This window comes from Molothrus aeneus, chromosome 3 (assembly GCF_037042795.1).
Source record: "Molothrus aeneus isolate 106 chromosome 3, BPBGC_Maene_1.0, whole genome shotgun sequence".
In the NCBI taxonomy this organism is placed as follows: Eukaryota; Metazoa; Chordata; class Aves; order Passeriformes; family Icteridae; genus Molothrus; species Molothrus aeneus.
In genome coordinates, this window is record NC_089648.1 from 28091116 (window position 1) to 28235294 (window position 144179).

Consider the following 144179-nt stretch of genomic DNA (forward strand, 5'->3'; position numbering starts at 1 on the left):
TCTTTAAGTGAACTCCTGTGTACCATATGTAGTTCTGAAATAGGAACAAAAGAGAGCTTTTTAAGGGGACCCTTGGATATGGTAACCTGCTGGCTCTGTAATCAGCTCTTCACCATTGCACAGTGTGGGGAGAATGTGCTTGTGTTCCACGGTGTTGCTTGTGCCCCCAGAACAACCTGTGGAGCTTCTCACCAGCTCTGCAGTGACAGTGTCACCTAAAGAGCTGCACACTCTTGACCAAAACCCCAGAGCTTAACAAAAACCTGCACCCAGACCCTGACTCACCTATTGGAACTTTGTGGCAAAATGCACAGAAAATGAAACTACCAAGAAATGTACAGAGACACAGTGGGGGCAATATATCTTTAATTTTTTTTGCTTTTGCTTTTTAGTATTACAGTATATTCTTATAAAAAGATACAGATAAAAAGGACACTACAGGATTTGTACATTTAATTCACCTATAGTCTTAAACTGACGAAGAAATGAGGATAGGCCAAGGCATTACAGCAGCACACAACCTCCCACTTCAGTAAGCAGCACTGTACTTTCTAGCTTGGCAGGCAGGGCCACCTCCCAAAGTGGCCTGCGAGTTTCAAGCTGAGCAGGCTTGCAGGGGAGCAGAATGGCTGCAGGTGGGGATGACTTGGAAGGGAGGTGTTGAGCACAGAGCAGCTCAGGTACCGAACATTCCCTCGCAATTCTAAAAACTGCAAAGAGCTTTAAAGAGCCTGTTTAAAGGCAAGCAGGAAGGGGGCAAATGGCTTGTCCTCAAAGAGGCTTTTCTAGATCACTTGGCTCAGAGCTCCTAGTGGGGGAGGCTGAAAGGACCGTGCCCTACATGAGCTGTGGTAGAACATCTTACTTTCTTACAAAACTGTCTAAAGCAGAGTCTTAGTCCAGATCTTACTTTTAATTCTGCTGATGTAAAACCAGAGCAACGTGAACCGGTTACTGTGGATCAATTCTACATTACTACCCATAACAGAAGACTCCAGTTTGGAACTATCTGGACTCTTTCATTAAATGAGTTTCCAAAATACCACAATAGACAGGCATCCTTCTCAGCAGGCACAGTGAGCAAATCTGGCCAGCTTCAGAGAATACTGGTCATCACAACTACTACTTAGATTAGTAGATAGCTTTTTTTATGCATTATGTAAATCAATATATAAATTCTATATTTTCAGTTGGCCAAATTGTGTTATCCAGGTTAGCCCCTTCTACCTTTATAAGAGAAACAAGGATGGCCAATGGAGACTACCTCTTTGCATGGCAGGCAATCAGAAACCTCCTGTGTCAAGCACAGAATCCAAGGAGCCATGGCCAAACACCTTCTGATCGCCAGAGATTCCATGGGCTACAAACCAATCAGTATAAAGATTTTGCTTACCTGAGGTAACCTGAGGAGGTGGGCTGGAGGAGGAAAGAGGTAAAGTAGATGAAATCATTCTTTGGCCATAAAGATAGGGAGGAATATTAGCTCTGAGGAAGGAGAACTGTCCCAGTTTTTCTCACTAGTGTGTTAAATCTGGTGAGAAGTTACAGGGCATCAACCACTTCTGGCCATGTAGCCAAGCTTCTCTGGAATAATGGACCAAATCTGTGTGGAAGGGTGAAGTTTGGACGTGCAACTATACACCTTAACTCTTTTCTATCTTCTCACCATGATGCATGATAAAAAACAAACATTTTTTGTAGAAAGTGGTCTAAAATAACCAGCCTCCATCAGGTCACCACAAGCTTCAAAATGAGAGCTTTCCAAGAACCAGGATCACCAGAGGCAGAGTAATTATGACAAAAGCCAAAAGGTTTTTTTTTTTTTTTCTCCCTCCCTTCCTTCCCACACCAAGACTGCTCACCTGCATCCCCTGGCCTGGCTCAGCTGGCACAGGAGCCAAGCCAGCTCTCCAGCTGGTGTAATGCCCTGGCACGGTCTCAATAGTCTTTGCTGTAATGCAGTGTATACATACATACATACAAACATAGCAAACTAAAATAAGGCAAAATAAATAGAGGTGTCAGATTTACAGGTTCCCCTTAGAGATTCCTAAAACCTTTTTTTTTTTAAATCATTTAACCCCCAAACAAACAGACAAACAAAACCCAAAACAACCAACCTAGAAACAAAACTGCATATATCATGTACATCATCTACTGTACAACGGATCTCATTTCCCCTCACAGAAACTCCTGACACAAGCTTCTCCCGTGCAACCCAGCTCAAAGTGTGATCTTTCCTAAAGAAAAGGAAAGATTTAGCCAGTGGGGCTGATCATTATGGAAACACCTGCCCCACAGTCTCCCACCAGGATCCTTTGCAATTCCTTTCCCTTCCTCAGACATTGTGAACACATTACAGAAATGCTTCTGAAGGACATCCAGGTTTTTTCCCTAGTGAGGAAGTCTCTCAGCCCTGAACACTAGTCCTACTTCTGCTCTCGTAGGGAACTGGTGCCTGGACAATGGCTGTGATACAGAGCACGGAAGAGTCTTGCTCCTTGAAGTCACTTTACCTTGTAGCATTTCTAGAGACACAATAGACTGAGAAGAGCGACTCAGTTCAAAGCAAGTGGAAGGGGGAGGGAGTCTTCTTCAGTCTTTTCTGGGCTCATCCTCATGCAACCTGCACAGCAACAGTGCAGAGACGCAGAGGTGAGTGAGCACTAAACCTCTAGGGATAAATTCTGGAGACTTCAGAAGTAGCTCTTCTAGGTGTGAGGAACTTCATAATAAAGTCAGCAACTACTGTATTTCTGCAGAAAGCAGAACAAGCCCTCAATTATGCCTTTTTTTCTCACATCTCCTTCTTCTCTACTTACTTCCAACTGCTGGTTCTATGCACAGGTGCAAGGACAACAGCAGACCCTAGCTCTTCTCCAGCTTCTTCAGTGATGTTAGACCTCAGACCGCTTCCTAAACCTACCCAGGAATAAGATTTTCCTTTCTCCTTCAGCACCTGGCAACTCAAGTACAACTGCTGAAGAAGAGAGCATTATATGCACTCATAGTACCCAAGAGATGAGAAACATGGACAAACTTCAGCAAGAATCTGATGCCAGGCCCTACAGCAGAGCCAATTTTTTCCTTATCTTCTGTGTGCGTAACCTCATCTCATACAGTTGGTAATTTAATGGGCCACTCTGCTTGTCACCACTTGTATGAAAACACTGCTTGCCTCAGTGTGAAACTGAGCTTTTCCAAAACCTTCTTTATGAACTTTCACCATGGAGTCAAGAGCCTGGGGGACTGTCCAGCACACTGAACAAAACTTTTGGCCACCATCACTGATTCAAAACGGGGAGCCTGGTGCGCTGGAGTGCTGAGAAAGTTGAGCTGCATTGAATCGGGGCATGACTCTGAGCTTTCTGTCCATTCCCTTAAGGATCCCACAGCTGATTTACAGGAGTTGCACAATCTCTCATTATTAATGTATGAGTTAAAGAGGTGGCAAAACTATAGCAGCTTTCTTTGACTCCCAGTGTGGCTGGAGTGTTGTTGCGTACCATCATGCAGGACCTCTTTAAAAAATCAGGGCTGAACTGTGTACACAAAGGGACAGAGGATTTATCACTCTCTCTGCTTTTGCTACATTTGTGCCTGGCAAAGTGACTTCAGTTTCAGAAAGCACAGCACAAACCTGGTTTGACAAATACTGGGGCAGGGGAAATGCTGTATTTATATTCAAAGGGTTTGCCCTGAGGTGTTTCTTCTCTGGCAGCTGCCATGCTGACAGTCTGCCTTATCAAACAAGTACCTGGGGAACAGGCAAGCAGCTGTACTTGCACATCATTTTGCACTAGGACTGACCTTGGCACTACACGTGAAGTTCTGGGTGAGTCCTAAACCCAGGGAGAACAAAGAGGGAGGAAAAAAGCCCTACAATGTTCTAATGCCTAAAAGCATAATCTTTGGAATTCAGGGATTATTCAAATCTAAACTCAACTGTATACCAATTTGGCACATATTACCACCTCTCATATGGCTTACATGGCATAGGTTACATGGCATGCTTTAAAACAAGACAAACAAAAGGGCTGGGATATATAGCAAGTCTACTTCAGGGAGCAGCAAGGAGCTTGTTAATATAATTTACAAGAGACATTTCTAAAAATCCATTTGTAATTTAAAATAAAAATGCTTAAAAAAGTGAGATTTTTTTCTTAAACTTTCAAAAACCTTTATGAAATAGTCTTTCTTCTACAAGGTGCTTGTGTCCACTGCAATAGGCATTGCTGTTAATAGCTAATCCCAGAAGGGGAGTGGGATAATAAGGGAGGAGAATGCACCCAGCTCTTGTAAGATACCAGCTCTTTACGATGAGTATTATACAGAGGCGCGGCAGTCTGGAATGTCCTAAACAGGGAAATTCTGGGGTGGGAGACTCAAAATCCAGTAAACAATGAAACATCAGAGTTTAACAATTCTGACTTTTTTGCTTCTCTTCTCTCAATTCTCTTTTTTGCTTTTAATAGTTTACATAATTATTTAACTCTCAAAGTGTTCAGAAAACCACCACAGTTTGCTTCTCCAACATTGTAGTGTGTAATACTGATCAGGCAGTGTGCATTGCAGAGGAAGTTCTGTTCTGCAGACTCAGTGCAGAGCCTGAGGTTAAGAGACATTCAGAGAAAAATCAAACCAAACGATTAAACTTTCCTGGGATTCCTTGACATTTGTGCTATCCACTAATGCAGCAATATGTAGATGGTGGGTCCCTCTTCTCAAATGTTCTCTCTTTTCTTCCTGTCTAGGAGGAAGAATCCATCACCATTCTTTCTTTTCCTCTTTTCCTTCTCCAGGGAAGATAATAAAAAAAGAAGACAAGTTTGAAAAAAAAAGGTAAAAAAAAAGGCCATGACAGCCCACACAATCCAATTCCTTTCCTAGAACCATGAAGACACACAGAATTCAAGCCTCTTCTTGGGTTCTTTGCTTTTCTGCTTATTTCATGTAACTTAACTACAAATTTATTTGTTTCTTCTGAATTAACTCAACTCCAAAGCCTGATTGGCTTACACAATTCTGTGTCCTCCTTGAAAAACTCTCAGTTTTAACTATGGAGCTCTCCCTTAGTTTATCCCAAGTGATTTCTTCAAAATGAAAAAGTCAGCATGCTCCAAGGCTCTCCTTTGACACCATTCATACCTTTCTGAGTGATGTGGTTCCCCTCAGCAGGAGTGGGGTGTGTGCAGTGGTGGCCAGGCTGTTAAACAGAAAGACCAGTTCATGCCAACAGCAATCACAGCTAGCATCAAGTGGAAAAGAAATCTCACTTCTGGCAGCCAGTGAACCTGTTCACTGTTTGCTACTGGAGACCTGTGGATGATACTAGGGAGCTCCCAATTTCCAATCTTGCACAGAAAGATAAGAAATTTTCCACTGATTCTCTGCCAGCCCCCAGCAATGACAACAAACTCTACAGTCATCTACTTGTAATCCCAACCTGGCAGTGGCTTAGTTTTCTAAAGGAAAGCCAGAGTTTCTTTCCAAGAAGATGCATTTCACAGCCTGGAGACTCAACCACCAAGAAATTCCAGAAAACTCCTTCTAGCAAAGCAGAATCCAAAAGACTCTTGCAAATTATTGTATGTTGATCCTGATTCTTGATTTTCATTTTGTTACAGAAACTGAAGACTTCTTTCTAAGCTTCACTTGCTTTGGACAGTGTAGGCCACACAAAAATACTATACAGGACATGAGCTAAAATGCATTTTCCAGGTGCTAATCAATGGCTTATAAAATCCAGTTCTAGAAGGGTTTGGAAACTTGAGAACCACATCCCAACAAACCCCTGAAGGCCAGTCTAGATCCTGAAGAAGTGATAGTTTTTTACAGAGTTGGTCTGAAATTAGTCTTCCTTGTTATCAGCAAGATGGAGATCATGACTAGTTTTTACTTTGGCACACATAAAATTATCTTGTTCCAGCTGTGAGGCTGTCCGCAAGGCCCAAGTACTTTCTGTCATCACCATGAGGCCTTTGATGACACAACAAACTCCCAGAAGCAAATCTGTCAGCTCTGCATGGCCCAGTCACAGGCCCTGCTGGATCCACAGAGGCACTTTTATAATGGTTCAAATTAGGAGCACAGAGAGGGGTGAGAAGAAAGCTGATCATGGAAAGGTAATGTCTCTAGCTACAGACCAAAGCCTTTGGGGCAGCTGTCAGCCAGGCGCCATCACACACATTCATCTTCCTTGTTTTGCACTTTTTCAACACCTTCTTTTGGTTGATTATTTCTCTTCCTCTTGTAGTTAATAATTTAGCTTTGTCACCACCCGCTCACGGCTTGTCTCTAAGCCTTGGTTCCCCGAACGCTTGCGGTTACGCTTGAGCTTGGATAAGTCTTTGTCAAAGACTTCACCCGACCTTAATGCTGACACCAGGTCATCAAACTCCCCACTCTCTTCAGAGATGCTTCCAGCTTTTGCTTTCTTTTGTCGCCTCTCTTTCTCCCTCTGTTCTTTTAGCTGTGGAGAAGGACACAGAGTTTTAGGATTAGCTAATCAAGATGCCAGGTCACTAGGTACACTGCCAAGAAGTAGCTAAAACGTATCAGCACAGATTAAGGGGAAAAAAGAGTAGGAGCTTATCCACAAGGCCATCACCTGTGCCAAGAGCAACAAGAGGCCATGCTGGGCTTCTCTTCTACACAGGCGAGAAGAAAGCAGGAGAAATGAGGAATGAGTAGCAGCACACGTCTGCCTCACAAAGCACAATTGGCCTGCAGCAAGAGGACACATGGGATCTCTCCATGCTGCTGCTGTTTTGCACTAATTTTACAGCAGGACAGTGCCAGCTCAGCTCTCTCTTTCCACTGCTCAGCTCCAGAATCAGTAGCACTGGCAAGGGATGGTGGCTATTGAGAAGCAGGTCACTCACTCTCCAAATGCTAGCCCCACACTGCAGGAAGACTCTTTCCATAAGGCCTCCCTCATGGCGTATTAGGCCTATGAAACCATCCTAGAGTGCTTTAACAGTGGGCCCTGAACTTTCCAGGCTGGCTGAGAGGAAACTTGAGCCTATGTCCTGGCATTTTATCCCTGCGTCCAACAGTAAGGCTGCTGGAATCCCGGTGTTTTACCTCTCTCCTCTTCTGAAAGGCAAAACCCACTGCTTTTGGCTCAGCAAACATTTAAATCAGCAAGCAATTCCCCGCAGCGCGGCCTGGGGCCATGGCAGCAGCAAGGGCTAAGGCATCAGCAGGGTGAAAGGAGGCAAGGGACTGAGTTCTCAGGCAGCACAGAGGCTGGGGTTAGAGGGGGAGGCTGGTTCACACGAACCCCTGGGGACACACACATCTGTCTCCCAGCAGCAAAACCCACAGAAAGCTCTCCTGCCATGTCAAGGCCAGACACGGCCCCAGTAATGAAGGCATTAAGGCTGGCCAGAGACAAACAGTGCCAGTGTGGGGGCTGCAGCAGGTGCCAGGGCATTTGCTGTGTCACTGTGCACTGCCAGATGACAGGCACACAGCAGATGATGATGGAGTCTGACTGGAAGCTGACCAGCTTGGCAGGACTGAAGGAAATCTGGCTTCTCTGCTTGCTGCCCAAAAGCAGGATAGTCTGGCATGGGGTGGTGGCAACCCCATCCTGCAAAGTGCCAGGGCAAAAATGCCTGGGCTAGATTTGGTATCTGAATCCAAAAGGAGGTAATCTGGGAGTCAAACAGTACATCCTCGAGAGCTGACAAAACAGACAGCAGGGAAAATGTCATATATAAGAACAGAATTATTCCAAAGAGAGGTGTCAGGGAGAAGAACATAAAACAGTGACAGGACATGAGCACTGGAATTTCTCTCAAGGCATGAAAAGGTGAGGGAAGGAAACATCTTCCTGTGCCCAGATCCTCACCATGGCCTCCATGCGTGCCCTGCGCTCCTCCTCTTCCTTTTTCTTCCTCATATTCTCCAGATCTTGCTTGGCCTCTGCAAATGACTGTAAGAAAGTGTCGAAGATGCCAAAAAATTCATCTGGCTGCATCTTGCCCTCGGTCTCTCCAAAATGCTTCAGTGCCTTGGCATACTGTCAAGGGGGCAGAAAACACAAGAGCCATAATTAAGGAGGCAGTTTGGAGAAGACAGCAAGGATAGCTTAGGAGTAACCACACCAAGTAATTCAATACCCTCTGAGTATTCATGTGGCAAGAGTAGAAACTACCCCCAACAATAGAAGTGCCTCTCCTTAAGGCAGGTGCCTCCATTCCTGAAGAGTCTCCTGGATATCCTTTGGGCAACATGCAGCAATAGTGCTGGGAGAGCACTAACTGTCCACTGATACAAAAAGTGATCTTTAGTTCCTGAGGGCAGCAGAGTAATTTCAGAGGATGACACTGTGGCCACATCTTGGCTGCAGCTGCAGGACAACCAGGGCATGGAAGACAGTGAGCTAGCTGGGGAAACAAATAGTTTTATTCCATACTTTTCCCTTCCATCTTCCCTTCAAATCCACTTTTAAAATGCCTGGAGGTAAAAGTTTTTTGCAATAAAGCTACAGTCTATCCTCTCAGAAACCTTCTGCAATGTCATCCCTCTCTCTGGAGTCCTCTGAGTCAGGGTGTTACCCAGGAGAGAGGAGACTACAGACAGACAAGGCATGAGAGAGGGGCAAGGAAAGCAGCCAGGGCTCCCAGGCAGACTTAAAAGAGAGTGAATACATCACAAGTGGTTTTTATTTTAAAAGGCAAATGTTGAGGCTGCAGGACACATATGGAGGCAGCCAACTGGCAGGACTTCAGTCAGAGGGCAGTCCTGATGGGATATGGTAAATTCACAGCAACCCCTGGCTCTTGGACATCAGTCCTGCAGTAGTTGTACTCTCTCCTTTGCACTCTCACACTCCCAAGCAGGTCTCATTGCTCACCAAAATGCACTCAAATGCAAGCACATATAAACTGTCAGCAGCATGTACACATGTACAGTAAGTGCTGTGTAAGGACACACATCCATCCATTGCCCAGCCACCCTCCCTCACACTCCTCTGGGCTGCAGCACCCTCCGGACAGGACTTGTGTCCTGAGGCACATTCCCTGCTTGCACTTTAGCACACAACCACAGAGCAGCAGAGCATCCTTACAAACCTCAACATTTACCAAACCAGGCTATGGACTGTCCTCAAGCTCTCTGAGGCATGTTTTCAGCCCATACTAACGCAGGCCAGTTTCCCTTTCCTTATGTGAGTGCTCTTGCAGAATGGAAAAGACAGTAAGAACAGTTCAGGCTCTGATCCCAGCACAAAATGAATTTGGAAGCAGGTCTTATAAACCCCTCTGGCCCTGCACCAGGTAAAGCATAAACAATGTCTCCCAGTCAACTGCAGGGGGAAGAAATCTCCAAAGAAAGCAACTTCCTTCTGGCACAGCCTGAGAGATTCAGCATCTCCCCTTCTCTGCTATCCCTGCCAGGCCCACAAAGCAGTTTGAAGCAATAGATTCTTTTTTCTTTCTTTAAAAAGGCTGTGTTCTCAGCCAGAAACAAACAAAGAAACCCAAAGAATCTTGGAAAAAAAGTGTTGGAAGAAATGCAAATTGCTTTGAGCTACCAAACATGGCAGGAGTTGAAGGAAACACCACATAGAAACAGCAACAGATTACTTCTCTGTTTAACTCCTTTTCTCTTAAGCCTCTGAAGACATACCCAAAGTATGCACACCTACACCCTCTCCCCACTCATCTCTGTAATTTTATCTGTATATAATACACACATAGGCTTTTTGAATATTGGGGAAGTGCAGCAGTCTACAATAACCCACACTGAACCAGCACCAGCTCTTTGGCAGAGAGCATACAGGCTGTAAATACCACAGAAGGAGATAAAGCATCTCCATATGCTCTATTTTCTCATCTTGCTTGCTTCAGTGTGACAATCAGCCAGGGAGGCAGAAAAGTGCCAGAGAAAGATTTCAGCACAGGCATTGCCACCACTGCTTGAACACACAGATCACCTGAAGCTCATTGCTCACAGGGCATGTGCTACCTGGAATCTCTTCCCACCTAATTTGTCATTAACTCCTGTGAAAATTGCAAGTAAAGCATAAATTAAGAGCAGTGACTAGAGCTGCCAGCAAGAAGGAAGGCTTGTCCAACTGCTGCACAGCCTGAAGTCAGGGGCAGCTCACAGGAGACGGCTGTTGCACCTTGCAATGCACTCCTCCATCCCATGTACCTCCTGTGCTCAGCAAAAGTGAGTGAGAGGGCACACAGAAATGAGCTGGTTGAGTCCATGAATGTCCACAGGGGTTTCCTAGTCACTTAAGGAAGCTGGAGGTCGAAAAGGCAGAGGTTCCTTGCCTGGAGCTCTTGAATCCTATATACATAGAAGTCTCCTTTAGAGGGTGGTGTTGTCTGCAAATGTTCTGCACAAGGCCTGTCACCCAACTACTAGGACCAGCTAGTTCGTGTCACACTGGCAAGAGGGGCTTTTGCCACTGCCTCCCCACTGCCACTCCGAGGAGGAACAGTGTTGCTGTGCTGGAAAGTCTCAGCAGCCTGGGAGCCTTCCAGACACACTCATGAGTCTAAGGTGTTGCAGTCTCTAAGCAGCAGCAAGGAGGCTGAGAACAGCCTGTCTTTGGCGCCCTGTAACACAGAGCTTAGGAGGTCACAATCACTTATTGTAAAGCAGTGAAAGACAAAAAGCAAAAACTCTGTGAGCTGGATGACCTAAAATAACTACAAAAGGAAAAATCTGGACTTCACTGAAATAAACACTCTCCTTATTTCTCTACCCTCTCTGGAAAAAAAGCTGACTGAGCAGAGGAAGGCAAGTCAGGAGATCCAGCTTCTGCTGCCAGCTCTGCCCATGATGTGGCTTGGGAATTCATGCCTCCTTTCTGAGCTTTGTGTTCTCCACTGGTTACAGAACAGAAAGTGTCGCCCCACTGATCTGATATAGCAAATGGCAAAAGCAGTTCACCTGTAGTTCATCTGTACAACAACTGCACTAATGTAATGCACTATTGTAAAGAGACACATGCTGTCTTTTCACTGTTTAAACTACAACAGACCCCTCTGGCTTTATTACTTCTTCTACTTCTCTGCAATTCTAGGTCTGTGACCACATGTGCTTTTCCAAACACCGGTGCTGGGATGAGGGGCAGTGAGCTGCCACAGACAGCCCCCAGAATGCTGTCACAAAGTCCAGGCTTCTACCTGCCCACCGTGGCTAAAATCACACTGCCTGCCTCACTCAGGGCATTAAGAGGCAGAGTGGCACAGAGGAAGGTGCTCTGGATCCCAGCCCTCTCTGTGATGGGATTTGTGTCACCATGTACAGATCACTTAACTGTTCCATGGGCAGGTTCCCTGCCAAACAGCACCAGCTTTGTGCACAGTTGTGAAATCTGTAGCTAAGTCCTCATGCATGAAAAATGCTTCCCAGAATTTTGCGATGTGCTCTAATATTGTGGAACAAGGGCTGAAACTTGCTTATTCCTGAAGTCATCTGGGGACAGATGACATGGGCAAAAGCAAAATGGAAAACTGTGTTTCAGCAGGTTTTCCACTGTAACACAGAATGGTATATCTTTTTTTATTAAAAAATTCATTTCTGCACCATAAGGGCCCCCAAGCTCCATGATATAACAGGTCCACGAGCTCAGTGCCAGTTCTGCTTCCTCTGCCAAACTTTCCACTGAATTTATCCTCTTGCCAAAGCAAATCGTTTAGACAGTTGTTTATTTTAAAAAGCCATTTTAGCAAGGAGAGGGAAAGCGGGACAGCAGCACACACAAACTCTGCTGTGCTTGCCAATGAAATGTTAAACAGTGGCAGAAGACCTCTGGAAATGGCAGGAATGGGGCTCTATGAGGAGAAGGACAAACAGCCATGATAAAAATTTCCTGCTGTCTGTGCTGTCTGCTGTTGGAGGAAGAGCCAATACACAACTGAATTATACCATGCAGCCATGGAACGTGAACTGTATTCCTCAGACAAGTACTCTTGAGTGTGCTCTTATGAAGACAACAATTCGGTACTGAGGCAGGTCAAATAAATGCCTTTTTTCTTTATGGGGCAGATCAGTTAATGGAAAGAGGCCTGCCAATTTCAGGCAGGGCTGGGCCCAGCTCTTCTTGTGCCTAAATGCTCTTAAAGGATTCTCCCATGAGTTTAACAGTTACATTGAGCTACAAGTGCTTTAAACTACTCTCATAAGTAAGATGCCAACCTGCACTGCAGCATCTGAAGTTCTAAGTTACTGTACAACAGCTGTGTGGATTTATTTACCAAATGGCTAGTGGTGTCTTTTGTAGAATCCTCAGTCTCTGTCCTGATATTCATTTCCTTATTCATGTCCTTATTCATTTCCCCAGGGGCTGACAGAAGACACCAGTCCCCAAAATGCATAACTGAAATGCACAGCCTATAACTAGCACTTGGACTATAGCATTTCTTTGTGCTTCATAGCATTCAGCCATCAATGACTATTTTCTTAAATGGTTTTCACTCAGCAAGCTTTCACTGCCTTTCTGTTCTTCAAAACAGTTACTCTAGGCTCTAAGCTTATAAAATGTATGTGCAGATTCTGAACTCCTTTCTCACACCTTGCTTGAGAGGAACTGTCATCAGAAAGACTGGAAATAGACGCTTTTCCTACCCACCTTGCCCAGGCAGTAGTCTTCACAGTATCTCTACAGACAGGCTTAAGTTTGACATTTAGCACAGGGATGGCAATATCTGACCAAGCAGACTTTGTACTCCTAACAGGATCCAGAGTGTCCTAAAAACAGGTTTGTTATAAACCAAGCACAAAGCAGAACAGTTCTGAGGAAGTCTAGTGATGTAAGTTCATACCTGTCAATATTTAAGTACATAGTAAAGATTCATATGGGACAAATGGCACCTTTTCCAAGTAGGAAAACAAAATTCATACCATAGGAGGTTACTCTTCCTCTGCTTGGGCATTTTCATTGCTTTCCCACAGGAAACAGAAAAAAATTTTCATTAATAAAATTCAACCTCTTCTTTCTTATGTTAAAAAAAAAAATCAATTTTTCATATGTTCAAACACATAAAAACTGGTGAAGGATTCCAGGGCAGAATTTCACTTTCTCCTGCCCCCACCTTCCAGTTTATGGGAAATGGCAGAAAACATTATCCCTTGATCTAATCTATATACTCCCTAATAAAGTGGTATTGAAAGTGAGAAAAACACAAAAAGAACAAGAACCAGCTGTGCTAGAAAGCCTGTTTAGAGAGTTGGTCTAAGTTTTTAATCAGTTCTTAACGGAGCCATCTGTTTACTGCATGAAGATAAGTACAGTTACAAGGCTTCCTCTGCAAACATGGATGCCTGCATCTGACAACCTGGCCCTTTAAATTTAAAATATCACTTCCTCCCCGTGGCCACGGACTTTGAATGGTTCTGTTCAAGCAAAAAGGCCAAAAAGGTACTGCATGGGATTGTGAAAAATATTGTCTGCTGAGAAGGTCAGCACCACATCTTGGTAATGGATTGTTTCCATCACTAAAGAAATTACTTTTGCTAATATTGGAAAAGTTTTAAAAAATATAAAATTTCCCCAGTTTGAAAAGATAAGTTATATTGTTTTAAATCCCAGCTGAGGAAACATGGCTCTGATTAACTCATGGTAATCAATTAACCACATCTAAATTTAGGATATTGAACTCCAGCTGTTAAAACTAGGGCTTCATTTTTATTAATAAATCTGTGAGTCACACCAGCTCTTCCTAGGTTCATTTGGATATTGTTCAAAGTCCTCCCTGCCCTACTACCTTTTTTGCTCAATTTTCTTTGCTTTGAGAAATCAAAAAAAAAAAAAAAGCACAGGATAATCAGATGTCTTGGTCCTTCTCTTCCTTTAATTGTCTAGTTCCATTATGTCTCCATGGTAAGAAAAAAGCTTGTGATTCAACAAGCACAGAGAGCCCATTGAGGTTGGAAGATGTTATAAGCTTTGCAAAGCACATCTGGTTTGTTGAAATTTTCCTTTTTTTTTTTTTTTTCTTTTTTAAGAAAGAAAAGAGGAAAAAGAGGAAGAAGAGAGGGCCAAAATAATATGAAGCAAACATGAGAAATGGCTCAACGCTGGTTAGGACAGACAGTTCCCTTACTGGAATCCAAAAGCAGCTTTTTGCCAGTGGAAGAACCAAAGCCATAGGTTGAGCAAAAGTTGGAATGGTGTGTGTTCAAACATAGCAAGGGTGTGTGAGGAGAAGGTAGAGTAACGTTTCCTAAGCATGTTATAGTCATTAAAATAAAACATCTCTTTATGTTGAGTGCTTTATGTTGGCTATGTCTAAAAAAGCGTACAACAACTTCCAGACATACTGCTCTGTCTGCAGGGAGTTTCTCTGGTTATTTTTAAAGCAAAAGAATGGCATTTTTCCTGAAAGTGTCTGATCAAGGAAACTTGCATTGCTGCGCTGGACATGTACCACTTGCTGATTTTTAACCCCCAACTGAACTTATAAAGAATCTGCATTGGGTTTTTGTCCTGGTGTGCCAAAAAGAAAGGAGCACCACCCTCTTTAACACCAAACCAAAAGTTTGCAGTCTAAGCCATGGACAGAGTGAATATCTTTCCAGAAATGTCTGCTTAACTATAATGAAATTGAAAAATTTACCCAGTCATAATACAAAAGCCCCCAGACCATAAGAGAAAAACCAAGTTTTTCTCAGTAAAAAGAGAAAAACCAAAGACCACTGAGAAAAAACAAGTTTTTCTCAGTAAATTTAGTGGGGTCACAGAATGTAAAGTATTTTTTTTGTGCTTAGAGAGCCAGTATGGTGTGAACATCATTATACTGGAAGTAGTTTGAATTTTCTCAAGCAATATGACAACAATGAAAAATGGAAGTGTTCAGAGCCAGGCTGGAGGGAGCTCTGAGCAACCCAATCTAGTGGGAGGTGTCCCTGCCCATGGCTGGGGGGAGGAGGTTGGAACTAGATGATCTTTAAGGTCCCTTCCAATCCAAACCATTCCATGATACTATGAAAAAATTAGTCATGTTATTCTCCCCAGAATTTTTTTTGTGGTGTTGGACTGCCCAGCTTTGCCCTCTGAGTGTTGCAACAGCTACTGCCCCACTGGTGTTTGCCAGGGCAGCCCTCACTGACAGCCGGTGGCTCCGGCGTTTGCAGCTGCAAGTCACTATTACCAACTTTATCTTCACAGTGAGGAAATGTTTTTGAATCACAAAATAACACTACTGCAGAGGAACTGGATGAATGAGGAGTCTTACTGTCAAGATCCTCAGCCTATATTTTCAAAATCTAAGGCCTTCTGATCCAATAGCACAGCTTTCATTAGTAATGCAATAGGTCCTTTAACACTAAAAGGACTGACACCAGAGTGGAAACAATTCAATCCAAAAGAAATAACCCCTTTGCTTCATATAGCCAAGCACTTTTAACATGCCAGCCAACAAGGGCAGATTTGCCATTACATATAATTTACTTTAAAACTTGCTCTTCTCTAAACATTTTCATATGCTTATGATCTTTTCACATAAATTCTTCCTCATTCAGCTGAGAGACAGAGGGATTACTGCCAGATTCCAGCCATCAGCAAAGAACAAGCACCTCCTTAGGTGCACCAGTCTGGTAATGGAGGTGCAGACAGTGAAAGGACAAAATGATTGCAGCAGCACCTGAAGAATAAACATGCACATGGTTCTGGGTGTGTAAGAAGAAACCAAAAACTTCAGACAAACCACACATGTTTGGGATTTCTATCTTTGTACTGAAATACACCCAGTAACAGAGAAGTGGAAAAGATCAAGCATAGCTGGTGTAGCACTGTACCAGCCGCTGAGAAGAAAATTAACTCTATCCCAGCTAAAACCAGGACACCAAACTACCAGGTACATTTTTAAAGGAAAGAGACAAAGCACAAATGTCCCCCGATGAATGAGCAAAGTGGAATGCAGTCAGAAGGAGAAGGTAAAAAGATGTGAAGTCACCATCACTAACAAAGGACCCCTTTCTTAGCATTGGCTTAAAGGGCATTCCCTTCCACACAAGGGAAGGTGGCAAGGTGTGGTATCCTGTTATGCAGGATACTGCCACTGCAATTCTATGCCACACAAGAATAATGCAAAGATTAGAAAGAAGTGGGTAAGAGCATGATCCTTCTTTTAATCCTAAAATATGTTCTAACTGGATATACCCCACATTAGAAAAAATAAGAAACTTCATCCTGAACAATTTTCAGTCTCTATTAAGTTTTCATGGCAGTCCCATCACCTTAAATCACTGTTTCCATTTTAATTCAGGATTTTGACTGAGCTGATGAAACTCTATTCACTTCAAAAGGAATTCTTACCTTGTCTCTAGCTTCATTGAGAAGGTCTTCTAACTCTGAGAAGCTGAAACTGGCCACAGTGATGAAATCACTCATCACAGGAACAAACCTGTCCCCTGATTCTCGCATGCGTCTCTTCTGATAATCCAGCTCCTGAAAGAGAAGAGATAGAGACATGCAAGTGTCAAAGATTCCTCAGTGATGAGGAAGGCAGCAGGAAAGTCCATCCGTTTCACTCACTGCAGAGCAGGCTCTGCTCCCACATTCATCCAGAGCTCTTAACTTAGAAACCATTTTCTCACTAAGTCAGAAGTTTTTAGGCGAGAGAAGGGAGGTCAAGGTGGGATGAAGGAAGGTCCTGGTTACAGTTTTATTTATCCTCAAATGACAACCATTCCCAAGAAAGCCATCAACATGCTGAGTTTCTAAAGCAATTTCATAATTTAAGCATCAACTACATGAAGTGCTGCATTTTTTCCCTATGCAAAATGACAAATGATAAAGAGCTTTGTGCGGCAAGTGACTTTAGGATTTTTAATAGTGAGTTTTGTTCCACTGTCTCTTCCCATGGTCAATCAAAATGCTGTATACTTGGGAAAATGTGTTCTAGATCTGCTCTTTATTTCTCTGAAAAGCAGCAGGTGAACAGCAAAAAAAGACATCAGAATTGGTTCTTCCACTGAAGGACAAGTAGACAGATGCCAGGTGCAACATTTGTTAGCATCCTAAGCATTATCTTGGACGCCATAAAAGTGACAGTTAGAAACTGGGGCTATTGTGCGAAGAAGAGATATGGTAAAAGTAAAAAGAATACATAAAACCATAGGAAACAATGACCTATTTGTCTGCTACCTACCAAAAGAAAAAAATATGATTGCAAGATTCTTTCTGGCTCAAGTTTTTTAGTTTTAAGCCAAGATTACCCATAGCTATCTCTTCCCTGACTTTAATCATCATGCTTGAAACATGGAGAGAGCTACAGACCTCCTGAAACTAGCTAATTTATAGTGAGACTGGATGTCTCTCATGCCTGTGCTTGGCTTGTGTGCTGTTGAGAGTCTCATGGGGACAATCAAATTGTAATCTGGGCCTCATTTTTATTCTCGGCTGAATAATCAGTGAGAATGATAAAGCCTGACTTTCTCTGTAGGGAAAGCAGCATGAAGCAGCAGGTCAAGTTACGATCTGACCCTCTGTTCCCTTTAGAAAAAAATACTTTTGTGCTGGCTGCAGCTCTAGCTCCATGCATGTTGGGTGCTCTCTGTTACTGCTCATCAAAATAGTAGTTCACAGAGCTGAATGGGTAGGTTTATAAGCACCTATGCTGAGAAACACCTTGGGATTTGCTCCACACAGTGTTGCTGAATGCCAAGAACTACTTTGGCCATCAACAACCTAAAATCTGACATGATATATCTTTTGGTCTGGTGTGAGTTGGAAAAAGAATGCAACCACCACAAGGAAAGACCACAGAGGAGAGAAGGGGCAGGAAAGGCAATGTGGAGGTGGCCAGAGAAAGCCCACAATAAAGAAGTACTACTTCCCCTGCTTTGCATTAAATTCCCTTCTCCTGGTTTCCTAACAGATCACAAGGGACAGTCCTGGGAGCACTGCTCAGTACATCATTTTGCAGTGAATTTTGTCTATGTTACAATCACTTTTAAATGAACCTTACAAATACAAGAAATATCACTTCACATGCTTCTAAGATTTCTTTTTCAGTCACTCTCATTCAAATTTCATTCTAATTTTGAAGCTTATTTTAGCTGAAAGTTGCTCCACTCTCTCCTTCCCCCTTTCTCTGGCAGGTGAGTATAACAATTCTGTCTTCTTACTCTCTGTTGAAAGCTATGGCATTTGGGACTGTTACTTGAAAGCAGGGTTTTTCAAAGTAAAATCAAGATTAGGTGGTCTGCTCTTCAATTTCAAATTCAGTTCTTCCCTGCAGAATAATTACCTCAAAATGCAAGAAAGCTTTAAATCTACACAAGCAACCAGTATGACTATGTAATCAGCCAGAGAGTGACACCAAAGAAAAATAAATTCCTCTAAATCTTCTAGAAATGATCTCTGCTAATCATAGTAGCACACAGAGGCTGGAACTGGCCCTGGTGGGCTGGGTTCTCTAGAGGGATGAAATGATTCAACCATGGTAGTAATTTCTCAAGTGGTGGTTATGATCTTCTTGCTGTGTGAGAGAAGGGCTCTGATGACAAAGTTCCCTTCCATTACTTATCTGTCCTTCTGGAAACATCCTACACAAAGGCAACAGCTGTATGAATGTCTTGAAAATGAATGCATCTTATTTTTATATAGAAGTGAGCTGCAAATCCAGGAAGCCAAATGGTTCATAGTACCTTTAAGAACATCTGACTGTGAAACTATTTTTAGCTTTCTATTCTTAAGGGGCCTTGAAGAAACACCAGTCACTGGAGCCAAAGCTGTGGTGAGAACACACTGGAAGAGAATCAAGAATCACACCTTCCCCTCCTCCCCCTTCCACCTGACAGTGATCTTCTATTGTTGCTACAGTGCTGCTTTTTACACGCCAGAAAACCATGGACTGAGCAAGCAGACTGGGAGGTGCTGGCAGCCTCAGAAGAAAAATACCATGGCAGGAAGAAGACCAAGGCAGGAAGATGGTGATTGTATGGGAAGGAGAGGTTGCCCATGGAACCCATGTATAGAAAAGAGAAGAAAAATCAGCTGTCAAGGCAAAAGGACAAATAATCTCATGAAAGAAAGCAAAACAGAGTTAGCTACTCACATTTCAAAGGGGGGGAATTGTCTGTCCGAGCCAAAAACTGGGCCTCTCTTCATGTCATGAACTCCATGTCAGCCTTTCCTTTACAGGTTCTTTTAATTCCCAAACACTGTACTCCATGTATGGAGCAGTATTTCATCTCATTGCTGCATTTTCCTTTACCCCAACAATCCAGAAATAAGCTTGGGAAAGTTTGGGGGGTTTTCCTCACAGGAGGATCACTGGTTAATTACACAATGAACTGCTGGCAACAGCCAGACAGCCTGGGGGCCACTGACAGGACAAAGATACCTTCCTCTATCGCAGAGGCAAAAGCAAATTCAGATCACGTGAAAGAAAAATGAACTCATCACTGTCTTGTTTCACGTGAATGAGAAGGACTGGAGGGTCTTGTGTTAGTCCCTTGTAAACAGGTAATCCTTGCACAGAAATCACCCAATGCAATTTTCAACAACTAGCTTTCATTAGTAGCAGTAATGTTGCTTTGCTTGCCAGCTCAGCTGCTTCATTTTTAACTAGTTTCTATCCTTCCCTTTGCCTTCCCAAGGTGTGCTTAGGGTAGAAGATAGGGTTGCATATAACAGAGCACTACCTGCTTACTACTACTCCAAGAGCCATGTGAAACACTTGCTCAGCAGACATCCATCCCTCAGTAAGAAAGAGTATGAATTTTATTTCTTCTTTCAGTCCATGCCACTTTTCAAACTGTCCTTTTACTTTCCAGGTTGAGATCAAACAAGCTTTTCATTAGCCTTAACTTTGCTAAGATCATCAGCAGGAGCTCCACATGAGAAGCTTTTATTTGTTTTTTCTTGGTTAATGCATTCTGGAATGGAATGGAAAGGAATGAAAAAAGAAAGCCCACTTTATCTTATCATAAAATATATACTGCCCCTGATTCTGAGAGAGATATTGTAATTGTGGCACTTTGGAAACCTTCAGATACTTACATTTTCAACAGCTTTCAATCCAGTCTTTATGTTGTTGACTTCCTTCTCCAGCTCTACCAGGCTGCACAGGAGACAGAGGCAGAGCAGATAAAACAAAAAGAGCAGTGTTACTCAGGGGTACAGGAACTGTGCAGCAGCACAGACCACTGGCCCATCACGTCTGGGATCCGGCCTCTGGCACCAGCCACGCCAGATGACTGGGAACGAGGGGAGGGGGATCTGTTGATGCTCTGTGCTACTTTTTGTATGTAAGATGTAAAAGGAGGCAGACCCTGCTTGCCTGTGGTCACACTGAAAACTGGGATTTTCCTGGGAAGGAAGGGGGAGGCTGCCCTCAGAACATCTGCCCTGCAAGCTGTGCCTGACCCTTCGGCCAGGAGCATACGCCCCACAGCCACCATGCAGAGATCAGCTGACACACCAGCAAGGAGCACAGCTTTAGCACACACATCACTGCAGTCTCAGATTATCTCTACATATGATTCTTACACCACATAACTACTAAATCCCATTAGCAGTACAATTACATGTGATTTTTTTTTTTCCTCCCTCCCAGTTCAAACTTAGTTTTTTCCATCTGCACTTCTACCATATGGTAGTCTGGGCCAGCTTACACTGTAACTGAGCATAGAAACATACTGTTAATGTTCATACATGCTTCCCTAGGCACAAATGTTACACTGAATGTCTGCTCATCATATATAAATGTGAGTTTCTTTTTTTTCTAGGACTCGTGAGAAAAATAAGTCTTGAATTCCAGATAACCAGTGAGCACCTATTTGTGAGTCAGCAGGCATCCCCTCCAAATATTTGGGGAGCAGTAGCTAACATCTCAAAAACACCACTAAAGCTTTAATTAATGCCTTTTAAGTGTGAAAATACATTAATTTTTCACTTGTCTTTCATTTGTTGACTAGTTCCTTACACGAAGGATCATGTGTGGGTAAATATTATGCATAATATTTTTTGAGCAGTGCTTTGGAAAGAGAAAAAAAAATTTGTATTTTGGGGGCTGGCTTCTGTAGTAATTTTTCACAAACACTTCCAGAACTGGACCATTGACTTTTTTGAAAAAGTATGATGCTTTCCATATTTCTGTACAAGACTGATGTGTGCAAAAGTTTGAACTGAATTGTCCTGAAAAAGATTTACTGTAGCCTCTGTGCCTAACTGACCCTATCTTAGAAACAAACCTGCAATTACCCAGAAAAAATAGCACACTTAGATGAACAGCCATAGAATATGGTGAGTGAATCACAAGCAACAGCCAGCCTAGTTAGAAAGTCTGATTCAGAAATAAAGTAAATACAGGAAAATCTAAGTAAAGCTATCAATTCAGTTATGTACAACAAAGGCATTACAATTGTAAGGCTGGCCATGGGTTTGGAAGACAGAAGTTAAAAAAAATTATGATAACTAAGTTAACAGAAATCGCTGGGAACTTCAGCTCTGAGAAGTAATAGCACTGGACTTACTTGACTTTTGCTGCTTCTGGAAGATGCTGCAACTCAGACTGGATATCTAGGATATCTGGATAATTCTTTTCAAAGATCATAATTAGGTAGTGCAAGAGTGTAATGTTCCTAAAGAAAACAAAATAAAAACAAAAGGTAGAAATGAGAAGGAAGATGGTCACAAGAAAGAAAGGATAGTGAAAGGATTGCGACAAATCAGTGAAAAATATTTGGGGAGGAAATGTGTTTGTTTGAACAAAATAAACAATGTGTCAGCACTTAGCAGCTGTGCTACTGAAAGAAAAGTGCAAAGGATTGAAATGGATTAGTCCTTTATGAACCATCCTTCCTAAAACCTCAAGCAATATAATGTATCCTAATTTATTCAGGGACCACCAGCATGCTTCCATCCATGTATGTAGATAGTGTAATAGAAAAGAAAATTGCATAACACAGTATAATATTTGTCACCAGATACTTCAGAGAATAAACAACTAATAGTACTAAAGGGACATTAACTTTTAAGGGAGAAGCAAGCTGTCCTCAGAGGAAATGTGGAGAAAAAAACCCCAGAGTTGATCAAGAAAAGAGAAAAGTTCTTGAAGATTGGAAAAGCTGCAAAAAAACTACAGCAGTAATGAAACAGCTGAGCTTATATGTACTAACGTAAAACCAATGGCAGCCCAAGTAGGAGCAGATGGGATTGAGTTGTATGAAGGATGCAGGAGAGTGTTTAAGGAAATTTGTAAAGTAAACAAGAAATTCTGCATGTAAAGAGAACAGACAGCCATAACAGCTACTTCTTTGGGTGGGTGTTATGTGGTTAACTGACAGGGAAGATAGCAGATGGCCACTGTTTCACTCAGACTGGAGCCTTGGAGCTGGGAAACTGGTGAGGGAACAGAATCTGCACAGGACATCTAATACATGGAAAAATTAAGTCAAGCTACATTAAGGCAAAAAAGAGTTCAACATTTGCTATACAACTGTTAGCCTTGGAACACAGAAAAGGACATTTTGGTAGTCAGAACAGTACTCTGTTAGTTCAAACTCTATTAGGTAGGGATGAATTTCTTATGATATTTTACTGCCATCATTCATTCTGTCACGCCTGAAGTAATTTAACCACAACTATGGTCTCAGCAGGTCTTAAAATTCAAGGAAGGTGCAAGTTAGTAAGAACCTGCAAGGTTCTTACCCCAAGGAGTTTCCTTTCTCCAAGGAAAACCTTAGTGCTGCTGTAGTTGAAAAGTCATATTCTCTACCCAGTCTCAGCTGGATTAATTTCCAGAACCAGTATGGGGATATGGGGCAAAACACAGAGTGACTATAAAGACCTGCAGTCCATGTAAATGAACAGTAAACTCCACATTCCAAAACCAGCTGTTTTCCTTATCTGCCCTAGATACAACCAGGATCAGTCTCTCTGAGCTATGCCTTATGGTTTCATTAGTGGTATACATAGAGGAAATGTTTGTGACAGTCCTGCCTCAGAAATATACACCATGTTTCACAGGAGACATAAAATTGTTTTTTTTCATGTTTGCTCAAAAGTTTTTTTTCATGTTTGCTATTTTTGCAAGACTATGGCCATAAAACTTTGGTAGAAAGAGAAAATTCCATAGAAATCCTTCTCCTCCCTAAACTTATTTCAGTTTTTGTGAAATACATTTTGTCATCTATGCATAAGGTTGCAGAAACACACTCCAACATCAGATGTGCGCAATCCAGAGAAACAGCAGAATTTGGTTGCTGTGTTAATAGCTGGTCTTAATTGCTGCAGAATCTTTAAGAGTGAAAAGCACTACTTAAATGCCAAGTAAGACATGATTTTCAATTGTCTACAGAGCAAAAAGCAAACAAAAAACCCATTTTCCCTACTATGCTAATAGATAGAGCAGCACAGTTACCAACATATTTATGGCCTTTCACCCCACCTGTCTATGCTGGATTTGGTGTCCGCAATTTTGTTCAGGCTGGAGACTTTGAAGCCATAAGCGCTTCCCCTTTGGCCCTTGTTCATGTAATTCCCAAAGGCAAGAACTACCTCCAAGAGTTGCCTCAAACGCTTGCTTCGGATGAGTTCTTTGGATGCCAGAAGAATGGCTTGAAGAGAGAGAAAAAAGAAGCTGTTATTGCACAGTGGCTGTTTTTAACATGCTGGGGCCCATAATTTGAAATACCCTGAATAGCATTTGCACAACGACTGCTGCAACTCTGTCTGGGTGCTGTCCTTCCTGCACCCACACAACCCCAGAATGAAGGCAACTGGAAGGAAAATGCACTACACTGAACTTGTAGGAAGCTCCTCTCAACATAGGACCAAGGCTGTTACCTCACACTCTAAAAGCATAGCCAGTGAGAACAGAGGAAAGGCTTGAGCTCTTCTGAAAATGTAGAGTAGAATACACTCACTTCTTCTCTGCAATAACCATGGATGTGATACAGAAACCACACACCTCCCCTGCTTCTAGGTTACACGTTCCCAGATCATCAATGTCCTGAAGTATCTATTCTAAGTGCCCTTTAAAGAGAGAAGATGCAAGGACTTGAGGGCGAGAAGGGAAAGCTGACCTCAACAGAAAGGCTATGAAAGTTTTTGGCAGCTCAGCACAGGCTGACAGCACACTGTCATATTTGTCAGGTCATATTTACAGTGTAACAACCATGGAACAGACTTTATTAAGTCAATGGGTGAGAAAGAAGAGTGTCAGACTGAACTTATTTCTTAGGATACGACATGCCTTGGGCTCACTGGCTTTACAAACACAGCATGCATGTAACAGCATCTCCTTTGAAGACAAGCCCCTCTTGACCTTCCCTACCTCTCTGCCCAACTCTTAGAAAAAGCTCTCTTAACCATACCTTCCACTTTTGGTTTTGCTTCTGCCAGCCTCTCTGGAAACTTCTTCTTAAAGAATAATGCTTGCAGCCGCTGCTGGTAGTGGTCAATCCTGCATGAAGGGCAGAGGAAAGCCAACACTGAACTGGAACTCTTGAAGTCCAGGGCCAGTATGCTCCCCACATAATCTAATGGTTGGATGTTCAGTACCATGAAGCCAAGGCATAGGATTATGGACATAGTTCAAACAGATAACACTACACAATCAACCTTTTTATGAAAATGGTGGACCTCAAGTCCCGTTTTGCTCTCAACTGAAAAGGAGCTGGAAGAATTCCCACTATATTTAAAATATAGTCATGGGAGATGCCAGCCACACCTCCATTAGCAGAACAAAATGTTAATCCTCATCAGGGGTGTAGCAAAGTCGGAACAAGAAAGAGGGTCAGAGGATAAGGAGATGAGATAGCTTGACAGAAAAAGGGATCTATATGAAATCCTGACCCCTGGCTACACTACATCTGACACTTGTATCTGCATTCCTTTTTGTGAACAAATTTAGGCAGAGGAGGCAGATTTCTGCTTGTTGTCAGGGCACAGGCCCTTATGCACAGAGAGTGCTTCTTGTCAATAAAGTTTGTGTCATGAACAGAAATATTTGTAACATTCACAGGCTTCTGGCAAACACAGGGTATAATGCTGGCCCACAACCTTGTACATTCCCCCACAGTGCCAGATGATCCATTTTCAATAACAATTACAGCTGCTTCCAAGAAGTCCTGTGAGCACTCTCCTGTAATGTACCAAACAGACCTGCTCATTTCGAAGAGGAAACGATCTGCCCGGGCCATGCGCTCGATTTCGTGTTTGTGCTCCTCCAACAGGTCAGTATCGCTCTTTTCAGGAACAAACTTCAGTAGCTAGAGTGAGAGACACAAACCAAACACTGAGATGTGAGATCCAAGGAAAATGAGAGGGGGACAGAGGAGCACAAACAAACCCTGGTGTAGTGAGAGACCTCAGATTTCTCTGCTACCACTGGGAAGCATTACATTGACTCAGCCGTGTGACCATAACTTCAAAAAAGTGCAGCTGTGTCTACAAAACTGACCTCTTCTAAACCTTTGCTTGCTGTTCTGTCTTTATCCTTCACTGACCCCATTAAGATTAATTTTTAATTCTATGGGGAATTTCCCATTTCAAAATCCTAAAGGCCAAGTGCTACTGCAACTTACCCAAGGGGAAGTACAGAGAGAACTTGATTCCCACAGCACTACTTGGAGTTTAGATTGGTGCAAACAAGAGCAGGATGTGTCCCAAACAGAGTGAAGTACCCATCGTGCCTATCGTACATACAAAGCCTCATCTATCTCTCTCGGGTATGCCCTCCACTGCTGAAACAATAAACAATAACCAAACAACTGGATATGCGTCTGACACTGGCTGCTATTCATATGCTGACCTTAAAAGCTCATACTTGGACAGACTTTTGACAGAACTGGTGGTAGCTGTGCTTTAGTATGGTTACAAATACTGCCCTGCACACAGCCTCAGCTCACACCCACAAAAACCACTCACAAGGCATATGAAGCACTCTGCCTTTTACCACTTGTTAATACTTTATTGCACTCTGCAAATATGTGATATTCAAAGGTGTGGAGCATCAGGAGCTTGCAGTGACTTCTGGAGCAGCTGTGGTTATTCAGAGAACATGACAAGTAGGCTATAAACTTCCAAAATGGAAAAGCTTTTGGTTCATGATTAAACACTAACTGCCCAGAAAGAAGGAATCACATTTATTAGACAGTTCATAATTATAATGTTTTGCACACTCCTAAGGAACTTTATCACATGTCTCTTTGGTCAAAGCATCATCTGTCACCTTCTATAAATGGAAATTGGGCAATGGTGGTGTAATTGAGGGGGGTTCTTCCTCACAAGTTATACAGCCAACCAGGTGCTGGTGATGGAAGTACCTGGCCCCCCCTTCTAATGGTTCCTGTGATTCCTTCTTGTCCTGGCTCTAATCATTGACCTACATAGCCTGGTTCCTGACACTTCCCAATAGAAAAGGCAGGTAAAGAAGGGAGATGAAGAAAAAGAAAAGAGAAAAGGAAAACAACAGCAACAATAAATACTCAGTAGGAAAAAGTAGAGATAGGAAAAATTATGGAAAAGAGAGGACCTAAAAAGAAACCTCATACCACCTATAATCATGCAAATTTTGCACCAAGAAGAGAAACAGTTACATGACAGAGGTATACACACAACATTGGGGAAAATACTTTTCACATGCTCTCCTGTGCAGCTCCACTGACATGACAGAGCCAAGTTCTCATCTGCAGAAAAACAGCAGTGCCAGTAGACACATGCACTTGAGAAAAGGCAGTGAAGGACCTAAAAATAAGTTATACCCGATTTTAGTCTTTCTCACCTGCTCAAGCATATCTTTTGCTAGGTCTTCTTGTTCATCCATCTTCAAGATTGCTTGTCTGATTTCTTCATTAGACAGCTTCAACCTTTCAAAAGTATCAGCATTGTGCCATTAGTGCAAAGCTTAAGTGACTCTGACAATTCAGAAAGTAGGAAGCCTGAAACACTGCACTAAACAGGCATGAAGCAGCCACAGCAAGCTCTACTGTGACATTGCTATTCTAGAATATTCAGAAAGAGGAATAAATCAGTTCTAAACACAGAGGTTTTATGGATAATATATTTTTATCCTCTTCAGCTAATCAAACATCAAATATCAGATGGGGATTAGTAACAACCAAGTCCTCATAGCTCAAAAGTACTTCCAAGCTCCCCCATACCAGACACTTCCCTTATTAAGTTCTTTTGCTATAGTAAAACCCTTCATGCCCATGTGACTTCTGACTGTGAGCTCATGTAACATCCTGACTTGTGAATATTAAAGCATCTCCCAGAGTAACAAATAATGGGACTGAAAACTCCCTTACTGAGAAAGAGTTTTCTTGCAAGAAAACTGCTTGTGCCAGGTAAATTCACTCTGTCAGCAATGACAGATGACATAGGAACAGACAGCATCTGCAAAACCATGTTTCATATTGTGAAACAAGCTCTGAAAACAAGAGCTTTTTAATGTTATCTGAGGTACTAAGATCACACTCTCCTTACCACCTACTCCTGTCAATCTGTGTACAATGACTAGGAGCCACCAGCTACAACTGAACACAGAATCAGTAAAGAAAAGAAGTCTCAAGGTCTCCACTCAAAATCCAGGACAGATCAGGAGTCATCAAAATTTGTCATTACCAAGATGTTGCTTGATGGATACCTGAAATGAACTTGGTTGTTCCCAGAGCAGATGTCAACAAAGAAATGCACCAACCCCAACCCATGATACTCAGTCATTTCAGGAGAGTAGGAAATACTGAAGTGAACCATAAAGGAAAAGCCATTCACAAGAAAATCTCAGTTTTGGGACTTAAACAGTAGAGTGTAAAAAGAAATATTTGAAGAGTGAAGTCTACAGTCTTCATGGACTTTCTACTATCAATTAATTAATAGTAGAAAGAGAAAATGCAAATATAAATAAGAGACAGGCTGATGCATGAAGCAAATGTTTTAATCTTCAGTGCTAAGAAGTTCCATGCTGAAATTTCATATTGCCATTAACACTTGGATAGAATCACATTTTTGGAAAAATATGGTAAAAGCAAAAGAAAAAGCTTTTTTTTTTATAGACAGGAAATATTACTAAATATAAGACACTTAAAATATTTTAATATTGCCCAATATAACCAACAGCTGGAAACTAAAATATGAATCAACTGACATTTGAAATCCTGTAAGTATTACATCTCTGAACTAATTCCTCTTATTGTGTTCAAAGTTGGTCATCATGTAATCTTTCCACAAGGAGGGAAAACAGATACCAGCTAAGCAAGATAAAGAACTGAATTTCCAGAAAAGCTTCATAATTGGGTCATGCTCAGATGAGATATAAGGATTAATAGTTTTACAATGGAAAGGTTGGAAACTTTTTATTTCAGGTCATTAGTTTGACCCTGGATGAAAAAACCAAACCTAAGTACATGAGGTTCTGCACAAAACTCTACAGCCTCAATCAGAAAGTGGAAGGCACACTTTTGGCTTAAACAGTGAATTGTAAAGTCCACAGCTATGTGACTGTGATCAAATACTGTGACCAGAGAAGGGCTAAAACTGGTGGCTGTGGGCCTGGTCCCTAGGAGACACATACCCACATGCTCAAACAATTCAGTGCCTGAAGTTTTTAAAGTGCTACATTTTGTTGATTATTCTTCCTTTAGAGATCACCTTTGCATTTTTCAGAATCTGCAGCCTGCAGATGAGACTTAACTTGTAACACAGGCACACAGTCTGTGAGAGGGAATGAAATAAAGCAACCCATTAACACCAGGGTGGAGGGGTTTTGTTGCTACTTTCACAGAGTTTACAAAGAATGAGGGTGCATTTTCCCGTGTTTTCCATGCAAGTAACTGGAGCAATTACTCACTGACCACCCATTACACAGTGGAAGTACCTCTGTTTGTGTTTGGGGATGCAGTAAATAGGACCAAATAAACAGGTTTGAGGTACAGCAACACAACGGTGTTGCATATATTACCACTGATCTTGCTGTTCTGTCCAGAAGCCCAAGGATTCCAAGCTCTTCTGTTTGCTGCCATTCATCAGCATTAAATACACTTGAAAACATCTTCTGTTCAAAAATAATTGAGAGCCCCAAGGACAGAGAGTTATACCAACAATTTGATTTCTTGGATGATTCTGTGCTCCGCCAGCCATCAGCAGAAAAACATCTGGTTTGAATGGTTTAGCCCACAGCAGAGAAAAGCAGAAAGCTTGCCAGTCCCCTGCTGAGAAGCAGTTTAACTTGGTCATTTACAGGACTGCAACAGGGTCATGGTGCCTGCAGGTGTGCATCCTAGATTATTACCAATCTAATTACTAGTACGGAAGGATTTACAGCAGAACAATCTTACTCTTCCAAAATGGGCTTGTTCTTCTTCTGGGACAGGATGCCTTTCAAAAGCAACAGTGACACAAAACACAGATCTTCCCATTTACAAACTGTCTGAATAAGCAGCCAAAGAATTGTTAATCAAGTGATTCTTGTATTTTCAAAACTCGTGCCCAGCCATGTAGCAGATCTTAAAGATGGCCAGCAGTAATGTGAAACAGATGTTCTCCTTTTAAACAGAAGCAGGTGAACTGATTAAAGAAGAACCTAAAGCAGATGTGTAAAATCTTTCCATTTAAAACTGAAAAGAGGCATCCCTAAGAGCCTAAAACTCATATGAAAGAGCAAAATTAAAGTGCAATTATGGCCCAAAAACTTACACTACAGAAATTAAATTTTGGTATCTATTGGAAAGCTGCAATGACTTTCTTACAAGCTTTGCAGATCCAGGCACTCTTCCTCCAGCTGCTGGAGGTAACTCAATTTGGAACAGCATACAATTCAAGCTGTATTCCCTCTGCCTTACCCTTCTCGAAATCACGTATCCTGCAATCACGACACAGGAAGTAAATGTGACCAGAACAAAATACAGTGCCCCTTTGCTCAGCTGCAGCACATTCACTCATAGCACACATACTGCCTGTTTTTGTTCAACAGGAGCCTGACACTGGCCAGATGAGGAAGGAAAAGGATCTTTACTGAAAATACTCCCTCCTTCTTCCCTCACCCATACATCTGGTGGCAGAATATGGAAATCCAACTGCTTGAGTCATCTTCAAGCAATGTTAAAGCTCAACAAGTACCAAATAACTTCTGATATGGTACTTAGCCTGCCTCCCTCTATCCCCTCCGGCATCATAAATAATCTCTATTGACTCTGCAGAGTAATTCATCACTAATCTCCCCAGGACACCTCGACTGATTTAACACCAGCTTCACTTGCAGACATCAAGTGGTTTATTGTTTCATCCTCTTGGAGAACGCCGGCAGCCTGACTCAGAACATGCCTGGGAGACATGTTGCAGTTTTACATCAGCTTCCCTTACAGACACCCAGTGCTCGCTCATTTTTTCTCCTTAAATATACCCATTGATTTAACTCACAGTAACCTCCCCCCTCTCTTTCTCCGTCCCATGAATAAAAGCAAAATGCTTGTCACTCACTAACCATCTCCCCCTCCAAGGAAAAAGTGAGTTACATCATGGGCTTGTTCTTTGGATCTTTCCTAGCTTTTGAGAAGGAAGCATACTTTCCCACTAACAGAGAAATTGAGGTTTTTTTTCAGCTATGTTAAGTTCCCATAACACATGGATCAAAGACCCACTGTTCCTTTTACCTTGGAGAAGAGGACTGATTATCATGTATCAAGGACATTTTATACCTCTTGCTGAACTATGGTGTTCCCAACAGATGCCAATATAGTACCTGTGACAGTGACAAGCACTGATTGATACTTAGCTAAGGCCAGTTTGTACAGCTCACCCAAATCTTAGCTTTAGTGACTGCAGAATACTCCATCTCCACAAAGTCATTTCACACAGGCAATTCATTGCCAAACTTTGTGACTGAGACAGAAGCCTTGTCTAACTCCTGAGCTCTCCTAAGGCTCTGTACAGTTCCCAAAGTGCAGGCTTTTCAATATCTACATTTTGGGAATACTGTTTGTCACTAATCTGTAAAGGCCTCCTCTCAGAAGCAGTATTCAGGAGGCAGGCTGGTCTAACTACACATTCAGCCAGAAGACAGAAAGATGCAGCCACTCTTCCCACATCCCCTTATCCCAGCTGCCCACTCATCTCATGAGTGAAGACAAGAGTGCTTTCTCTTTTGTGGGACAACAGCTGAGACATTTTACCAGGTACATCTTACACCATTATATCAACACATTGGGGAAAAAGAATTCACCAGTGCCTTTTCAGAACATCACTGTGGAAGTATTCTGGCAAGTACAGAAAGAAACTAGCTTTTCTTTTCTTGTTCTCCTTCAGCAAAAGCTCATGAGTAACCAAGCAACTTTGCATTCAAATACTCTCAGTTACCTTCCAAGAAGGATCTGGGGATGACTATCTTTCTGAGCCAAGAAGAGTAAAGCAGGACTAAATATGGGAATCCCCAAATTACCCTGAGATACTGATGAAGCAGTGGGTTTGTCTTTTATCACAACCCTACCTTCAAGTTCCTGGTTGTGATCTCAGACAAGATGGCACTGACTAATGTGTTCAGTTTGCCTTGGAGTATGGATTCAGCATAGCAGGTAAAGCCATTTATTGTGGACCTTTACTTAAAAACAAAGCATCTCTCCAGGAATCCAGTAGGCACTGGTTACTGCCCAGTGTTTTTCAATGCAGCACACTGAGGAACAGGAATGCTGAGTCCAATCAGCTCTTTCTGTATCAAGATATGATCTGTACTCCAGAATATCATAGTGCTTCAAAATTACCTTAAAACAAGGGTGAACACTGAATTGTCCCATGGCAGAAAGGCACACAGGGACTGGGGCAGTGCAAAGCTGGTACACAGAGTGACATAGGCTGAATAGTTCATCCCCTTCATGTCTCAACTGAAAAAGTTTAAAAGCACTAAAGAGGTACAGTGATGTAAGAAAAATAGTTTATGTCTTTTGTATTCTCATTGGAAATTCTGCCCAAGCATTTTTTCTTCTCCCTTACTGATTCACAAAGCCACAAACATTTGATAAACCTGCCTGCTAGTACCTGTCTAATGTCACATTCACATTTAAAACTATTCTTGTGTAGTCACATTCTGCTTTCTGCTACTACTGGTGTTATGACATTTTGCTAGCATGCCTACTGTTTCCAGCCTCTTGGGAAGGTTACTGCCAACTCACTGAGCTACAGAAATAACAAACTCATCACATTATTCAGAAGAACACTGACATAATTATTTCACTGGAAATAATGCAAAAAAATGTGCACTAAGTCCCGTAAGTATATGTTCAGCCTTCTTCCAAGCAAGATGTCTCAAATAACTCAGACTCTCCAGAGCATTTCACAGTGCAAGACAGTGAATAGTACATATCTTGGGCATGTTCTTCAAGGCCATTTAAAGAAATGACACTACAAAAACAGAGCAGCAAAAATATTATCAATTACTTAAGTAATAGAGGCAGGGAGAAGCCATAGCGGTGAGAGAGGTCAGAGAAATTTCCAGCTGCCAGGTGAAAGCAAGGAAACATAGGGATCTGGGATGACTCTTACAGACCACACAAGTCTGACAACAAAACTCCAGCCTGGAGGAAACTGAAGACATCAGGAAATTCATGAGAGATAGCAGATTTCCAGTGTGACAAAAGTAACTATATGTTTGAAACACCATTAAGAAAGCTAAATTTGAAGCTGGTGGTCACCTGAACTGACTACAAACAGATGGTTCCATGCCCTGATTTAACTATGGCCTACTAGAAGTACTGTGAGAGAAACTCATCTTATGCTTTTTAAGCCTTTGAAGATGGCCTATGGAACAGAGCTTTGGTTTAGATCCATCAGACTCTATTAAACAGGGACAATTTAATCCTTTCTCTGCAGGAAAACTGAAAGATGCTACTATCGAGTAGTTGAAAGAGATATCTTTTTATGGAAGTAAAGATGAGATTGGGGAGGAAGGTTTATGAATTTGTTAGATGTCAGCAAAAATCAAGTAGCAATTCAATTTTCATCTCTTTTCAGCCTACCATGTGGTAGTCTCTCTGCAAAAGAAAGCGAGACATCTATTTCTCACTCTTGATATGTTTTGGCTTGTTGGACCATATGAAATATGGGCTCTGCCTGACCCCTTCTAACACAGTGTTAGTAAAACAAAAACATTTGAGTAGGGGAGGGAAAGAAAACCCAACCCATTCAGCTATTTTACTTTAAAGGACATGATGGTTTAGTGTAAATAAAGGGGGAATAAACTACAGGGATATATGCACAGTAAGAGTCAATTGGAAACAGCTGTTGGCAGATAGTGTGGCAACCTGAAATCTGGGGCTGCAGCTCTGGGTTGCAGAAACTCCTTTTGTTTGTCCCCAGTTTCAAATCCCCTCTCACTGTATGTGTGTGCACACCCCCATGCACGTGGTGAGCTGTGCTGCAGGAGCACAGCCATGCTGTGCTGCAGCAGCAGCAAGTGCATGGCAGCAATGCAGTGCAGTGCAGAGCAGGGATAATTTGGCTGGGAGTGTCTCTTCAGGGTCTAACCTCAAGGAGGAAGACATGGGGTATGAAAAAACCTGCAAAGGGGTTATAAAGCCCTTTCAACTATTGTCTGCAGCCATTCCTTCCAATTCCTGTCTTTAATATCAGAACCATGTAACAGCAAACCGCAAAAAAAGAGGCAAGAACGTAAAGGTGCTATTTCAGATCCCAAAGATTTTTGCTTTTCTGGTTGCATTTAAAAGGGAGGTTTGGGGAGGAATACCAGTCCTGGGCCAACCTGAAAAATATTTCTGATATTCTGGGTGTAACACTATCTCTTACAAACATTATATTATCTAAGCCAGTGGGATAGCCCTGGCAGGTGGTGTTTCCAATACCACAGCAGCAAAGTTAACAGAGCACAGTGCAAACTTGCAGGCTCCATAGGGACACCACAATCTCCAAATCTCTGTCCTCCATGTTAGACATGCTAAGAATAAGAGCAGGATATTTCCTAGTGAAGAAGCTGACAGTCACAAAACACAGCTTTCACCTCTGGTTTGAGTCCAGACTAGCAGTTCAAGTTCCACTAATTTCATGGCAGACCTGGAATGAACACATGCCATGTATCTTGAAGTGCAAGGTTCATGCTTCAATAACCTTGCTGCTGGAGGCAGCAATAAGACAAAACACTGAAACTGTCCCCTCTCTCTTTCTGTATGGAGAGGATTCTTCTCAGGTAAGATTGCCCAGACTTGCCCACCAGAGGAGGTGAATGTTGAAAAACATGCATTGCTGCTGTCCAAATTGCTTTTGATTTGGAGACAGAAGATTTTTACAAATAAATATCTAGTGCCATACCAAGTCATGGACCACCTTCCTGGATCCTCCTCAGCCCAGCCAACTGAGCACATGTTACCACTTCCAGGAAATGCTCCACCTGCTTACAGAGTTAATCTGAACCCCAGACACAATGCAGTAGGTTCATCAAACAGAATGAAAATCCTGGTGCCCTTATGCCTCTCTCTCTGCCCCAGCCTCAGCCAGCTGCCAACACCAGCAAAGACGTGTGTTGGCAACCTCTGCAGAGAGAGAAATGTAAGCCTTTCCTCAGGGAAGGTTTGGATGGTGGGGGTCCTGCTGACATGCAGGCTAATGCCACATAAGTAGCATAATGAGAGCCTCCACATGTTTCACTAAGCAAGGGAAAGAACTCACTCCATTCCTGGTGGTCTGGCTGCAGTCTTGCTTTAACTATCAGCTTGCTAGAACAGACAAGCATCACATCCATATGAACCCATATTTTCTACTGCCCAATGAAACACTTTTGCTGCTCAGTACTGCCACAGTTTTGTCTCCAGCCTTGCTGTTCCTCCTCTGGTAGGAAAGGCAACTTTCTCAGTTTGATCAGTGTCTGACAAATCTGATAGTGACAGACCTCAAACCCAGCACTCATGTTGGTAGAAAGGCATGGGGAAAAAAAAGGACCCTGATGTCACTGCATTTGAATGCATTAGTCATTGCAGAAATACACAAAGGCAACTCTTGGCTTCAAAAACATAATTTACAAATAGAAGACTTAATTCTTCAGAATATTCTGATTTGGAAGGCACCCACAAAGATCATTGAGTCCAACTCTTTAGTAAATGGCCCACACAGGGATTTAAACCACAACCTTGATGTTATTAGCACCATGCTCTAACCAGCTTAGCTCACCTCAGGTCTTGAATATGAATGCCAGTGTTTGCCACTGTTCTCACCACAAGTCCAAAATGAACATCACACTCAGCTCTGCTCTGTTCCAGGGAGATGGTCAGAGCAATATTTAAAAAGAAATACACAGAACAGAGATAAATGACAGAAATAGAACATGGGGGACACATTACTTAGAGTGAAGTGCAAGCACTGCCAAAGAGCTGCTTTCATCTACCAATGAGTACTGATCACTTTCTGATGATGAGTCTTCTGATAGAAGCTGATGCCCACCTGTTTGACATACAAAATGTGTGTGTGGATATTTTTATTAAGTGAGATAACATGTATGAGAAATGTCCTTTTATGACACTGTAAGAGAGGTTTATCCGAGGCTCTGCAGGTATTAAACAGAAGATCTAGTTGGGAAAAGAAACACATCCACTTGTTTAATTTCATCCCCTCTTGCCTCTGCATTGATCATGGCACACCCTGTGAGCTAAGGCTTAGCACACTTACTTGGAAAGGAGAATGACACAATTCTGGGCCCTCCGGCCATCAATCACAGAGAGCTCTTTCACCTTTCGTGTGGAGAGGTAGAGGTCTTCTGTTGAGCCCATCTCTTTCTGCATGTATTTCAAAAGGGAGAGAAAACAATCAGTATTATGCTTCTCACTCAAGAGTGATAGACATAGCTCAGTGTAATGAACAAACCCATCCCAACCTAGAAATATCCACCCACATGATAAGAAAAGGAGACGGAGGCAGAAAGCATGGGAGTAGATCCTGTGTTACTGGACAAACAGATATCATTCATTAACATCTATAAGTTCATCTTTGATGCTAAATACTGGACCTGATTCTGACCTATTGGACTCACTCTATCATCAATTACATTATGTTAATGTGAAAAATGGGTGTGATAGGAGAATCAGGCACATTTTGAGGAAGATCACTGGTGTCACAGCATATCCTTCAGCAGATGCCTCCTCTAGGGGTTACACAGCATTCTTGAAAGTCTGCAGCATAAGCAATAAAGCCCATCTGTTATATCTTATGGCTGCCACTGCACCTGACCAATCCACATTATATGAGAGATGCAAACAGTAGGGCATGATGGCATTTATCTTACTAAATATATCTTACTAAATGGTAAAAATCTACATTTAAACTATCTTCTCTTTAAAAAAAAACTAATTAATACATTTAATAATACAGAAATCACCCTTTTGCAAAGTTGTCTGTATAACCCCATTGCCATATTCATCACCTGAAAAACACTTGAAAATCCAGTCCAGAACATTTGTCCTAGCACACAGAAATCAAACATTTGCAAACTCAATCTGACCATCAAGTTTTTATTTTCTCAGCTAACTGCTGCAGGAACTATTTATAAAATGCCTTTTCATGACATATCCATATTGTCAGGCCTTGAGATTTTGAGATTTACCAGTATAATGTAGCTTTGAATGCACCCATCAAATAAGCAACACGACTTCTTTTTTAGCATGTAACAGCAAGCATGCTGAGTCAGATCAAAAGGTCCATCTATCCCAGCATCCTGACCCTGGGAGTGGCCAATAGCAGAAACTCAGGGAAACATGTCAGATTATGGCAAGCACACAGAATGGGTGCTTCCCAAAATTCGCTCTCAGGACTCAAGGTTCTGCGACTCAAGGCTTACTTACATCAGCATGACTAAACTCTAAAGAGATTTTGATACCCAAGCATTTGAGTGTTCAGTGTAAATCATAGGTTCATACTGCTAGTTGTCATTTCAGTTATTGTTACAGTCAGCTACCACAAATCTGTGTTGCTCCTGGATATACAAAGGACTCATGCAGCCACATCCAAAAGTGTTGCAGTGAGCCACCACCAATAGAAAGTGACATTTTTAAATAGGTATAATGCACCAGCTGAAGCCATGCACTTAGTAAATTCTTCTAGATATGCCTACAGCATCTAACTTGGCAGAAATAAAATTGCAAAGTTACTCAATAAATCAAACAGTGTTTTCAAAAAAGGTAAAATTGGCATTGGGTAAGTTTATTATTTCTGAGAGAATATCTAACAATACCAACAAGAGGAGTTTCCCCAATATAATCTGGCACGTAGAGATTTCAAAGTTTTCTTAAGTTTTCTCAGTTTGTGGGGAGGAAGACAGGGGAATATGGACATGGGCAGCTGTTGAAAGGAAGAAAGCTACTTGCTGCTCTGTGCTCTTGGTTTAAAAGCTTCACTGTTCCTCACTAGCTAATATTTACAGACAAGGACACCTGGATAGTGACAAGCATCCATCCCAAGGGAAAGAAGGTTTCAGCCTTTGGCTATGTATGTGACGCAGGGGTTTAGCCAGCTTTCTTTAGAGCCATCCAGCAGGAATGGACATAATAGTGTCCATGCCATTTCCAATTCCCCAACCCACAGAGTTCAACACAGATGAATAACTTGAACTATTCAGACATGACCCACTACTTGGTCATAAGGGCTAGACCCAGCTAAAAATATATCCTCTTCAACTCATATTGAGGAGAGAGGTATTTATAGCTACTTGGAGTCATGTGTAAGCAAAAGCAGATGAAGCCTCAGGTTTTACCAAAGCCCGATTCCAAGCTTAATTCAAGGAAAACAGATTGCATATGGACTATCCATATTTTCTCAGACACAGAAAAAGAGGAGTAAGGGAGCAGTGGCAACTAGCTTTTGTAAGAGAGCCCAAGCCCTGAACACAAGAACACTTGGAGCTGGTGTCAACCTGACAGCCAAGATGACTAAGTTTTATGCCATCACCCTTTACTGACTTCTCATCTGAGATAACACTATGTTATGTGCTTCAAAGAATATTTCAGATTTGATATTTTAGTTGCAAATTCAAAACGCAACTAAAATTTCAGTGGTGAAACGACTATACATGTGGAATGTGTTCATCACATTGGTGCCTTTCTTCAAATACAATTTGATTTTGGTTAGCTGAGGACTCCTACCATGGCAGCACCCTAGCTTCTGGCAATTATCAATACTTCAGAGAACTATGTCTACCATATTGACTTGTTTTGATATGTTGCCACGTTAGCCACCCCCATGTGGCAAAAGTTGTGAGCAGACTTCCCAAATACCTGAGCACTCATGGTGAGAACTAATTTCTTCTGAAACCACCTGAGATCATATGATCATATCTGATCAATCCTTTCCTGATAGCATCACTCTCACTCAAAATTGTTGCCAAGATTTTTGCTTGAGAGGTAGCCAGTTTAAAGACATGTGCATGACCTAATATCTCTATCTAAACACCATTTTAATATTTTGCTGAATTTTCTGGGGTTTTCAGCTGTCCATTTGGAACTCTTCTGCCCCTCAGATGGCACAAATCCTTCTGCCAAAGTGCCCACTTCTATGCAAAGAAATATTTCCTTTATCAGAAAGTCTGTGGCTAGTAAGTGCATCTGAAGACTTCAGTACTGTCCAAAGCAGACAGAACAGAAAAAGAACAGTGGGAGAAAAGACTCCATGAGAGACCCTTTTGTTCTCCTCTCAAGAGAGTATTACTTTGGTTAAGGAAGAGTTCACACTGACATTCTTCTTTGTCCCTGGTCTTTTTTCCTCAGGATCATAAAAAAAAGGACTACAGACACCAGCAGTGAGATATAAGCAAGTGAAAGAACAAGAACTACCTCCTATCACAGAAATAATATAGCTAAAAGAATTATCTGTACCACCTTTCCCATTAAGAAAGCAGAGTGCAAGGGCAAATGAAAGAGTAGCATGAGCTGTGACCCCACAATGGCATGGTCCAGGAATTCACCTTGACACACATGGCAAGAGGATCAGGAAGCAGACAATGATACTCACCTGCTTACAGGAGGAGGGGTTAGTTAGCAGGTCCTATGCAGGCAGCAGTCGCAAATAACGAAGAAGGAAACATGCCAAAAATTAGCACAGAGAAAGGTACCAAGTTTAACAAGGCAGCTGAATTTAGACACACACTGTTTTCTAAGAGCATATAATGCTTAGCAAGTAATACTGGCACAGATGGTTCAAAGGTATTTCAGCATTTCTCTGCATACTTTAAATCAGCAGATGTCAAAGAACTAAGAGCCCTGGGTCTTTTATGAAAATAATAAATCTGGTCTCCAAAGCATAAATTTTTTAGGTCTTTAAATATTAACTAGGTTAATGCTTAAATACCTTTACAAATCCAGTCCAGAGCCTTACTGAAAGAACTGCCAAGGTTATAACTTGAGGGTCAGTTCTCCTCTCCTGATGCCCAGGCACAGTTTGTGGGTATTAACAAGCATAACAAGTAAGATCTTGTTAAAATGGCCCGTTATACCCTTTAACAACTTGTAGCCAAGTATTTTGAAAGCACTCAGTAACCTCCAAAGAGGCAGTACAGCACTTCTGGAAGACAGACTCCAACTATTTCATGACTTACTCATTATTCCAGGAAAACACCAGCTATACTGAATCAAAAGGTCAATATTACACAGTAAGATTAGGGCAAGGTCAAAAGACCTTGTAAGAATACTTGGTCAAAAGACTTTGTAAGAACACTTGGTCCAGCATTCTGTACACTGGACAGTTTTGCTTTCCCTCTTAGCCACCAAAAAGGACACACTGGGCTTGAGAGAGGAGAAGAGACCCTCTGTCACTAACAAAATTAGAAAACCGAAAAACTGTTTAATGTAAATGAAACTGGAAAAAACATGAAGGTCATGTTAATAACAGCAAAGAAAGAAATGTCTTTACTCATTCAACATTTCAGATGCAAAAGAGCAGGGCTTCCATTGACATTTTTCTTTACAGACATTTGGATGAAGTTTAAAAGTCATAAACCCAGAGTAAATACATACTTGATCAGAGTGGAACATTTCCGAAAGTAAAAGGAAAAAAGAATAAATGTGAACTGAAAAAATTCTCATGAATTTTTAATTCAAAAGCAATTTTGGTTGCCTGGTCTTAAAAAAAAAAAAAAGAAAATTGATGAGGACTTGTTGATTGGAATCCAGTTCACATAGAAGCAAGTATGGATGAAATAGGAAGAACTATCATGTAAAGTAACAACAACAAAATATTTAAGGAGAGAAAATATCATCACCAAAATAATGTCAAAACCTCAACAAAAGCTGTAAGGGCAGCAAGATGTCTAACTGCACAAAAATACAAGAAGCTTACATAAGTGTTACTCTAGTGTCTGGACCCACTGTCATAAAGTGTGTTTAATGAGGATGGAAGAGTACAGCTCAGAGACCCACGGAGGCAGGGGTAAGGGTCAGGTTAGTTTATGGCTGAATAGCTCAGGCTGCCTTCCTGTGATTGGTAACATAGCGATAAATATTATGATTCTAACTGAGACCACGACAGCTTCAGCTTTGGTTTTTGGGGACAAAAGGAAGCAAGGCTTTGCAAGGTCATTTGTAGTGAGGAAGCTGCAAGGTTTGCACCTGAAACATTGGAACAGAAGCTCTTGGGACAGGGTCTAAATCCAATCTCTTAACAGCACTGAAGTTTTGTGTGCCTTTCTTCCCTTCTGGGAACTAAGTTCTTCTTTCAAGGAATGTGATTTACAGAAGGAGAAAGGGACCCACTGAAACAGCATCAGCTATTTGCAGAAACAGAATGAGAAATGAAATTTCATCATGCAACAGTTAACATCACATTCTTCACAGCTTATCCATGTGGCTGTGAGCTCATAAATAAGAAGAGTTATTCATTATGTTTATTGGATTAGAAAGAAAATAAAAAGAGAGAAGGGAGAAGATGGAAAATCCAAAGACAAGGGGTTGGATTGTTGATTTTAAGGTACTGAGTCAGTTAATGAAGTAGTTATCATCACTGTAAAGAATAATCATAAAGGTTGTTTATGACAGTTGGGTCTGTGTCTTTTCCTAAAACTTCAGAGTAATGGGCCAGTTCTGCCACATACAAAACACTGAAAATAGTCCAAAAGCAAAGGAAAGCTGGGGGAGTTCAAGGAGTGAAAGTACAATCCATCTGCTGCTAAATCTCATTCAGTGGAGATAGATTGAAAGTGACTTGCTTTCCAGGAAAAAGAGGAGGGAAAAAAGACATTCTAATAAATGGCCACTTTTAAAGTATGCTGTTTGTTCTATAATCTGTAATTCAGACCATTTCTGTCACCTAACCACTTCAGGCAGCTGGCTGTTTAAGAAAAAACAGACAAAATGAAAGACAGCTACTACAGTCACCTTGCTCAGTACTCAGGGAAGTACAGCCTTTTGTCTCTGGATGAATGGGAGAAACAGGAAGTTTGACATGCAAATATAAATGTAAAGCTCCACAGCTTTTGGAAGTCAGTGGCCAGCGACATTAACTAGAGCATTACCTGTTGGTAGGTGCTGAGAGCTGCCCATGAGTATGAAGTATATCCATACCAGAAGTTTAGACCCTGCCCCGTGTGGCCCTCCCAACTTCTTTTGGTCTGCAGATTTTCTGAACAGTGGTAGAGCATCAAGTGATGCAGGCTGACTGCAGGTGGCCAAGGGCTCACACCTCTGTTGTGTATTCCTTTCTCCTCCAGAAATTCAAGACAGAAAAGTTATAGAAGAGTTCACTCCTACCTGGTGCCTCTGATATGCGGAGAACATCTTTTCAAAATCTTCTAGATCCAGCACCTTGAATGCCTTTAAATCATCAATCTCATTCCAGATTGTGCCATGGATCCTCTCCTAAACGGAAAGAACATATTTTAACTAGATAGCAAAAATATTTAGCTAGGACCATCCAATCCCATTTGGATAAATCATTTTCTTTTCTACTCACTGGTCACATTGCTATTTACTGCTGCTGTCATTTTAGAGGCCACACTTTGTTTCAAGAGTCAGAGGAGAAGAAACAGTATTTCGTTTTGGGGTTTTGGTTTGTTTTTTTTTTTTTTGTTTGTTTGTTTTTAAAATACTATTTTGTAGTTTTCATCATAGCAAGACTCTAATGAAAAGGCACATTCCAAGACTAGCAGACCACATCTCAAGCATTATCCATGATCCCACAGCATATTTCCTTTCAAGAGTGGCCATCTGTCTAACACAACAATTGTGTCATGCTGAAAGGAGTGTTACCATTAGGATGAAAAAGCTTAGGAAAAGCACTGATGCATGACAAACCCCAGACACATCTTCCCTGTTGCAAATTTTTCCAGGTTCTTTTGTAAAGCCTAAAGGGTGGGTGGCTTTCATTATGTCTGCCTGTGAAAGTAGTTTAAATTATTATTTTATTTTACTTTTAAGCTTTTCAGTCTTTGAAGTCTAATTGTTTCCTATTACATGAACTGCCTTGTCTACATGAGGTCTTTGTCAAGCCAGATAGACACAAACTATACTCAGATCCCTGAAACAGCATCATTCTCAGTAACTGGAAATGTTCACAACCCTCATGATGATACATTATCGTGAATGCCAGGAATCCTAGCTGTTTGGCAGATAATTAGCATGGAGGGAGACAGGCACAGACTTCTACTCCTTATTGCTGTCCATCAAACCCAGAACAAACAGGCTCCTCAAATACACAAATTAGCTAATTGGCAATCATCCTAAACTAAGTGAAGGTCTTGGGTGTCCTGATGACATTCTCAGGACAGATATCCTTTGTGGCAATGGACACAAAGGTCAAACTACCTTCTCCTTCCTACTGACTCTTAAGGTGTGTTTGTGTGGGACAAGCTTTGGGTGCTCGTTGCACCACTGACACCACTATTCTTAGTTCGTTTAGTTTACTACATGTATATTTATTGTACTTTATTAACTGCAAAAATAATGAAAATGCTGATTAAAAGAAAAAAAGAAGTGGACAAAAATGCTTGTAAAAAAAGACCTAAGCAAATCTCAGGAGATAAAGAGCCAGCTGAACAGTGATGCAGAGAAAGCCAGGGACCACAAGCAATAGCAATGAAACCCTCACACAGGTTCCAGCTCTGAAGAATCTGACTTGTACCTACACAGCAAAGTGTGTTAGCACTTCATTATCAGAACTAATTAGGAACAGGCTCTACTTCCCATTCGGAGTCATCAAAAGGAATGAGGGAAATGTGCTAAGCCACAAGGCTCAAGGAGCAAGGAAAAAAAACTGAGGAGGATAAAATGAGGGGGAAATAAAAGTGTGAAGTGTTCTGGAGGAAATTCCTGTCAGGGCAGACATTGTGGAGGAAAACCAACACCCTTTCTCCAGAGGCAGCCTGTGAGTGCCTGAGGGTAAGGAGGGGTGTCTGCAGTGCTATTCACAGTGAGGGCATATCCTAGATGGGAGCAGCACCCATCCCTGAGCAGGCTCACCACTATCATTGTATCAGCCCTTGCAATCAGCATGGCTCTTCTTTCCACAGCAGGAAGAACATGTGACTGTAACACGGCAAACAAGTCTGAGAGGCTCATCTCAGCCAAAGCAATAGGAGACAAAATTAATTTTCTTTTTATCCTAGCCCTGAACTCCACTGCCAATCTTAGCCAGAAGCATCCAGGCAGAGTGATCATTCTCATTCAATTTCCAGGCTGGTTTTGTAAACCATGAATTATAAATCCTGAGGGATGTATTTGAACAGCAGAGCAGTTCTCTGAGAGCCTCACTTTTTCAGACTGCCCAATCAACCACTGAAATGGTAGAATATTTCTTGACAGGAGTCCTTGGAGTCATCACTGGGATAGAGCCCTGAGGATGCCAAAAACCTGTATGCTGTGTTTGGCAGAGGCTGGATGTGACTCAAGACAGCTACTCATGAGTCTTGCCCATCTACCTGTCCAACTGCAAAAACCTCACGGGAGTGAGGTTTCCTCACTAATGGCAAGAACAGTGAAAATGTCCTACAGAACAGTCTAGTCTGAATGAACTGCAAAGGGGCCAAAATAGGAAGTTCTGGGACTCAGAATAGGACTGCAGAGAGTAGTTCTCCCCCTGCTTTCCCAGGAAAACAACCCAATGAAAATAATTTCAACTTCAATTCAGATTCATTTTAAGAGCTTGGTTGAATCTGGTTCTGTACAGGATGGTTTGTATGTTACTTGTAGCAGAAAGACAAATTCCAAAGCAGCACCCATTGCAATGGTGTGCCCAAACAGAACTTTGACCAAAGCAATCCAATTTTATAGCTAATGCAGTCAAAGAAAAATCAAGGCAGGCAGAGGTATAAACAATTTAGCACTTGCAATGGGCCTGTCCCTTCTATTTCTACTATAAGCTCCATCCTTGAAAATTTTCATGTTGCCGCCAGATAACTTCCTGGACTGAACTCTTCATACACAGTTTACACAGTTATGGATTAACTGGCTGATAGTTTCTTGTCATCACCCAGAGAAGACAGAGTATTTTAAGAGAAACAGACTTGCATAATGTGGTTGCTATGATAAATGATTCCCTCAGCACCATAAAAATATTTATGGTCTCCTAAATAACAATTTAAAAATAAATCCTTTATTCCTTCTTTTCTTTCTTTTTCCTTCTCTGCCCCTAGAAAGACAAAAAAAAAAGAAACTAAAAAAAAAAGAGCAATCATTTTATCGGTAATGTTTTTCTCTCCATCATCATTTATTTGTTTATTCATTTATTTATTCATTCTACAAGTCTTCCATGATCTGTGGTTCCTGTGCTTTGGAAAATTTTGGCCCATTTAGAGAAGCAAACCCTGTGAACTGTACTTCCCAGCATCCTCTAATGGAATGGTGACACATACCAGGTCAGGAAACATCTTATTATGAGAAAAAGTATTGACAAGGCATTTGCTCCATCAAGCTGAGTTTTTGGTATGTTGCATTTAACAATTCACTCACTGTAGCAGTTGCATCATTCCACCTTTATAGTGAATCCCAGTTTGCTGAGAGACCTAATGACATTAGAAAATAACAGCATCTCATGGCACTGCAAATCATACCAAGCTGTCCTCTGCTACACCTAAAGGATAATTTTATTTACCCTGATAGATAAATAATGATATTCTGGAAGGCACCAAAGTCCATCGTGCCTCAGTAACTTCACAGCATGAGTGAAAACCTACAGTACCTTTGTTTGACCTGCAGGTTCAGAGAAACCACAGAAATGATGAGTTCTCTGTGGATACTGGAACAGGCAATCCTGCTTATTAGTAGGTTAATATTTGTAGAATATTAACCAGAAAAGTGGAAGCAACTTAAAGTTTTAATTAAGAATTCCATTATGAATCTGAAAAGTGATATGAACAAAGCACATTTTCCAAACTTTTCTCTTAATATTAGATCCTTTCTTCAGTGTGAGAAAAATCCACTTCAAGCAAAAGCTGTATTTTTTGCCTGTTTATTAATCAGCTATTTTATTTCATTGTAGGCCTAGGCACCACCACAGCTATTATGACTAGCTTCACAATGAAATTTTGGAAAACTCTTTCCATTAACTTTGAATCTCTAGCAGCAGTCCTTCATCATTTTATGCCATAAACCTCAGCCTGCTTTCAGGAAAAAAGTTCCAGAAATCAGAATCATTGATAACATTATAGAAACATTTTTTAAAAAAATTAAGTGTCAAAATGAACACTTTCTGTTTATGTGACTGACTGTTTTGGAAATTTGGGTTTGGTGGTTTTGATTTGTTTTTATGTGTGTGTGTTTTGGGCTTTTTAAAAAACTCCTATATAGCATGTAGAACAAATACCTTTCTTATGAAACTATTTCAGTCAGGTGTATTTAGGGCTGGCTAAAGAAAGGCTCTCTGACATCACTGATGAGAGTCATTACCAGGACACTTGATGGGAAGCTGCTTCTCCAGACATGAGATAAGAAGCAGAGCAGTTGAAGGCTGACATGATTTATTCTCAGAGCTTCAAATCAATGTTTATATTTATCAAATAGGTAACTATTAGTCCACACTTCCAATTTTCTTGAAACCAGTCCATTGCTTGGATTAACCATAAATGTTTGGTGTCTGACCTTTGGTGTTGTGTAAAACTCAGAGTGAGAGAGCATTGCTGCCCAGAAACAAAGAACGGAATCCTTCCAGGATATTACAGTGGTTATATTGCAATATCTTTTTCTTAAAAAACAGAGATCCTTGGCACCAGCACTACTGTAGTGCTGTATGAATGGAACTCACAAACAATGCCACAGTGCTGTATGAATGGGGCTGTGGTGTGGAAGGGCTTCATCAGAACTCAGGCCATGCAGGCATGCAAATGTCTTTGCCACTGGTCATTAGCTTACATCAAAACTAGCACAAAGTCCTTAATTCTCAATGGAAATTAGTGGGCTGTTGGAGTTTCCTTGTTAGAAGCATAGATCCCTTCCAGTCAAACTTTTTCTTGTGGTGCCCATGGGAACTGTGGACAATCTGTTATTGCCAACTGCTAAGAGCCTGACTATATTTGATATTTCTCCCAATACCCAGCAGCTCAGTTCTTTTCTTCCAAAGACAAAATCAGCATTGGAAAAAAAAGATGTCACATGAACTGCCCTGGAGAACAGCCTTGATTCCACTACTGAGAACGTATATTGCAGACAAATCCATCTCAGCCAGCCTTGTCCACACTCCTGTTGGCCTCTGTTGGCTTTCCCTCACTGCCTCGAGGCAGGCTGCAGGGACAGAGAGGAGTTTGCTCACTTGTGGGCTGCCTCAGTCACCTTCACACTTACCTGAAAAATCTCCTGAGAGAGACTCTGAACTAATTGCTTGGAGAAAGGTGATCTAAATAGAGAGAGATAACTAAGAGCTGAATATTTGAATACCTACTTGCAGCCCTAATTTTATGTACAGCTGTTTCCAATGCTGTGTTCCCTCACCTTGCTGTGTTTCATGTATTGTTCCTCAAAACGTTTTTGTGGGGAAAAATTGTATTCTTGTGAATTGGAAGTTAAACCCTACCACAAACCACAAAAATACTGCGCACACTTCCAAGCCTCAGTTTCCCAGGCTCAAAAACTCAAAATGTGCTGCTCCCAGACAGTGTGTTTGTTTTGAGTCCTCACTCATTCCAGTCTGGCTACTCTGACAGCTCAGTTCAGGAGAACAACACAGAAGTGCAGCAAAGGTAACAAAAGGCATGACAAAGCCCATCCAACCTACTAATGACTGTGCTCAGAAGATTCATATCCATGTGAATAGAAAGATACCAAAGCAGGAAATCTAGGATAAATGAGGAAGATGACCAAATGAGGAAGATGACCACCATTTCACTTTTCCAGCAGTCAGTGAAATTAAATAATTCCATAACAAAGTGCAACCCAAGTAACAGCATGAGATACCTGCATTGACACCACAATCTCTGCTCTTCTGCAGAGACCATACCAGGTTCAAAACACTAACACTGGCAGACACTCCAAAATGAAGGCCCCACCCTCTCATGCCCCTTTTCCCAACTATTTTGCCATCCTCAAAATAGTGTCTTTTAGCCATCTCACCACCCAGGTCCTCAATTTTATTAGCACAGCTGCCTTCACTCTTATCCAGAGGGCAGGATAAGCCTACAGTTACTGTACACTAAACAGAAACACCTGTGACTCTCTCTTTTTCATATAAATTCATATATATACATGTATTAGTTATTATTTCTTTTCTTCAGAGCACTAAGTTCCATGTTCTGCAAAGGAAAATAAATCCTTGTCCTTACATTCTCTCCCACACCCCCCACGTGGCCTTGACAGACAAGCACAGACGGTGCAGCAAATATTTCACTTCACTTTATTTTAAAGAAAAGGGGAGAGGGGGAGAGAGAATTCTTGTGGCATTCCAGAGGTCCCTGGACACTCATTCCAAATGCCGGAGTTGGGCCCTGGGTGAGTTTCAGTCTAAAAGAGAACCTGGGTTTCTAGGCAGAAATCCAAACTCAACACAGACACTTTTTTTCTTTCTAAATCAGTTAAAAAAATTAAGACCTAAAGAGAAGAGGAGGGAGCAGGAGAAGGGAAAAAGAGAGAGAAGGAGAAGAGAGAAGGGAAGGAGAAGGAGACACAACCAAGGCAGAAGAAAAATGAGTGCAACAGGAAGAATCCAAGTCCTCTGGGATTTGTTGTTTTTTTTTGCCAACCTGGAGTTTTATCACCTACAGACAGAGTTATAACCATTCAAGGAAAAAGGCAGCTTCCCTCATGGCCATGAGCAAACAGTGAGGAGAATCAGGACACCTTTCTCTCCTTAGTGATGGCTCCTGCCAGAGTAGAGGTGGCTGGATGGTTTTCCAGATGGTTCTCACCATGTTTTGCCCACATTGGCTCTGGTCACCCGTTTTTTCCCTGGTGTACAAGTGAGGGCAGCTCTGGCACACCAGTCCTGGAGATGTCCAGCTCTCACTGAGGTATTCAGTCCCACTACAGCTTTGCTTGACCAGATCATTTGCATGGCCAGACCTATGCAGCTCAATCTATCACAGGGGATGTGCTGCACTGCTCAAGAACTGGGGAGAATCCCTAAATACAGTTAATGACTCCTACTGACCACAGCCCACAGAAGGCCACTTGCTTCTATGCCACTTTGCATTTCATGGCATTAATCAACACTGGCATATACTCAGACAGTAAATCAATTGAGTAATGCAGTTTCTTACCTCACTCAGCTTAGCCCAGTTGAAGGATTTCAGTGGATGTGAAGGCTGTGGGATAGATTTCTTCTTCAGACTGGGGCCACTGGTGCTGAAGGTGGTTGTTGAAGGGGGTGGCACCCCCATGCTGAAGAAAGGTGGTGCTCCTGGTGGAGGAGGAGGTCCTCCTGGTGGAGGTGGTGGAGCAGGAGGTGGGGGACAGCTGGAGAAAGGCAGAGGAGGTGGCAGTGGTGGCAAATTCTCAGACATATGAGAAGAGGACAAAGCTAATGGGCCACCTGGAGGAGGGGGTGGTGGGGGTGGGAAGGAAATGCTGCCCCCTTGCTGGAAAATAAAAAACACAGAGAAAAAGAAAGCAAACAGTTTAAAAGGCACAATAACTCCATGTTGCCAGCTGATGTGATTTTATTACGACTCTCAAAATATTTTATGTTTTCTTTAAAGCCTCTTGCACTCAAAGCCATCCAATAAAGGGAGGAATCTCAGCTTTCATTTAAGAGAAAGTTTCAAGCCCATGGAGTTGTGGAGAAGAGCTTGAAAAAGGAACCATAAATGGCTCAGAAAAACAGAAAGCTAGTAAAAGAAGCCAAAATGTATTATTTTCTCCTTATGTATGAAAAAAGAGAAAAGTTCAATCTTATGAACTTTTGAACTCCTGGGTTTAAAAGCTAAGGGTTTGAAACACTGAATACCTGTCATTAGGCCTCAGTAATGCAAAGTGGGAGAGGGGAGGAGGAAATGAATCTGCCTTCTGCAGTGTCTAACTTCTCAGGGCTGTGTTCTGGTGGCTCAGACACACTGCTGGGATAGAAGGGAACACCAAACAGGAGGGAGCATCTGCAAATGCCACTTTTGCAGAACTCTGTGACAGTTCAGATGCTCTTGCAGCATGATAGGAATCCTGTTTCTTACGTACTTTTGTATCAGGGAGGTTTCTCTCTTTTCCACTGAAATAATAACCAGGGCCACCCCACTCAGCAAGGAAAATTATGGCTGGAGGAGGACACGTGCCTCAGCAGCTCCTGCAAGGAAGGTAGCTGAGGAGAAGGAATGGAGCAGCCCATGCATGAACCATTCTATACCACCAGCTCAGGGATTTTGGTCTCATCTAAAAGCTGAGCAGCTTCTAAGTATTCTCCATTATGACCACAGATGTGCTTCATGTATAACATGCTTTTGTTCATCATTCACTAGTTAGCAGCTTTTAAACAAGGATGGGGAAGACTCCCAGTCTCATACCGAGAACTCATTAAGCTGAGCCACCAGATCATTCATCTGGTCTCGGGTCTGGCGCAGCTCCAAGGATTCCTTCTGCAGCTTGTCCTTCATTTTGTTCAGTGTCTTCATCATTTCATCCTTCTCCTGGGTTTTTGTTTCACATTCCCGCTCCTTCTTCTCTAGCCTGCTCATCAGCTCTGCATGGTCTAGGGGGAACACGCAAGTGGGACTGATGAAACAAAGCTCATGAACAGTCCCTGAGGAGATGTAGGTTAATAAAGCTGAAATAAAACTGACACTTCTGGCAGCTCAAGCAGGGATGTATAATGAGAGCAAGAAAAAGAAAATAGAGTCTGACTGTCTTGACAAGGACCTTCAGTGATCAAGACAGCAATGCCTAAGTTTCAGTTAGACTGTAAAATCACTTCATGTGAGGACTGAAGGAACCCCCATCCTGTGAAATACACAAACTGTTCACCATGAGACAAAATGTCTGCAAAAGGAAACGTTGTGCCCAGCTCTGCTGCTCACTGCTCTGTGAATGAATTGGGATCAGTTTCTGCCTATGCAAGCAAAGAGGATGAACTCACCTTTCCGGAACTTCTCTGCCTGATCCCTCCACTGCTTGACCTCATTTTCATTCACCAGCCTGAAAGAGGAAATGAGATCATTTAAACTTTTCCTGAGCTACCCAGGTTGAAAGGCAAGTGGCCATTTTGCAAAGTGATCAGCAAAAGGCAACCTGGTAAGTGTACAAGTTTAAACAGGATCACGCCAGTGGTCCTTCTGGATCCAGATTCTGCTCCCTAGACTACAACTAATAGGAAAAGGATGCCTTTTTACTCAACGTCATAAAATGGGATAAAGGAATGGCTGTGGAAGAAATTCCTGATACATTCCTGTCTTCAGGTAATGACCTCAAAGTGCCAAGTCTACTTATTTTGAAAGAGAGAGGTCATCACTAAAATAATCACAGCTGCTATGGGTTACAAATTACCCCATCCTTAATATAAGACCAGATTGCCATTTTTTTTTTCCCTAATCTCTGTGGTTCTATTTTTTCTTTCTTACAAGGAGGAAGAACACTTCTCTATTGGGTAATACATCAGCGACAAGGCAATTCTCATATCTCACACGGGCACAGCTATTTCCTATTACTGACAGAAAATATGCAGGGCATGCTGGGGATTGATTAGATATGCAGAATAGGAGTAGCTATGAAAGCAGAAAGGGAAGATCAGGCATGAAATCTACAATGAAGTCTGGTATCCAACACCACTGTATTTTTCCATGACAAGAAATCAGTTTCAATGTTGGCTCACACCTATAACAAAAGGAACTGTAAAATTTTTAGTACAGGAGAATTTGGTTTCATATAGGACTTATGTTCTATAAATGTTCTTTTCAGTGGATAATTCGGAAGGGTAATGGGCCATGAATTACCTGCAGAGGCAGTTGGATGAAATGAAGAATCCAAAAGTTTGGCTAAAAAAGGACTGAGAACAGGGAAGTTGAGAAGAGAGCCAGCTCATGTAGCTAGACTTCTCAAATGATGCATCCTATGGGAAAAAATAATGGTAATGCCCTCAACCAAGTCTGTGGGTGAGAGCAAACAGACATTTTATGAAGAGGTAAGAGGTTTTGTGTGCCAAGTGGGGACTGCTTTCCCCTATTTGCAATCTTTCTAAACCATGTGCTCATTAGTAGGAATGGGATCTACATAGAGAATATGATATTATTTTTACTTTTTAATATCAAGGAAAGCTTTCATGAGCACCCTGAATTAAAAAAGGCACGAGGAAGCCTTGCTATAAAATCATGAGCATTTTTTCTGATCCTCTAACCAGAATAACAATTACTAGAAGTCAAATACAATGACTTTGCAGGGAAATACTGCCAAGCTAAGATGTCATTAGAAGGAAACTACTTAGAAGACTTAACTACTTAACAGGACAAGGAGAAGCTGTAAGTTGAAATGAGGAAGTCCTCACATATGATATTTTATTTCTTAAGCACCTGCATACTGATCATATCCTTATACCTGCATAACAGAAATAAACAATAATAAAGCAGCTTACATTTTAATGATATTTTTGACATTGAAGTTTTCCAATGGAGCTATATCTGGATCATCCCCTCGTTCATCCTGAAGAACAATTTGTTGGAGTATTCTGTCCAACAGTTGCCACTGCTGGAAGTTTCCTCCATTCCTCTTATCTGTATTGAAAAAAGACCAACCCATGAGATCTTCCAATTCCATGCCAAAGTGCCCAGACTTGCCAACAAACTGGCATTCTTTCCTCCCCACCTTTCATCTCAGTCCCGTGTGTGATGAATTACAGAACACAAAGACTAACTCTGAGCAGTTGCTAGCATCTTATTTACAAACACCTGGCATACTGGGACAGCTCATAACAGGCACAGGCAACTTTGTGCCTGATGTGCACATTCAGGCTATGCAGCCCTTCTGACAGGTTAGCTATAAATTGCACACTAAGCATCTATAAAAAGGATTCCTTTGTGATAACTAACACTCAGTGTTTTCTGGGGCCTGATGTTGAGATCACTGTAGAAACAATGAGGTGTTCTATCTGCATGTTTGGTTATCTGCAGGTCAGTGAAACTCAACTGGCATGAAAAATTCATACAAACATGACTGGAAAGTGCAGAGATAAAGAACAGAATTTGAACCAAAGGTACTGATCCCATGGATATCCAAACAGAAGAGCCAGAGCAACATTGAATTCACCTCAACTCTTTAAGTTACATAACCAAGATCTTTAGGCTCTTTAAAACTGCTCCAGTATAATCCTGCCCTGGCCTTACAGGATTTGGTCTTTCTGCCACCAAAAATCCCAGTCAATACATAAAGCTCAAGCTCTCTTCTAAAAAGCAATATCAAAGAGGCCACTGAGACTAAGTACTGCTCAAATTTATGCATTGCTGTACTTGAATCTAATGAGAGCCTGAGAACATACCACACATCACACTGCTTGCTGAAAAGCACACCCCAATACATCTCCCTCATGTTCCCTTCTCGGTTTGATTGCTCAAATACAGATGGAAATCATGGAAGACCAGCACCTCACACCTAACAGGATCAAGGCAGGCAGTTCTTTAGTGATCCTGCTGTTACACTCTGGATGCATAACTGAATTATTTTATTGCAGTTAATAAGAAGATTCTTATCACTTCCTTTGGAAGTAAATTCCAGTATTATTTTCACTTTGTGTTTGGGAGCTCTCCATTAAAGCACTGCCATGAGACAGCAGTCTGATGACTTATTGTGGAATTTCCCAGTGGCAGAACAGCTTTCAGTACTGTACTGTTTCACCAGAAAAAAATCTTCAGTGTCTTTTTTTAATATTCCAAATGCTATCTCTTTCTGGGAATTCCCTGATCTATAGCACAAGGACTCTTTTTTAAAACTTCTGATTTAAAATAATTAAAAGCTATGTCAGTGACTAACTGGAATGTCTCAGCTACTCAATTTTATTTACAAGTGCAGAGAGGTCAAACTGCTGCCCTAAGTATTGCAACAAAAAATTTTTCAGTGTAAGATACCAAGTTCCTTAGCCACAGCCAAGTTCTGAATGGGAGACAATGGCAGTGTGGCAGTGTGTGCCCTGGTATCTGTGAACTTGTACCTACACCAGAGTTTCACCCAGTTCTCCAATACCTCTTCTCTGGAAATCTGTAAATGTACTCACATGGCATCTGCAAGCAGTGCTGGAGGATGGATAACAAATAGGGATAGGCATCTGTATGCTTCAATCTCTTCTTGATCAACTCAAACATCTGAGAGGCACTTTTTGTATCAATGTGGATCTGAAGTGAGAAAAGAGAAAAACCATCCACAGTAAAAGCCTGATTAACTGTGAAAGAGCCAATCAATACAAAGACAGGCAAATTTCCAGCAAGTGGACCTCTGCAAAGTCTCCTGCCATGCCCAGCTGCAGCTTCCAGGAACAGGCACAAGGGTCTTTGACACCACCATTGTCATCCCTATCCAGTATGGAAAAGATCCCCAAAGTAAAAGGCTAGAAAGGTGGGAGCCATGCAAAGCCACAAAGAACTGTTCTGGAGCAAGGAAAACATTTGGGTCCTGGAAAATGATGGCACATATAGTAGAATCTAAGCAAGAAAGACTCAGTTGTTCTGTATCTGTGTGAACAGCTCTTGCTGCACACAAAGGAAGAGGGGATTAAACCATTCAGGACCCTACAGCTTTTTATTGATGCTAGAGGTTGTCTCTATGTTAGTCTTCAAAATCCACATATTCTAAAATACTGATGCTGTCCACAGGCTCTGAGGCAACAGTTATCAGCAGAGTTACATGTAATCTTGGGAAGAAAATCAGAAAATAGCCCAAACTTCACCCATAGTCCTGCAAAGGGGATGTCTGAAACTAGAAGACATCCGGATCACCAGGACTGAGAACCTAAGAGCATGGTAGAGAACCTCCTCCACTTCTGAACATTCAGGCAAACAAAAGAAAGAAGTTTTTTATCAAAGATACTCATCAGAAGCCCTTTGTGTGACCACTGTTTTCATTGTTCACACAATGCAAACCTCCTGCTTGCTAAATGAGAAACAGTGAAAACAAGAGCATCAACCACTTCCAGCATCAAAGCCAAACATTAGTTTTAGGGAGCACAAAGGAAAGGTGCAAGAAGCATCCCAAAAGGATGCAAGTTCAGCTTTGGCCAGTTCATGTACTACAAAGAAAAACTTACCAGGTCAAACCGCTTGGCAAGCTCCAGGTCATCTTCATTTCTGACCATCTCAAAGAAATCTAAATGTCTAAGAGGAAACAGAATAACAAGACATCTGCCAATGTTCATGGCACGATTCAGACAAACTAAGTGTGTCACTAGAGAAGCAGCAAACCCTCAGTTCAGCTAGAACATGTGGAAATTGGCAAACCTTTCTTACATGAAGTGCTGTCACAGGTATGCAAGGCAAGGGGGTCAGTGGCAGGCCAAAAGAAAAGGCTGGCAGAGGTGCACACACTCTAACTCTGTGTTGAGGTAAGGTGGAAAAGATAAACATAAAATAGGAAAGGGATATTCTGTTTTTGGTGAATGCAATGCCTGCAGTGATAATACAGTTCTAAAAAGTCCACACCACACTTGCTAGGCAGGTATTGAATCATTACAAGTTGTTTCTTTTAAGCAGCGAAGCAGAAATGCATTCAGTGGATCAGTTCTTAACAGCCTCTAGATATGCCTATTGATAAACACAGCAACATGACTATGTCTGGATTTGGGTGACCTGGTGAGTGACACATTTGACCATCTGGAGTTTTCTTACATAGAGACTGGAGCACAGCAGGTGATGTGGAGAAAGGGTGTGGCACATTTTCCTGTACAGATCTGGTACAAGAGTCTTTGTAATCCAGGCATCTGAAATCCTCTCAAACCTTTGTTATTCTCCTAACTTGTAAAATCCAACTAAGTCCCTTCTAAACATTCCTGGTTACTGTCCAAAGGAATACAGATCATCTATAGGACAGATTTTCTTATTCTTGCTTATAATGTTGCAGATCAAAAGCACCATTCCTGGTTCCAGCTCTGCAGCAAACTACAGTCATACAACTTGGAAACTCAGAACCTGCACTTAGACCACACATACTCAGTCACAATGAAGTCAATGAACTACTGGCTTCCATGCCTCCTACCAGGACAGGCTTTTGTTCCAGTTTTGCTTCAAGAGAAAACAATTAGAATACTTTTTGTATTTTTCATTCTGACTGCCATCCCCTGCTGAGAAAAAAAACAATTGAGGAACTCCTTTGCCACAGCCTCTGCCAACTTAGTATGTATGTTTCCTACTTCATCTGCTGATGTTAATTTTAGGATAAATATATATTTTTTTATTTTCTTTTTGTTTTTTTATGGAGTCAGTCTCAAGAAGAGACAGAATAAGCTGTCTGAAATAGAGAAGAGTTTCTAAGAAGTCTTTCTGTTCACCAGTAGCAGTTCTCAGAAAATAAGTCTTACCTGTCCAGTGTGGCATTCTCGTGTCCTCTGAGCTTGTCAATGACGGGTTGAATTCCCAGCATTAGAAACTCATATCGGAGATGCAATCGGAACTCCAAATTGTCCTTAAAAAATAGGGGAAATCCAAGTTATTTGTTTTCAAAAGCTGTCAATCACATTTTAAAAACATTTACTTAAAACTTCAGTTCTTCCCTTTTTAATATTCTCTATCCTGACCCCAAATTCACGGGATGAATAATTCCAGTAAAGTAAGTAAAAAAGGAATTAATGCCATTGCTTCCATTTCACTTAAAAGTAGATTAAGGTACTCTGAGTTTTGCATATGCAGTCATAAGGACAGCACACTCCATGTTGTTCCATGAGGAACAGAAGCTACTGGCACTTTTCCTGCTAGTCCATTAGAGGTTCCTCTCCTGCTTAGAGATGAACAGCATCACAGTCTTCCTCCTAATTTTTTCCTGTTTATTTGTCATAAGACCATATACATAAAATCACATACTCTGGCAAACCTTCTGACATCTATTCAGTGGGATGTTACAGGATTCCCAGAGACAGAGACAAATACATTGTCAGATAGCTCTCAGGAGCTTGCTGTCTTTTGTGGTTTAACCAAAACAAAAGAAAAAAAAAGCTAATGTCACAAAAGTAACACTTCTAATGTAATAAATTGGTTTAAACTATCCTTCAGATTCAAAAGGAAGTCTTGTTAATGAAAGTAAAACAACTGGGACCTTGGATTTTTTTTCTGAAATGTTTCCCCTTGATATTTTAAAATTAAAATGCTTTGACTTCGGCTTTGAGCCAAAACAACTTAGCACTTCAAAACATTTCTGAAGGTAAACCAAAATATTTTCTAAAAAGGATGAAATAAAAAGGTAAATGCTTTGCAGTTCTTAAAACAAACAAAAAAACCCTCCACAACCAAAACAGCAAAAAACCGACCAACCAACCAAAAAACAACCCAAAGTAATCACTTCAGTGTAAGTAGTCTATGCTATATTGAAGAAACTCGAAATGAAATAATATGGACGACATAATTATAAGACTGATCTTAACAATTAAGCATTTTTTCCCCCAAAATATATCCACCCACTACCGCAAGATTTGTGACTTAATCTACTAACTATTTCCAAGGTAAACTAATTTAAACATAACATTTCAGAAAGAATTTCCCGGGCAGTGACTCACCTCACCAGCACCTGCATTCAGAACAGCATTGATAAAGGACATGATGGCTGTTTTGAGGTTCACTTCATCTCGGTATCGCCCCATGCTTCGGTCTAGCTCATTTAACAATGACTGAAACAGAACAGCAAGCTCAGTTAGAGGACATAAGGTGCTTTCTTGCAGGATAGATTGCACTTCTATATACAGGGGAGATAATTGTAAAGAGAAGATGCCTTTAAGGAATAAAGCCTATGCCTGAACCTTGAAAGATTTATCCTTGTTCCTTCACTTACCACCTTTTAACATGAAGCAGACAATTATTTCCTCTTGGTAAGCTCCTTTTAGGGATTTTCAAATAGCAGGAATATTCCCTGTGCATACAGCTCCAAAGCTCAAAGTTGAATTACACATCTCCACTGGAAGTGCAGTTAAGCTCCAGTCTCCATGTTACAGACTCATGGAATGGTTTGGGCTAACAATGACCCTTAAAGATCATCTAGTCCTGACTCTCCTGCCATGAGCAGGAACATCTTTCTGCCAGACCTGGGCTTCTCCTCAAAGCTCCATCCAGCCTGGCCTCAAACACTTCCAGGGATGAGGCATCTACAACTTCTCTGGCCAACCTGTTCCAGTGCCTTTTCACTCTCATCATAAAAAACTCTTTTCCTTTTACCTATTCAATGTCTAGCTTCTTATAGTTTAAACCCTTTAGCCCTTGCCCTGTCACCACAGGCCCTGGTAAAATGCCTTTCTCCATCTTTCTTATAAGCTCTGTTTATTGAAAGGCTGCTGGAAGTTCTCCCTGGAGGCTGCATGTCCCCCTGGTAACGAACCCACAGGGGGTGTTCAGCACAGGAATGTTTTTGGTCTAATTTCTGCATACATACTGATATTTTACCATAATCTTGTGAATATCAGGAGACAAAAGAGAAAAAGTCTAGACAAGTAGCATTGGTGGCCTTTGCCTTATTCAGGATTAATTCCACTTGAATATTTACCAAAGAGGTTATATGCAGAAACTGATTAGCCATGAAAGCAACTCTACTTTCAGCTTTCTGCTGATCACCATTAATATTCTCTTCAGGATCTTCTCTGATCAGTTCATAATTCCAAGGATGATTTTCCTTACTGGAAGAGTAACAAATTCCACCTCAGATCTGTGAGTTCAGCTGTATGAGTCTCACTCCAGCATAAATAATAAATGCTTCACACTCATATATTTGTTTTGCTATCACACTAAAAAAGAGAGAAATCTTTTTTAGTCTCCCTAAGAAGTTTTGACCATAAAGGGATAACGAAGACAAAAATAACTTTTTTGTGTTTGGCTCAGCAGACCATCTAAATAACATTTTGAAGCTAAGATGCTGAGTAAGGAAGTTCATTTTCCTCTAGTCAGTCTTTTGTCCCTGGTTACTGAAAGTGTTCATTCATAGCAAAATCCTTCCTCTTCTAGTTACCATAGGTCTATCTTGTTTCCTGTAGAAAGCCACAGAGATATGTCTCAAGAAACAGGAGGAATATCCTCCTGTACATTCTTCAGGGGAAAGAATAACCTCCTGGCTTCATGCTTATTTTTGTGCAAAAATATTTTGACCTATCATACACTGCTACTGACAGCTGTTTTCACATCTGAGCATGGTATGTTCATTATCAAACAAGCTCGATTTCATTAACTCCTTTCTCTTGTTGCTTCTAAATTTCCCATCTGGAATTTTCAAATTTCCCTACTCCAGGCATTTGAGTTTCAATCTTATCCAACACCTCAGTAACTGTGTTACCACCACATATTACTTTGCTAGAAATGGGAACGTGTCTTACATAAAAGCACATGAAATGCTCTACTGAGCCAGACTGGTGGTCAGCTCAATCCACCATCCTATCTCCAACAGTGACAATCAGAAACTACTTGAGAAGTCTTTAAATTCACCAATAAAACCAACTGTTCAACTTGACAAGCAAGCAGAAGTGAAATAAATGAGAGAATTTTATTCTGTTACTTCAATATTTGACACTGAAATTCAAAACACATGTGCCTTCTTGGAATAATTGAATTAGCCATCACTACAGAAGCAGCAAAACCAAGGATGGTTTTGCTGGTTTTCTTCAGAGGCTTTTCATTCCTATCATACTTTCTCACAGACTTGTAGGAACATGACAGAATCTATAAAACAGCATATCAGGTACAGCATCCAGACAGGTTGAAGGATGCTAACAAAAGTTTTCTATCCCCCATTTCAGAACGCTGAACGAGGAGCAGAATGCAATGGAAGGCATATCAAATTCCGGGCAAGAAAACCCAAAATTCTGTGTTGCACTAATCCAATTGAAGAGCAGCACATCTTCATGTAATTGTTCAGCTTGAGAAGGAAACACTCTAAGTTCTTGCTATTCCTAAAAATCAGAGTCTACACCCACATATTGTGGCCAAACTCCAATATCTCCAACTCTTAGCAAATGGCTGGGGTTCAAATCTTCACTTGAACATTTCCTGTGAAAAAGATTTCACCACACCTCTTGGCAGCCACTTCTGTGGCCCAATTGATCTTATGATTATAAAGGTTTTTCCTACTATTTAAGCAAAACTTTCCTCACTTAATCCCATTATTCCTCATCACTGACAACCAGTAGGGTTTCATTCAATCTGCAGCAAACCTCAAAAGGCTTTGGCTGAGCCCTAAAGGGAAGAAGGAAATCAAGAGTGAATACAGCCTTTTAATTTGTTCCTTGTTAGATCCTCTACTACAATTCCAAATTGATCAGCTTCCTCCTTACAAATTATGGTCTGTACTGACAGTGTTTGATATAAACCAGGCAAGGGGGCTCTGGAAGAAATGCTCCTGGCCTCCACCTTTTCAACTGACAATATCAAACTTTCTTTATTCATACACCTCGAGCTTCAAAATTTCTAGCAGCATTAAGGAGGAAAACAAGTTTTCCGCCCAAAGCAGCCCAGTTAATATTTCCACTGTGAAGTGAAACCAGCTTCTTTCAGACAGTACCTAACACCTAGGTTCTCTCACGACTAAAGGAAAATTCTTTCTCCCCACAGGGATCCACAGCTAGACGAGTGTTTTAAATAGCAAGCTACACTGGAAGAACACTGGAACTGATAAACTCACTGAACCTGATAAACTTTTTAGGCCAATAGAGCATTACGACTGCAATATTAGTTTTGTCTCAAAACATGGCATGTTAAAAATATAATGTGATACAATGCCATGACACAGAGAGAAGGAGGCGAAGCAGAAAGCATAAAAATAATCATAAAGGCAAGAGCTTATGGGAGAGAAAGAATGTGCCACTTTCACAAGGGATACCAGTCATAAATACAATAATTCAGACATGAATGACTTTAAAATCAGAGACTCTCTCAGTTTTCACAGCATTTTATAAAACTCCATATTCACAAGAATAAAAACAAAAAGACAAAGTAATGTTTTTATGATCACACAGTGAGCCAGTGACAGAATTACGCTGAATACATGGAAAAAAATCCCAGCAAGGACAATAAGGGCTCAATCAAGGGCTCATCTTCCTAATTCCACATTTCTGCTCTGAGGATTTACTGTTTGGATTTCAAGTGTTTTCTTTCGTCTCTGTTCTTTAAGGAGCAGAGTAGGATTTGTAGGCAAAGTAGCATGTTTCAAACAATTGGATGAAGACAGAGTTTTCCAGACTGCCTCAGGAAGGAGATTGAAGACATGCCCTAATACTACTGTGGTATTTGAGTATAGAAAGAGTATTACTCTGAAGAAGAGAGTTTTCAAGGAATATCTTAACATTAACTACAGACTGCTCTGTTGGACATTAAAGTGAGAATCATTTCAGGCAGAAGGGCATTATAAAAGAAGGGTCAATAATTAAAGCAAGCAAAGGGAAAAGTTCAGGCAAGAAGATGAGGGAAATATGAGAAAATAGGAATATTGACTATATCAATTGAGACACAAACAATCTAGAATCTTGTTGAAAGTGCCAAGACAAGGATGATCCTGATACACCTATTAACACATTGAATATCAAAGACACAAGGTGAAGTTGCAGTATGAAAAGGCAATCAAGTGAAGACTGGAGCCTCAACAAAAAAGAGTAAGTTCTGGAGAATCTCCCCAGGGCTTTAAAGTGAATCCTGACTGAAGTTAGGGACTGACAATTGTAGTCAGTAGATGAAATGTTGGCAATTTAGAAGGAAATAATATTTTACTTCAGTTTCAATTCAGAGTAAAACCTGATTTTTTTTCATAAGGAAATAGTCTTTCATATTCATATAAGTTCTATTTATATTTTCCATTAACTTCATAAAAGAAAATTAAAAAGTGAGAACACATCAGGAAGCAGAGCTCCTTTATGAAGCATTTTCAGTACTGTTTGATTAATGGTCTTCAGTTGCTATTACTTAGTGCAATTAAGTTAATTGGGACTTAATTGGGACTAAATATAAATGTTGAATTTATAATGCTCAGGAATTTCACTGTCATTTGAATTTTGACTTCAGATACCCTGGCATAAAACTATAAGTTTTCTATTCAAGAAATATAAGCTATTGCAGGACAGAATTAATGTAAGTTTAGTAAGAACCATACCTTAAGTCACAGCTTTCCTCGTCCACTAATTCACCAGTTGCTGAGTCTTCTGACAACTTTTGGCAGTTGTGCCACGTAGCAGGAGTTGTGTTCAGAACATTGACTGGCAATAACTCCTCACATTCAACAAAATGTGCCATGTTTTATGTTGCTGTGTTAAATACATGATCTCTACACTCCACCGCACTTGTGCACACTGGAAATAATCACTGTTTCAATCTAAAGTTGTCAGCAGCAAGTTATTCAGGAGCTCAAGTTTTAGATAGTTGTCAGTAAATCATTCCGAACTTCTCTTCCTTCTTCTTACAAAAAGGAGTGGAAGCAGAAGCATGTACCCCAAATTATTACTCATCACAATGATATTTCTCTTCAAAAGGAAAAAAATTGTTTTGGAGAAAAGTAGATCCGTATTAGTGTTAATTACATTAACCTCCTGATTCCCCAACAGACATAGTGCTGATCACCACAGTGACACGAGGGAGAATGGGACACCAAGGTTTACTGCTACCTGCTAGAGTTGAAAATAAATCCAAACAGATAATATACAAAGTGCCAGCTTTCACAGATGAGGATGAATAAATTGACAGTAAAATGGCTGAATGGGATGAGAAATATTTTCAACCACTGTTGTCAGGAAGGCAACTTAAGGAAAAGCAACACTGGCACTAATATTGTCAGAGGTCAGTATCACCTGTAAGTTGTTTGTTGGACATTCCAATAAAAGTGAGCTCACTACAATTTCCAGAAAGCCCTGCACTTTTACTTCACAAGAACTGAGCTTATTTCCAAAATTTGAGATTACTTCCTTCTGATGCATTGTGTCTCTAATTTGGCCATTGTCTTGCAGAGCTAGACATAAAGACTGAGCAGTGCCTTTACAGTTCCCAGCTTTCCTTCCCCCCCACCAGTTAGAATCAGTCTGCAAAGATGGACCATAGAGGCAAAGGAATAAATTTCTACTCTGAATAGTTTCTCCTGTTCCTACAGTTTAGTTCGCAGTTTTATTACTTTCACAGCAAGAATTCTTGTTTGTGGGTTCTGCCAGATTCCCCACTTGTGGTGGATAGTTTTCAACATAACAGTGTTTAGGTGTGGCTGGTCAAAGTCAAGCTGCCAAGTATAAAGTTTGCTGCAAGCTCTACACTTTCTGGACACTTCTATACACCGAATGATGCTGCTAGATGCTCAAGCTGCAGGAAACACAGCCTCCTAAGGTTCTGTTTCACACCTAAAGGATCTTTTCAGATACTTGCAAACTCTGGGTTACAAAGATTAAATTCAGGACTAGGATTAAAAGAGGATAGAAAAAGGCTTTCATTGTACACTACATCTTTGAAGCTTACAGGAAAGGTAAAGAACAAGCATTTTCAGCTTATCCTTCTTTTAAAATGGCTTCCCATATTCAAGTTACAGTGGATGCTTTCCCTGACAATAAGCTGCAAGACTATTCTGAGACAGAGGTGCAGGAGGGCAAGAGGCAAAGAGATGGAACACTCTTAATTTTAAGAGCTGTGTTATCAGAGAAACTTCCTCTAAAATGTAAGAAAGAGCATCACCACATTTGTTTCTTCAGGATTTAAAAAATCCCTAGTCTCTCTGTTAGAAGAATAACTGGAGATGGATGAGGAATGTCTTTGGATGAACACTTACCTCCTCAAAATTAAGCTATTGCTGAGTAGAGCGGAAAATCGAATTTCAGTCTCTAAACACAAGTATTAGTAATTGCAAACAAGAACACATTCCTTCTGCTAAACCATTCTGGGGATTGGGTGGGGCTTCTTTTTTTTGGTTTTACTTGAGAAATAAAAGAGAGTATCCATTTATTTTTCATTTCTTCCTGAATGGAAAAGTTTTTTGACAAGCACAGTACTTAGGCAAAGTACTTTTCATGAGTGTAAGAGACTGGTAAGCACCTGCAAATCATTCAACCAGACTCCTCAAAAGCTACCACATTTCACGCAGCAGCGACTTACCTCAGTTATTCAGTAACTTTTAAATCAACACAGAAACAGAGAGAGAGAGAGAGAGAACACCCAGCTAGGGTTAACACAGCATCTGTGCCATATGGGATTATTAAGCAGAGTCATTTGGTCCAGTAAGGGCAAGTTAACAGAGGACCACAAGTGTAGTCAGGCTTATGAGTTACTGCTTTGCCTAGAGCAGCTCAAGTTATCCCCACCTGTCTCCCAGGTATAAAAACCATGCCATATAAACTCAGGAAGGTTTCCTTATTTCAGCTGGTTACTAGAGAACAAACTGAATTTAAATGCTTTCCTTCTCCTCCATAGGCAGTACCCAATAATCTCCACATCATATCTCATGTACGTGGCTTATTTCCTGCACCTGCACTGCTCATTCTTATCCTCCTCCTGTACTAAAGAATGGTGACACTTTCTTATGACTGCAGCTATAGTCTCTTCACCTTCCAAGTTTTACTGTAATTATGATTTTCTCTATTGAAGTAGCCTCGAGAGCTTCCAACTGAGGCTGAAAGGCCCCCACTTCTGGAGCCATCCATCATATGTGTCACACTTGCATATCGAAGACACACATCAAGTCTGAATAGACAAGCAATGCAAATGAAGCAGTGCACATCGAGGGATGGACCTGACAATACCAAATATAGGTTAATACCAAATCAAGATCTCCTGCATCCCTGTCCCAGGTCTGAGTCACAGTCAGTGAATCCCACAGTGCATTTGGTTCTAACACAAACATTGGCAGCTACTCTCCCCCAGCACAGACTGTTTTTCCATTCACTATTTTATTAGCCTAAAATCCATTAACTGAGAGGAGGTAAGAGATAATGACTGTCAAGCATTGGGATCCCGTGCCTGTTGGCACAACACAGCTCTAATGATTTCATCTAAGGAAGAACAGTAAATGGCTTAGATTATCCCAAAGTTAAGGAGCCACATCTTCACACACCGCAACAGATTCTCCACTATCTTTTTGTAAATGTGCTCAGTTCACTGGGAGGAGGAACATTATAGTAGCAGCCAGGAGTTTCCACAATAAAAGCCTGTCACTGACCTACTTCAAGGTCTCTGAGAATGCATTTCCCTTCTGTGGTCTGAATGGGGATTATTTGAGCCAAAAATTGCTAAGTGATGACGATTCACAAGTTGATTGTTAAGTGGCAAGTGAAGTGCCACTATACCTAATTTAATTCTTCATCTCCACTATTTAATCTACAATTCTTTTATTACTAAATTAAGGATTTAAGATCAGGACAGAGGGTCCTGAAATTCTGTGGCTTCAGCTTCTAGGACAGAATAAATCATTACCATCCCAGAAATGCCATCAAGCTAGAGTATGAGCAGATAATCAGCATTCATTTAGCAAAGCGAACCTCTATTTTCAGGCAAAATATATGGAATTTTAAGTTAGCATTAATGACAAGCAATATATCTTGAAATAGAAGTATAAATATAAGTATACACATGATCTATTTGAGGAATTTCCCTTCCTAAAACAAAATTATAAATATTGCCTTTTTACTACTTAGCAAGTTTGCAATATATGCACTCAGAAATCACTCCTGGCAGAGATTCCTCATTCTGGATATTTCTGTCAAAGCATCCTCCTTTTACCTGGAATCTTGTCCTTTCTGCAGCATAGACTTGGTAGTGAAGCATGGCTTGCAAGACTTTTTTGTGACCATCTGGTACCAAGCAGACAGCCCCTAGGATCTCCAGCACAGCAATCTTGGTCTTAATGTTCTCAGTCCGTAAGCTCTGGGATATGATGTTGATGCTTTCAGGATGGGCCAGGACATGAGCCCGTCCCTGGGAGTTGTTCATCAGTGCCTTGATACACCCTATAACGGATGTGTGGATGCGACTCTCCGAGGTCTCATAGTCCATGCTCTTCAGGAAGTTCAGCAAACAGCTCAGGCCATCCAGCTCAATAAACCTGGTCACAAACCTGAGAAGAGAAAAACCAAAAAAAAAAACAAGTAGGAAAAACAAGGAGAGCAGACCAAAGGCACTTTATTCAAAAGACACAATATTATTCAACGCCAGATCCTTAAAAGCTGGCCAGTTTTCAGCCTAAATTCACAGAACAATTCCCAGGTATTTAAGAAAAACAAAGCAAACAAACCAAGAGAGAAAACATTGTAGCTAATAATGGTGTGTTACATAGTTTCAGGGTAATTATATGCTATCATCTTACACTTCTGTTTGGTCTCTGTGTTCTTTGTTGCAGTTACCACCAAACACTGCTGTGGTTCACCTCAACAGCTGCTGCATTTTCAAGGCTGAAGGGATTCGTTTGAATTGTTCCATCTTACATATGTGCTAATACACCCAACACACAGACTTGTCACCACACTTTCAGTTATGAGTTCAGATTACCTTGAAAACAATTTTTAGGCTTAGCTCTAACTTTCAGACAATGCTGCTTATAGGTTCCACCTCCAGGATTTGGGCACACTGACAAAGGAGAACTCATTCCCACTCTGTCCATCACCCATACTGCCTTCACACTCCAATCTCAAGACATATGTGTAGGAACATGTTATATTTAAAAGGGGCATGTTCTTCTGTAAATGGTAATGCTCCTCTGCTTTTGTTGAAAACCAGGGTTAAAAAATCCAGATGGGTCAATTTAGACCATGCAAACGGCCCTTTAGAAAAATCACCAGAAAAGGATAGAATTAGATAAGTTAGTTCAAACCAATCATTCTAGCAATGTTTTGTTTGAAGTTCCTAGGATTAAAATGGGGATTCAAAGACATGGAAAGGGCTGCAAATAATTCCCCTAGACTCTACACTGTTTGCCTCCTCTAACATGTTGCTCAGGTAGGTACAGTTTTTGGAATGTCTGAATGCAAAACCATGTGCATCACACTTGAATTTTTAGTCTATAAAAATGTACACCAGCAATGATTTGTCCATGGCCACACTTTGAACAGCATAATATAGAAAGACACTTCAAGCAATTGAAAAGCTTGCTAACAGTTGCCAATTGTGTAACAAATTAAAAGTACCAAAATTCTGTGTCATTTCACTTTTACCCAGTCCCTCTTCTTCCCTAATGTACCATCTTTCTTTTTCTGTCCATGAGATGCTGTTACTTATAATCAGTAATAATGGAAGCACCATACTGAAATACCAAATTTCACTGGTCTCCATTCATGTCCTGGTACCAACAAGAGAAACTCAAACCATACTTCTGTTTCTCTGGATAACATGGATTCAACATGTGTATGGTCTTTTGATGGTTACACTCCACACCACAAAGGAATTTTCAGAGCCTACCTGAAAGTTACACTCACTATGCTGACAGATTTGCCAAATTTCAGTTTATGTGAGCCAGCAATTTGACCAAAAAGATGGAAAAGCCTGGTGCATTCAGCAAAGTTTTGGTCTGATGTTTGGCTTTTGTTCAAAACTGAATTTCAAAGTGACTATCAGAGTAAGGGCACACACAGGAACATATGCACACCAAAAATTAAAACATGATTAAACTGAACCCTGCTAAGACAATCTGCCAAGTTTGCAAGGTCTGACTGCACATTCTCTGGATGCATCATTTTGTCTACTCTAACAAATCATAGGAGTAAAAGACCCTCTCTCTCTCTCCAGGCTCAAGAGCAGCATCGACATTGCGCACCAGGAAGTCAGCCAAACCAGTTTGTTATTTAAACTGATTACAGAAAGATTCAGATTCAGTTAAGTTTCTGCAATGCATTTGCTGCTAGCTTGACAAAGACTGAAACAAGTGCATTCATAGCTAGAAGAGTTGCTGCAAAGGATTTATTTGGAAAAAAAAAATGAGCACAAACAGCATGTTACTGAACAACAATGCAAATGAGTTCTTATCAATTCCCTGGGCCTATAAAGAGTGGAGTTCCTGTTGTCTCTACTATGGAGGGGCTACTTTAAATTGTCCTCCTTACCTTCAAAGTTCCATTCTATGCTTTATCTGTTCCCTCTGTCTTTTGGGGGTTGGGGGAATGGCACAATTTTTTTTCCCTGTTTTTTTTTAACTTCCAGGGCTGAGGGATGACTTAAGATGAATATGTTTCTGAAGTTACAGAGCAATACTGATGGAAACAGCCTAAGAAGCAGCAGAGTAAAAGGTGTCCTAAATGCACTTTGGGTTTGAACACACAATCTTATGACAAGACAAGCAAGGCACTACAATTTTCATGTATTTTTATCTGCCCTGATGAAAATAAATGTGAAAAAAAATGGTAAACACACAAAAGTTACATTGTCCCAATTAAGTACAAACTCTCACTAAATTCACTGGCAGTGCAATTTTTCTAGGACTGTTAGGATGAGGTAATTGCAAAAAGAAGGCATGCGCTGGAAAGCAGTGTGTGTGACAAAACTTGATTAATGACATAATTTAAAACAATGTTGGGACTTTCCTGTACTATTCCTAGCCCAGAGAGCAAACAGTGAGGCGTGTTACTCAATAGCAAGAAAGTACCCTTCTATTTCAGCTGCAATCAAATTACAATTTTCATCTTCCTTTTTTCCAAACACTTAGTTCCTTATTCTCCAGAAAAGCCAGAAACCATGCTGGGGGAGGCAAAAAAAGGCAAAAGCAGTTCCTGGCCCAACAGACACACTCAGTATGAGGATTTGCTTGGTGTGGGGAGGTGTGTGAGTATATGTCTGCAGAAGGTAGAAAAAGAAGTGGGAGTTTAGCCGACAGCCCGAGAGCCACAATCCTCACACTGTTTGTGTTGGTGCATCTGTCTGCCTCTATGCAGGTATCTGTGTGTATGTGCAAAAGCAAAGGCAACTTATACAAGTCAAGAACCTTCTTGCACACAGTACACAGCACATGTGTAACTAACTCCTGTCCTACCCAGCCTCTGTGCTGCAAAGTAAGGTCTTGTTCTAGACTGGGAGGTGTAAAGTTAAACATATACGCCAATGCATTCTGGCTAACACATTCAAATACCGAAATGCAAATAAAGCAGAGTGTGTTTTAATAGGTGCTAAACAAGCAAATTAAAGTCTAACCTCACCTCAGACTCTCACTTGACCAGTTTAGCACACTTTAAAAGGCAGGGCACCTCTTTGCCTTTCAAGTTTTAGAGAGTGCTGATCAGAATGAGTTAGCTAGCTCTAATAATAAACCTTTCATCCAAATACAGATGTGGTGGCCAAAGAGGAACTGACCCACTGATGGATTCCAAGTGTTGGGGGTACAGCTTCCCTCTAAGACTTGATCCAGCTCAAGAAAGACAAAAAGATCATATGCTGTGGGTGTGCAGAGAGCAGGATGTTCCCACCCTGTTAACAGGCAAGGCTACACTTCCCTGCAGCATTAGTTTTTGAACCAGGGGGCACACATAATCCTGATAACTACTGAACTGCTGAAAAATTCAGCATCATGGATTTTGCTTGCTAGTTGCATAAATGATCTTCTTCATTATGCACCTGGATGCAATATTGCTACATGAAACAAAACATAGCAGGAGGTAAATCTGAATAAAACAAAAGGAGAAATGCAGACAGTAAAAGGAATGAGTGATGGCTCAGACTAAAGAAGGTATTTTTCAAGGACTCCAAAAAGCAATTTTTTTCCCAGTCCCTTTTAAGTTTTTGCTTTTGCTGCACTTCTGAACTTCCATTTTGGGGCACTAAAATACCAAATGAAAAGCTCTTCTCCCACTGCTTCTGTCCAACAGTTTGTCATCACAATTGTTTATAGTTCTGAGTTTTTACAAATCTGTGAGAAAATGTGTTTCTTTACAAGATGCAGATGTAGCATATCTGTTCTCTGTGGCTGGGATAGGATATAACCCACTAGGACATAACCTGCTCAAAGGGGACCACAGACTGCCCCAGGAATACTCCTATCCCATTTTCTACAAAGAGGATAGGAACTTGAGTTTGGATAGGTCTGCTTTATTTTTAACTGTTAGAACTGGTGTGTTGGAATAGAGACAGAGGTTAGTAATTACTCTGCATTATCTACTAGAAGAGACACAGTTTACAGTAAAATAAAGAGCCAAATGCATGTATTTTTCTTCTTTTGATCCCTCTGGATCAGAGAATTCAAGCAGAGGAGCCTATTGCTAAGCCGTCAGAGCCCCTCTGTAACCTGCTATCACAAAGGGATTCCAGACAGTTCATCCTGTGTGAATTTAGGTCTCTATTTTCTTCAGAGGCCTGATGAATAGAAGTGGCAAAGAAAACCGGATTTGATATCCAAATTAAACTAGAAAGACTAGTATTTTGAAGGCTGACGTATCATACTGCTTATGAGAGGGATTTGATGGAGCTGAGGGCCTCTCTACTGCAACCTTTCCATCAAGAAGAAATTGGCTTTTTGATCAGGCACTGGCATGCAGCCCATTTGGCAGCTAATGAATTGAGTCGCTGGAAATTAGTTGAGACACAGGACTTAACTCAAAATTTGGCTCGGCTTAACTGTTTTTTTTTTTATAAGCCCCACAACCATCGCCAGCAATTGAGAAGATTTTATAGGGCAGCCTATAGATGCTTCTACTGATGCTTGCGCTTGTCAGGGTTATTACAAACAGATGAAGCAACAGGCTGCTGTCAAGGGGATCCAGCAGATGCAATACAGGTTGGAGAAGAAAAATCTTGCAAGGCTTTGAGCAAAAGAATTTGCTCAAATGCTCATTGCTCTTTCTTCTCTATTGCTTTGTCCTCAACAAGGAGTTTGGGCTGTCTATTCAAAATGACACAGCAGAACAACCAATAGTGGCCACCAAAGTGTTTCAGCTGGACAAAGCAAAGAGGCCTTGCTGCTGTGACTACATTCAATGAAAGCTGTCACCTTCACAGAGCAATCATCAAACCAGCTCCACCTTAATGTAACAGCTTTGCTATATCAAGTTCCAGCTGCACAGGACTTTGGTTTAAAAGCCTGGTGAGAGTTGGGAGTTTGACAGTTGCCTCAGCTTCCATTTTAACATAGAGTCCAGCTGCATTTTACTGTGTTCTCTGTTTTAGGACAGTGATAGACAGCATCAGTCAGTCAACTCTTGACTTGGGTCTCAGTACAGGCTACCACTTCTCTGCTTCCACGTTAAAAGCATTCACTCTACCTACATGTAAAATTACCAAAGCCTGATAAATCTTTATGCTTAAAGAGCACCAGAATATGATTTTGTGCTCTCTTAAAGCCCATCAGAACAGGAAATAAACAGGAGGTAAAAACCAGAGAAGCTGCATGCAGTCAATTTTTTAAAGATTATGAAAGGGAGAAGCACAATCAGGACATAGCTCTGCAAGAAGTCCCAAAAAATCTTCACTTCAAGTCAAAGTAACTGCAATGTAAATTCTTTGAGATTATTTTCTGGGTTGCTTTTATTTATTTATTTCATTTGCTTGGTTAGGATCCCCTCCCCAAAAGAGAACTGTACTTGGTTAGGCATTATTGAAGCTCTCTGAAACTATGACTTCAGCATGGTGTGGGTACAAAAGTATTTGGCCAATACAAAAATCATTCAGAATTTTTTTGATTGAGTGTTTCCTGAAATCATATCAACTAAAGTTATTGTTTCTCCCCACTGCTCTTCCAAGTGTTAAATTGAGAAGGTTTCTATGCTAGTTAGTTTGCTATTGTTCAGAGCTTTGTTCCCAGAAAAAGAAAGATGACCTTACCTTCAAAGACAGTACACAATGAAGTCTCTTTATATTTTTCTGTGCCACCGTTACAACACAGAATGAATGGGAAGAATGCCAAACCAGGTGATGTCAGATGGATTAGCTGCTTTGTACTAAACAGTTCACATTACTAAAGATAAGGGGAAGCTTAAATTCAAAGTTCAGAGTAGAGGCTGAGACTTAGCCCAAAGTGAATCAAATTACATGAGATGTGCAGGGGGCTGTAAAGACTAAAATCTGATCTTCATAGTCATTACCTGTGTTTGCAAATATCTGCCACAGATTTTTCACAGTAGACTTTGTCTTTTATTTCCCTGAAACTACATGTTTCAGCATTAGTGTGAAATTAGCTAGCCTGCCAGCTAAGCAGGCCCAGACCAGGGACTGTAGGGCTCTCTGAGGATTGTCTGAAACCTCAGAGAGGCTTGTGTGAGGTGGGACAATGAGGTTTCTGTCCTTGCCACTGCTGGCGGTGTCACATGTGACCATGTGGAGGCAGCGAATCGCGATGAAAGGCAAACAGCATTACCTCATAGGCTGCGTCCGCAGAGCTGTCTTCAAGTCTTCAACTATTTTATTTTTCATTTCTGTTTCTTCTTCATCGAAAGCATACAGAGTCTGCATCTGGTCACAAAAGAAGGTGGCAATTAGGAAAGCCTGAGCTGCGTGGAAGCTAAGAGACAGTCCAGGAATTATGAAAAACAATTATCCCGTCAACACATGCAGAGGTGCCTGCTGACCTCTCACTAGGAAAGCAGTGCCTCAGCTACAAAACTGAATCCAGATGAGGCTGTTCATGTGGACTGGCAGCAGCATATCACTTTGCCACACTGGCTAAACTAGGGTTCTCAGATTACCCCCCAAAAATCACAGTTGCCAGTATGCCCGCAGAAAACTGTATCTAATTTGGAACAGCAATCTGCTGTTGATCTATGGATATGTGAGGCAAAGTTTGTAGGGAGAGGCAATATCTTTTATTAGAGTGACATGACTGAAGGGATTTGGGGTGGAGGGGAAAAAACCCCAAACCAGACTTATGTATCAGGTTTCAAAGCATAAAATCTTTAAGTGACTAGAAAGCCTGCAAGTACCCTGAGTTACATTTTCTGTACACACAAGTTTGACCTTTCCTCCCCATGCAAAGTATATCACCTGTTTTAAGATACTGGTGCTCCCTAGACACTTTGCCCTTATTAATTAGGAACATTTACTGCAAAAAGCTAGAGCATGATAAGAATATCCATCCTTTTTTTTTAACAAGTAAACTGAAACACACAGAGCTTAGATCTCCCCCGCCATATGCAGCTTGCAAACACTAGAGCTTGCAGTCAACTGGAACTGAAGTTGCTGTGGGAGAGTGTAAATTAAGCTGAGAGACAATGAGTAGAATACACACAAAAAATTATGGTTCTCAAAGTCAGACAAAGCCCTTAAAAAAGCAGTATATCAGTGGAAAATTAGGGTTCCAGATCTACACTCAGCACCACTGCAACCTTGTCATGTGAAGCAAGACTCTGCAATGCCCTTTGCATATATCACTCAGGCTCACAAGTCCCACGTGTGTCTTTTGAAAAAGTCAAGACTTAATGCTGGAAATTCTTAGCCTATAGCTATGTCTTCTTAGTCAGTCAAGCTGTAAAAGGAGAGGATAAATGACTCTCTTTTTGGCAGGACTTCTTGTGGATATCACTCAGTGGTATCTGGAAAGCAGTTCTGAACCTCTTCTCAAATGAATAACACAATTAAACGAGTATCATCTATCAGGGATCTGATATCGTACCTCTCTGTGGTGGAATCTGAGTCGCTACAATTATGGCTCACCACAGCAAAATATTTCAGTCTTTACTTTACTGTTTAGCAAGCACCAAAGAAAACCTTTGTCTCACCAGAACCTCCTTTAACCTTCTCCATCCTTGCCACCATCCCAACACCTCACTTCCCCTGGAAGGGCTCCCACTGGTTGTGCAAGGCACGTGATGCCAGCACGTGTCGGATCCTGAGGGTGGTCACTTGGCTGCACGCCAATGCTGTCTTATGCTGAACAGCTGGCATGGGGAGATGTGTTTAACTCTAGGGCTCCTCTCTCTGATCCACGCTAAAGTCAAATTCACTCAGTCACAGAGCAAGCTATTTCCTGCCCTAATGGAATGACAGAGCGCTACTGATGGAAAATGAGCTGATAATGTTTTATCTTTTGCCAGCATCCCCCGACAGCCAGAAACATAAATTGAAATTCTTAAGCCAAGCCATATATGATCTCCCTCTTCGAAAAATAAACAGAAATCCTGAACAAGCATTATGGATGGCAAAGTCCTCGGGTGTGATTTGGGGCTTGATTTGTATTTTCTTGGGTGACAGCCCATCTGGTCATCTTTCCTTTGGCCCGTAAATGCTCCTTTGAAAAGTTCCCGTTCCTCCAATGGCTTAATTTCTCCTGTGAGCCATTTTGGGGGGAAAGCAAATGGATGGTAGGAAGGCACTCAACAGTACTTCATTCAGAGTGAAAAAGGCCCATTTCCAAATGAAACAAATACAAATAATCCTGCCTTTACAACAGAGGGTGATTATGGAAAACCCCTTTTCTAAAGCTGCAGGCAGCCAAGAGCCCTTCATTTCTCACTCTTGTGAATGGCCAGGAATTCAAATCCTCATGTCCTCACTAAAGAAACTGGGTTTTCATTGTGAAATGGCTTTCTCAGCAAGAGTTATAAAAAACATAACTGTGCCTGGGAGACAGAAGGGAGGAAACTGTCATTATTTGAGTTTGGATTTCATTCACGTGGCTGACTGATGAATTGCTTTCCTGAAGAACAAACTGCACTCGAGGACTAACATCTGCTGGGCTCAGGAGGCAGACAGTTACCATCAGTTAACCAAAATACTAGGAAGGGTAAGCAAAACAGTGCCAGGTCCTTTTCTGGTGCCTAAAAGATAGTGTATACATAGGGCCCTTTTTTCTAAGCATATTTAGTATATTTGAAGTTTTCCAGATCAAGTGTATCACCTCGGAAAGTACAGCATCTATTTACTTGATTTGCCAGTTAAAAAAAATTCAAGAATTTGTGAAAGCAATCATTTGTGTGGAATTCTATATATAAAACTTCAGGTAGTATAAGAAATTATTTTGAAATTTTGGCTCCACTGAAAATGAAATATTTTAGGTTTTTTTTAAAAGCACAGATTTTTCCCACACCTTATTATAATGGCTAATCATTCTCCAAAACTACCAGGAAGGAAAATACATGATGACAGCATGTGGGGAAAAGAGAGAGAGAAAAAAAGAAAAAAAAGGCATAAACCATCAACAATACACTCTATAACAGACCTAATTTTACTTCATAGCCTCACATGTGTGAAATGAAAAAGATAAGATACAAAACGAATGAAGAATGAAAAACCAACCCGGATGTTCTGACTTGTCATTATGGTCAGTTGAAATTCAAGGTGCACCACATCTCTAACTACATTAAGGCTGAACTAATAGAATAAATTATTATTAGAATAAATTAATTTGAAAAAAATATAAATAATAAACTGTGAATAGATGTAATTTTTAAACAACTGAACTTTTATGCAAGTTAAAGTAACATATATGTCATCTAATTTAGAGGAGAAAGTTATCATCCACCTGCTAAATTCTGCTGAAAGATATATATATATTTTTAACCTACTGTGAAGGTGCTCTGCATTAAATATATGTTTTCTGAGTCAAGGAAAAGGTCCTGGTTACAGCTGTATGTATTAATCTTGACCCATGTCACAATCTTGACCAAACCACCTCTCCAGAAAAGCTGGATTTTCAACTACTGCTCACCTGAAAGTCTCTCTGTGAAAATGCATCCACAGCCAAGATCATAAAAGCAACACAGTGCTGTCAGAATTTTTCCTCCCCGGGGAAGTGCGAACTGTGTTTATTTGTGCTACCAAGTAGTGTCAGGGGCAAGGAGGGCAGGAGGAGCACAAGGACATTTCTTTACATGTTATAATAATAGGGCAGATGCTCTATTTTTAAGAAAAGAAAGTTCTGTGTTTTGATGAATCAGCAGATGACAATGGCATTGATAATGGAAACAGTCTTCTATTGTGGGCAGGCACCCTGTCCCTATCCCCAGTATCATTTATAGCACATAGAGATCAGGGGACTAGACAAATTTGGAGGCTTCACTTTCTATATTAAACATGATTAGCAGCTGTCCCTTTGTCTTAATGACTGGTCCAGAAGATAGTGTACCAATGTTCTACTGCCTTCCAGTCAGACTACCTGGAGTCTGGGGCAGTGCCTCCACATGCTGTGAATCACGCACTAGTAAAGAGATACAGTTTTAGACATTTGTTCTTGTGAGAATTTGGTTTAAAATATGTAAAAATCTGAGAAGTAATAGCAACAGAAACAATTGTGGGAAGAGAACCATGCGTAAAATGCACGTTTTTTTGAACTGGATCAGGAATCTGTGACATAAAGTGCTTCCTAACACAGTGGTCTTAGGTTACAAGTAGGGAACGTCAAACATGTCAGGAATCACCACATTGCTCTCAAACATAATCTGTGAAGGGCAGATACAGCAGGGCTTCTGAGAAAGTGATCCTTGAGCACAGGAGCCCTGGTCCACTGAAATCCACAGAAAGATACCTAATGATATCAGCACAAAAAAGGTGCCATTTCCACTCATTCAGTGAGTAGGAGGAACATACTTGCCAAGCTATATATTAAAAATGGACTTAATAATTAAACTAAAGGACATAAAAAAGGATGTGAAAGACAAATATGAAAAGATTCTTATGTGAAGAATCCACAGGAGATGCAAAGATAAAATCTCACTAAAAGCAGGATTTAAGGCATTTTAAACTAACACTTCTGTGATTATTACTACCACTTCAACTCCAGTATTTATTGCAATATTTCCAATTGAAATATTGTAATACCTGATTGTGCCCAAGAGACAAACTGAAATACACTAGATGTTGTCAGGAAGCAACATGAAACACGTTTTCTTTCACAGCTTCAAAGTCAACTCCACTTGGAAGCAGTTTAAAAAAAAAATTCAAAAAACCCACCACTAAATTTAGAACTGAAATTATATGGGACCCAAAAATAACTGTTTGAAATTTAGAAATCTCAGAGGTCTAACTAATAATGAACAGAACATGTCTTTTAAAGTGTGTTGGAGCTGGTTCTTAGCTGGATTACTCCAGTTTTCCGCTGATACAATTTCAGCAAAATCGAGTCAACTTGGTTTACCTGCTGAAAAATGAAGGAATCAACTGGTAAATTAGAAGCAGGCGTTTTAACCCCAGTGTGTCTTCTCAACACCTTGAGCATAAGAGTGAATCACGAGTCTTGAAGCCAAATAAAAGGTTATCGATCATTCAGGCATTGGCATCCAGGCATGCAACCAACATTACCAGGGCTGGTGTTTATTGGTGCTCTTAAAACACGTTTAAAATTAGAAACATAGGCCAAAATATAGTCTCATTTCATGGAGCTGTTCCAGATTTGCAACAGTGGTGTATACATATTCACTCCAAGTTTACATCAAGATCATTTAAAGACTAACCCAAAAGTCACTGAAATCAATGGAAAAACTTCAGTAGATTCAAGAGGCCTTGGATCAAATCCTACCAGAAGTATTTGGCTCAGTAACACTGCAAGGTTTCATACCAATTTTTTTTCCCCTTAATGGCCCTAGTAGAGTAAATTTGTTCAGTCAGGAAATCAAAGCAGAGTGTCATGCCAGTCACTAAAGCTCAATGTCTTTTCTAAAAATAAGTCCATATTCTTTCTATTCCCTTACTCTGCCCCATGAAAATATAGCACGAAGGAAGGTGATAGTTTTGTTTATTCATGACTGTCAGTAGAAAGGAGCTTTTCTTCTATCCTCTAAAGTGATTTTTTGTAGCTTGTAAATCTTAGGTTGTTTTACTCGGCAAGACATATTTTATCATGAGAAGTACATCATTACTGCACATTTAGCATCCATTAAGACATTAGTTTTATGAAATGATTTCATAGCTCATAACAATACAAAAAGCGAAGAGAAATCTTTACTAATCTAAAATAAAAGCATAGGTAAACAAGCAAGGTGTACTACCTAAGATGCTAGGAACAGAACACTTATCATTTTTGCACAACCATCAACTACAGCTGAGTAGACACTGCACACGAGTAATTGGAAGAAAAATTTGACAACAAGTTCAGGAAAAAAATCAAATTTAAAAATGTAAAATCTATCAAATCAAAGGAGATCAGTGAACACTATATACAGATGCTCTGATTCTGCTGTGACCAGCCTAACTGGATGTTTCAGAGGAAGAGACACAGTATACAACTATTGAAGAGGGACAATTAAAAAAGGTTTTCCTCAAATACCTTCTTGGCTTGTATCTTACGTGTAAGGTGTTACAGCCTTATGCTCTTTTAATTATGTGCTATTATATTACTGGATATTATCTTATATAAACAACTACCTTTTCTTTAATTCTTCTACTAAACTAGAAACCAAGTGTTATTTTGTAGATTGGATACAAATCAACTTGAAACCATACAACAAAATATAACTTCACCTAGTTTTTAAGTAGTTGCTTTTTGCTGATTCATCAAATATTCTCTTCAATTTTCATTTCAGACCCTAATTTGGTTGCCTTCAGTGCTCAGTATTGTAGAAATAAGAAAAGGAAATATTTATAGTGCTTTCTAATTCTAGAGCAGGGCTCTTTCTTAATCCTCATACTCTTCTTTTGGAAGCCCTATTTTAAATCATTATGCCTTTGGGCTAACATTGTTTTCCTTCGAGGACTTCTTCCTAAAGAAACACATCTCTGTGGCAGGAAATCTTCCCTGTTTAGCAGGAGAGGTAACTTACTGCTGCCATGGAATTGATGCGGTCAATGTAGTAGTCGGGCCAGCTGGTAGCAAGCTTATTAGGATCTTCTTGTTCCTGAAACAGAAAGTTAGGCAAGGTTACACAACATGACTTTACAGGATGAAAGCCACTCAAGAACCATCTGGGATTCTTCATTGCTCTGCTCTTTATTGTGTTATCTCCCCTGTATTCTTGTACAATGCACATGGACGTGTGGCATTTATTACAAACATTTCTGAAAGTGTAAAGTCAGCACTGTCACCATGGTATGCCAGATAAAAAGAATCCCTTTCAGCTCAGATTATTGAACACAGAAAAATAAAGTTTGATGGAGATACAGTTATTGTTAGCATCTAAGCAGCAAACCTCAGTCCCTTAAACATATTGTGTTTCCAAGTAGGACAGCCCATTTACAGATAGCAGGTTTACATTTTGTATCTTTATACTGACAGATCTTATAAATTATTTGGTCTCTCTACTGCTATAGTGATGGTGGAATTCACCAACAAAGAGGTTTAACAACTGCTATGGGGAGGAAAAAATAGGAACCTGAAAAGAAGATAAAGACTGCATCATTTTGATGTAATAAACCAAAAGAGGTTCAGCCTGGACATTAGGAAGCACTGCTTTACCAAGAGGTTGTTCAGACACTGGAAAAGGCACCCTAGAGAGGTGGCTGATGTCCCAGGACTGTTGATTATTTAAGAAGCATTTGGACAATGTCCTTAACAACTTGCTTTAATATGATCAGTCCTGAACTGGTCAGGCAGTTGTTGTCAGTCCCTCCAACTGAAATATTCTCTTCAATCCTGTCCTAATCCTACCATATCATGTAAAGCCAAGCAAAATCTCAGAACATCCAAAGGAGCACAAAAGCATCCCCTCAGTTACAGCAGGAAAAGTATTGATCCTTATCTCCTTACCTCCCATGTAATCTACCTGAAATCATCTTCAGTAGGCTAATCTCAATCTACCTTCTAAAAGAAGACCTACAGTGACTCAGGAACCAATTCTTTTTTGTTCCTTGACTGCTCAAAGGAAATTAGATTTCCTTCTAATGAATATATTTATTTCTACATAGGTGTAAGTCATTGTTAACATGTGGATTGCTTTCCAAGATCCTCATCTCCCATTATAAACCAAGAGTAACTAACACTAACATTTCCTAGCATATGGTAAGAGATTGAACCACTTGATTCATCCTAAGGATGACCAAAGGTGTATGAAGAATGTGGATCTTGCCAATCTTTTCTGTGTATGAAGGCTTACTCACACTAGAAAAGCTACCCTGGAAGATACACACAACAAAATTAAAAGCATAGGCCTATCAGAGTACCTCAGCTATTCCTCCATTATTTGGTTTAGAGATGAGAAGAAATAGCTCTAACAGTTTTTGAGCCACATTCAGAAAACACCTTGGTACCTGACAATTTCCTGCCAGGGTACATACCAACACACAACAACAATTCTGCACAACTCAAAATCTTCCTATTTTGAATTAAAAACAAAGTCATGACTGAGATTTGTATCTTCCCCTGTCTTCCACTGGATTTTCAACACGCAAACTGAAGGAACATCTCCATTCATGACACTGACAAAACAGCTTTGTCGTCATCTAGAGGAGGACTGCAGTGCAGACACAGGTCAGGTCAGTGTCAGGTCACACAGTACAGGTCACAAGTCTTTATTCATCCCTTGCACCCAACTGAACAGCTAGAAGAGCAGAAGAATTAAACAAAGCATCATACAGATGAATATTACTGTGCCAAAAGTATAAAAGGTTGGCAAAGTGATAAGAGACACCAACTATATCAACAAACACTATGCACACACCATGTACCACCTCATGATAATAGATGGTGCAATTAATAACAAAGGGATGTTTCTCATATTAATTGAGAAGTTCTGCTGATTTTCTTTACTTCCCTTTCCTGGCCACAATAAGCAGGAATCAGACAGACCCATATCTATGTTAAATGTTTATGTCTAGAGCATTATAGAAATATGCAAGTCCCTACCAACAGCCAGTTAGAATGGCCACACCTCATGTTTTTGGTAGACTGCCTTTTGCTGCCCTTTTCTGTGCAGAAAAATATCTAGTGGCAGCCACAACCCTGACAACAATTTCACATTTGGCAGACCTTAACCTCCCTTGCAAAAATCAATATATGACCTTGACAATGGAAAAGTAAATTAAAACATACATCAGATAAATCCATCCAGCAATATTTTTATATGATAATCTTATCATCCTCAAAGAGAACAGAAATAGGGAGCTTATCTAGAAGTGTGAAGTAAGGTCATTCTGCAGGGAACCCGGCTGAGCCACCCATCTGAAGTGCAGTGAGTGCTCATGTGACCTTCTGAAATGTTTCTCTGCAGAGAATGATAAAAGTCCTAGTGACAACTATAATAGTTTGCAGAGTAGACCTGACAAGAACACTGTCAGAACAGTCAATACATGTATTCTCTATATTTCTCCTGCCTTCATTCTGAATTCTAAAAAAGGAAACAAACACACATAAATTAAGGAATGCCTGAACTCATCCTTTCTCTTCCAAATTAAGCTACAATACTTTTTGTCCTTAAGATTCTTTAGGGAGAAAAATAAGTATAAAAGCTTGAATGCTACAAATAACATTTCTAGATATCTTTGTTAAACATGCAGACTGAAAAGCATCAGGTTAGATACACTAGAAAAAAAAAATCAGAATTCTGAACAATTTCCTACCTGAACCTAAACCACTAGAAATCTCACAATCAGAACCAATGACAAGAAGATTCTGATGCCCTAAATTATATCTGTATATATGATTAGCTTGACAATGAGGCAAGGTCCTTGGTATAGCCTGCTTTTGACCATTCTCTATTTACTACAAATTAGTCTGAAATCTTAATCTAAGTCTTATTTTTTTAAATAAAACCGGAGAAAAAAATTGTTTCAGTGGAACACAATGTGTAAGATTTCTTCCTGAACTAAAGTCCAGACAGAAGATGTACATTGCTGAGGTAAAAAAAATTTAACAGATACCCCAGTAAGCAATCTTCACTTTCTGAAGTTGTTTTGGTCTGGAACCATATTAAGCAAAAGAGTCCATTCAATCTCAGCGGTCTTGCACACTCCCTGCTCACACCAGAATTTTATGGTTGTCAATGTGTGGTTTACTTTGCTAGGATAAATGATAATGTGGATAAAACCTGGCATTCTGTTTCAATATGAAGTCCCAGAAAGCTATTTATACTTGAGTGTGTAGATTTTTTTCCTGTCCCATGAAGTCATTAGACTCATTTACAGAAATCTCCTGAGTGACATTTTAACAGAGAGTCATGTTCACACCTGTAACATCAGAGCAGCTGGGGAAAAAAACCCAAAACAAATAAACATTTAACTGGCTAAATTATGTAAGTTCTGTCCATGCTAAAAGATTGCTGCACCAGGCTTTCTGTCAAGAAGGGGAAGATGAATTGAAAATAAAAAGCAATTAAATCTGTGGTGTGGGGTACAAAACCAGGTTGTTGGATTGCTCTTTTGTTGGCTTTTTTTTTTTAATATATTCAGAGAAAACCTCAAGGCAACTTGAAGGTATTGGCAAAACCTTTCCCTTGCTCCAGGAGCAGAGAGAAGGGCAAAAAACTAACCAACAGAAAAAAAAAAAAAGACCTTTAATATATAAAGCTGCATAGGTATCAAAAGCTGGAAACAATAACCCATCTGTATAAGGAAAAACATTAACTGAAGGAATCTATTAAAGCAAAGCCTTCTTTTAGCTCCTTGAATAGTGTAAATATTACATTAAAAAACAGGCGTCAGCTTGTGCACTTTATAAGGGGCCATATCATTCTTCACTGAAGTAACAACTATGTAACTGCTGTGAAAACAGGATCTTGATACTATACAAGCCTACAATATAGCCAAGGTATTATATAGGCTTTGACACTAATTTGGACAGGCTCCATGACTTGGTGGAAAGTGGAATTTATGACTTCATCCCAACTAGGACTTAATGGAGTTCTGCAAATATTTGGACCATCTGAACCAATCAAAAATGAAGGAAAATAAAGCAAAGTGTGCACAGCTCAGCTGATCCCAAAAGCCATTTCTGCAGATTCTGGGAGACCTGATCCATTGGGTAAGCTGTTCTTTGAGACCAGACACTTCTATAGGACCCCATGTCAGTGGGACAAGCATTTGCAATCCAAAGACTGCCATAACATATTCAAGCAAGCATTGTAGACCACTGCCTTTGTTGCAAAACTCACTAAAAAGAAGCATCTAACACTAGTGTTACAAAGATCATGCAGAAATGCCAGATATTCATCGCTGAAAATGAAGACATGGTTTATATGGTGTTTTTCAAGATGACTGCAGTCTTGAAAGAAACAGCACAGGGAAAGCCTGTACAGTAACTGCCTGCATTGAAGCTCTTTTAGGGCAAGCACACTGGGTTTCAGTTTCCAGTGATGACACATTGCTATTTCACTCTGCACCAATCCAGCTCCATAAATATTGAGCAGCTCTCCAGAGCATGTCAAAGCATCCTCTGTTACAGATGTCACAGGACAAGAATGGGTACTCTTGGGATGACATCTATTCATTAGCAACACGACTTCCTTCTCAATCCTGTCTCTTCAGTAGGGCAGAGAGCTGACCTTACTGTTTTGCACTGCTTAGAACAGGATGGGAACAAGCCACACATCTGATGCTAGAAAATGTGGGTTTAAAACCTTTTTGGACAGGAAGCCATGACACTGTTCACTGAGCTACCCTCTGTATCAATAAAAACAATGTGCAAACATAGATGAAGAATATAAAATGAGGCCACTGTGATATAAATTCCTGTCCAAGCTTGTTCACTGCATCATGTCCAGACACTGCCTGCTCAAGTTTATACTGGGGTCACTAACAAGTGCATTTCCTTGCAAAAGCCACAGTAAGGTTAGTGTGGTTCCTCCTCTCAACAGCCTTCACACATCTCTCAAGTCCATTACAGAGTTGAAAGATGAGTTATTTTACCTGGTTTGAAAGGTCAGCACCATCACATATAGCTCAAAAATATAAATCATGGAGTTCAAGTCATTACAAGAAACTTATAAAATTTAGAAAAAATTAAAATGTATTATTTTTCACAGCCCTTCATATTTTTTTTTCAAATTTCCCATTGAAAAACAATGGTAATTGGAACCCTGATTACAAATCAGGACTTTTTTTGGGGGGTGTTTGGATTTTTTTTAATGACTGTTGACTGAAATTTTAACATGACTTACATCAACTAAGATGAAAACTTTGCTGGATAAAGATTCTCAGGTTCTTGTTGAAGCCCTCTCACACTCTTCAGAATAACAGCTTAGCTGCTAAAACGTTCATCTGAGACGTGGGATTCAGACTCGTGTCCATGTTCTGTTTCAAAGCAAAGGGTGTGACCCTTGCTTTGCACATGAATATTTTGGCCCTAAAAACAAGGTGGGGTTTTGGTTGCTTGAAGGGTGGAAGATGGTTATTACTGTTCTTCATTTCCCACAAGTGCAACTCTTTTCCCTTCAGAGATGTAAAGACTCAGCTCATCACAACATCTGCTATTAGTGCTGAATCAGTCTTGCATCACTCTGCACTGCACATGACAAAGGTCCTTCAAGAGATTAATGTATTGGGTTTTTCAGTGTCTCTATCAGTGAGATCAGCAGAAACAGGAAAAATGGGATGCAGACAATTACACAGTACCCAGTTACACAGGAAATCTGAATTACAGCCAAGAATCAATTCACATAAGTTGTACTGCACTCTCATTCAAATCACCGTTCTCCCTTTTTTCATGTTTGACTTACTGACTTTCCTTCACTTTTAAGAAGTTCAGCTTTCAAAGAAACATTTACTTGTTTATTAACACACTGTCCAATCTATTGGCTATGTGGCAGTTCAGAGCAGCCAAAGTATCACAAATAAAAAGTGCTTTCATTAAAAGACACATAATGTGTTTGATCTGCTGTGGGACAAAATGGTAATTCAGAAGTGGAGCTGACATGCGTCGAAGCTTTTCAGACAGTTTATGCCTCCAAAAAGCCAACCATGTCCCAAGAGATGCTAATTTTGAAACAGCACAGATCATAGGACTGAGCCATTCACTAGACAGATGTGGTCACTGCTCCATTTCTCAGACTTCATGACTAGCATTTACACAAATAGTCTCAGAGTTTTGGGAAGGAAGCTATATCCAAGCCTTTTAAGCACAATTTACCCAGATTGAGAAAAACAAACATTACTTCTCTCCCTGGAATTAAGCTATTGATGTGCAGATAATAACCCTTTTGCCACAAAAGCAGTCTACTGTGTTACTTACTAAATAAGAATATTCATTAATGACCAGTTGGAGCATGCAACTGAGGAGTTCTAATTGCCTCTCACAAAGGTCAGGTATATCCATACATACTTACAGTTCATTGCATTATGACACAGAGGTATTTTCCTTAACTGATCATAGGATGTTTTTCTTCTTTTTTTTTCTTTGTTTGCTTCATTTAGCCTGAGCTCTGCCCTGTTGCCAGTAACTTGACAAACCTAATTACGACTTCTGATGCTGCTTATTAACAATTCTTTCAAAGAAATAATCAAAGGCTTCAGATTATTCTTTATATTACAAAATACCTAATACTGTCAAATTGTGGAACTCACTGTCAAAAAATAAAGTATAAAAGTAAAAAAGGCATACATCTATGAACAATGAGGATTCCTGCTTAGAAAGCATTTCCTAATACTGAAAGAAGCTTCAGTTCTGCAGAAATTGACCAGCCTTTGAAAATTAAAATGAATTATTAGTAACTTTTGAAAGTTGGTTGGCTCTACTAGGTCTGTAAACCTTCCAGTCAAGTTAAATATATAATTTTTTTGGTACTAACTATGCCATCTCTCACTTTTTTCTTCTTCCTGAGCACTCAAAGATACAGAATCTCCTGAAGTTGTACATTATATACGACACATGATGTGTCATTTCCAACCTCCTCTAAAACTCAAAGCTACTTCAAATCAATTATTGATATTGATATCAGTCTATGGGTGATGAAGGCTATACTTTTATTTCTTGTCCTCCAGAAAACACAGGACATCCATTGCATATACACACAGGGAAAGTTTCTCACAGAAAATAGACTAGAGTAGCAAAACTGGCAGGCAGAAAAGTGGTCACTGCATTGCTTTGACCTGAAGATAAGAATTAGTGTTGTTTGAAACCTTATAATTCTCAACCACTGATTTTAATGTATATTTTAATGTAGTGTTTAAACCAAGATTAAGCTTACAATAAGCGTATCTGGCATAAGACTAACAATAGATTATTGATGGAGAGAGTCCTTCTTAAGGAACTTTATATTTTAGCAGGACTGTATAGTATACATCCAGTTTTACGAACCCACTTACTCTTCTCTTTGGGGTCTTATCATTCTCCTCAATACAGATGAATGTAAACTTGCTGCCAGCACTGATTGCAGCAACCTCTTCTTATCACTTACATATCATACAAGCCTGCTTGTCCTTCTTCAAACATATTCAGTCCTGCTATAGGATGGGAATCTCACCATCACCAGGCATTATTTTAGGGGTACAGTTTGTGAAGTGACCACGAAGATATCTCACCCCTACATTTACAGAACTACCTAATTGTACAGCTGAGGTCACTGAATTCTTCAGTGATTTCTGCCCTCAGGACAAAGCTTTCTTGCCAAATTGAAGTGTAATTATTGAAATGTATTGTTGAAGTGTAATATTAAACATTGTTTCACTGCTGAATGTTTAGCCTCTGCCATGGAAGTTGTTCTCTTGTTGAGTAAGTTCACCTGACTCTGTTGCTGCATAAAGATCCTTCTGTAATATTACCTGAAGTCCACATTAATGTTTAATATTTTTACATGCTCTACTTTTCACATGTGTGAAAAGTGAACAGTGATTTTCCTGTTGATAAGTATATAATGTAAATAATGAGCTGCCAAATAGGGGGAATCCATGAATTCCCTGCACTTTCAATGAACACATACCCAGGAATCTACCTTTCCTCAGCCCATCCATTCCTTTTGGATGTGAAGGAAAATGTCCACTAGGGAGGATCCTACCAGCCAGAAGATTGAGGCATGATCATTCTGCCCAGAGGGTGTTCAGAAGACAACAAAATGTTTCTCATGGACATGGCCTGCTCAGGGGGTGTGTGGCTGTGGATTAAGGCTGCACTCCTGAAGCACAGCTCTGTTCCCACAAGCCTGCAGCAAGCTCGAGGTCACATCCTGCAGTAATGTGCGCAATCTGTGGCAGGTGAAGCCAACAATTTGTCACTATCCCAGCAAGCACTACTAAGCAGCAGTGGCAGGACATATTCTATTGCTTTGTTAACAACTAAACTCTGCATTGTCCCTTCTACTGTTTACTCTGTGTTTATACAGGTACTGTGTGTACATTTCCATTAACCCCGTTCAGGTTACAGTCAACATTCCATGGACACAGAAAGGGACTTTTTCCTTCCCCAACCCGCTTACCTTGTCTCCTTTCCAACAGCACTGTTTTAAAATGTATTCCTACCACATTAGAATGTTGTCATTTGGACTGCCTCCTTCTTCACTTCCTTTCCTCCTCCTCCTGGCACTCTTTAGGCTATGTAAAAAGCCACAGAAGGGCCCAGACTGTGTAACTGAGCCTCCCAGTTTATCTTTTTGTCCTGCTGTTTATCTCCAACAAGCAATGACTTCAAATCTTTTGTAAATAAAATGAAGTCACTTACGATTCATGGCAAACACCCTGAATGATGCTTGATGATGGGAATGAAATGTCACTTACTGTGCTCAGAGACACAGAACTACCAAGGACACACCTACACACAGCCAGCAGAGACATTTAGGACAAGTCCTTCTGGAAGCACACAAGAGAATTTTTTAATACCAAGTTCTAAAAGGTTTCTCTTCACTGATCATAACATGTACACTGTCTGTTTTTCCAGTGACACTTTAGTTCACTTCTGCTCGGGGCCCTTTTTTAAGAATTATGACAGTAAGATGGCCAGGGCAGCCAATGTATTTTTCATTTTTCTCCATCATTTAGCCCTTCACTATTGAAAAAAAAAAAAGTTAGGAGTTGTTGGACAAGTAAACAAAGGAAATAAATACAGTCTGAGGGGCCCACAGCTCTTAAGCTGCTAGCCCAGTATTTGATGTCTCACTCGGGTGCTTTATCTCCACCCTTTCCAAAAAATCAGGTAAAACTGTTTCTCCCAGTTTTCATTTCTCTCACTTAGTACATCAGCAAAGTGTTTGGGGTACCAAGTACCTTTCAACATCACTGAATTATCATGGAAGACAGTGTAACTTTCAGCTCAATTAAGGCACATCAATGAAACTCTCACATCTGACTGCGATGAAAACTAAGTAACTCTCCAGAAAGTAGAAGGCAATTCCTTTCTTTCTCTTCATGGCTGTCACTATATTCTCACGACAACTCTTTACTGTGTCCATTTCTAAACTTCTCACTAAAAAGATAGAAATGCAGCAACTCTTCCTGCTCAGTATTCACTAGCTTTTTTTAAGGGTCATGAACACTCAGTGAAGTTCAGAGTGATCTCTGCCAAATTTGCTTCTCAAACACCACAGAAACATGTTTGTTATTTATATGTTCTTTGCTCTTGCATATCCACCAAAGCAATAATCTGAATGGTGAGAACAGCACTGTAGAGAGTATATGTTGTTATCATTATCATCATTATTATTATTATTATTACATGCTATTAGCAGGATGGGCTCATACTTGGGTTGTGAAGAATCAGAACTTGTGCAAGAGGACAGACAAGGACAGAACATAATCCAGTGGTATCAGTATTTACATGCACTTCCCAAGCAGCAGAACTGGACTGCTCGCCATTATTTTTGTTCTTAAGTACATCGAATTACACCATGTTAGTGGATGACAGCTGGATAAATGTTTCTCTTTTTTTTCCTTTTTTTTTCATACTAGGGTCAAATCTGCTTCCACTGAGTCCTCCCAAAACTCCCACAGAAGGCGAGCCAAATGCAAAACACAGCATTAGGCATGATGATAATTTTTTAACTCAGGACTATTTTGAGCCTGATTTTTGATTAGTGTTGAGTTCTAACTTCAATGGAAGTTAGAACTCTAGTACTAGCTCACCTGAAAAACACAGACCTGCAAGATGGACACACAAATTCTGCATACTCATAATATCTATAGCAAATACCATGGCAAGTTTATGGCATTGACATCTTCAGCAGTCTGACTAAGGAGGTAAGAAGGCATTTTTTTTAAGGAGCAGCTAAACTTTTTTTTGTTGGAGAAGAGAGGGAGGAAGGAACTAAAAATATTCCATGCTGTTCCCATGGGGGGCAGGGAAGAAAATACTTTTCAATTATACATAAATAAATATATAATTTCAAGACCCTGACCCAAGGTAACCTCTTACGTTAGGATAAATAAATAAATCTGCAACTGTTGGCATTGCAACGTAGAAAACATAAACCAAATAAAGCAGACAACTTGGAAAAACTTATCTCCTCTTACGTCCACTACAATGTGGTCTTTTAGGTGTCACAATTCCAAGTTGTAATAATGGTATATCCTCTGAATTGTGCATGCATTTTTGCCTTCTTGACTCTAAACTTACACTTTAAACCACTACAAGAGTGACTTCAAGGAAAATAAAGTTAAGAGGAGTCTCTAACATCATTAAGCCTACTATAGTGTTTCTTCAAGTACACACTTTGAGGTCTTTACTACAGAAGCAAAACACATGAAGAAACAATTACAGGAGGTCCAAGAGAAACCATAAAAAAGAGGCAATGATTCTTCTCAAGTATGCTGACCTGCTTAAAAAATAATTGGGCAACATCAACAAATTTATATTATAATTATGTGAAATAAAATTTCTAAATTAATCATATGGAACTATAAAAGTATGAGATGGTGTCTTACATGAATCCCCAGTTTTATTTTTCCAGTGAGAACACATTCTCTGCATTAAAAGATGTAGAAGGAGATGTATATAATTTTAGGCTTTACTTTACATTGTGTTAATGGTGCTGCCCAAATTTGGGAGCTAGTGCTTCAGCCAATGACACACATTAGCAGGTACCATCAATCAAACAGCTCTTTCACACTGAAAAGGCCCATGTACACCACTAATCAGGAAATGTGCGGTTTTGCTGCATTAGTGACACTCTTGCAGCATTTTATTATTTTCTTTTAAGTCCTGTACTTGTCATAGGCCAGAGTTTCTGAATTCCAGAGTTTCTGAATTTGATTTTCTTAAGCCTACTTGCATTTATAGCAAAGTAATTTTTGAAGTCTTTTGCCTTTCTTCCATACCTAGACTAAAGATACCAAAATGACCCAATGTCAGCATCAAGCTAACAAATCATTCCAAACATCTGAGCATGAAGTCATTCTGCTAACAGAAAAAGGAACAGATGCTGGTGGGAAAAAAGGAAGTTAACTCCACAATTGCTGGCATTTTCCAAACATCAAGCTGAAGGAATGCCATAGTTTGCAAAGGGCAACATCCTCCCACTGTGATTTCCCAGCATTATGAGATTTCCAGTGAGCCCTAGGCAAACTGAAGGCAAGTCTATCTTCAGGGAATTAATTTGAGTGATTCTACATTTCAGACTGTTTCACCAGCAGCCTTCTAAGCTAAAGAAGTCATGCGATCTTCCCAGACAAAAAGAAACCATGGATCCCAGGCACTGAGAGGGAACCAAATAGCATCTGCTACTGCCTGTTGCAAGGAGATGGCCTCACAGCAGTAATACAGGACAGCATACAGGAGGTTGCATTAAGCCTTATTGATGTTCCCTTTCTTTATAGGGCCATACAGCTGCTTTCTTAGTTTGATTTATGAACAGTTTAGAGAATAACAAATCAATTTAGGATAGAAGGGGCCTTGAGAAGATGGGACCCACTCAGAGCTGATGTCAAAGTTTGTTAAGGTTGTTCAGGTCATTGTCAAGGTTTCAATATTGAGTTAAAGTAAAATGTTGACTGAAGCTGAACTTCAGCCACAAACTTCCAAAGCATTGGTAGGAAGAGAAACAATTTTCTGATGTACCAAAGATTTCAGATAAAGTATAATTCTTCATATCCAGTGTGACTTTGCTGGCCTTTGCCCTGTGGCCATGAGACACCCCCATCAATTAATCATCAATACTGCTAATTGAGAGATTGCTTACACTAAGCACTCAAAATCCCACACAGCTTCTTCAGCCTCCTACTGCCCACCAACTGCTATTGCTGTTAAGCTATCACACATGCTGTGAGGGTCACCCTGTGTTTTCCAGACTTCCCAGGGAAGAGAGAGTAAAAGTACCCACCCCCACATCCACTCATACTCCCCTTCAACACTTCCTGCAGAGCTGAAAGAAAATCTCTCATGAAGTCACATCCAAGACTCATCAAACTGTGAGTCCTTACAAATGGCTTCTCAAATACTGCAGGAAACCATCCTCTCTGTTCATGTCTGCTGCTCCCAGATACCACATATGGAACAACAACTCTAAAGAAAGGAACTTATAAGGCACACATTAAATGCTCCTTAAAGCTATAAATCCATTACCAAAACAGTTTAATATTCCAAATCAATAACAGACTCTAAGAGTATTTCAAAGAGGAAAAAATAATGCAAGAAGATAGAATTGAAAACAATACAACTTCAAACCACCCACTTTATTTATTATGGGACAACCACGTGCTTGGCAGTCTTCATACAGAAAGGATGAACCCCAAAGGGCTTTCGTAGCTCAGAACAGACAATACAAAACCAAAAACCCACACTCAGACAACACAATAGTGTGATCTTCATCTGGCATACTATATCACTAAATGAGACCAGATGAAGAACCATTTTCTCTCTTCTTTAGGGAAAATGTATCATGTCCTGAATAGCTCAGAACTGGCTGAATGGCAGATCCCAGAGGGATCTAGTGGCCCAGGGTCTAGTTAGAGGCCTGTCACCAGTGGTGTCCCCAAGGTTCAATACTGGGTCCAGTATTGTTTCACAAGTTCATCAGTGACTTGGATGAAGGAGCAGATGCCTCCTCAGCAGGTTCACTGACAACACAAAGCTGGGAGGAGGTGCTGATACCCCAGAGGGCTGTGCAGCCCTTGAGAAGGACCTTAACAGCTTGGAGGGATGGGCAGAGGGGAACTGTCTGAAATTAAACTATAAGTGCAGGGTCCTGCACCTCAGGAAGAACAACTCCACGGACCAGCACACAGCTGACAGCTGTGACTGACCTGCTGGAAAGGAGCTCTGTGGAGAAGGACCTGGGGGTCCTGGGGGACAACAAGCTGTCCATAAACCAGCAGTGTGTCTTGTGGCTCATGCCCTGGTCAGGGACATCTGGAGTGCTGTGACCAGTTCTGGGCTCCTCAGTACAAGAGAGACGTGGAGCTCCCAAGCAGGTCCAGTGGAGGGTAACAAAGATGATTAAGGGACTGGAACATCTCTTACAGGGAAGGCTGAGGGAGCTGGGCCTGGTCAGCCTGGAGAAGGAATGATGGAGAGGGGATCTTACCAATGCCTATCAGTATCTGAAGGGAGGATGCCAAGAGGATGGAGCCAGGCTCTTTGTGGTGCTGAGCAATAGGACAGGAGGCAACAGGCAGAAACTGCTGCACAGAAAGTTCCACCTAAATATGAGGCAGAATTTCTTTACTGTGTGGGTGATCAAGCACTGGAATAAGTTATCCAGATAAGTTGTGGAGTTTCCCTCAATAGAGATATTCAATAATGGTCCAGATGCAACCTTTGCCACATGCTCTAGAATGACCCTGCTTGCCACAGACGATCCCACTGTGGTCCCCTACCCATTTTTTGATTCTGTAATCTCAATATGTATCTCCTACTTTAAAGCAGGAACTTGAAGAAGTGAACTCCTATCTAAATACATCAAGTGTAATGCAGTCTCCTGCTCTTAGAACCTCCATATGAAGACTTAAATGCAAGGAGAAGACCTCACGGTTTGCAATAAAAGCCCTGCCAGTTCACTTTGGCACAGAAATATTTCACTAACTAACTGTCTCTCCATCTTAACCAGTCTGAAACTATGATTCACAGTGAAAAACCACAGATGCACAGCAGCCGTAGAGCAAACACTAAGTGGAGAAATTTTCACTCACTTCTGAAAGATTTCCCTAAAGGCAAGGAAGACTCCAGATTTTATACTTGCATCTATCCTGTCCTTCATCCCTGGTAGGCTATGGTAATTATATAAAAAGCTGCAAATGCAGCTTTGAAATCTGCTGGAGGGATCTAAGTATCTTACTCTATATCCAGCTGCACAATATCAAGCAATACTTTTTATGGGGACATTTTGCTGACAATGCAAACCTCAAGGGCAAAGCTCAAACAGAAACTCTCAAAGAAAGAAAAAAGGACCAAACCAGACATGTAGACATTATCTTCAATAATGCTAGACAGGCAACACGGGACCAAAGTGGGAGTTTGTGAAAATGAGCTGCAAATGGTATAAAAAGACGGCAGTAAAACTACTATAAGTTGATGTCCCACTAAGGCTAGGATTCTCAAGAGTATTTCAAAGCCTATGAGGATGCAGCCCGGATGTTAGGAAAAGAGAACTGAATGCAAAGTGATGGTGCTTCTTTGTGAGAGAAGTTTTAGGAGGACACCTGGGGTATTCTGCACCTGGACTGCAGCTTCAGTGGTTCAGCAGTGATCTGTGACCTCAGCCCAAAGGACTTGGACTCCTTAATGATTGTACAATGCACAGAAGTACCTTCTACTCTGTCCTTCCTGCTCCTTACAGTGGGCTCACCCAAACCCAGAAACTTCACCACAAGATCATCATAGAAGACAGGTAAGTGCAGAAAAGAAAAAGAATGAACAGTGCTTGATCTGAAAATATATTCAGATATTTCAGCATATATCTTAGAAAAAAAAATGGGAAAAGGGGAAAGGAATGCTGTATGCATCCAAGGCATGTATAAATAGTGCAGGGAAAAGGTGTAAGACAATGGCATGGCCACAATGCTTCCAAAAGTTTCCTAACTACCTATGTCATCACCAATCATCTTTCCTTCAGGTAGAGAGAAAAGCATTTATGCATAAACATAACAATGACAATTCTTTGAAAGTATAAAACAATTTAAATCAAAGACATTTTGGAACCAAGGAGTTTCCTGACTCCTAATTTCATATCCAGTTTATTAGTTTTTATAGTCATCAGGTAGATGAAAAATATAATTAATAGATATTTTAAAAAATAATTGCAGAGGATGATGTCATGAAGAATATTCTTTTATTTTCTACATATTGGCTGTTACAGACTATGGTTCAGGTAAATTTTCCTCAATTTTTATATCGTAGTTTGCTATTGTGGAGAATCTCTTTCCCATAATAGAAAAAGTAGAATAAATTTACATATTAAAAGTATGCATTTCTTCTCAGATACCATGAATGTCTACTTCCAGAAAGTTTCAGTGTGCTGCTAATTACCTCACTACTTGAGTTTAAATAATCTCACTTGAGTAGATAAAGCACAATCAACTCAAAGCAACTATTCTAGGATACCACTAAAATCACAAGAGTACAAGATAACACTGAAATATTTTGGAGATCTCAATATATTATTAGAATTGAAGGATGGAGATTTTTGTTGGGATTTTTTTTTTTTTTGGTTGATTGGAAAGAAGTTGTATGATACAACTAGTCCAGTCTGACTCTACTTTGGAAAAAGCTTTGCTACCAATTTTTTTCCTCAATGAAAGACAGAAGTGGAAAAAAAAGCCTAACTTGTTTAACTGTGCAAAATGTGTGTGCTTGCTACTAAAATCTGCTCAGCCAAAGTCATACAAATTAGTCTCTGGAGGCAGGAAAGGCCATAAAAAGAAAACAACTTGACTTGCTTTCCAATAGCAGTAAGTCTAACAGCTTGTAGGGCTGTTCAGAAGGCAATGAGCTATGGCCTGCACAATGAGGGCTCATTCTTAGAAACACAGGCTGCATCCAAAGCAATGTGTGCTGAAGCAGTGCAATACCTGCGCTTTTTACACTGTTTGGGATCCCAATATGAGCTTGTTTATAGATGAGACAAATGAGGTAACAATTTTTTCATTCTATATAATTATTTGCTTGCGATTTAATGAGGTTATGTATGTTAGTGTCAGCTCCTGGTAAAACAGCACTGAAGAACACTGGTTTTTTAAACTTTGACATTGAAAATTTGTAAATAAATATCTTTGAAATCTTGGTCTAGTGCTTGATTTAATTTCTGCAAAACTTGTATCTGGTAGCAAATCTAGAGAGAGGAGTTACAGAGGTGTTTTATGTAAGTTTAAATTTCAGCTTATGGTGAGACACTAAGATTATTCTAAACAAAACCAGAATAAAGTACCTGAACTTAGGGAGGATACTATAATTTGTGCTTTCTACATATGGCCTGACTTAACAATATCAGTGGAAGCTCCTTCTACAGAGGAAGAGGCAATCTAAAACATGTACTGGTGGTTTGGGTAGAGGGTCAGGGTGCCATCAGTGGTGACTAATCAGTGATTCCTCTGATGCAAATCAAGCCAACTCCATTTCCCATTGTCAATCCTGTACTGATTAATGTCAAGGTAGAAAACAGCTAAGATTGGGAAGACATTAACATTTTCCAACAGACCAGCCTTCATTCCTTATAAATAGCTATCCCACCAATGAGAGCAAAGCACCCACTAGAGCTGCTAGCTAGAGCTACTCTTTCAGGTCAAATAATCAGTGATTTGTTTTTAATATTAACGGTCTCAAATATGAACCCAGAATAGCCAAAAGTGACCAAAGCAAGCATGGCTGTGAAATACTGTGTGAACGCTACTCTGTAGGTATCACTCACAATTATGAAATTTCAGTTCAGAATTCAGCCACCTTTGATTACTGTGGGCTGTTGACTGGCAAGCTGTGGCCCTGGCACACAACTTTCAGTGCACAGACCTACTTGCCTTCCTCCATTTCTTCAGAAAGGCTTGATAATAGGAACAGGTGGAATGAGTTTTGTAATACAATAGTGACTTTCTGCCACCACATTTGAATCAAATACCATAGAAGATTACATCTAACATCTGACTGCCAAGATAAATGTGTGTCTACAACAATGACTAATCTTCATTTTTGCAAGTGACATTTGCTTATTTAAGGCAGCCCACTAATCTCATCACCTTTAGAGTACATTATGAAGCTCTGAATTTCCATTATTTTCAGACTAGAAAAGGCACCTGAGATTAACAATTGAGAACAGTTGGCTCAGTCTGCACTTCTTGACCTTGTAATTTATTTGTTTCCACTTGCCATATCTCAAAGCATAGGGCCCTGCTTGCCAAGAACCCAACATCAGCAAGACAGAGCCCTCTGGGGGCCCCTCCTGGGTAGCTGGAAGGGTTCTGCCAACTAAGAAATTGGCCCCTTTGTGGCTAAAATTAGACTGAAAATTCTTCAGGGAAAAGGGGGCTTTGCTTTCAGGTGAAGCCTGGCAAAGGCTTCTCTGTCACTGCAAAACAACAATGATAGGTGGATTAGGCAGTGGGCTAGAGAGAGATGTCATCACCAATCATCTGACTGCCTATGAGGGAAACAGTGAATAACACTGGACAGTTAAGGTTTCAAGTAATTGAAAGTATCTACAATGTTATGAATAGACATCTGGCAATGATATCCCATCCAGTTAGCACATCATTTTGGATAGCTGGAGTTCAGCTAACTGAAGTTGCATTATAAGTGCATTATGAAGATTTTCCAGTATGCAGCTTCTTTAACTTTGGAAGTCTTTAAGATTCTTACAGCAAAGCCACTGCTGTAGAACACAGGGGAAAACAGACAAACAAACAAAAAACCCCAACAAAAACAAAATCCCCAATGTAACAGTTAATCCAACCAACATACTAAATACATTAAAGCCCAAATCTTCTTGCCAAGACTGACTGGTCTGGGAGGTAAGATGTCTCTACAACAGCAACCAATAGATCCTCTCCTACCAGAGCTGAAAAACCCAGCTGAGCTGGCCAGCAAAAATGTAAAAGCAGACATTAATCACAGCAGCCTGCACCTTCCCTCCACTTGCAAGCACTGTGTACCAGCAGGAAAAAGGAACGGAGATAGCACTGAAGACAATGGAGCCTAGACTGCTCCTGTGCTCTACTGCTAGCTCAGAGCCACTGTAATTAATTGATTTCTATTAACTTCCCTGTCTGAAGTTAAAAAAAAAAAACCACAATCAACCAACAAAAAAACCCTGAAGGTGAAACACCCTGATTGGACTAGTTTTCTTTAATTACATGGTAAGAAAGCTCATTGCCCCCACTTGGAGACAAAAAGGCAGCAAACACAGGATTTAAATCTGCCAAGTTCAGTATTGAAGTCTAAACCTCCCTTTGTACCTTCTGTTATGCTGACTTATGTTTAAAGACTGATGCTATCACAGCATGACGTGCACACTTGGGAAATGAAATAAACCAGCAAACCCACCACAACTTTTTCCTCCTAACATGTATGGCTAACAAATACATGCTATTGGAGTTATCTTCATTTCTGACCTTATGTTTCCTAGAGCAGCAAAACTCTTCCAATGCCACATTACTGCAGAAATTCCTTGTTTAGAAGTTTCACAGCAATGACACAGCTTATCCATTCACTTGGCCATCATTCTGCCAGCAACAAAAGATTAGTGTAATTGATCAGCCTCTGATTTATCATCCCTTTACTGGTTTGTCAGAAATTTGAAGACCTTGAAGGGAGAAGTGTTACGAGCAGGTGCTCCTTGCTTTCCAGTGCACTGTGGAACATTTCCTACAAACTCTGGAAGACCTTCAACTACCAAGTTCTAAGACATCACTATTGTTGTGTACTTTACAGGTATTTGAAGACATTCTGAAAGACTTCAGCAATACCTTTTCTATTTAAGCAACCTACAAAAGTTTTTAAAAATTCCTTTATGCATTTCCATGATAGCTGTTCTTTCAGCTCAAAGAAAAAACAAACAAACAAACCCAATCTCCCCACAAGCAAGAAAACAAAAAAACCCCAAACTTGTAAATGATTCAAACTGGAACAGTGTACTATTTTAGGATGTTAAGACCCTCTTCAGAAATCACAAGTACATACATTACTCATCAGAAAATTGTGCCATATCCATGCTGATAAAAATCCTTCCATCACTTACTCATGTTCTTGAGTAAACAGTAGATAAACACATAGCTCAAATCAAGATGCAGTTATGAACATGCACACAGAATTTATTGGTCAGCTACTCCAATGAGGACAATAATACTACCTTCTTTTTGCTGCAGTAAATCTGCCATTTCTTCTCTGGAGGGAGTGCAAACATAGCCTCTCTGTTCTTGTCTGTGAGATCCAATTCATCCTGGAGATTGAGAAAAAGAAAAACAGTAAAAAAACAGTCATCAGCTGCATTGGTAAGTTCTAATAGGTTGAGAGGTTTTTGGATCGGGCATGTTTGACTAGCCTTCAATCAAGAGGACTTAGCAGCTCCCAAACACTCCAAAGATTTTTGGTTTCGTGATGATTTCCTTGCTACCTTGAGTTCTCCCTGTCAGAGCACAGCCTATGAAGAAAGGCAGCCTGAACAACTCCCATGTCAAACTGCCATTACTAATGATGAGTGAAGGATGGGAAGGATCACAAGAATAGGATTAAGTGAAAAACTCAAAGCACTGGATTATGTGACACAGACATTCCTTATGACACTTAGGCTGAAAGTTTGATACATCTTTTTTTTTCCTGGCTGGGAATACCAAATTGCTCTTCTGTAGAGAAATTGAACTATTTCCTTTCTATCCTTAAGCAAAGGCCATGAGACAGTTGTCATGTCATCAGCAACCTACAGGCTGAAATGTTTCTCCAGATGTTTGTTCTCTAAACCACACAGTCCCCATCAAAGACATCCAGCATTTCAGACATAAAGGACAGAATTCCACAGCGCCACACTGGGTTGATCAGAGCAGCATATTCAATCTCTGTTAAGAAAAGTGAGCTCAGTAGAACATAAACTCTTAGAGCCAAGCCAAGCTTACAATAGTAAAATGAAGGATAATGCTGTGATCTGGAACTGAGCACCTAATTCCACAGCTTCAGTTACTCTGTAAAAGGTGAATAACAGCAGACTCTTTTCCAATGCATGTCTCTAAAACTATCAAACAAGAGATTGCTACTTCCTCTACATTAATCCAGTACTGACCAGAACAGGGCTCCAATCCAATCAAAGCTGCCAGTTTTAGGTGCTAATAAAGAGAACTAAACAAAAAAGAATGGTCTTCAGGGCAAGCAGACTGTATGAGCAGGGACAGATGAAGATGTCTAAATTAAGAGTTTCAGGAATATAAAGAAAATCTTCCAGTAATGTTTCAACGAATCAGTTTTGGCAGGGGTTTGAGATTTTTCCCTATGTGTTTGAAATATTTGGAGAAGGAAGTGTCCAGGGGTCCTATATCAAGATGACATTGTGGCACTAAAATGCTGCACACACAGATTCTGGCACCCACACTAACCTTGTCCAAGCAGAGACAATACCTCTTTAACTCAGCCCAACAATGGCTCATTTGGAAAGTGTTCAGGGCTGGGAAACTTGTGAAAACAGTGAGCAAAATTACACACTGAGCCTGGTAGCGGCTGCTGACAGATTTAAAAGCCCACAGAGATTTAAGCTGCAAAAAGGTACAAAAGAAATGCAAACAGTAACAAGGCGAGGTCAGTGCCAGCAGCCCAAGGTAGAAGAATCTGGAGGGTTATTTTAAACAAGAAAAAGTTTAAAAGGAAAAAAAATTAGCTGTGCAAAAAGAGTGCAAACCATGTGGAAATGTTTAGTGTGAGTTTCCAAACAAGGGGGCAGCCAAGCGAGGCAAGGAGTTTTATCCTTGCTATACACAATTAGAAAACTCAGGCCAGGATCACATTCTTGGGGGGGAGAGGGAGAGTGAAACTACATGTAAGGCCTTAAGACAAGCAAAGGAATGCTGCTAGAGGTCAAGCATGTGGAAGGGAAAGGAGGGGCAGATAGGGAATCAGAAATGCCAAGTTTGGAAGAACCATCATAGAAGCCAGAATATACATGAGCCGTCTGGGCTCAGCTGAATTCTTAGAAAAAAAATGATTGTTGTATTGACCTGCTTAATTAATGCTCTTACTTTTTTTTTTTTTTTTTTTAAGACAGTGCAGCTAACCTGGTTTTTTAATCCATAGTTCTTTTTCTGCTGGCAGATCAGACAAGCAGCAGAAGCTCTGCACAGAAGCTGTGCACTAAACTAAATGAAGATCTCAATCAATACAGTTCAAGACAACCATTTCATCAAAAGCATGTACCTACTGACTAAAACCACCCTGAGGACAGGATTCTGACACTGCAGCTTCTAGACACTGCTCTGGATACTGGCAGTATCAGAGATGTAAAGATAAATCTTTCAATGGGACAGTAAGAGTACGCAACTTCCAGTCACATAATTTTGCATCATGACATGCTTTTCAGGACAGAAGCCTAGAAAGTTAGCTTGAAAGGGTGGAAGATACAGAGGGAAAAATAGTGCATCCTGCATTATTGTGACTCAGGAGGGAAGAGGAAGCCAAAAGAACTTTAGAAGTCATCACATTAGCTCAGGTAGCATAGTAACAAGGAAACTCTTCAGGGTTTCTAGTCATAAGGGGATCCCCAAAGGTGGACCCAAACACACCTGCCTGGAAAACAGCACATGAAAAATGCCTTAACCTTAACTTTGAAAGTTTGTGCGTGTCTTTGTTAGGAGGTAAAATATTGGGTTCTAACACCCAGGACAGATGGGTGGGAAACAAGCACAAATATTCAGCAGGGAAAGAAACATCTCCAGAATGCAAAGCAGTAGTCAAGCTCCTCAACTCCCTTTCCTGGAGTTAGTGCTCATCAGGGTGTGCTCCTTCACAGAGAAGAAGAAAGGAGTGGGAAGAACTGAAGAGAACTGCATGTCCTCATCTACCTATACCATCAATCAAAACCTACCCTATTAAAAAAAAAAAATCTAAGAAACCCCTGCAAAATACAAGAAACATGAGACCTTCTGGAACTCTCCAAATCATTTTACCTCTGTCATTCTATAAAAGATGAAGAAAAGATCACTCTGCCTGTAGAGGAAAACCAAGGATCTAGCTAAGAAAGAAGACCCTGAATTAAGCAGGCTATTTTTCTATTCTGACTCGGGATCCTAATAGATGGCACATAAGGAAACCTGCTGCCTTGGAGGGAAGCAGGAGGAACAAGAAAGAATAAATTTCAGGAGGGTAATTTTGTTCGTGAACAGGTCATTCTGACCCAATGATAGAAGCAGATCTGTCAGCATACAGAAATTCAGAGTGCAGAGTTAGCTCAGTGATGGCAAGTGGCTATTGAAAAGAGAAAGGAATTGCCAAATTCGGCAGGAAAGGGGAAGAATGACAAACTGAATGCAGTCATCAAGACTGGGGTTGGAGCCAGACTAAGGAAGCCAATGTGATTGAATGCCCAGGGAGCAATTGAAAAGGGCAAGGAAAAAAGGGTCGGCCAGAACAAAGCAGGGAAAACTCCCTTCTCCAGCACCTGTGAAATTTTCCCAACAGAAACATTGTAATCCCTTTCTACACCTTGGATGGGCAGCTTGGTTCCAGCAATTTCATGCCCTGCTCAACAGAACTCAGCCTCCTGGCTCCTAAAAATGCTTGAAGTTGCATGAAACAGAGATTAAAAGGATATTTGCCAGGCTGGACTGAGGAAGATGTAAAGCATGCCCAGTTAATAGTGCGTACATTTCTCTCCTTCATTTATTTCCTATCTTATTTTATCTAGTGGTAGTTAATTCAGTTAATTTTCACTTTCTTGTGGGCATTTTATTTACTTACGTAGATTGAATTTCAATGATAAAACATTTAAAAATAACTGGATTTGAGGTTCAAATGCTTCCAGTCCAGTTCTCAGGCCAAAAGAGAAGATGGCCTCCATTCAAAATGGCTACAACCCAAGGAAATAAGAGACAAAGAAACAGAGCAAGGAGGAGGAATGGGTAGGAAACATAAATCCAGTATTTTGCAGGATTTAAAACCACATTATGTCCCTTGTTTTTGGGAACATTCATCAGAGCATGAAAGCTGGATTAGATACTGGGCAGCCACCAGCTCAGTGATGATACTCAAAGCTGTAGAAAAGCATTTCTCACCTAGACTGGGCAGTTCTTTGTTTAGTGACACAAAATTAAGTTAATAAAGGGAAAAAGTAAGATTTTGGTAAAGTGGAAGAGTGGTTCACTTGGAGAGAGACCTACTAAAGGTGAACTGTTAACACCTACCAAACATGCCTGCCTCTCTAAAGGAGAAACCTCAAGGCCATAAGTACACAGAGAACCACAGCTTCTGGTCTCCAGCATCCCCTGATTTGAAGTCAGAATCACAGAGGCCAAGAGTCCCAAACTTGGTTCTCCAGGGATATTCAGGCACCCATGGGAGGAGATATCCTCAGTTTCAGTTTCTCATTCTACTCATCCCAGGTCCACTGGCTGCTGGACTTACCAGTCATGGGGAGTTTCACACTGACTTAAGGTCAGACAGCTGCTTTATTTTGCAAAATACAAAAACCAACAGACCAAAACAGCCAACCAACCAACCTTTATACGTTAATGGGGTGCTTTGTTGTTGTTGATGATGTTTTGTTTTATCCCCATAAATGTTTAATGAGTCATGCATAGCATTTCCAGCATTACAAAACCCAGACTCCTCATATGATATGTCTACTGCGGGGAATAACTTGATTAATATGGGCATAACAAATATTTTGCCAGAAGGAAGGGGACATTTTGCTTATTTTCTTATGTTCAGTTGGATAATTGTCTTATTTCATCAATTTCTTATAATTTCAGCTACAGAGAGTGGCATTACACTTAATTTTTTTACCTGTAGGTCACAGTTTCTCTTACTTACTCTCTTGGGAGAGTATTCTGTCTATAAGCATCCTCACCAGGCCTGTGTTTCACATTTAATTGCTATCTTTGTGATTGAGAGATGTTAATGATATATAAGCATATTCTGATTTTTTTTTAACTTTATTTCTACCTACAAACATATTCAGGCAACTATTTAAGCATTATTTTAAAATTATATGCTTTTATGATCATCAAATGGAATAGCTTTGACGTGAAATCAATCTTTATTTTACAACATAGAATCCAACACTAAGAAATAACTCACAGGCAAACAGCCTTCAACACTCCCACTGCTCAGAGATGCCTATTTTGACTGTCTGATTACAGCCTTATTGCATTGATTGGTTCTTTAACAGCTGAAGTGTACTCAAGCAGAAGGACAGCCAGGTCTTCACATTAACAGGTTCCTTGGGAACCAGATGGCACAAACTGGAAAAGCTCCCCAGGAAACTCTCCTCTTCTTTGTTAAACTCAAAATGGAAACTTTAGAACTTCCAGAACAGATGAGGGCAGCAGTTATTTGACCTGTGATGAGCATCAAAAGTTTCAGAAGGCTGTGTGAAACCCTGCAAAATTCAAAGCCACAGAAACAGCTTTGTAGATGGTCAAACACTTTCCAACTCCCTGCCTCAAACAGCCTGGCTGATTTTGTGTTCCAGGTGAGTTATTGTCTCTTTCAAGATGGTGATAATGATGCTATTTGCAATATTTTTTTGCATCTCACCAGCATTACCTTTAATGATTCTTTGTGAGTCATCAATAAGGAAAACTGAGATTTTACACACTCTAGGACAGGCTTCACAATTTGAAGACTATTTATTTTAATAACTTGCCTAGAATGCTCACTTCAAAAATTTAAGTTCCAAGGGTACATTCATTTTCACATTATACCCACTGTCTGAATTTTATTTTAATGCACTGCTCTTACCGTGCTTGCTGTCCATATTCCCATATTCCTTTCATTCCCATGTTCATATTCCTTTTTTCTTTCTCTTGTACACACCTACCATTTCTTTTTCCCCTCACTAATCTTTTTCTCATTCCCCTTGACCTTTTTCACCTATCAAGTACAAATGCACTCTCCCTCATCTACCTCATCAATCATTCTCTCTCAGCACCAAATCCGCCCAGTTACAAAATCAATTACAATGCACTGCTGCCAGTATAAATTCCCTGTCCAGTATGATACCTGTTACTTCAGGTTCCCCAAGGTCATGTATATAGATGTCTGTCACCATGTCCCCAAAGAGGCCACATTCCAGTCCCACCAATGCTCCCAAGTGCCTTAGCACAGCTGACGGCCTTATGCTCTGAACAAATTTGTTAAAATCTTGTACAAACTAAGCAATGACTATGACACACCGTGGGATCCTATCCAGCATCCACTGGCAGGCCCCAGAGAAGGTTCATGTTCATGCGTAAATACTTCAAGAGGATCATTGATGGTGGGTTAATCAATGCTGAAATGCAACTCAAGCAAACACAGGACAGAAGGCACTGACATGCCTGGGACTTTAGAAGAAAGAGAAGAAGTGGAAGGAGATCAGGGGCAAGGTTGTCAGCAGCACACTACAAGCTTTTGGAATAGAGAATCCTATCCAACATAACTACTACCACTTTAAAAAAGGGACCCAGTAGTACCACATTGCTAACACGTGACTGAAAGCTGCATTTTCACATTAACAACAGCCCCAGGAACACTTATACTTCTGTTATATTTTGTTTCATGCTGCCTATGCCAGATTCCATTGGCAAATAACAAGCAGGATAGTCTGGTTGCTCTCATTCAAGCTGTGCCCACCAAAAAGGGAGTAGCAGAAATGCTCTTGTCATAAGTCCAGAGGCAGTTGTCCAAAAAACTGTTTCAGAGATAAGTGTAGTGAATGAATAAAGTAATGAACCAAAACAATCTTACTCAGATCTCAGTCTCTTTGCAAAGAACTTACGAATCCTTCAAATAGAAGAGATAAACCTTCCCTATTTAATCACTGCATCTACCTCCAGGGGACAGTATAAGCTTGCTCCCCTACAGTTTTCCTTCCACTGTTTTGTTCACTCCAGCTCCCCAGGCTGACATGTAAGAGGGTAGCCTGCAGGAAGAATGCCCATTTCCAATGCTGAGGAGGTCGATGAGGCATTCTCTGAAAGACTGCCAGTCTGAACTGTCAGTGAATGAGGTTCATTTGACTGCCCAAACCACCTACACTCCAGTACAAACTGGAGCAATGAACAGTGCAAAAGTTTTTGATCAGTCAACAGCATTACCACCCACACAGCTAGCATATCTCCAGGTGAAACACATTGGTCAAAAACTCCCACTGGGGTACCTGGTTTATGTGCTAAGCCTCGGATAACCCATGAAATAAAAAGCAAAATGAAACCCAAAACAAGCCAGTCCCTCCTTTCAAGCTCCTCTATCTCATCCTAACCCTTTGAATAAAAGCAGGCTTTGTAAAGCACATAAGCAGCACACTGTGAGAGGCATGGCAGTAACATTTAGATCAGTTTTACAACTGGTAAGAATTAGGTTCATCATGGTAAAACATCATTGGGTTCCATGTATTTGCATACACATAGTGTGTGCATGCGCAGATATGCATGCCTCCTACACCTTACATACACAAGAACCATACACACAAGGCATATCACGTAACATCGGCCCATACCCACAATGTTTTATCATTACATTTGTGCATTAGGAGACTACTGTGCACACATGAATTGCTAACCCAGCCTGTTGGCAGAGGAAGCAATGTTTACATTTCAGCTACTGCCACGGATCTGACTGTAAAGCAGAGAGGCAGACAAACATAAGGCTGCGATTCCCATTACACTCTTTTCCTCCATGCTTTTTCAAAAAGTTGCAGCTTTAAAACCCCTTCAGTACTAGGGGCCCAAATCTCTTGATTCTCAGTCATAACAGTACAAGACAGAAAGCACCTGATGTTTACATACTGAAAGATGTGTTTCTCCTCTACCCTGCCAACACAGAAGTTACTCATTCTTAAGGCTTAGCAGCAGCATCCATGAAAGGCACTGCTTTTTGGTGGAGAAATTCTTCACACACAAAGTCAACTAACATGGCTCCCTCTCATCCCCAAATGCACCCCTCATTATACAGCTTTCTTCTTCCCTTCTAAATCACTGGTTAATTGCTTCCTTGTTTCCTGGAGAAGAGCTAAATTGTGTCCTTCTCCTACTCCTCAAAGCGCTCTGTGACTTGACAGCACACAAGTACACACAACCAGCAATGCCTGTTGTGGCAATCCCCTCTCACAGACCACTTGAAACAGCATCTGCTGTTCATTTTTCTATCCTTCACAGGCCAACCACATGCTTGAGACAACAATCTGCTGGGCCAAACAGCAAGAGAAAGAATGAGGAAAACCAGTACCTTCAGTACTTCATGCAACAATACACACAGGTGTTTAGAGAGAGAAAAAGATCAAGACTCATACACACACTCTCATATGCAGAGCTATAATACAGGTAGAGCAAGAGGGACATTCCATGGATATGATTGGGCATATGAGAACAATAATGTAAAACAGCTGTCATCACAGCTTTTTCTGTTAAGGTGGGCTGCATGTCTCTGTCAGTGAATTTAAATGAGCCCAATGAGAGGGACAGGGATGAAAACTGAATGGTCAGGCTCGTGCCTAATCTAAATCCCCACTGCTGCAATTTAAGCCTATTACTTCTGGCCCTATCACCACTAATGTGGTGAGCAGATTTTTTTCCCTCCTCTTGATAACAGTTTCTGAGGCTGTTAAACACTGTTGTAATGTCCCTTCTCACTGAGGCTAAACAAACCCATCTCTTTCAGTCTTTCTTTGAGGATATGTCCTCTGGATCTCTCAGTCCTCTTCTAATTGACTTTTGGCCTTTACCCAGTCAAAGTACATCTTTCTTGAATTGCACTGTTCAAAAGCGAGGACAGTGCTCCAGCTGAGACCTTACCAAAGCTGAGTGCAAAGTTTATTTCATGCATCTTCCAGACTGCCCTTCTGGTTATATACTCCACATAGTCAATGACTTTTTTTTTTTTTTTATAAAAAACCCCTCAAAACCTACATGACTTATGTTCACTCATGCTCAACTAGAATCCCTAGTTTTTTCTCTGAAAATCTGTTCTTGGCTGCTTTCTGTCCTGAATTACCAGACTTGCTATTAAAAGGAGTTTTAACTGTCCCCCTTGAATGCCATCACTTTTTTTCACACATTTTTCCCACCTTATTTTAAGCTTATCTTTTAACATATGTACAGTATGGGTATGTGCCCAGTGACACACTTAGAGAGATGTACTGCTTACTGAGGGCTCATACTGGGCATATCAGTGAGAAACTAACAAGCCTCAGACAGTCAGCTGAGTATTATCCACTGCTGTTGTTTCAAGTGGGCACAAATGATATGAGCAGGAGCAGTCTGAGGAGTATCCAGAGGGATTACAGAGCTCTGGGAGCTGTGGTAAAGGACTCTGGAGGGCAGGTATCTTTTCCATCAATTCTCCTGGTCAAAGGGAAGGGGTTTGAAAGGGCCAGTTCAATCTGGTAAATCAACTAATGGCTACAGGACCAGTGACACCAGCCATATGTTTGTTATTTAGACCATGGGATTAATTTTGAGAAACCTGGTCTTCTGGGGCTGACAGGTCCATCTGTCAGAGAAAGGGAAGAGCATCTTCAGTTACCATGTCACCAAGATGGTGAAGAAGGCTTTAAAATAAAGTTGTGGGGAAAGGGAGCCTCAATCCATCTATTCCTACCAATCTGATGTCAGTGTCAGCAATAGATGCCCAGATACTAGACAGGGATCACATGTCAGCAGGAGAGCAGCGAAAAGGAATTCCAAGCACTGCTGCCAGTAACTCAGAGTCATCAGAGACCCTACTAAAATGCCTCCATATATCGTGTAGCATGGGGAATAAACAAGAGGAGTTTGAGATGTGTGCATGCCTGCAGGGCTTTGATCTCACTGGCATCACAGAGGCGGCTCCTCCGAGCTGGAATGGAAGACTCTTTAGAAAGGTCAGGTAGAGATGATGAGGAGACAATGGTGCCCTCTATGCCAGTAACCAGCAGAAATGCAAGGAGCTCTTCCTGGGGATGGAGGAAGAGCTGACCACTAGCTTACGGGTCACGTTCAACGGAGGACAGGGACAAGTGACATTACTTGAGTCTGCTGTAGGCTGTCTGGCCAGGAAACCCTTCTGTAAACAGACAGGAGCAGCCTCGCAGTCACAAACCCTGGTCCTCCTGGGGGACTTCAACCACTCCCATATCTGCTGGAGGGACAGCACAGCAGAGCATAAGCAATCCAGGATTTTCCTGGATCAAATTGATGATCATTTCCTAACAGATGTGCTCTGTATTTCACCATCCAGTCAATTAAACGAAAACACCAAACAGAACTCAAGCTGTTCTACCTCTCCTTGATACAGTTTTTCCATCATGACAGGTGGCAAGTCCTCTGGTCAAGTGCCAAATTTACCTCTACATTCTGATTTATATATTCGGTACCAAATACCTCTCTCAAACAGAGCTTCCAGCATCAGCATATATAACACTAAATAAAAATAAAATCTGCTGTTTCAGCACAGTGCCCATTTTCCACCCCTTATTTCCTTTCCCTCCCCTCATTTCCTCCCTCCCTTCCCTCTCCCCGTGCCAGGGTTTGTTTTTCATGCCAAGGTCCTCTAGCTGAGACCCTGTATGGAAAGGTAGATGTGGGAAAGGTTATTAGGAAACTGCCATCTAAACTGCTACCTTTCCGGCTTCCACACCCTCTCCCTCCCTACAAAGTCCCCTCTGTTCTGTTTTAATACTAATGAGTTCAGAGGAGGTTCCTAGGCTGGAGCAATTCACAGTCTAGACTGTGCCAAAGTACACAGGCACACACCTCTCTGATCGCTTCCTGCCCAAACACAGCCCTGCTGGCTCAACCTTCAAAATGTGGGCTGGGGATTGCTGCTGCTGCTCTGCCAAAGGCAGCCTGAATTTCCAGGGGCGTCAGTGCCACCTACTCCTCCCCTCACAGCTTTATCCTCTTGTGTGCATCCTATTTGCCATATGCCCCTATAGAGGAAAACAAGGGTAAGTCAGAGCTTGGCTGACCTTTAAATCTCTGATAAAATATTACGTAAAAGGGCAGGAGGAACTGAGACGCTGGTTAAGAATTTAATGAGCAAAATTAACATCTTGTTGAGATTTGTGCAGCTTAGAAGCACATGCTCAAACTTATACACAGGATAAACTCACAGGAGCTCCACTAAATCAACATCATTTTCTGGCAGAAGTTCAGCTTTACACAGACAAAAGCAAAATCAGAAGCTAGTTTAGTTGTTCGCTTGCCTTCTGAGTTATTATTCCAAATTTGGTAGTGCAAACCAGAAATCAGAATGCCCCAAACTCCATTAAATTGAGTGGACTTACTCTGGATTTACACCAGTGGAAAATATTAATTAAATAACCTCTTTTAAATTGTAACAGACTAAACCTCTGAGCTTAACCACCTTTAACAGGAGCTGGCTCTATAATCTGTGGCATGGATTTCCAACATAGAATAGATTGAAAAGTTTATCAGTCTCCTTTTCATTAATTGTTAACTTTTACTTCAATAAATAAAGATGATCTGTATTTACTACTAATCCATCCAGACCAGCAAGAATATCATCCACATATAAGGCTTCTGTTATCTCCTCTGGGTTGAAGAGGGAAGAGGAGGGAAATTCCACAATTCTCTTCCCTCACATAACCAGAGTATTTCCATAGTCAAACAGTGAATTGAAGGTATGACAGTATATTTGGTTATTCACACACACCCTGTCCTGTCTCATTGCTCAAGTATTCTGATAAGCAGAACAGAAACTACTGCACTGACATCATTGGGCTTAAGAAAACACCACCTAAGATGCTTTTCTCTCTATATTTCCACTAAAGAAATTATGAGAAATTTTCACAAATTGCAGCAAAAAGAGTAAGAGAAGAATGAGCATGTGTCTTGCATTGTCTCCTAACAACAAATCATAATTGCATTTAGTATCTGGTTAAGCATTTGTAATCTAAAGTTCTTCCACATCATTAATGTATAAGCCAACAGCTTCACACCAAGCAACAAAACTTGTGCAGCTGTTCCTTTCTATTCAAGATGTAATGCTGAAACACAGCCACTAAAGCAATCCCAATGGATTTTCCATGACTCAGGGATCTCCCTGGACACCTTCCAAACTGCGAAACTGCAATCTGCTTTCCCCTTGTAATTTCCTTTGGAGAAGTTATTCTTCAAGCCTCCACCTAGTAAACTATTGCATAACACTGTTGTGCATGCTGCTAACCTTTTCCAAAGATTGTTAAGTGTGGGCAGTCTTTCCTTTCCTTTATGTGGTCAACAAATGATGGGAAACTGCAAAATTAAAAGACGCCCTGAAGTGTTTTTAATGTAAAAGTGCATAAAATATATAAATGTCAACGAGGGCCTTTTTGCATACACCACTGGGTCTACAGGAAGGCAGTAGATTCTTGCATCAGATTCTCCTTACAAAAAGAACAAGTAGATAACAGCAGGGCAATGTCTATGACAGGAGGCAGTAATAGAGATTTGCCCCCAAGTTCTTCAATCCAATAAATTTGCCATTGGAAGACTCCTGTGCTGCCTATAATCTACACATGCTTCATCTTTTCAGCACCTTTCCAATCTGGCTACAATTATGCATTAAAACTACCCTAAGAAGCATTACTATTCCCTGCTTCACACAGGGGAAAAAAAATGCTCACAAATACACGAACTTAGTTGTGTAAATTTGCAGAGGTAGCTAAGAAAATGCAATGTCCTTGAAAGGTTTTCCTCCCATCAAGCTTACAGACAACAAGGTACCTAATGTTAAAAGCTCTGGGGCAGTGCTGCTACAGTGCCAGGTGGGAGGTATCTGTCTGTACTGCCTAAGAATAAAAAACATCAAAACAGCAGTGGCAGTCTGGTGTGATGAGTGACAGACAAAGCACCTTCTGGCACTCGCTTTCCATGTGCTGCTCCCACCTGGTGCTGAAGGATGAACAGAAGGACCTCTGCTGTATTGAGTGACACCAAAAGCTTCTACTTTCCTCGTGTGGAGCAAGGTGCCAGGAAACTGCTGACCTGAAAACCTTCTGCCCTAAAAAGGTGCTACTCCATCCACCTCACCTGTAGCACCTTGTGCTCTCCACCTTGGAGTCTTGCACACCAGGCAAAGAGGCCATTTTCCTCCAACAATGGAAGAGCAATCCCAAATCACCTCAACAGATCCCCTAAATGATAAACAAACTTGAGTACTGTTTGAAGATAGAATCCACCTTCAGAAAGGCACAGAGACATGACATAATTACAAACCCTTTTCCCCCACTTTCCCTCAGGCTGTATGATGTACTATCGGAGCCATGATTATATCTGATATAAATTGTTACTAGGTGAGCAACTACAGAAACTAATCTTAGTCAACATATTAAAAAGATGATACTTCATGATTGTTATCATGCTCTCCATTCAATTATCTTATTTTGTTAACAGTTCCTCTAAAACCCCAGCTACAGTCTACCTCTCTAAAGATAACTACTATCGGGCAAGACACATCCCATTCTGTTTCTCAACCTTTTCTCTTCACTGGAAAATTTCACTGCTTCCCCAGCTTCAGGTGAGGAATTATTACAAATTATTACAAATTTATAAGGTCTTCATTGACAGAGGGATCTGGCTTCCCCTTTCTTGCTGACATCAGGCTAAGTATCAAAACATGCCTCCTACAGTATGTCAGATTTGGCCATTCCTCTATAAGCTGCAGAAGAAATAGACATCTGTCATTCAACCTCCCTTGATCACTGTTCATCACTCCAAAAGCACAGCCAAAAGATCATCTTGGCCTAGCATTCTTTCCATATCATCTCCATCTTTGTAATCGGTCTTCACTCTCCCTTCAGCACCACAGCTACTTCATTTGTTGTGTCTTTTTCTTCAATACTGTGGAAGACACTTTTCCTTCTTATCACAATCTCCTGTCCAGTTACAATCTGGTCAACAAGGTCTTTGCAAGACATGGTACTTTCCTCTTGTCATTTCTTGCAGATGCATTTCTGGCTGGCACTTTCTCATCCCATATTATCTGTCTTATCTGTTTTATAACAACTCTCACCTTTCCTTAGCTGACCAAATCTAGATTCAAATATTGTCTCCAGAAGGTGAGGGATGAGGTCTTAATAATAGATTTCTAAGCCATCAAATAGAACTCTGAAAAACATAAGACACTAAATAAAGAGAATTGAAAGATAGAAACTGCAGAAGGGCAGGAATCATACTCAGAGAAGCTATTCCAAAATGTTGGGGCAAGAGGACATCCCTGTACTGCTGCTGTTTATGCTATTTCTACTGAAGAGAGCCCACTCTCTAAGTCAGCAGGCAAAGTGGCAGGAAATATATGAGAATGCTGGTGCAATATTAGGAGGAGGGTAGAAAATCGTCTATTCTGTATCCATCCAAGTATAGCTGGAAAAGCCCCAGAAAGCTGAAATAGAGATAAGCTAATTTGATCCTTCCAGCTAGCATGTATGACTCCTACTATCAATATCATCTCAGTGTTTTATCAACTTCAGCAGCCTTCAGGCTCAATCCAGAAAGTTGCTGACACTTTGTTATAGCCACAGTGGAACACAAAAACCGTTCAAATATTAATTATGCCTTACTAAGGAAAAAGGCCAGAGTAGAGTTTTATGGGTTTTTTTTTTCCTTTTTCTTTTTATATTATGCTGCCTAACATTTGCATCTATGCCAAAACATGATAGTATTAGCAAATCAGGTGATAAAGGTGTTAGAAAACATGGCCACAAGATTTCTGCACATTAAGTATATCTACCCTATCCATGATTTCAGGGTTAGGATATCATGACAGCTCTTGAGCATTCAATAGAGGGAAGACATAAGATTGACAACTTAGCACTTCCATCCTCTAGTGGTAGATCTGTTCTTTCCCCTTCCTTCTGTATCCCAAGCTACATATCTACTGCAGTCCCAAAATCCCGTACTTCTGCTCTTTTGCCCTACATGTACTACATGCATTTCCCTGCATGTTCCCATGAAACAACAGCACTGCCCTGTTAAAAATATGTAGTCCTGTGAGAGCTTCCTCAGGCATTTCATGTCTATTGTAAGTAAATAATTCTCAGAACACTCAGACACTCCCTTCAAGTATTCCGACCATGACCCTTCCCACTTTTCAGAAAGGCAGTCAGTATGCTCTTCTTGGGATATTCAGAAGCCAACAACCACCACAGACACAAAAAATACTACACAGGCCAAATTTCAGTCCATGGAAAATGATGTAATTCAGCTACTGTCTTAACTGAAACTGAACTGGTTTACACTGTGTTCATCTGTCCATAAGCCTTGTAGTAATGCAACAAGATCTAAAACTCAGTGTATGCCTGTACAAAATCCTTAAAACTGCACACGTACTTTGGTGACAGCCCCAGCTTCTTCACACCCAAAATCTCACACATAAGACCAGGTTTGGATTTACATTTGTTTACACAGCTCTATTGATTTTCAGACACAGAGTGTGAGATCTGGCTCCCATCTCCTGCTCCTCTCCCAGCAGCTGTGTCTCACACATTTGCATAGTGACTGTTGCTTCTTACACAGCTGGTCAGGGAGCTGGGAGCTGCCAACCAGCTGCACCTGCTGGAAGGGAGCCTAAAGTGACAGCGCAGCTGGTGCTGCACTCAGGGCCATAAGCCTGTCCCTACCACAGGAATTCAGGCGTAGGTGAGCACCTGAAAGGGGAAGCTGTCTCTGCCACAAAGCCTAAAATGCAGTACCTCTTATGGATTTGAACTTGAATTCAACTACAGAAAGCTTCTTTATAGTGCATTAAAATCAGAGACATGTGCACATGTCTTGCATATGAGACACATATAAAGCAGAACCAGCATTATGAAAACCTCTCTGTAGAGTAGGAAGGAAAGAAGAAACATATCCCCTGTATGGAAAAATTAAAAAGAAAAGAGGAATCCTGAGTATGTTCCATCTTGGACTATGCTGGACATAAAGGAATTTTGTGCATAACTAGCCAGACTTTGATACCATGAAGAGCTTTTACCTCCTGAGCCTCAGTAACCTTTGCTTCAGAAATTTTAAACCAATCAGTTCTTTTGCCATTATTATAATAGAAGAAATTGCATCTGAGTGTGTGAAAAATATTGATCTGCCAACTATAAACTAAGCCAAAAGAAAGGGACGTCTTTGTGGGCTGCCCACCATCAGTGAAGAAAGTGATTCGCAACCCCAAAGTTTTGGACTTTTTCTACTTTCAGAGACAGCATCTTCTGCTCAGAGGGCAATGCCAAGGCTTCTTCCTGGATATGAGCCTCTTTTCAGGAAACTTCTGCCTTGGTCTCACCAGCAGCATTTTCTTACAACCTCCACTGGTTCATCCTCATTAAGTGCAAGAAAGGAAGTAATAACTGGGGTGGGGAGTCTCCACTGAGCCAAGGCCAGCAAAGCCTCCTAGTTTGCTGAAGTCAGAGCTTATCAAATACAAATAGAAATTAAGGACCTCTCCAGCTGTCAATTGTGTTTGGCATTACACTTCCTGACAGATTAGGTAGATTAATTAATTACAGAGAAGCACAGAAGGGATGAGGGATGGGAAGATGGAATTAAATAACTTCCTCTTATGTGAAAAACACAATAGAGGGACTTTTAAATTATGGTTGCACAGAAATTTGCATTTAGCAACAGCTCAAAGCTGCAGGCCAGTCAGAGGCATAGCCTGAAACTATGATTTACATGCAGGGCAAGTGACACAGAAAGTAAATCCCTGTATTCAAATGAATCCAGCATTAGGACAGAATAACTTAAAAGACTAATAATTTGAAACTAAACACTTAGACCTTGGTCACATGCATGAACTTAAATGAGAGTAAATGCGGTTATCAATGCACATGACAAGTGTTTGGGGGTTGAAGCAAGGAGCTATCATGCATGTCTTTCTAAGTCACAATTTTTCAATGAGAAACAAAGGACTTAAATAAGCTTCACACATGGAAGATACTTTTCTGGAAAGGTGTTGCTCCATACTGAGACAGAATAGGTAACTCTGCATCTATGCTTCCCAGAAATATTACGAGAGAGCTGGAGGAGAAATAGGGAACTTTTTTCTTCAAGCCCAGCAGCAAACACACAGAAACAGACCTGATGCCCTCTTGTTCCTACATACATTGACATATATTGTCTATATTCACATGAAAGATCACAGTGGAAGCATTTCTTGGTTTTTTTACCACATAAATACTCTTTCAGGCTGCAGAGCCAAAAAATGGGCCTCACAAACACTGCCACAGCTAGGACTCGGCAAGCTTGAGTGGGACTGGTGATATATGGGAGTGCTTATTCAATGTGGTGAAGCCTAGTTTTCATCTGAGCTTTATGTTGTATCCATTACACTAAATGTTCTGCAAGGGAGAACTAGGCATGAAGGGAGCTTGCTACTTCGAAGTCAGCTGTTTGCCGTGGAAACCACCTCTACAGTTATTTAGGTTTGGATCTCATCTCCCTGTAGCTGCTGAAGGTATGTTATCCAGTGTGTGCCAAACTTATGCCTTGCTCAGAAATTGCTTTGCTTCCTTTGACGAAATAAATAAAAATTCCCATATGCTTCCATGCTTTACCTTTCTTTCAATATAAAACCCCTTTCCTTTCTTTTCTCATCTTTCTCTTCTGTGGGAAACAAGACAATAATCAGAGTTTTTCTCTCTTTTAAGGCAGAGAAAGAAAAGATGTGAAGAGATTTCACAGAGAAAGCAAAGATCAGAATTTTCCCAAACTTTATGCTACTGATCATTTAATCTAATGCTAATATAATGACCCCAATGTTCCTTTGCCTCTGTGCTGAGAGAATTAGCACAGATACACTACGTGGATGGCTCATGTACTCAGAGAACACTAATCAACTCCTTTCAGCATTCTGGAACTAAAGTGCTTACAAATACTAGCCTGGTGTGTTGAGAAATCAAGAGAGCACCATAATAAACAGAACAGGAGTAAATATCAGCCTACTTCCATGGTTCTGTTTCAGACAAAGATGAAGTCACTGATTAACTTAGGAAGGGATTTATTCACTGCCATTTTTTCCAGCTAGATACCTTGGCTAGTTCATCTTTAATTCAGAAGGTGAGTCAACTTTGATGCTTAGGCATTATATTTCACATAATGAACTCAGAGGTGATGAGATGAAAGACTAAGAGATGAATTTAGAGCTGTGTCAAGAAGGGACATACTTCCATGTTCTTGTGGTCACTGTTGCAGGGCACTGCAGACAGAAACCAAGGTCACAGTTTCAATCATGGTTCCCAGAATGGGCTGAGGGAAGGACAGAGGCCTTTATTCAGCACTTGCTTCCATCTTCATTTGATTGCACTCAGACAATATTACAGGGAAAGTATGGGTTTGATTTCAGTGGTCTTATTGTTCAGGAATATATAGCTGTTCCATATCCATCTTCTCTACAAAATCTGGGGGTTTTGGATAGGATCAAAACACTAGATCTAGAGAGGGAGAGAGAAAGAGTGTAGGCTGCCTCACCTGAGCAGCAACCTACCTCTCTCAGCAATTCAATGGATGAGAAGAAGTTGAAAGGCAAGCCAAAACAGGTGGTGGATAATCCTAATTTTTTCAAATATAGAGACTTCCTAAGTATTTATACTGCTCTTCAACAGTAAATAATGTACCTTCAGAATTTATGCCAAAAATACCTATGAAGTTTTGTTCTGGAAAAGTCTGTGAAGAGGGTAAATATCAATATGAACAAAAAGCACCCAGAAAGTCAACAAAACTCCTTCCTTAGGGACTCAGAGAAAAAAAAATTATAAAAAAAAAAAAAAAAAGAATGAGGAAAAAAAGTCACAAACTGAAAATGAAGTGGATTCAAATGCAATGTAAGAGAAACCACGACAGGGAATTCCAGTCTAATATTCCACCTGAGCTAAATGCGAGAATGCTTCAAGGGCAGATAAGACCACAAAAGTATAGCAGTAAGCATTTCTCAAATCTTCCCCAGTATAAGAATCTCATGTGCTGAAGGAACTCATTCAAGTTTCAAGGATATAACGATACTATCAACTTTGAAAATGTAAACTCAAAAGACAATTCCATTTCTGCCCCAAGGACCTTGCATCTTAAAATAAAGAATTTTGCACTCCACCTTCTCAAATACCATGACCATGTCACAGTCACTAACTAAACAGAAACAACAAAAGCACAAGCTTTTCACACTGCTCTTTCCTCTGTGCTAGCATTCTTCAATATGTTTTTGTTTTTTCTGAATTGCTACCATTTAAGTCACCCTTCTTGGTACAGTCTGAGTTAGAATCTGGGATCGGGCTGCTGTTATAAAAGATCTAGATGGCAAAATCTTTAGTGTCAAGGAGCACACCACCTTTAACCATCTAGAATAGTCCAGGATTCTAACAATGAGGAGAAAGTATCAGAATCCACCGTGACAACAATACACTACTGCTAACAAATATGAACAAGGACATGGAGAAGCTGTTCCATGAAAAAAAGTTACTTCCTTTGCCTTAGAATAGTTCTTCCAGATCATTCTGTAGCTCCTGTTGAAGGGAAAACATGTGTCTAGCACAGATATTCTTGCCAGCAGGCACAAAACCATTTTGGAGCCCACCAACAGACCACCATCTGCAGTAATACTTTACCACTATATGGCAGTATGGCAACAGAAGTGATGCTGATCACATCAGCCTCGATGGTTAGCTAGGGCCAGTTTTACAATATGCAAGGTACAGGACCAGTCCACACACCCTGCTGCCTAGAGCTTCCCTCTCTGCTTGTTCATTGAAGGGAATATGCTAAAGCTAGCTGTTCGGTCCTCTTTCACAAAAGCAGCCTTTGGAGGACAAAACTTGTGGTCATAAATATTTTTGCTTGCTTTGTATTTTATGCATCTAGACTTTGATAAGAACTTACCTGTACTGCTACCACTGCATTCATCCCAAGGCAGTCACTGCCAGCAGATGGCCTGAGAGCTGGTAAATCATCTCCTGTCTTAGCCCAAACCAAATTATTCCAAATCACCATAAGCCATCATCTTCATTCAGACCTATTCTATGCACATGTTCCCAGCACAATAAATCAAGTCAGAATTTAGGGCCTATCAGGAGTAACTATTTCTGTTTTAATTTTCTAATTAATCAGAACAGGCATAAACATAGGCTCCAGCTTCAAGTAACACATAAGCCTAGAATTGTTTTTCTGGTTGAGTGGTAACAAGAGCAGCCGTTTCAGCTGAAATCAGCATCACCTTATCATCTCACAGTCACTGCTTTGGTCAGAGTCCAGTCAGGCAGGTGCCGTTACATAGCTGGATGGTCTGGGTACATCTCCCAAACAGAGCAGCTCACACACGTATATCTGCCTCAGTCTGGAGGCTACACAAGCAAGTTTGAAAGCTTGGAATAGGTCTTCCCCTTGAAAAATGGACATCTCCAAATTCACTTTTCAGGGTACTATTAAGTAGCACAACAACAGCAGAAGACATGCTCCTGATCCTCAAAATGCCAGTCTTCCTCAGAAAGGGAGGTAAAAACATACTGAATATTTACTGGATTAGAAAATTCATCACAAGGGAGACTTCTCCAGCACAGCTACACTCATCTTTTCTTGTCATTAACTCTTCCATGGGAAAAATGTCCCAGATTTTAACTGCAACAAGGGAAAAAATAAGGCTTTTAAAAATTCATTCAACCACACCAATGTTTCATTATACCCTTTGCAGAGCAGATGGCAAGATGATGCTATACCCCCTGGGCCTGCTTCAGGGAGCTAACACAAATGCTCTTCTCACTACACATCTCAGATGATGTTGGTGTCATCATTTCACTTGGGGATTTGGGTCAAAAGGCTTTACACTCAAATCTGGTTTTTATATAGTACAAGTGCACCCCGGCTAGACCCTCACGGATAAGCAGCAGGGAGTGAGCACACAGCACAGAGCTCTCTCAGGCACTTCCAGGTCGCTGATTTACCCTGCCGCATTTACAGACTGGATCTTTCTAATCCAATTAAAATCTCATCTGAGCTGTCAATACAGATGTAGCCTGGTTTATTTTAGTGTCTCATAGAACATGCATTAATCCAGGCCTGTGGACAAACTAGCCCTTCTAGGCAAAGTCTGCATTTTGCCAGCCCAGTTTCCAGCCCAGGTTCTCTCACACATAGAGCCCTCAACTGCTCTCATGTTACCTGTCTAATCAGGAACTCCTATGGACATCACTGCCATCCTATCTGGCTGCTTCATTAAATGTGTGATGTACACCATTACCCTTCTGAAAAATAGCACTTTTCTTTCCCATCTCACTTCTCATGCAACAATGGCTGGGGTGCTATCATTAAATACAAGAACTGAATATGATCTGTTTTCATTTCAATGTCTTCATTTGTTTGAAATGCATATGCCAGTTACAAGCTGTCAGCACATTTAATAAGTTATAGCAAAAACCAAAACTCTCAAACTACTGGGGCCAAAAATTTTTACAGATCATCACATATACTTGTCATTAAATTTTGCAGCAGAAACATTATAAATTATATTTTTTAATAGACTTCCATAAGGCAGCTGTAAGCTGTTTTGCCACAAGCAAGCACATGGAACACCAGTATTTGCCAGACATAAAACCAGAAGTTAAAAGCATCATTAATACCACCACAAACTCTCAAACTCCTCATAAAACTGATACACTCAAGCAGGTCTTTCACTATGACCCAAAGGTAAACAAGTTCAAGGTTTAGCAAGCCAAGTTCAGGAGCAAAGCACATCTGTTGGTGATATCTTCAGCAAGGCTAGATTGAATGCTTCAGTGGATCCTGCTACTGGAGAGAGCTGAACTTTGATACAGCAGTTTGAGCTTTGCATGTGAAAACGAACCGTTAAGCAGCATCCAGAAATAAATTGTCAGCAAAGCAGATTACAGGTTACACTCTTACTCTTGAGAGATACCTGTCACCACCAGGAATTCTCCACAGTCAGCTGCATTTTCTAAGAGGGACTCAAGTAGTCTCACGTAAAAAGAAAACTGACCTAAATATAGACGAGAATTTTGTGAAATATTTCCATAAGAGGAGATTCTCCATTTGCAAATTATTTCAACGCAAATAGACTCTTCTGCTGAACACATTATTCTTCCTGAAACAGCTGCAAATCCTACTGACTCATTTCTAAGTCACTGCCACAGAATACTGAAAATCCTAATGGGTACTGGGGAAGCGTAAAGTGAATGGAAAAGAAATCCATACCAATTTACTATGTACACAGAAGGCGACTTCTGACTGAGGAAGTCCTTGAGCTGAAAACTGCTAGAGGGTTCGAGAGTATCCTGGAAAAGACCACCCTATGGCCACACCTTATAGTCTCCAACACCTTGTATTTTTCCCTAGCCATTTGCTTTGGACCCCATCTTGAACCTGAAGCCTGGGCTAGGTTGTCAGACCACTGGTCTGACAAAGAACAGCTGTCCCTATATTTGATATGACAGACTATAGTTGCCCATATACTAACCTCCAGTTGCATATGCAAATGTCATAGCTCTTTTCATTGTTATAGAATTTCAAAGCTATGGTCATGGACAGAATTTATTGGGCTAATGTTACAAGTGTAACGTAGGAAGACTACTGGCAAATTTCTCTAATGCTGAGATCCAGTATTTTCTGTTCTGTTCCTCACCTCAGTGTCACTCCTCAGGCATATACACACTTACAGATATCTCACTTTACATAAGCTCCAGTCTCAGAATGGTAATGAGAAACCTAATCAGCTGCATCAAATGGGCATCACCTTTACGACACAGTTTGCAAAACAACCCAGCCCTATGACCTCTGCCTGTGTTTTGCATTCCGGCTGAACAAGAAGACAAAGACAGTGAAGTCATTTGATGCCAGGCATGAAAAGCAAGTGTCTGGCTCCTGGAGTCTGCAACATTTACCACAACAGAAAACAACAAAGTTCATCTGAAATAATTCCTTCTCTTCCTGTTTATGGCTGTTGCTGCAACAGCACCATTTCATGGTTCAAAGGCAACTGTGTGATGAAACATAATTAGCATGGTCACCTGATTCTTATACCTCATCAGCAGAATGCTCCTCATCAACAAAACCAAATAGCCCTCACTTTACAGATCTGCAAACCCTAAGATTTTCCACTTCATTACACTATACAGCAGATTTCATCCCAAAGCTGTAAACAAGAAATTAACTGTCAGCTCTCTCCAGAGAACTTGAGAGGTTCCTTCTAATATGCCCAATCCTACATAGTCGCTATGAGAATAAATAAACACATTTAAACATTTTGTTGTACTTCTACCCAGTGCCACTATCATCCATCTTGTTGCTTGCCACCCTTCTCCTACCAAGTAACTACACATAAAAGAATGAAAAGGTTTTTCTAAAAGCGTCAACAGAAGCTCTCTGATAAATCCCTTAAATCCTCTTATTACTCCTTTAAAGGGAAAAGTCCATCCACCTCATCAATATATCAATCTGTCAGCAGAAACATACCACAAGTTCGGCGAATCTGGCATTGAGCTCTTCTGCTGGTGGAATTGGGACAGAAAACTCAAGGAATTGGAGGGGATTATTGTCCTTGAGGTTGATTTCAGGGAGGTCGCTGCCTCCAAAACAACAAAGAAACCCCAAGGCATGACGATTCCTCTTCCGGGGGGCCATGATCATGGTGTAAGGTGCTATCTTCTAATCATGTTCTGTAGGAAAAAAAACAAAACAAAACCAACAGACATTAGATGATACAAAAGACAGTTGAATCTATGCAGCTCTGTGCAGTTACAATGGCTGTCACTGGACTAACAGAAGGAGCTGGTATCCAAAAGAACAAAATAAATACTCAAGCAAGATAAGGTAACTAGGCCTTCATATGGTATTAACATGTTCTTCCAAGGCAGTGTAGAATTGCTTCTCCCAGTTTTTCTGAAAAAAAGATTCTACCAACTCAGTGTGGAATTTCCCAGCAGGTAGATTTGTCAGCAATGCTCAGTAGCCAAGGCTGAATGCTACCACAGAATGCTGATATTGGCCTTTTTCTCACTACTACAATAAAGGAAAGAAACTACCAGAAGGAAAAAAGCATGTATGGGAGAATTTACCCACAACACATGGAAGAATCTTCCAGAAGTATCCCATTTGATCAAAATAAAATGAACAATGAAAAAATGAAGCAGGCATCAATCTTCCACCAATGCAGAGCCAGACCACCAAACATTCACTTATTCCTTCACAGCCAGGACTATCACTGCAGGACCTTTTTATCCATCCCATTTCCAAACACATGTTAGTTTGGGCTGCTTTATGTATTCAGGGAAGAAACAGCACAGTGCTAATGCATGTCTTTAGATTTACATTTCAGCTGCCAGATCCCATCTTGACAGAATCTGTCTCGAGGGGCTTTAGTATCAGGCGTAGAAAGGGAGACTGAAGGAGAAGCTGGGAAGTAACTGATTTCATTACCACACAACACCGTTTGTGAGCAGCCCATCCAAACAGGAAGTCCCCTGCCAGCAGTTTGAAAGGAGGGATCTGTGCAGTGCACAGAGAGCCACATATTTTGCCCTTTTAAGGGACTTGTTGTTTGACAGCTCAGGGGCTTATTTGTGTTACATTTTTAAGGACTTCACTTTTTCACTTAATCTGCAGAATAAGCCATATCCTTAGAGAGTAAATAATTAAAGCTTGTTGTGAAGCTGGTCTCCCTGGGCACAGGGCAGGGGAGCAGGAGGGAGGTGGCAGGTGAACCAAACCACAGGATGCTGGATGCTGTATCAGCAACAACACAGCTGAGCTTTGTCATCAGAGCAGCTGCTGCCCTAACCTGCCCTACAATGCTTTGGTCTGTTTGCTTGCCAGAACAAGGCTGCTTTGAGCTTTCAGAGAGACTGAGTAGCTGTGCAAGGAAAAGCACCTTCGGGACAGCAGTTGCATAGTGGGACTTAACATACAGAGCACAGCCAGCTCTCCAGGGATGTTTTGTGCAGAAACTGGCATGCTTGCTTAAAAAAAAAAAAAAAAAAAAAAAAAAAAAAAAAAAAACAACCTAAGTAACAAACAACAGCCAAAAAAACATCCAAACCATCCAAACCTCTACCCTTATGGAACTATGTGCTTGGCAGGAATCACCTGCCTACTCTATGCTGGGATTAATTTATCCTGCACATTTTCTTATGCATTGGAGGGGCATCAGCTGCAACTCTCAGGCAGCTGAAAGAAAAGCAGGCTGGTAAAAAGTACTGTCTTCTGGCATGCCCACTTTGCTTTGCTCTCCATGCCAGCTCTGCAAGGGGTGTTATGTCCCAGCAGGATTCACTAGAGCAGGATGTTGCTGGCTTCAAAAGCCCATTCATAAAAACATTGGGTTCTCACTAGGAGATGCCAAAGGTCAACTTAAAACTGAACTGGTCATTGACACAGCTTCAGTCAGCAAAACCAAAATGCCCTCAAATCTATCACAATGATGTACATGGCAATTTGTGTTTCCTCTCAATAGTGGACACTTGAGAGATTCAGCTGCTAAAAGATTTCACAATAGAGCCTCAGAAATTAAACTTGTACACTACAGACCATCTTCTCAAGTATTATTATTCCAAGTGCAATGCCTTTTATGGCAACCTGGTCATGACTGAGATTAAAACCAATTAGTTTGACAAAACTCTCTTTTGGAAGGAGCTGAATTCAATGAGACAAACTTGATTTACATGCAATACAACTACACTTGCATCAATTCAGTTGCAACCAAGCTCTGGCCCACTGTCTAAAGGCTTCCCCACCAACCATCAAAGGATCATTCTCTGGGAATTTCATTACTCGGCTTTCGTCTTAAGCAGGTTCATCTTAGAGGTTGTCAGTCTCCAGGCCTTCCTCATCCATAATGCTGAGAAATACCCAAGCTGATGTTTGTTACTGTGATTTTTTTACAGAATCTGCAGTTCCTTGGGATCCACACTTGTGAAACTCAAGGCTACTAAAATTTTTACTACCCTGCAAAAGTATGCAGAGCTCACATGGACAACAAGCTCACTTTTGCAAAGCATCATTCCATTGCACAACTCATACTCTTAACACTGGCATTGTCCAGGTGCATCTATAGCAGCTGGCATGAAATTCATACTAACATAGAGGGGTAAAATAACACTTGTGCATTGCTTTCCCACTGCAATTTTGTGGATAGGTGAGGTGTCCAGATGCTTTCAAAATACGAACAATTGAGGACTGCTACAGAGGAATCCAGCACAGGCATTTTAGAATCAAATCACTGAAGGAATGAATGAAAGAAATTTCTAAGTTGGAGCACTGTCTTTCTAAATTAATCCTGCCAGTAAAGTAGATGTCCTTCAGAATCCTGTAAGTTGCACCATTGATGCTATTTAATAACTGATTAAAACTTTTTTATTTTTGTTGGGGATCAAAAAAATAAACATTTTCTAATTACCTCCAAGGTAATAAACTTCTCCTTTCCTTTCCCTCTTTTTTGCCTTTCCTTTCTCGAGAATCAAATCTGGGAAAAATGCGTTTCCAAAGAATGAGGAGGGTGGGAGATAAAGAAAATGAAGAAAAGAGCAACTTCCATTTTTCTGAGTGGCAATTGACAGCAAAGCTGACATAAAAATTTATGAAAGTAAGAAGTGGGGGGGTTTCTTCTAATAACAGTTCTATTGCCTCTCAACTTCAGGCAAGGAAAAATGAAACATGTGCAATTACATATTTCTATATATATATACATCCCCAGTGAGAATCAATAGGAAATCTCTCTCTGGAGAGAATCCCACTATTACACATAACTCCCTCCCACAGCTCTTCTCAGTTCTACTGTTTTGCCCTTTTGCACAACACAAACAAGTTGCTGTCATTTCAGCAGCTAACCACACACCCGTTCCTCACAGCAATCCCTCTCCTGCTTCCCAGCCCCATCTGTGGTTCGGCTCAGGTCAGGAATCACAGCCTGGAACTCTGCCCAAGGCCTATTTATAACAACGTCCTCTTCCTCTGACAGGGTGTACGTGTTTATTTCTCAACCATTTGGCCCAGTGATCAAACATCATTTAACTAATGCAATTTTTCCAACTCTTATCAGAAGTTTTAGCCACATGGGATCAGATCCATGCTAACTGCACATGAGGATCCTCTTTCAATTGCTTTCTGAATTGCTTCATAAGCCTCACTCTTCTTTTCATTCTCTTCTCAGAGATTTTAATTTTCATGTCAACATATGCTATATAAGCAATGTTCCACTAAAAGTAAGACACCTAAAACAACTGCTCTGCCAGCAGCTCTCCTGTGCAAGACAGCTGATTATTGTAGATTTTATCTCACTGTTCTGTCCTTCAACACACTTAACAGCCAGAGCATAACTGTAACTAAAACAGAGAAAATTACTTTTGTATCACTGCCTTTGGAAAAAGGAAAGAAAGAGAATTCAGCGGGTAACTAAAAACACACAGTGATGCAGAAATAGTTCACAACATAAGGAAGCATTAATGGTAAACACTTTCAGAGATGTATCTCTACTGATCGTCAACAGACCCATGATGCCAGTGGATGTAGCCATAGCTCTCACCTGAGTGGGGAGCATGGGACTAAACATATGATGAAGAATCACTGCCCACACTAGCTTATGTGAACGAAAGAAAATAAAGTTAAAAATTTCTATTTCCCTGTAATTTATCTATCTTTGTCTGTGGCAAGATAAAACATATACATGTAAGGTGTGATCACTGATGTAGAAAGAAATCTGAAGTCAGAGTTGTTTAGAACACAAACCAACTCACCCACAACCCCTAAATCCAAGTTAAAACTCCAAATTATTCAACTATTCAGTAATAAACCATGAGAAGTTCCTGGTATTAAAAGAGCTCCCTAGATCATCACTTATTGATGATGAAATGGAGGAAATAAGCACCATGCTCAAAACTGCCTGCATGTAGACACTGGATAAAGGGAAAGAGCTTCCTACTGATGCCATGCTCAGTTCCCTGGACCATATTGCTTCTTCAGTACACAGATGGTGAAATTATGAGCTTCATGGCATGATTTAATTACCATGGGAATTTTCCATGGATGTCACATGTAATGTGACAGATGTCAGATGGACTATATGGCAATTGCAGCAGGGGGGATGGGGAAATGAAGCAGACAAGCAATCCATTTGTTGCACGTGTAATAATAACCCAACTCCTTTGGTTTGGATTTGTTACCCTACTAAGGAGCCTCCTGGTCTCCAGGGCACAAAATAGCAACAAAAAGCCCTGACCACTTAAAATCCACAAAGTTAAAACCTTATTTTTCAGGGAAGCTCCTTGAAGATCCATGGACACCTGCTTGCTATGCTGGACAGGAAGGCATTGGACCCAAAGCAAATCAACAGATTACTGGATGTGATCTGGAAAAGAGCAGGGTCCTGTGCAGCAATGGCTACTCAATCCCAATCAGCCATGGTCCACACTTAAGTTGCCACCACAGGAGAGAGGGCTGTTCAAATAAAGCTGTGCATTTTGAAGCCAGTTCACAGATTTTCCTTCTCCCAACACATTGAAACAAGAGTGCAGAGCTCTTGGTGCTTATGAGAACTTTGCAAGACAGTCCAGAAACTCACTGCTCATTTGTTTTACATACCTTTCCATTAAAACTGAGATGGTTGATAATTTCAAAGCATTCTAGAGACCTAAGGATTTTCTCCTATTTTATATTTATCTATTTATTTATTTATTTCATGTTTATTCATTTATTTGCCTCAGAAATATGTCCTGAGATAAGAGAAAAAGCAAGGACTATTTGAAGGCTGTCAGGTGTAACTATATCCATGAACCTACTTACTGCAACGTGTCTATCAAAAATCTCTTTATTTTTAATACTTTAAGGATGCTCAGGATGTGCTGGGTGACTAATGACCACTAATGTTAGTCTGTTAATACCCACAAATCCACTATGTCTCACCTTATACCAACTTATCAACACACAACAACAACAAAAAAAGAAAGCTAAAGAACTGTAAGAAACTACTCTTCTGAAATACTATTTGCAACACTTACTCTGCCTTCACCCAATGAGGGAAAAATAACTCTACAGAAAAATAAACAAACAAAACCAACAGCAAAACAAGAAAAAGCAGGAAAAAATATACCTGCAGGCTCTTTGTGTTCCTCCTAATCATGAATCTATCCATGTTGTATTCATAGGGAAACTATTTTAAAAGAACAGGCAAGATTCAAAACACAAAGTAAAGACAGCAACAAAGCAGTGAAAGTCAGTATCATGAATCTGGTTAGTAATAACTAAGTATTTGTTTACACCTTTTTTCTCACTTTTAATGAAGTACAGGTTAATAATTTTCTATGCTTAACAGAGCTGACCAAACAACCCATTCATTTTTTTACCTGCTAAGAAGTTATTTTATTTTTGCAAAGGTACTGTCACTGTGTCATAGTTTCCTATAACTATGACTTCATACAAAAATGTGCACAGTCAAAACTAATCTGTTCTCCCAGGCACCAAATGCTAAGTCTTAATTATATTCTTGCATCTCATTTATATACAAGCAAATCTATGCATCTTTAACATTTCTGAATGGCAATATGACCACCACAGCTTAGACTGCAAACAAAACAAGCAAAACTCACAGCCTAACTGTTTATCCAGGACAAGTATGCCCTTCATCTCCTCAGTGTCTGATTGTACTTCAGATTTGCATCCTAATTTATCAATTCCTCACTGAGCCATGCTTGCTAGCAATTCATACCACCATGGTGGTGGAATGAACAGGATTGCATACTGCCTAAAAATATAATCACCTTGCTGGTTTGCATGAAGCAGTGTGGAGTCCTGTCCTTCTCTCCTTACCCCTCCCCATATTACTTCCAAGGTCTCTGGTGTTGCAGCACTGCAGTGTCAGTAACATTTACACATACCCTCCATTTCCTTCTCAGTCAGAAAGTCACTGCTACCAAGATGAATTTTCCTGTCTCCTTCACCATGAACCACATTTGCTGCATTCATATACCTAACCAAAGATTACACATCCCCTTCTGGTAAGAAAAAAAGCTGCTCCTTTGTAGTCTTAGTTCTCCCTTTCTTTCTTTTCTACCAGTTTTAGTTTTATTCTCTACTATTTCACAGTTTCCTTACAATATCCTCATTTTTTTCATGACAACTGTTAGAACTAAATTGGCTTCCTGTAGCCACTTAGCCACTTCCTATGCTCACACTAAAAAACCTTGGGTTTTTTTCAAAGCAGATATTGAAGATAAAAATACTTCTAAAGAGACACCTACTGCATGACACAAGCTGCAAAGCCTGCATCACACTTCATATATGTTTTATTTTGGTTGTATTTTACTTTATTGTCCTAGCTGTGGCACTGAGGTTGCAGGTTCTCCAGTGTAGGGTCTTACTCTTCTGCATAAACCAGTTATTTTATAGTGTCAAATAGACTGTGAACAAACAAAAATAAAAGCAGTAGGCCTGCATAAAGGTAATCACCTGGCTGGAAGCTGGCCAGGCCAAAACAGGCTCACCCTCCCAGTAATGATGCTGCTGTAGAGACAGCATTTAGCAGTGTCCACTAATCTAGCATGGATAAATTTATTCTTTATGAAATAATGGAATTTATGCAGTGATTTCCCCTACCACAGCATTATCTTCACTAGATGAGTTGGTTTATAATGTCCCTGTTCATCAAATTGCTGTGGAGTCAATGGGAAATACACTGTATTAAAAAAAAAATAGGGAAAAAAATCCCACAAACCCCACAGATAGCACCCCAAGACCCAATTCTGACTAAGACCATGAAGCAACAAGTATTTTTAAACACTCTCTACAATTCACAGATTTTACTTTTGAAATAATTCAGATCCTAAAAATATTATTTTTAATGCTTGACAAAATTATACAGTAATTCTAGGGCCACGAATTCAGGCCAAGGCTATAATTCTAGTTTGTATCTATGCTACTCAACAGTGTGTCTCAACTTCCTCTTCCAGAAGCTACAGACCTAGAAAGCAGAGCCCAAGTCAGACTCTCAATTTTCTTTACTTTCTTTTGGTGATGGGTACAACACAGTGATGCAATTTCACAAAAAAAAGAAGTGTTGTGGCACTTGGAGTGCAAGATGAAGCTTTTATTCAAAATAAGAAATCATAGACTGAAGATTAAATAGATCATGATGACATCAGTTAAGCAGACACACACACTGACAGCCAGAAGGAGCACATCACTTCTTCAGCTTCAATGCAGAAGATGACTATTTTCCTCTACAGTAAGATGAATTCCTGTACCTTTTACAGGTCTTATGGTATGAAATGCCTTTAAAGTCATTGTATGACACTGACTCTAATCAGTAATGTCTATCAGCTCTATCTAATAAGAGCAGGTCCCAAGGATGGAACATTCATACCCCATAGCAACACTTTTGATCATTAAAGAAGCCAAGGATTGAGTGATCTGCAAAACAAGGTGTCCCATTCTATCCTCTATTCTGTAAGATCAGGAAAACTAGTAAAGCACTTTAGATTAGTACTAAAGCTTGATCTAGGAACTTAAAATCTCTCCAATATTTCTATTGGAAAGAGTGGGGTTTAGTTACAAAGGAAGTCAACCCAGAGTTTCCCAGTAACACTACTGCCATGCTCAGAAGAATGAACACACAAAACCCCATTACTAAGAGCGTCCCTGTCTTGTTTGAGTCATTGTAACTTTTCCATTCTGTCATTGCCCAATTATTTCCAGACATGATGTAACTATTTTGCCAAGGGATTTGGGAGTCAAAATGTTGCCGTTGTTGTCATTGTTATCCTGGGTGCTTGAATTTTCCAGACAAAATAAGCAGCTGAGGGCATTAGAGTGCCTCTGCTGAGAGAGGAATACTCCGTAAGAACTGCCAGCATGCTCCAAGAAAAACAAACAAATAGTAAAGGTCCAATAACATTCCCCCGAACTCCTTATTTTCATGTGAAACATTGCTTTCTTATTTAGACAATTAGCAGAACAAAATTTCATCTGTTATCTGATATCATCATAGCATTATAAAATTGATTTGCATTCTAACACTCTGATCAGGGCCACTATGGGACTTGAAAACTCAACTTCAGTAGAAATATGCCTTGATTACAACCACTGGAAACTAACCACAGATGCAGGTGTACCAGTGCTGACTTCACTATTGACAGGTAAATCAATACCTGCACTGGTAAAATTTCCCTAAATGTCACACAATGCAAAAAGCAATTCAGTCTTTATAGCAAATGGATATAACTGGGGGAAAACTCAACACAGAGACCATCTGGATTTTCACCTGGTTTTTGTGGATGGCACTGAATCTCTTCAAAACTGGTGTCCATCGATGCCACCTGGAAAAGCCAGGTTCCAGGCTGCAGAGCTGCCACCTTCCTGCTCAGTGCCCCAGCTAAAGGCACAGTGCGCTTCTACGTGCCCCTGCAAACCTGTACCTAATGAAAATGGTGGCTCTCAGTTCCATTCCACAGACTGAAAAGCCACTGATGTGGACAATGGTTAAAAGCCTTCTTTAGTGATCCACTAATGAAACAAACAGGCACTAGATGCATTCACAAAGGGAACGGGGTTTTTATGTTCACTCCATCTCGGAAATGGCTCCCATAGGTCGAGGCACAGACAGGGTGAAAATGTCATTGATTCTACATACCTACTTTTTAAACTACTCAGATTGCAGAGTTGTCAATTTGGCACCAAGAATAAATTCCCTGTAGAAAATCAAGTTAAGAAAAGGTCACATACAGCATTTTATTCCAGCATTTTTATTTTTCTTCAACATTCTGACCAGGGATACTCTGAGTTCAATGCCCTGAAACCTCAACATTACGCAAGTAGGTTTGAACTCCAAGCCAGAAGCTTGGTGAAACTGCTGAACTTTTAACCTAACGTGTCTTCATGAAGAATGGATATTTGGAAAGAGCTTTGCTCAAAGATTTTGGGTAGTTTCTGTGTGTATTTTTAAGTGACATCCAGATAAAATATATTTTCTGGCTGCTTCAATATTTTCAGGAGGAGACTTTACACCAACACTGAAAGCTGGTTTCAGAGGCATGACTCACTGCTTTAGGTTTTGGGGCCGTCAAGTGTTTCATTGCAGTAAAGTGAACAAGGCTTCCTCTGTGTTTCAATCAAATTCAACAGAACTGATGCTCTGAGTGACACAGGCAGTGATCAGTTATGAGGGTCTGAGAAGAAAACACTACCTAAAACCAGCCACCTTCCTTGCATGGTCAGTGGGTGCTCTGGCCAAGAGCATTATGTGGAAAACAATGCAGTAAAAGGAGGGGCAGAGAGACATCCCTTAAAATGCACAAATGTGAGGTTCTTATCTACAAAGCAATATCTATCCATGTGGTCTACAGCATTTGAAACACAGGAGTGTGGTGCCTGTGCCAACTGTGAACGCTCCCTCCCTTCCATCTTTGAGCTGCCAATAGCTAGCTCTAGTCTCCCAGATTCCCATGGCAAGAGGTCATGTCCACATCAAGGCCCTTTAAGGCTCATGATTAAGAAACATTTAAGTTCTGAAGTATAACTAGGGAAGACTTCCTAGAACTGTAATTGACCTCTAACACACTGTCCTTTCACAAGGATAGGTCATTTTTAAATGTATACTCAGATAACCAAAGAAAACTGCCGAGAAGCTGCAGCAAAAGTTTGGGTAGTCATCTCCAGACTTCTAAGAGTCTACAGCAAGTCAACAGCCTGTCTGAAAACACAGCAAGTTCTTTTAGCTTCTGAACCCAACCTACTTGTAGCTTGTTGACAAAGCTTGGAGCACAGTCCATAGAAAACGAGTTTGCAATACAAAATTCCCTCAGCTCCCCACCACAGCTGCACACAACTGGGGAAAAACCTCTAAAAATTCAACAAAACAACCAACCTGCTTCTAAACCACTATTTCCTCTGGATTCATAGCCCTCAGACATGATTCATAAAGAAGGCCCATTATATACAAATAGAAGAGAAACCTACCCTCTATCACAGAAAGGAACATGTTTGTCCCCTGAGGGCTGCAAACATTATGTCCATTGGTGCATGTCTTTGCAGAGCATGTACCAATATCACTGCTTGTTGCCTCTAGTTTTGGATAGCACTGATTTATTCAAGATCTTATACAGGGTTTTATCCAAATCATCACTTGCTGCAGTTTGTTTTGTCATGCCCTTTGGAAAGAGTGTACTTAAAACATACTTAAATCAATAATTTTTATCTATTTTATATCTTAAATTTATGGATGAATACATACAAATAAACACAGTAAGCAGTCATACATTGCCTCGTACAAGTTGAGGTCTTGGCTCTGCTGCCCTGGTCACATGCAAGAACATGTCTCACTGCAAGAAAGGCTGAAATTGCTGTTTTTCCCTTTTTCTACTAACTGAAGAAGAGACACAGACAAACAGTACCAAAATCTTTTCAGTAACAAGAAGCAGCAGCATTTGCCCCTTTTCCTACCCAAAAATCCATTTGAACAAGGAAGCAATCTCAATTTTCATAAAACCTTTGCCAGCAGAGGGAACCAAAAATGTCAGAAGCTCTGAAAAATCAAGACCAACTAGGTATTTGGTATGGGTGGCAAATTCAAGAAGAAAAACTTATAATGATTTGTGCAAGAGCTGACAGCCTATCAATAGATTTTAACTATTGGCTGTTATACCAGGAAATTTGAGATGAAAATGACATTAATACCATGGAATCCTCATGTTTTACTTCCTCCCCTCCTCCCAGTCATTCATGTTACAAGCAAAGGGTCTTTCACACTACAGTAGTGAATGCTTAAAACAGATAAAATTGTACAGAGAAGTGTATCCATCTCCAAACCCCTGAAAAGATAAACTAGCAGATGTATAAAGCAAACACTGAGTCCATATCAATGAGATACTCTTCTGGGTGAACTCTTCCCTAGTGCTTGCTCTGTCCATACCCTAACAACAGTCAAACACAGCCTGTAAGAAGCATGGATACTGCCCAGGAAATGTTCTTACTGCTGGGTTTACAGTGTCATCAGCTATTAATCATAAAAAGCTCCACTGGGATAACCCCAGAATTAAACAAATTAAGAAATGCACATCTAGAGAAGGGAGTTGGTGTGGGAAGTAATTTTAAGGAACATTGTTTTGTTTGCAAGAAAAAAAAACAGTTCTTTAGACAGGAGCGAGTGCACAAGGTCTTACACTATCCTGTTCATGCTGAGATCTCAAACACAGGCAAAAATTTTCTACATTTTTAAGAGGTCATGCATGATAAGGAAACAATTCATCTCCTACAGGGCCTACTAATAGCAGCATTAACTATTCTTAATTCCCAAAGCACATTTCATATCCATATCAATATTGTGGGACACATTTTCTGTATCTACCAGAATAGTCCAACAGTTAAAAGTTCACCACAGCTTAAATTGCAATATTGTGATGACATGGTGAACACTTCACAATCATCAGATCCCAGCATGCAACCCCCAAGTCATCCATTTCCCTGAAAGCTGTTCATAGTAGAAGTGTCCTTGAAAGGAGTGATTTTCTACTATGGTGATTTTCATAGCACCTCAGAAACCTCTGTGTGAAAGAGGATGTCCAAATGAAAACAAAACAAGATCCCAAATCCCCACTTTAATGCTGTGACTGGATTCACCTAGAGAAGGAGTTCTGTCTTGTTCATTTGATAGAGAGAAACCAACACTTAGAGGAGCTTGGAAATGAGCTCTGTCTGTGCCTTCTAACCAACCACTCCAGACCAAAGAAAGCAGATCTCCAGGTTGGAGGGAGTGCCTCTGAGGATCAAAATTTGAGCTTCAGTTACTAAATAACTGAAGAGAGGGGAAACCACTTATCACAAGGAACAGAGCAAAAGGCAAGAGGAAAGATCAGTTTTCTAGCTGGAAGGATGCTGTGCTCTGTGGGTGTACTATAGCAAGTCGCATGCTGTGGAAGGACCTTGGTGTGGAGGCAATGCCAGCAGATCAACAAGCCAATAGTTCAGTCAAGAAAACAAATTCATGTCTTTGTACTCAGTTCTTCAAATATTTAGGCTGAGATTACTCCAGAGGAAATCTCTTTCTAATCAGATACTAAGGGGTTTATACTGTGTAAAGCAAAGTATTTCAGATGTTTTTGCTAAGAAATCTCTCAAAAATCATATTTATGTAGGCAAAGTCAGCAGAAAAAGAAAGAAAAGGGTAAAAGAAAAAAGAAAAAATGAAGAAAGAGAAGCACTTTATTCTTCTCTTCAGATGGACTTTGGAAAGCATGCTCAAAAACCTGTTCATCATATCAAGGCAGTAATTTCAGGGTGAACATACTATTCAAATTAGGTTACAGAGACTTCAGAAGAGTCTTTCATTCCCCAGATGAGTGAACAACATACACTCCCTATATCATTTCCTCTTCATGGGTGTAACAGACTCCTATTAACTCTGATGGAAACACATAACCTCACAGAACAAGAGATCAACTCTTCCAAGCAGACCTCAGACTCAGTTAATTTCTGGTGAAATGGCCCTTATTGAAATTGTGCCAGACAGGCACCTGAGATTTATTTTTTTTAGCCTTCCAAAATATTTTATTTCCTCCAAAGCCCTTTGAGCTGAATTTAGCAAAGTCAATCCAAAGCATCCAGAGCATCTAAATCATCATTTCCTGACTCCTGGGGCATGTATGCCCAGTCATATACAAACTTCAGTAGGGGCCAGTTTTTAACCTTAGTCCTATCACTGAAAGTCTCCTGACGACAGATCCAGAAAAGCAACGCATTCCATATGTAAGTAGTAGTTATATGTTTCATCTGTACTTCCATGTTTTCCCTTAAATTTTCCATATCCAGGAGTACTTTTTCATGCTCTGTGTGACAGCTCAACCAATTTGCCTCAAATTAGAAAGAGATTGAGGGCAGAGTTTTCACTGCTTCCACTATCACTAAGCAGAAGCTGCTCTAGAGCTGTGCATAAAGTAAAAGGTTTTCCCTCTTGGCTCTGAGCAGGGCTTCTTCACTTGTACCAGCCCATGCCAGAATGCATAGCTGAGCATCATGAACTGCTCTGCAACAACCTTCAGCTCCCTCCATTCTGCACTCCCATCACCACTTCCAGCAAAGACCTAGATGTGGGTTTTCAGCGTTATCACAGAGCAGCAGTAGGTAAACAGCACTGGCTCTGAAGTGATAACTAACACAACACATAAAGGAGAAGGCAGACTTTCCCCCACCCCCGTGATGGAAAGAGTTGTTGGGATATGTCACTGTTCTGCATGCCTCTGAACTGGCTTCAAAGAAGCACTTTTTATTATTTTCTTCCTTCTATTTGCAGGTTGTCTTCACTAGCAATAGCTTTGGTTGTCAGTTGCTGTCACTTCTGAGACAACTCCATGGAAGTAAGACAATGCCAGCACACTAACATTCAGGAGCTGCTCAACAGCCCTATCAGACGTTTAGCATCAGCCATCCACAAACATTAAGCAGGCATTCTTATCCCAAGGCACTGCCAGACTATTGGTGATTAGTAAAATAATGTCCTCCTATTCAGTTGGTTAGTTGAGGTCTCACAAGTAACTCATGAATAACCATGTTAAAAATGGATAGCACTTTTGAACAGCGGAACATATACTTTAATTTCAGCTTTAACATATACTTAACTTCTAAGCTTCTTTCACTCTTTTGGTAACATATCCCCAGTTTTCAGTAAAAGGAAATTCTTCACAGTAAATGTGTCCAGGCTTTCAAAACCAAATACACATCACCCCCAATGCAGTTCTAAAAGAGTAAAATACACAACTTCCATGGAAGTCTTCCTTTGCTATCTGAAAACAATGAATCGGCCTCAGTCCAGACTCCTGCCAGCTCTGTCAAACTTCACTGACTGCCATTGTAGCAAAATATTCCACCTTAGCTCAAGTTCTCTGGTCTCTCTAGATAAAGCAAAAGGGTTTGCATTCCAGCTTGAAAATAATCAGATAGAAGAAATTCCCTTCCTCTAGTTTTATTAGAGCATTGAGAGCACAGGTTTTTGCAACACTTCTTTCCTATCTTCTTCTAGCCAAGCACTTCAGTGAGGAGATTTAAAGATAGAGGGCTTAAAATACGGCTTTATTACAGTCCATATATATATATTTCTCTCACTTCCTTGTTCTTGTTCCCACCATCAGGCAGACCCAAAAGCCCACAATGTTTTGATAAACACACCAAAAGTAGCTCGGGATGTAAGTATGAAAACATGCACAGCAAGTTTATTTTACGCCGGTTTGTTTTATGGCTCTCCTCCAGTATTTTGGATGCACAACCCCACTAGGGTCACAGTGCTAAAATTTTCCTTAAACAAGTCCATCTCAAAGGTCCAGGCCTCTTTTTCCCTTTCCATACCACCTGCATCTCAACACTCCTTAAAGAACATAGAATTTATCCCATAAGGAAAAGACTAATGATGTGTATGCACATCCCTCTGAAGTGAATCCTCTCCTGCTCAGCTGTGTTCCACCTTCCTTCTTCAGTGCAGTTTCCAAAGTACTCCCAAGTGGGGAAGGGATCTGTACAAGGCTGCAAAGGTGAGTAACTGCTTTAGCTCCTAAGATCCAAAAGTTGGTGGGATGGAAACTTGAGAGTTTTGGAACAAGCTCAGCAGTATAGCTGGAGCATCTTGGAGTCCTCAACGCCTGAGTTAGATGAGACAAAGGTCAGGGTTCTTTCCAGTATTATATCCCCCACAGAGCCCCATCTCACAAGGCTCCAATGCTTCAATCCATGTTTTTCCATTATCAGGACATTAAATCCCAAACAACACATTTTATTCTGTCCATGTCTGAAAGGTATCAAAACTTACACATCCACATTCTTTTACTAGATAGTAGAGGCCAATTTCTATGAAATACATGGAAGAAATGGGGTTGGGGGAAGGAAAGGGAAGATTGAAGATAAAAAATAAAACATGGCCTTCAGCCTCACTGAAGGAAATTTGTATCTGTCTTTCTTAAGACTGTGCTTCTTTCACACACTTACAAAGAGCTTTTCTGTGCAAACAACTTCCAAATTAACAATAACAATCTGACAAGTTTTCTTTAAAATGGGAGGTTTAAGAGGCAAACCAAACAACTCTTGGAGCAGGGTAGTGGCTAGGTGAGCCATGACCCACCTTTGATTCAAAAGCAGATAAACAAGTTTTGAGCAAATGGTAGAGGGGGGAAAAGAAAGAGAGGAAGAGACAGTGTGGAATAACCAGTCAAAATATCCAATTTTAGAAAAAGATTAAGTTGCCATCTGCAAGAGGGATTAAAGAGGAAATTCAGAACCAATGTGTATTTACTACCAAGATTCTTTTTGAAGGAAGACCCAACTTCCTGGCCCCAGAAGCCACATGCTGAAAATTTTCACACTGTCAAAAGCCAAGAGACACACACCACACACCTAGTGAAGCTGAGGAAAGGGAAAGCACTAGGAAGTGGTTCACAGTCTAGATGTAACAACACATACTCATGACTCCTGCTGCTCCTTTCAATACAAGGCTGGGCCAGGCAGGTAGCCAGTTCTTAAGAAAATGCTGCAATACTGATCTCAGCAGCTGAAAGGAGCCTCTCAGGAGTGCCTTATCCAGCCTCCTCACTCAAGCAGGGCCAGCCAGGACAAATTGCTTGTGGCTGACCAGTGTTCAGCCACCTCCACAGGAAAAAGTTGTGTTCAGATGGAGCTCCCAGGGCTTCAATTCATGCTCATTGGCTCATACTGCCACTGGGCACCACAGAAAAGAGTGCACCTTTCTGAAGCAAATTTCCCAAAAGGCCTCTTACCAGATAAGCCCTCTTACCAACACTTACAGCTCTATGTAATTGTCCAGGGAATTTACTCCTGTGTACAGATCTAGACTGCTTGCATGACAACAGAATATTGCAGAAATTCTCTCTTGTGCCACTGTCTGCTCATGACAGACACAAACAAACTGCAGAACAAAGAACCATGCATAGAAGAGATGTGTTAGAAATAAAAATATCAGTACATTTTCCCATAGGCAAACTCATTATATGTTCTCACAGCACAAAAATTCACAGACAGGGTGTCAGTCAGCCAAAAAAAAGACTCCTCATATTTGTAGAAGGTCTTCACAAATTGTTACTGCACTGCCCCAACCTTCTTCAAAATAAAATATTAATGACAGCACAATTTTGTCATTAACATTACAAGTTGTGAATCCCCAAACAATTTAATACCAGTAGAAGCAACCTTAATGAAAAGCTCTTGACTGGTAACACTTATCAAACTACTGTTTCCCAGTTCTAGTCCTATCCACAACATAGACCCTGTCCCTGTGGCATTAACACACGTGGTGACAATGCCAAACAGAGTGGACTTGCACATCTACTGGTTCCCATACCACTAAGGTAATGGCCATTGCTGTTGCATTGCTCCAAGACATTCCCTGCACATTCTAGTCTACAATCTTATTACTACCCTGCTTGAAAATAAGTCCTTGTAACTGGTGATGTAACTAGTGATAAACAAAACAAATCAAAGCAAAACAAAAATCTTCTGTTTGATCTGAATTCTCCAGAAGTTTAGGCCTTTACAGATTTTTTCCCTTTGCATGTCTCTGCTGCGTCCAATGAAGTCAGCAGATGTTTGACCACTGATTTCTGTGGGAATGACATGGGATTTTAGCCACAGCAGGACTGCCACTACCACCTATTATTTGCCCTTCAGAAACTTTTTCAGGGCAAAAGTTTAGAAAGTAGTTGAATTCAATTTTTGCAAGCAAAGCCCCAGAAAACCCCTTTCTCAGAGGTCAAGCCCCGTTCCCTGAGGCCTTGGTGCAAGCTGTCTTGGCAGGGCTTCTGCTGAGCCTGTTGTGTGGAAGATAAGGAATTTGAATGATTTCCTGCTCTGCAGCATATAGCTCCCCAAACATCTGACAGTTTATGTCCCAGGGACTGTTTCCACAGAAACCCGGCTAGAGAGGCTATTATGGTGAAAGTGAGAGTTATCCAGTAGCCAGCAGCTCATCTTCAGTCTTTCACACTCCCCGATCTGTACTACTTTCTAACTACATTCTCATGCCTGCAGCCCTCCCAAACCATACATCTCCCAGCCAAGTCTGAAGGAAAGGTTGTTAACTCCCACATTAATGCACTAATGCTACAGATAAAGCTCCTCCCCTGAAATCAAGCACACTCTCCTATTCACCAAAATATCATGCACCAAGTGGGAGCACACTTGGCCCAGACTTGCTGCCCTCCTGCACTGCACACACTGTCTATCAGATAAGGCTCCCGTCCTTGAGGGAGATCTTTTTCACACTGTTTCAAAATCAGAAGGGTTCCCCCTCAAGACAGGTTGATTTTTATCTCAGAAGATTGAAAAAAAAAAAAAGAAGAAAACCCCTCACATTTCAAGTTATCCTAAACTAGAACTGCGTGCCAACCCCGTACCAGAAAAACAACACAGCCCCCAAGGACCACAAGCCAGGTGTTCTCTCTCTTCAGGCAATCTTTACCCCACAGCTGCTTGGTTCTCTTCAGGACACTCACCTGCTAGACTATACCCAGGAGATGCTGTGAGTGAGATTATTTCCAGCAAAATTGCCCAACATCCTTTGGGGCCAGGCCTATCGCATGCGGCAGCTGAGCTTCTCCAGCCACATCCAAGTTTCATGGAGTTACTCTTAGAGGACTAAGAAGAATTTAGTGTAACAGTTCTAAAGGCTGACTTGCAGTGATGCCTGCAAAGACAGCTAGCCTGACCTCTTAAAGGCATATGTGGCCCTTCAAGGCATTCATTCAAAACAGGGATTAATTGAAGAGAACATCTCAATTAGTTGATACTTTTTCCATTCAACTGTATGCCATAAAAGGAACATTTCACTATTTAGAGGACATGCAGGAAATCCCTTCTCTAAATGCACTTATCAGTCGGCTCTCCAGCCTAGCACTCTTCACCACTGTTGCTTGCAAAAAGAGAATTATACATACAATCTGCAAGCTTCACTTGCCATGTGTATACAAGATATATTGAATTTCTATAATTAGAATTTAAAGAGACTTTGGCTCTTGCCTCAAGAACAAATTTTCACAAAACTAACCAGCTTCCATTTCAATGAAAAACAGGAAGCAAAAATTCAAAATTGTGCAGCTTACTGAACAGACCTGGTAAAAAGGAAAAAGGGCTGGCTTGAAAAAGAAAAAAAAAAGTTATTTTGAAAGAAAGTGCAAGCTATTCTAGTGCTGGGGATGCCTTTTGAGTTTTTTTTTTTTTTTTAAGAAAAGGAACAACAAAGACATTTCCCCTTTCACCAATATTTTCCCCTTCTACTATAAAAAATTAATACAATAAAGAAAAGCATTTAGAAAAATCTATCACCATTGCACAGCATTCAACAGCATAAAAAAAGAGAAAGAAATAGTTACAAATAAATATGTGTTTCTGGCATGATTTATCACACATTTTGAAATATCCAGCTCTCATAAGAATGTGGAAACATTTGGGGAAATCTGTGTTTTCTTCAAAATTTGGCAATTCTGAGTACAGACCTTTTCAATGAGAAAATCTAAACGGAAAAAATTGCATGAGACATACTGAGCCCTTTTGAAAGTCTGACCACCAGCATCAGTCAGGGAGATGGACAGTTACCATATGAGACCTAGTCTGTGTTTTGAGAATAGTCACTCAAACAGTCAAGTCCTCTCCAACACCCCTAGGCTACCACCAGCCACAGTCCTTCAGCAATAGCAATAACTGAGCTGAGGACATGGAAGATCTCCTTGACCCCTGAGCTCTGTCCTCCACTCTCAACAGGCAGCACAGCACTCCTATTCTAGGAGACAGAATAAACTAAACCCACTGGGCTCATTCCCTTGTACCAAAAGATACAGGTGGGAAATTAAAAGCAAATCTTTCTCTCTGACATAGCATGGGGAGCTACTCAGTAGCCAAGAATCCTTTCTTTTACTGAGCAGTTTTGTGTGCTACAGTGCTGGGGGAGAAAAACTAAAACAATGTAAATACAAATACACATTAATGCTCTGTATCAATGATTGCCAAAAGGATAGCAGAGCTGGAATTTCCAGTTGTGTCCACAACATGATGTGCTGCTTTTTAGATCTGCTCATACTTTATCACTTTTCAAATCCTATTTCAAGAAAACAAGCAAAACATAAGAGGAAACATCCCACAATTTTAAGACGTGCATGGAAAGTACTGCAGATTGGTAGCAAGCTAAGTGATAACCATGCAGTGCTAAGGAGATAAAAGCAAAACAGGAAGATATTTCTGTATGTTAGCTGGGCAACAAGTGAATAGAGGCTGGAATCATGAAGAATGTGAAAGGCGACAGTGTAAAACCCTGGCCTCAGCTTTATTTGGCTTCCATGGGCCTCAGTGAGACTTACATTCACCAATCTGATAAAAAAATCTCATGAACTATAAAGCTAGAAGGGTTGTATCAATCAGCTAGTCTGACCTCATACATAGCACAAGCCACAACATTGCTATAAATTAATTCCTGCCTAAAGTATAATATAACTTTTCAATAGGCATCTCATTTGATTTAAAGATTTCCAGCAGTAGAAAATCTACCACAACTCCCAGCAAACTGCCTCTCACTTTAGAAATTGTTTCATCTGCCAAGTTTCAATTCCCAGAGTCTGGGCCCTGAGTTACTTTTTCTAGATTGAAAATGCTATCAGCAAATGTTCTCTGTATAGCTAATTATAAATAGTGATCAACAAGTTACCTTTTAAGCACCTCTATAAATAAATACAGGATAAGCTTTTGAGTCTCATCCATCAATACCTGGGATTAATCAATGTGAAATTCTGTAATGTTCCACTTATGACCTCTGCAGCAGTCTGTCACATAGACAAGGGTCACTTGAAATACAGTTCATTCTTGGATCAAAGGAGTCAGTCAAGTTAAAAACAGAAGTTATTTCTCATGGCAAGGTGGCAGGATACAAGAATATCACAATACAGGTATAAAGAAAATGATGGTCTGTTTAATATTCAGCAAGTACATGGCAGAGACCAGAGTAATACCAGTTAATTCAGATTTTAAATCTTCATCCTTGCTCACAATGCCATCTATCTGCAGAGCACAAGACAAAAAATATTCTAAAAACAAAACAAAAAACCACATCCTGGAATCTCTCCAGATTTGGAGCAAGGCTTTTGAGCTATTTGCATGCAACTGAAAGCAATATAGAAAAAAATCTTGGTATCTGCATAATAATATCCTTCCTGATTACTTTGAGGCAGAGAAAACATACCAAGTAAATGAAACTCATAGGCCTGTACCCACAGTAGGCCACTCACAGATTCTTGTTCTCTTGCATCTGCAGAGGTGCTTGGCAAGACCAGCTCCAGCAGCCTACTGAGGCTTTACTATCAATTTGATTTCTAGGAACTAAGTAGTCAACAAAAAAAAAAGGCTGTCTCACCAATTCTAGTTTGCTAATGTAAACATAATAAAAAAACCACAACAACTTTAAAAACAAAATATTTGAAAGTCAGTTTCCCTTCTTTACTAGCTGCCAAGAGCAGAGTTCAGGGCGCCCTGCTTCTTGAGTTGATGAAACCATTAACACCTACAGCAGCGTCAGGAATGTTAGTCTGCCCTCAGGACTTGGTAAGTAATAAGAAACTGGTGTCAGTTTCACATTTAAAAACCAGTTCCAAGTAATAAATTTCCAATTTCTGATCCGGATGGAAGCCCAGCCCAAGCAGCATAGCAGAGGCTCCAAGCACTCCACTAAAAAGGTATCAACACTGGCAACTGTGCCAGTAAGATGCTTGTGAAAACAGTTGGAAGATATCTAACACAAAAATATGCCTTGCTGCAAAATGCATCCAGCAGAGTGTGTGGAGAGCCTTTACAAAAACCCAGTGAACAACACTGGCAGCACAGAAAACTTGAGTCTCTCTTTAGTCAGTTCTTGTGTTGCTACAGACGCCAGACCAAGACTTAGGGAGACCTTGTGTGGCAACATCAGGCAGCCAGTCTGGAAGCCAGAGAGCCAGCGTGAATTACAGGGTCTGTATGCATTTAGCATAAATGAATCAATAAAGAACCCCCTTTATACTCATTACAACACAGTTCTGTCTTCACTGCTACAAGGGGTGCTACAGAGGAGGCATTAGCAGCTGGTCCTTGCAAGAGCCACAGCCTTGTAACAGGATAAAGGTGGGGTGCAGCCCTCTTTCCAGCAATGTGAGTCTCAAGTGCCTCACAGCACATGGTGATAGCTTTGTCATGGCTCATCTCACTCTTCCCCAAACACAGCTCAGCAGGCACCATCCTACACAAGTTGTACCTGTCCATTTCCACTTCATGGGGGAGGGAGCCATGACTGGAGTTCAATATCCATTCATTTATTTTGGTCTGCCCAAGAGAAGCACAGCCAGCTTCATCGTGCACTAAACCACTTAAACCAACACTTCCCTGACTGTGCTACCTCCTATCCATGCCCTCTGGGCTCTAGGACTGGAGCAAGAGATGTAACTTGGCCACATCTCTTCTACTTTCTTGTTCCTCAGGTGAATTTACTATTGTGTTATAGAGGTGCAGAGGAAAATAAATCTCACAATGATGACCTACCATTTATTCTGTTATCTATTTCAAGCTGAAGGCAAACTATCTTTCACCCTGTTAGTATGGGATGCAGAGAGCATCCTAACATGTCAAACATCCTGCAAGTTTCTGCATATTTTGATGCACTTCTTTTGACACTACTGCTGTGTTTTGTTCCTTCCCACAAACACACATCAGATACCCTTCCTGAAAACACCTCTTCTGACGTGTGGTCCCGTGCACTGATAGTGCCAAATGCCAATGCTCCTTTAAAATTCACTTCCTTGTGTCCCACCAATAGCCCAATAGTCCAAGATTCTTAGTCACTTCCAGTCCCTTGAATTAGCATCCAACGATGTCCTGTTTACATTTCAGGGCTGTGGCAGAAATAAACACCATAATGTCAGGACATTCCATCAGCAGGATTCCAGAGCAACCATGCTGGGCTGTGACCAGGATGCTGAACCAAGTATGGTCTGGCTTTTTACTCTATCTTATTTCCTCTTCCTTATACTTCCATTACCTACCAGAGGACGCCTTCTACTGAGACAGTCCCTGCAAGCAGCGAGCACACTGGAAGGGTCTTTCAATTGTTAAGTTACTAAACAAGGAATTAATCAGTAAGGAATTAAACACAACAAGCAGGGAAGGGGTACTGGTTCACAGAAAAGGATTTTATGTTTTGTCAAACAGAAGTTCAAAGTAACATAATCATCCCTCTATCTGCCAGATGAAACTGAGACATGGACAAGGCAAAGCCAGTTCCTGGTCAGATAGTTGCAAGGACTGAATTCTGCTGTCAACTATGGTATCTGTAAAACCAAAGATGAGTCAAAACTAATTAATTTCAATTATTCTTAATTATATTTCACCTACTTAAGTAGCAATACTTGAATAATCAGAGGAGACATCACAAATGCATCTACTATTAAACCTCAGCCAAGAGACACTCATCTCTAAGTAGGTTATAAAACTTCCAGACCAGAAAACAGCCTGTTAGTAAAAAGGCTGTCCTGTGGTATGACTAAAAACTCTCTATTTCTCACCCCAGCAATGTACAAACAAATGCTGTCTTCTCCATTCCAATTAGAATATCAAATGTAAATATTATGAAGAAGAATCTCTCAAGACACACAAATTGGGTGGCTACCAAGAGCATGCTGAATGCTTTAGAAGCAACATCTTCTATGATGCACCGGATGTCTCAGAATCAGAGAAAACAAAGAAGGGAAAGATAATACCAAGCTTGCATACTCTTTTTGTCCCAGTGTAAAAAACTCTATTGACTATTTCAGTGAAATGTCAGTTCAATCTAGATTTCAAGTGTTGCCATTTTATGCAGAGTAGAGTTACTGTGTAGGTACTGATTCTTGGGGGAATATAACTAGAAAATAGATGATTGTGCTTTTGGAATGAATGCTTGCTCTTGGGGATTCAATTAGCATTGAAATTGCTCCCTAGCACTTGTGTAAGATTTCTCATCTTCAAATCACAACCCAGGCCAGAGCTGTCTTTAAGACAGTTTTGCAGAATGCTTAGTCCCACAGATATCTCATTTACCAAGACTGATAGCCCTGCAGACTATTTGGA

At 40.6% G+C, this 144179-nt stretch overlaps 1 protein-coding gene across 1 annotated transcript; it reads right to left on the bottom strand.

Annotated features, from left to right (window-relative positions):
• Positions 1-349: 349 nt before the first annotated feature.
• Positions 350-120740, bottom strand: DAAM2 (dishevelled associated activator of morphogenesis 2). The gene is made up of 25 exons (XM_066546542.1): positions 120546-120740; positions 97304-97393; positions 78008-78082; positions 71677-71771; positions 65133-65466; positions 56981-57091; positions 55793-55896; positions 54527-54593; positions 53501-53618; positions 51869-52007; positions 50381-50439; positions 49812-49996; positions 48579-48896; positions 41650-41757; positions 38921-38953; positions 35591-35697; positions 26712-26796; positions 25091-25197; positions 24301-24389; positions 23373-23541; positions 21457-21564; positions 19982-20042; positions 16289-16420; positions 7859-8029; positions 350-6472 (listed from the first exon to the last, which is right to left on the bottom strand). Exons 1-25 carry the CDS (start codon positions 120717-120719, stop codon positions 6257-6259), a joined length of 3255 nt encoding a protein of 1084 aa, XP_066402639.1. The 5' UTR covers positions 120720-120740; the 3' UTR covers positions 350-6256.
• Positions 120741-144179: the final 23439 nt, after the last annotated feature.

Bases quoted from the DNA above. Each gene is read 5' to 3' on its own strand.
- DAAM2 (XM_066546542.1), bottom strand. From the start codon at position 120,719: ATGATCATGGCCCCCCGGAAGAGGAATCGTCATGCCTTGGGGTTTCTT. The intron at 97,394-120,545 runs GTATGTTTCTGC...CTCAATCTCCAG, and splicing joins CCAGATTCGCCGAACTTGTG to GATGAATTGGATCTCACAGA. The intron at 26,797-35,590 runs GTAAGTGTGCTA...TACTTTTGAAAG, and splicing joins TGTGTCATTCTCCTTTCCAA to GTTGAAGCTGTCTAATGAAG.